This window comes from Ranitomeya imitator, chromosome 3 (genome assembly GCF_032444005.1).
Source record: "Ranitomeya imitator isolate aRanImi1 chromosome 3, aRanImi1.pri, whole genome shotgun sequence".
NCBI lineage: Eukaryota > Metazoa > Chordata > Amphibia > Anura > Dendrobatidae > Ranitomeya > Ranitomeya imitator.
In genome coordinates, this window is record NC_091284.1 from 827,713,775 (window position 1) to 827,857,953 (window position 144,179).

The 144,179-nt window shown below is 44.2% G+C and overlaps 1 pseudogene; it reads left to right on the forward strand.

The window, feature by feature from the left end:
• The first annotated feature begins 38,614 nt into the window (after positions 1–38,614).
• Positions 38,615–112,902, forward strand: LOC138671806 (oocyte zinc finger protein XlCOF7.1-like; annotated as a pseudogene).
• Positions 112,903–144,179: the final 31,277 nt, after the last annotated feature.

The following is a 144,179-nucleotide window of genomic DNA, read 5'->3' on the forward strand; positions in this document are numbered from 1 at the left end:
ACAAGTAATTCACACCGTGGTCCAGGAATCCGAATCCTTGTTGTCTGCACCATCGTCTTAGCCAGTTGTTTGCATCAAGGATCCTGTTCCATCTCCTGGTGCCATGCCCGTCTACTGGAAGGATAGAAGAAAAAACTACCTGTGCATCCAGTTCCTTTACTTTCTTCCCCAACTCTTCAAAGTCCTTGCAGATTGTCGGTAGGTCCTTCCTTGCCGTGTCATTGGTGCCAACATGTATCAGAAGAAATGGGTGGACGTCCTTGGAGCTGAAGAGCTTTGGTATCCTATCGGTCACATCCTTGATCATCGCACCTGGAAGGCAGCATACTTCTCTTGCAGTTATGTCCGGTCTGCAGATGGCTGCTTCTGTGCCTCTCAGTAGTGAGTCTCCCACCACCACCACTCTTCGTTGCTTCTTGGCTGTACTTTTTGCTGTCACTTGTTGCTGTGTGCCCTTTTCTTTTTTGCTTGCTGGTATTGCTTCATTCTTGGGTGTGCCATCTTCATCCTCTACAAAGATTTGATATCGGTTCTTCAGTTGTGTGGTTGGTGATTTCTCCATGGTCTTCTTGCTTCTTTTGGTCACATGCTTCCACTCATCTGCTTTTGGAGGTTCTCTGACACTTTTTGCACCTTCTGTGACCAGTAGAGATGCTTCTGTTCTGTCTAGAAAGTCTTCATTCTCTTTGATGAGTTTCAAAGTTGCTATTCTTTCTTCCAGACCCCGCACCTTTTCTTCTAAAAGGGCCACTAGTCTACACTTCTGACAGGTGAAATTGGATTCTTCTTCTGGTCGATCTGTGAACATGTAGCACATGCTGCAGCTCACCATGTAGGTTGTCACATCTGCCATGTTGCTCCTAGATCCTGCTGACTTGCTGTGTGTTTTCCTTCTTGTGTAATCTACTCAGCCTTACGGCGCGCGGTTTGGTGATGCTTTCGAAGCAGCTGGTCCCGGCTGTACCCAACGATCTTCTAGCTTAGGGAGACTTCGCTTCTCCCAGAAGGCACCTGGAATATGCAAATTAGCCTCCAGAAGCTTGAATCCCTGGTTTGGTGATGCTTTCGAAGCAGCTGGTCCCGGCTGTACCCAACGATCTTCTAGCTTAGGGAGACTTCGCTTCTCCCAGAAGGCACCTGGAATATGCAAATTAGCCTCCTGAAGCTTGAATCCCAACGATCTTCTAGCTTAGGGAGACTTCGCTTCTCCCAGAAGGCACCTGGAATATGCAAATTAGCCTCCTGAAGCTTGAATCCCTGGTTTTGGGTGGTTCAGGACACAGGTGTAGTGATGGACATTAAAGGTCTGTCTTCATGTGTGGATCATCTCACTGCAAGAGTACAAAATATTCAAGACTTTGTGGTTCAGAATTCTATGTTAGAACCAAGAATTCCTATTCCTGATTTGTTTTCTGGTGATAGAGCTAAATTTCTGAGTTTCAAAAATAATTGTAAACTGTTTCTGGCTTTGAAACCTCGCTCCTCTGGTGACCCAGTTCAACAAGTTAGGATCATTATTTCTTTATTACGTGGCGACCCTCAAGACTGGGCATTTTCCCTTGCGCCAGGAGATCCTGCATTATGTAATATTGATGCTTTTTTCCTGGCGCTCGGATTGCTGTACGATGAACCTAATTCGGTGGATCAGGCAGAGAAAAATTTCCTGGCTCTGTGTCAGGGTCAGGATGAGATAGAGATTTATTGTCAGAAGTTTAGAAAGTGGTCCGTGCTCACTCAATGGAATGAAGGTGCGCTGGCAGCTATTTTCAGAAAGGGTCTCTCTGAAGCCCTTAAGGATGTCATGGTGGGATTTCCTATGCCTGCTGGTCTGAATGAGTCTATGTCTTTGGTCATTCAGATCGGTCGACGCTTGCGTGAGCGTAAATCTGTGCACCATTTGGCGGTATTATCCGAGCATAAACCTGAGCCTATGCAGTGCGATAGGACTTTGACCAGAGTTGAACGACAAGAATACAGATGTCAGAATGGGCTGTGTTTCTACTGTGGGGATTCCACTCATGCTATCTCCGATTGTCCTAAGCACACTAAGCGGTTCCCTAGGTCTGCCACCATTGGTACGGTACAGTCAAAATTTCTTTTGTCCGTTACTTTGATCTGCTCTTTGTCATCTTATTCTTTAATGGCATTTGTGGATTCAGGCGCTGCTCTGAATTTGATGGACTTGGAGTATGCTAGGCGTTGTGGGTTTTTCTTGGAGCCCTTGCAGTGTCCTATTCCATTGAGAGGAATTGATGCTACGCCTTTGGCCAAGAATAAGCCTCAATACTGGACCCAGCTGACCATGTGCATGGCTCCTGCACATCAGGAGGATATTCGCTTTCTGGTGTTGCATAATCTGCATGATGTGGTCGTGTTGGGGTTGCCATGGCTACAAGTCCATAACCCAGTATTAGATTGGAAATCAATGTCTGTGTCCAGCTGGGGTTGTCAGGGGGTACATGGTGATGTCCCATTTCTGTCTATTTCGTCATCCACCCCTTCTGAGATCCCAGAGTTCTTGTCTGATTACCGGGATGTATTTGATGAGCCCAAGTCCAATGCCCTACCTCTGCATAGGGATTGTGATTGTGCTATCGATTTGATTCCTGGTAGTAAGTTTCCTAAAGGTCGACTGTTTAATTTATCTATACCTGAGCACGCCGCTATGCGGAGTTACGTGAAGGAGTCCTTGGAGAAGGGTCATATTCGCCCGTCATCGTCGCCATTGGGAGCGGGGTTCTTTTTTGTGGCCAAGAAGGATGGTTCGCTGAGACCTTGTATAGATTACCGCTTTCTAAATAAGATCACGGTCAAATTTCAGTACCCCTTGCCGCTGCTATCTGATTTGTTTGCTCGGATCACGGGGGCTAGTTGGTTCACCAAGATAGATCTTCGTGGTGCGTATAATCTTGTGCGTATTAAGCGGGGCGATGAATGGAAAACTGTATTTAATACGCCCGAGGGCCATTATGAGTACCTAGTTATGCCTTTCGGACTTGCCAATGCTCCATCGGTGTTTCAGTCCTTTAGGCATGACATCTTCCGAGAGTACCTGGATAAATTCCTGATTGTATACTTGGATGATATGTTGGTCTTCTCGGATGATTGGGAGTCTCATGTGAAGCAGGTCAGAATGGTGTTCCAGGTCCTGCGTGCTAATTCTTTGTTTGTGAAGGGATCAAAGTGTCTCTTTGGTGTTCAGAAGGTTTCATTTTTGGGGTTCATTTTTTCCCCTTCTACTATCGAGATGGACCCTGTTCAGGTCCAGGCCATCTATGATTGGACTCAGCCGACATCTCTGACGAGTCTGCAAAAGTTCCTGGGCTTTGCTTATTTTTATCGTCGCTTCATCTGTAATTTTTCTAGTATTGCTAAACCATTGACCGATTTGACCAAGAAGGGTGCTGATGTGGTCAATTGGTCTTCTGCTGCTGTGGAAGCTTTTCAAGAGTTAAAGCGTCGTTTTTCTTCTGCCCCTGTGTTGTGTCAACCAGATGTTTCGCTTCCGTTCCAGGTCGAGGTTGATGCTTCTGAAATTGGAGCGGGGGCTGTTTTGTCGCAGAGAAGTTCTGATTGCTCGGTGATGAAACCATGCGCCTTCTTTTCCAGGAAGTGTTCGCCTGCTGAACGAAATTATGATGTTGGCAATCGAGAGTTGCTGGCCATGAAGTGGGCATTCGAGGATTGGCGTCATTGGCTTGAAGGAGCTAAGCATCGCGTGGTGGTCTTGACTGATCACAAGAACTTGACTTATCTCGAGTCTGCCAAACAGTTGAATCCTAGACAGGCTCATTGGTCGCTGTTTTTCTCCCGTTTTGACTTTGTGGTTTCGTACCTTCCGGGCTCTAAAAATGTGAAGGCGGATGCCCTGTCTAGGAGTTTTGTGGCCGACTCTCCGGGTTTGTCTGAGCCAGCGGGTATTCTCAAAGAGGGAGTAATTTTGTCTGCCATCTCCCCTGATTTGCGGCGGGTGCTGCAAAAATTTCAGGCTAATAAACCTGATCGTTGCCCAGCGGAGAAACTGTTTGTCCCTGATAGGTGGACGAATAAAGTTATCTCTGAGCTTCATTGTTCGGTGTTGGCTGGTCATCCTGGAATCTTTGGTACCAGAGATTTAGTGGCTAGATCCTTTTGGTGGCCGTCTCTGTCGCGGGATGTGCGTTCTTTTGTGCAGTCCTGTAGGATTTGTGCTCGGGCTAAGCCCTGCTGTTCTCGTGCCAGTGGGTTGCTTTTGCCCTTGCCGGTCCCGAAGAGGCCTTGGACACATATCTCTATGGATTTTATTTCGGATCTCCCCGTCTCTCAAAAAATGTCGGTCATTTGGGTGGTTTGTGATCGCTTCTCTAAGATGATCCATTTGGTACCCTTGTCTAAATTACCTTCCTCCTCTGATTTGGTGCCATTGTTCTTCCAGCATGTGGTTCGTTTACATGGCATTCCAGAGAACATCGTTTCTGACAGAGGTTCCCAGTTTGTTTCGAGGTTTTGGCGAGCCTTTTGTGCTAGGATGGGCATTGACTTGTCGTTTTCCTCGGCTTTCCATCCTCAGACTAATGGCCAGACCGAACGAACCAATCAGACCTTGGAAACATATCTGAGATGCTTTGTTTCTGCTGATCAGGATGATTGGGTGTCCTTCTTGCCTTTGGCTGAGTTCGCCCTTAATAATCGGGCCAGCTCGGCTACCTTGGTTTCGCTGTTTTTCTGCAACTCCGGGTTCCATCCTCGTTTCTCTTCAGGGCAGGTTGAGTCTTCGGACTGTCCTGGTGTGGATACTGTGGTGGACAGGTTGCAGCAGATTTGGACTCATGTAGTGGACAATTTGACCTTGTCCCAGGAGAAGGCTCAACGTTTCGCTAATCGCAGATGCTGTGTGGGTCCCCGACTTCGTGTTGGGGATTTGGTTTGGTTGTCACCTCGTCATATTCCTATGAAGGTTTCCTCGCCTAAGTTTAAACCTCGTTTCATTGGTCCGTATAGGATTTCTGAGGTTCTTAATCCTGTGTCTTTTCGTTTGACCCTTCCAGATTCTTTTTCCATCCATAACGTATTCCATAGGTCATTGTTGCGGAGATACGTGGCACCTATGGCTCCATCTGTTGATCCTCCTGCCCCGGTTTTGGTGGAGGGGGAGTTGGAGTATATTGTGGAGAAGATTTTGGATTCTCGTGTTTCGAGACGGAAACTCCAGTATCTGGTTAAGTGGAAGGGTTATGGTCAGGAAGATAATTCCTGGGTCTTTGCCTCTGATGTCCATGCTGCCGATCTTGTTCGTGTCTTTCATATGGCTCATCCTGGTCGGCCTGGGGGCTCTGGTGAGGGTGCGGTGACCCCTCCTCAAGGGGGGGGTACTGTTGTGAATTCTGTGGCAGAGCTCCCTCCTGTGGTCACAAGTGGTACTTCGGCTGATTCTGTCTATGAGCTTCCGTTGGTGGATGTGAGTGGTACTGTGGCTTCTGAGTTTCCTTCCTCAGGTGATGTGGTAAAGTCGTTAGGTGCTGCTCTATTTAACTCCACCTAGTGCTTTGCTCCTGGCCTCCAGTGAATGTTCTAGTATTGGTCTTGCTTCCTCCTGGATCGTTCCTGTGGCCTGTCTTCCTGCATAAGCCAAATTTTGCTTGTGTTATTTTTGTTTGCTATTTTTTCTGTCCAGCTTGCTATATTGGTTTTTCTTGCTTGCTGGAAGCTCTGGGACGCAGAGGGAGCACCTCCGTACCGTTAGTCGGTGCGGAGGGTCTTTTTGCCCCTCTGCGTGGTTGTTTGTAGGGTTTTGTGTTGACCGCAAAGCAATCTTTCCTATCTTCGGTCTGTTCAGTAAGTTGGGCCTCACTTTGCTAAATCTATTTCATCTCTGCGTTTGTAATTTCATCTCTACTCACAGTCATTATATGTGGGGGGCTGCCTTTTCCTTTGGGGTATTTCTCTGAGGCAAGGTAGGCTTATTTTTCTATCTTAGGCCTAGCTAGTTTCTCAGGCTGTGCCGAGTTGCATAGGGAGCGTTAGGCGCAATCCACGGCTGCCTCTAGTGTGGTTGGATAGGATTAGGGATTGCGGTCAGCAGAGTTTCCACGTCTCAGAGCTCGTCCTATGTTTTTTGGTTATTGTCAGGTCACTGTGTGTGCTATGAACCTCAAGGTCCATTGTGGTTCTGAATTACCTATTCATAACAGCCTCCCCGGGGTCGAGTCTATCCATTGTCTCTCCCGGAGACGGAGGCAATGTCACAGTATATCTGAGAGAATCTGGCAAGAGGATTCATTAGGAAGTCGGTGTCACCTGCTGGGGCAGGGTTCTTCTTCGTACAGAAGAAGACTGGAGAACTGCATCCATGCATAGACTACAGGCGTCATAATGCCATCACCGTTAAGAATAAGTACCCATTACCCCTGATATCTGAGCTTTTTGATATGCTACGGGGAGCAAGGGTTTTTACTAAATTAGATCTGCGGGGTGCTTACAACCTGATTCGCATCCGTGAGGGGGACGAACGGAAGACGGCTTTTAACACCAGGGATGGGCACTATGAATATCTGGTGATGCCCTTCGGGCTCTGTAATGCCCCAGCCATTTTCCAAGACTTTGTGAACGACATCTTCCGGGATATGCTCTCCACCTCGGTCGTTGTCTATCTGGATGATATTCTCATCTACTCTCCAGATATAGACTCCCACCTGAGAGATGTTTGCAAGGTCTTCGACCTCTTACGGGCTAACTCCCTCTATGCCAAGTTGGAGAAGTGAGTGTTTGAGCAGGAGTCCTTGCCTTTCCTTGGTTATATCATCTCTGCCCAGGGTTTGGCTATGGATCCTGCCAAGCTACAGGCTGTGATGGACTGGCAGGAACCCCATCCTCTCAAAGTGGTGCAGCACTTTATGGGGTTCATCAATTACTATCACCAGTTCATTCCCCATTTCTCAACTTTGGTGGCTCCCTTGGTTGCCCTCACCAAGAAGGGGGCAAATCCCAAGTTGTGGTCGGAGGAGGTCTCCAAGGCCTTTCTCTCGATTAAGTCACACTTTGCTAGCGATCCCATCCTGCATCGCCGCGATGTAGATAAGCCATTTATTACGGAGGTGGATGCCTCATCCGTTGGTGCTGGAGCAGTCCTCTTCCAAAAGGATGCTCAAGGTCGGAAGCATCCTTGCTGCTTCTTCTCTAAGACCTTTTCACCAGCGGAGAGGAATTATTCCATCAGGGACAGGGAGTTGCTAGCTATGAAGTTGGCTTTCTCAGAGTGGAGACATCTTCTGGAGGGAGCTCGCTTTCCCTTCCAGGTGTTCACAGACCACAAGAACTTGGTATATTTACAGACAGCCCAGCGGCTAAATTCTCGTCAGGCTAAATGGTCCCTGTTCTTCTCCCGGTTCCATTTCACTCTCCATTTTCTTTCCGGGGAGAAGAACGTTCGTGCCGACGCTCTCTCTCGCTCTGTAGTGTCATCAGAGGAGGAGGAAGAGGAGCCTCGGCTTATTGTCCCTCCAGAGAGCCTGAGAACTGTGGCTCCGGTTTCGCTAGAGTCTGTGCCCCCAGGCAAGACTTTCGTTCCATCTAATTTGCTACCGGAGGTTCTCTCTTGGGCTCACTCATCCTGGGTGGGTGGACATTTTGGGACCAAGAGGACATCTGAGCTCTTGACGAGGACGTACTGGTGGCCGCATATGGCCCGTGACGTCGGGGACTATATTCGGGCATATGTGTTATGACCTGGTGGTTAAGAGCACACGGAATGACCTGATAGTTACCGATAATATAGGACGAGCTCTGGGACGTGGGAACTCTGCTGACTGCAATCCCTAATCCTAATCACACACACTAGAAATAGCCGTGGAGCGCTCCTGACGCTCCCTATGCACCTCGTCACAGCCTAAGAACTAGCTAGCCCTGAAGATAGAAAAATAAGCCTACCTTGCCTCAGAGAAATTCCCCAAAGGAAAAAGCAGCCCCCCACATATAATGACTGTGAGTAAAGATGAAAATACAAACACAGAGATGAAATAGATTTAGCAAAGTGAGGCCCGACTTACTGAACAGACCGAGGATAGGAAAGGTAGCTTTGCGGTCAGCACAAAAACCTACAAAAGACCACGCAGAGGGCGCAAAAAGACCCTCCGCACCGACTAACGGTGCGGAGGCGCTCCCTCTGCGTCCCAGAGCTTCCAGCAACCAAGAAAAATCAAAATAGCAAGCTGGACAGAAAAATAGCAAACAAAAAGAAACCCAAGCAGAACTTAGCTTATGCAGGGAAGACAGGTCACAAGAACGATCCAGGAGAGAGCAAGACCAATACTGGAACATTGACTGGAGGCATGGAGCAAAGAAATAAGTGGAGTTAAATAGAGCAGCACCTAACGACTTAACCTCGTCACCTGTGGAAGGAAACTCAGAAGCCGCAGCCCCACTCACATCCACCAGAGGAAGCCCATGGACAGAACCAGCCGAAGTACCATTCATGACCACAGGAGGGAGCTCGACAACAGAATTCACAGCACGTGTGTCTCCTGCACCAAGAATCGGTCTCCTCGGCAACGGCCTGCTGGGCAACTTTACCCCATGCCGGTGGCAGACAGGCCCTGGGAGATGGTCGGGATGTACTTCATGGTAGGCTTACCCAAGTCTCGTAGCTGTACAGTTATCTGGGTAGTCACCGACCATTTTTCTAAGATGGTGCATTTGGTTCCGCTTCCACGGTTACCTTCTACACGGGCTTTAGCGGTGTTGTTCATCAAACATGTTTTCCGTCTACATGGCATGCCTGACAAAATTGTCAATGACCGAGGTCCTCAGTTTGCGTCTCGGTTCTGGAGAGAACTCTGTTGTTTACTCAGCATTGAGCTGAATCTCTCTTCTGCTTATCATCCCGAGACGAATGGGTTGGTAGAGAGGGCCAACCAGACTCTGGTCACATACTTACGACATTTTGTCTCTGCCAGGCAGGATGACTGGGCATCTTTGCTACCTTGGGCGGAATTTGCTTTGAACAACGCCGTAGCCGACTCTACCGGGTAGACTCCTTTTCTCCTTAATTGCGGCCAGCATCCGCGTGTTCCTGTGCCCATGCCCGTGTCATCCACCGATTCTAGGGTGGCAGACTGGGCGGTGGAGGCACATGACGTTTGGGACCGCACACAGGATGCCATCCGGGCCTCCAAGGAGAGAATGAGGGTTCTGCTGATGCACACCGGCGCCCTGCTCCGACCTTTGCTCCTGGCGACTCTGCCCGTAACATCAGGCTGCGAGTTGAGTCCACTAAATTTGCGCCTCGCTACATAGGCCCTTTCAAGGTTCTGGAACAGGTCAACCCTGTGGTCTACCGTTTGGCTATTCCTCCACACCTTGGTATCACCGACACCTTTCACGTTTCTCTCTTAAAGCCGTCTATATGTCCCGGTTTTCCGAGTCATCTGCCGGGACATCGGGTTCATCCACGGATGAGTTTGAGGTGAATGCTATCGTGGGGTGCAAGGTGGTACGTGGCAAGAAATATTATCTGGTGGACTGGAAGGGTCACGGCCCAGAGGACAGAACCTGGGAACCCGTGGAACACATTCGGGCTCCACTCCTCGTTGCAGCCTTTGAGCGTAGCGAGGCCTAAGGAGGGGGGGGGGGGGCCTAGGAGGGGGGGTAATGTTAGGAGTCGAGTTCCCGCCGCTGCACAGGGGGAATCTCGAGCCGTGTCTGCTGCGGTCTCCCATTCTGCATCAGCCGCAGTGGAGCCTGCTCAGCGGAGATGTTGGTCCCAGCATCTCTCAGCCTGATACTGTGCAAGGGGTTACTGCTGCCTTTCCAGGCTCTGCTGTTGTAGCCTGCACTGGTCAGCGGTGAGCAGGCTTTTCCGGGACTAAGTCCAGCTTTGCACACACTGATCATGCCCAAGGTAAGACCTCTCATTGGAGGTCAGGGGTCACATGCTCAGGTACTGCAGCAGCTATCATTGGTCCTCTAGGAAGGTCCTGAAGTTGTTCAGGTACTGTAGCAAACTTCCATTGGTCCTTCTAGGAAGGTCCTGTACGTGCTGCATCTATATAAGGTTTGCATGGCCGCACGGCCATGCGCTAGTATCACCTCATGTCATGAGCTTGTTAATTGTGGTTGCGCCTGTATGTGTGTGTTCAGGGACCCGGCTGAAATAAGCACCTAGAATACCGGCTCCTCCGGTGAGGACTGTTTGTATGCTTTTCTGGGTGCGTGACCACTGACTGCCTCCAGCTCAGCAGTTAGCTGTGTTTCCCTGTGACGCTAATAGGGCACAGCATCTTATTTCTAGTGACTCTGTGGAGTTAACAGAGTTCGCTTATACCGCCATATAGCGCCGTCATTTGCCAGCAGCAGGTTCCTCTCCTGCATGGTGGACCCCGGGTTGCGAACGCACCTATTTATACATATATATATATATATATATATATATATACGAGGGGCGATCCAAAAGAAATGATAATTAGTTATTTCTATTGCACACAGAAATTAAAATAAAATGTTTTCTTCTCTCTTAGGTACCCACTAGTCCAGGAAAAAAAAATTACTTAAATAGACCACGATTCCCGGGAGCTACATTCATTTGAATATGAACTGCCGAGGAGTGAACATCAAAATGGAAAAAAAGAGCTCAGAGCTGTCATCAAATACCTCTGCTTGAAAAAAATGATTATCAAAGACATACACAGCGACTTGGTGGAAACATTGGGGGACTCTTCTCCTCCATATTCCACAGTTGCATGCTGGGCCAAGGAATTTAAGCTGGGAAGAACATAGACGGAAGATGAACATCGTGAAGGACGCCCATCCACGTCCCTCAATGAAGAAAACGTGAAAAAAGTTGAAGAAGTTGTATTGGCAGATCGAAGAGTGACTATCAGGCATGTAGCTTTTTTCGAAGGGAATTCAAAGTTTAGAAAAGAGATGGACTAAATTATAGACTTGTTAGGAGACTATGTAGAAAAATAAATTTATTTTTTGACTATATTCATTGTGTTTAGTATTGATTATCATTACTTTTGGATCGCCCCTCGTATATATACTCGGTGCGTTCCGCCAACCCTAACACCTGGGTCGGTACATTTCTACCGACTCCGACTCCAACCAAAACTAACTCCGACTCCACAGCCCTGGTTTAGACAGGCTGACTGCACTTTCATGCCCACAAAATGATAGTTATTGTGTGCTCATATAAAATATAATTGTTCTTGGCAGCACGTCTTATTTACACCGGATAATGTGCTGCCGAGAATGAGCATTTTAATTCTCACTTTTCACCTTCATGACCAAGCCAAATTTTCAATTCTGACCAGTGTCACTTTATGGTAATAACTCTGGAATGCTTCATCAGATTCCACTGATTCTGGGAATAGTTTTTTCGTGACATATTGTACTTCATTGTAGTGGTATATTTTGATCAATATGACTTGTGTTTAATTGCGAAAACATCGGAAATTTGGCAAAAATGTTGAACATTTTGCAATTTTCAAACTTTTAATTTTTATGCCCTTAAACCAGAGAGTGGTGTCACACAAAATACTTAATAAATCACATTTCCCACATGGCTGTTTTGCTATTTTCCCACAGTTTTCGAAGCATAATTTTTTTTTTCTGCTAGGAAATTAAAAGGGTTATAATTTGATCAGCAATTTCTCATTTTTACAAAAAAATTTGCCAAACCAATTTTTTAGGGACCACCTCATGTTTGAAGTGACTTTGACGTCTCTATTTGATAGAAACTGCCCAAAATTGACCCCATTCTAAAAACTGTACCCCTTAAAGTGCTCAAAACCACATTCAAGAAGTTAACCCTTCAGGTGCTTCACAGGAACTAAAGCTGCGTGGAAGTAAAAAATTAAAATTTTACTTTTTCCCACAAAAATGTTCATTTAGCCCCCATATGTGGAGGAAAACTAGCAGGGCTCGGAAGCGAAGGAGCGCCGTTCGATTTTTGGAGCGCAAAATTGTCTGGGATCATTAGCAGACGCCATGTAGTGTTAGGCGAACCCCTGATGTACCTAAACAGTGGAAACCACCCACAAGTGACCCCATTTTGGAAACTAGACTCTTCAAGGAATTTATGTAGACTTGTGGTAAGCACCTTGAATCCACAGGTGTTTCAGAGAATTTTACAACGTGAAAATTATTATTTTTTTTTTTTCCCACAAAAATGTTGTTAGCCGTTTGATCTTTGGAAGGCAGGGTGAACAAATCAACAGCAGGTAAAGAAATGGTTTTATTTATTTTTTGCGCCATTCCTCGTGTGGTATAAGTGATTAGACGACGACAAGCTATACCAGATTTATATCGGGTTTTTATGTTTGGCAGCTTTCACACAGTAAGACGCATTTTATTGCAAATAGCTTTTGCAACACCATATTTCGGGAGCTATAATTTTTTCCATATTTCTGCCGACAGCCATGTAAGGGCTTGTTTTTTGCGGGACAAGTTGTTTATATTGGTACCATTTTTGGTCACTTTCTATTCCAATTTTTGAAAGGCAGGATGAACAAAACCCATCAATTCAAGAATATATATATATATATATATATATATGTTAGGGCTAGCGGAACGCACCGAGTAGAAATAGATATTTATTATTAATGGTGCGTTCGCAGCCCGGGGTCCACCGTGCAGGAAGAACCTGCTGCTAGTGAATGGTGGCACAATATGGCGGTGTAGACTAGCTCTGTTACCTCACAGAGCAGCCGCGAGAGGAAAGCACTGCGCCCTGTTAGCCTCACAGGAGCACAAGCTTACTGCCAAGCAGATAGCAGTCTGTGGTTAAGCAACACGCAATCTCCTCACCGGAGAAGCCGGTATTCTAGGGGCTTATTTCAGCCGGGTCCCTGAACACACTCATACAATCTCCTCACCGGAGGTGCCGGTATTCTAGGGGCTTATTTCAGCCGGGTCCCTGAACACACTTATGCTAACCACACTGGCGCAAAGCACATATGACTTGATACTAGCGCATGGCCGTGCGGTCATGCGCAGTTTATATAGCTGCAGCACAGGAAGTGGCTATAGAACTTTTGCCCTTTAAAGACCTGCCAAGAGGACCAATGGAATGTGCCGCAGAGCCTGAGCACATGACCCTCGATCTCCAACGGGAGATCTTGCCCTGGGCATGCTCAGTGTGTGCAGACAAGGACTTAGTCCCAGAGAAGTCCGCTCGCTGCTGACCAGTATAGGCTTTAAAGGCAGAAGCTGGAGAAGCAGCAGTAACTCTTCTCACAGAGTCAGACTGAGCGAGACGCTGGGATCGACGTCCCTGCTGAGCAGACTCCACTGCGGCTGGAGGAGAATGGGAGACCGCAGCGGAGATGGATCGAGATTCCCCCTGTGCAGCAGAGGAAACTCGACTCCTAACATTACCCCCCCTCCTTGGGCCTCGCTACGTTCGAAGGCAGCAATGAGCTGCGGAGCCCGAATGTGCTCAACAGGCTCCCAGGACCTGTCCTCGGGACCATAACCCTTCCAGTCCACCAAATAAAATTTTTTACCACGCACCACCTTGCACCCCAAAATAGCGTTCACCTCATAATCGTCCGAAGACGAACCCGATGTCCCAGCAGATGACTCGGAGAACCGGGACATATACACGGGTTTCAAGAGGGACACATGAAAGGTGTCGGTGATACCCAGGTGTGGCGGAAGGGCCAAACGATAGACCACAGGATTAACCTGCTCGAGGACCTTGAATGGGCCCAAGTAGCGAGGAGCAAATTTAGTGGACTCAACTCGCAGCCTGATGTTACGGGCGGAGAGCCACACCAAGTCGCCAGGAGCAAAGGTCGGGGCAGGGCGCCGATGTGCATCGGCGGAGGACCTCATTCTCTCCTTCGAGGCCCGAATGGCATCCTGAGTGCGGTCCCAAATGTCCTGTGCCTCCACTGCCCAGTCTGCCACCCTGGTGTCAGCAGAGGACACGGGCATAGGCACAGGAACCCGCGGATGCTGGCCGTAATTAAGGAGGAAAGGAGTCTGACCGGTGGAGTCGGCTACAGCGTTATTAAGGGCGAACTCTGCCCATGGTAATAAAGATGCCCAGTCATCCTGCCTGGCAGAAACAAAATGTCGTAGATATGTGACCAGAGTCTGATTGGCCCTCTCTACCAACCCATTCGTCTCAGGATGATATGCGGAAGAGAGATTTAACTCAATGCTGAGAAGACGACAAAGCTCTCTCCAGAACCGAGACGCAAACTGGGGACCCCGGTCACTGACAATTTTGTCTGGCATGCCGTGTAGGCGGAAGATGTGTTTTATGAACAACGCTGCCAAGGCCCGTGCAGAAGGTAACCGTGGGAGCGGCACCAAGTGCACCATTTTCGAGAAATGATCGGTAATAACCCAAATGACGGTACAGCCGCGAGACTTGGGCAAACCCACTACAAAGTCCATCCCGACCATCTCCCAGGGCCTGTCTGCCACCGGCAAGGGATAGAGTAACCCAGACGGCCGTTGTCGAGGAGACTTATTTTTGGCGCATGAGACACACGCCAGAACGTAATCTCTGACATCTCGCAGCATATGCGGCCACCAGTACGTCCTCGCCAGCAGCTCAGATGTCCTCTTTGTCCCAAAGTGTCCACCCACCCTGGAGGAATGAGCCCAAGAGAGAACCTCCGGTCGCAAATTTATGGGCACAAAAGTCTTGCCCGGAGGCACAGACTCAAGCGACACCGGAGCCACGGTTCTCAAGCTCTCAGAAGGAACAATAAGCCGAGGCTCTCCTTCCTCCTCCTCAGATGACACAACAGAGCGAAAAAGAGCATCAGCTCGAATGTTCTTCTCCCCAGCGACATAATGGAGGGTGAAGTGGAATCGGGAGAAGAATAAGGACCATCTGGCCTGGCAAGAATTTAGCCGCTGGGCTGTTTGCAAATATAGCAAATTTTTGTGGTCTGTAAATACTTGAAAGGGAAAACGAGCCCCCTCCAAGAGATGTCTCCACTCAGAGAAAGCCAGTTTCATCACTAACAACTCCCTGTCCCCGATGGAATAATTCCTCTCCGCTGGTGTGAAGGTCTTGGAGAAGAAGAAGCACGGATGCTTCCGACCTTGAGCATCCTTTTGGAAGAGGACTGCTCCAGCACCAACGGAAGAGGCATCCACCTCCATTATAAACGGCTTATCGACATCAGGACGATGTAGGATGGGAGCGCTAGCAAAATGAGACTTAGTAGAAGAAAAGGCCCTGGAGACCTCTTCAGACCACACTTTGGGATTTGCTCCTTTCTTGGTGAGGGCTACCAAGGGAGCTACCAAAGTTGAGAAATGGGGAATGAACTGGCGGTAATAATTAATGAACCCCATAAAGCGCTGCACCGCTTTAAGTGAATGAGGTTCTTGCCAGTCCATCACAGCCTGTAGTTTGGCAGGATCCATAGCCAATCCCTGGGCAGAGATGATATAGCCCAGGAAAGGTAAAGACTCCTGCTCAAACACACACTTCTCCAACTTTGCGTAAAGAGAGTTTGCCCGTAAGAGGTCGAAGACTCTGCCAACATCTCTCCGGTGGGAGTCAATATCTGGAGAGAAGATGAGAATATCATCCAGATAGACTACGACCGAGGTGGAAAGCATATCCCGGAAGATGTCGTTGACAAAGTCTTGGAAAACGGCTGGGGCGTTACAGAGCCCGAAGGGCATCACCAGATACTCATAGTGCCCATCTCTGGTGTTAAACGCTGTCTTCCATTCGTCCCCCTCACGAATGCGAATCAGGTTATAAGCTCCCCGCAGGTCTAATTTGGTAAATACCTTAGCTCCCCGTAGCCTATCAAAAAGCTCAGAAATCAGGGGCAGCGGGTACTTATTCTTAACGGTGATGGCGTTAAGACCCCTGTAGTCTATGCAAGGACGCAATTCTCCATTCTTCTTCTGTACGAAGAAGAACCCTGCCCCTGCTGGTGACACTGACTTCCTAATAAATCCTCTTGCCAAATTCTCCTGGATGTATTGGGACATAGCCTCCGTCTCCGGGAGAGAGAGGGGATAGACACGTCCCCGAGGAGGTTCTGCTCCAGGCAAGAGATCTATAGGACAGTCATAGGGACGGTGAGGCGGAAGGGTCTCCGCGGCCTTTTTGGAGAAGACGTCTGCATAAGACCAATAGTATTTGGGGAGAGTAGAGAGATCTGCGGGTATCTCAGTGGTGGAAACCTGAACGCACTCTTTCACACATCTGCCCTTACAGGATTCACTCCAACCCAATATCCTCCCAGAGGTCCACTCAATATGTGGGGAGTGGAAACGGAGCCAGGGTATTCCCAGCAGAATCTCATCCATTCCCTCGGGAAGGACAAGAAGGGAAATAATCTCCTGGTGGGATGGGGACATGGCTAACGTGAAAGGGACAGTCTGATGTGTGATCTGTAATGGAAGTGTCGACCCATTCACCACTCTAACGGTTACTGGTTTGGCAAGCATAACCAGAGGTATTGCGTGGCGCAGAGCAAAAGCAGAAGACATAAAATTTCCCTCTGCTCCTGAATCCACACAAAGCTCTACTGTAAGAGTGGATGTGCCTAACAGGATTGTCCCTTTAAAGGACAATTTTGAGGAAAATGCCGCAGTGTCCAGTGAACCTCCTCCAATGGACACTAGACGCGATCGTTTTCCCGACCGCCGTGGACATTTATTAGCGTAATGTCCCGGTTGCTGGCAATTTTTACATACCACAGGTATTCGTTCGGTCTGAGACCTAGGTCCCGCTCGAGAAACCTCCATGGCCTCATGGGAGTCGGACGCCATAACAGGAGATTCTAGAGGTTTGGCAAAGGTGGGAGCCAGCCGAAACCTCTGCCTACACTGGGTCCGCTCCAACCTCCGCTCGTTAAAACGGAGATCGATGCGGGTAGCTATAGTAATAAGCTCCTCCAGTGTGGCGGGAATCTCCCTGGTGGCCAAGGCGTCCTTCACATGGTCTGCCAGTCCTTTCCAGAACACCGGAATAAGGACTTTATCCAGCCATTCCAGCTCAGAAGCTAGAGTCCGGAATAGGATGGCAAACTGGCTGACCATGGACAAAGCCTGAGTAATTGCCAACAATTGGAGCGCGGTATCGTGGGTGACACGGGGTCCCAGAAAGACCTGCCTCAGAGCGTCCAGGACGATAGGAGCACTCTGTACCACACAATCACCATGTTCCCAAAGCGGCGTTGCCCACTCCAACGCCCTGCCCGACAAGAGAGATATAATGAATCCCACTTTCACCCGTTCCGTAGGAAAACGTGCAGCCAGCAGCTCGAGATGTATGGAGCACTGGCTCACGAATCCCCGACATAGCTTACTTTCACCAGCAAACTTGTCTGGAAGCGGGAGACGGGATAAGGTCGGAACAGGGGTGGCAGCGGACAAACTGGCTGCAGCTGCACTTGCAGCCTGAACAGCGACAGCAGTAACGTCCACAGCTGAGGTTGTGCGCTCGAGAGCCGCCAACCTACCCTCCAGCTGCTGGATGTACTGCTGTAGACGCTGACCGTCCGCCATTTACTAGCCAGACCCTGGCGCTAGTATTATGTTAGGGCTAGCGGAACGCACCGAGTAGAAATAGATATTTATTATTAATGGTGCGTTCGCAGCCCGGGGTCCACCGTGCAGGAAGAACCTGCTGCTAGTGAATGGTGGCACAATATGGCGGTGTAGACTAGCTCTGTTACCTCACAGAGCAGCCGCGAGAGGAAAGCACTGCGCCCTGTTAGCCTCACAGGAGCACAAGCTTACTGCCAAGCAGATAGCAGTCTGTGGTTAAGCAACACGCAATCTCCTCACCGGAGAAGCCGGTATTCTAGGGGCTTATTTCAGCCGGGTCCCTGAACACACTCATACAATCTCCTCACCGGAGGTGCCGGTATTCTAGGGGCTTATTTCAGCCGGGTCCCTGAACACACTTATGCTAACCACACTGGCGCAAAGCACATATGACTTGATACTAGCGCATGGCCGTGCGGTCATGCGCAGTTTATATAGCTGCAGCACAGGAAGTGGCTATAGAACTTTTGCCCTTCCAAGACCTGCCAAGAGGACCAATGGAATGTGCCGCAGAGCCTGAGCACATGACCCTCGATCTCCAACGGGAGATCTTGCCCTGGGCATGCTCAGTGTGTGCAGACAAGGACTTAGTCCCAGAGAAGTCCACTCGCTGCTGACCAGTATAGGCTTTAAAGGCAGAAGCTGGAGAAGCAGCAGTAACTCTTCTCACAGAGTCAGACTGAGCGAGACGCTGGGATTGACGTCCCTGCTGAGCAGACTCCACTGCGGCTGGAGGAGAATGGGAGACCGCAGCGGAGATGGATCGAGATTCCCCCTGTGCAGCAGAGGAAACTCGACTCCTAACATATATATATATATAATTTTTTTTTTTTGGGGGGGAGAGCGTTTATGCTGCTCCATGTGTGTTAAAATTGATAAGACAGCTTTATTCTTCGGGTCAGTCCGATTACAGCGATACCACATTTCTATTGATCTTTTTATGCATTGGCACTTTTACGCAATAAAAACTTTTATACAAAAAATATTTTTGCACCGCTTTATTCTGAGAGCTATAACTTTTTAATTTTTCCGTTGACAGCTGTATGGTGGCTTGTTTTTTGCGGGACAAGATAAAGTATTCAGCGATAATATTATAATTAACATTAGTCTTTTTGAACGTGTTTTATTCCACTTTTTGTTCGATGGCATGATGAAAAAGCATTGATTTTTGGCCCTTTTTACATTTTTTTTTGTTAATATTTTTACCATTTTTTTTTTTTACATTAGTCCCTTTTATGGGACTTTCACTTTCATGGCTCTGATCGTTGTTTACAAAACATTGCTGTCTATATACATAATGGTCTAAGGGGTACTTCCGTCTGTCTGTCCTTCTGTCACGGATATTCATTGGTCGTGGCCTCTGTCTATCATGGAAATCCAAGTCGCTGATTGGTCGCCGCAAAACAGCCACGACCAATCAGCGACGGGCACAGTCCGGAAGAAAATGGCCGCTCTATATTCCCCGCAGTCAGTGTCCCCGGCGCTCCGCTCCCCGCAGTCAGTGTCCCCGGCGCTCCGCTCCCCGCAGTCAGTGTCCCCGGCGCTCCGCTCCCCGCAGTCAGTGTCCCCGGTGCTCCGCTCCCCGCAGTCAGTGTCCCTGGCGCTCCGCTCGCCGCAGTCAGTGTCCCCGGCGCTCCGCTCCCTGCTGTCAGTGTTCCCAGCGCCCGCTCCATACACCCCTTCGGTCACCGCTAACACAGGGTTAATGCCGGCGGTAACGCATTCCGTTACCGCCGCTATTAACCCTGTGTGTCCCCAACCTTTTACTATTGACGCTGCCTATGCGGCATCAATAGTAAAAGAAAGTAATGTTAAAAATAGTACAAAAACAAAAAACCTGCTATACTCACCCTCCGTTGTCCGCTGAGCCGCTCGCGCCTGCCGCCATCTTCCTTTACCAGCGATGCTTTGCGAAATTACCCATAAGACCTAGCCGTCTCGCGAGACCGCTAAGTCATATGGGTAATTTCGCAAAGCATCCTGGGAACGCAAGATGGCGGCAGCCGCTCGCCCATCTGCACAGCGCCGTTGGATCCCAGGAAGCGGAGAGACGGGACGCTGAGGAGCAGCGACCAGAATGGTGAGTATGTTCAACTACAAGGGGCTCTCGGATTGTTAGGGGAGTATGTTTATTTTTTATTTTTTTAACCTGTGACATACGTGGCTCGGTAATATAGTACGTCACTGGGCAATATACTACGTGGCTCTGTGCTGTATACTACAAGGCTGTGCAATATACTACGTCACTGGGCAATATACGTGACTGGGCAATATACTACTTGACAATGTGCTGTATACTACGTGGCTGGGCAATATACTACGTGGCTGGGCAATATACTACGTCGCTGTGCAATATACTACGTGGCTGGGCAATATACTACGTGGCTCTGCTGTATACTACGTGGCTGGGCAATATACTATGTGACTGGCCAATATACTACGTAACTGGGCAATATACTACGTCGCTGTGCAATATACTACGTCGCTGTGCAATATACTACGTGGTAAGGCAATATATTACGTGGCTCTGTGCTGTATACTACGTGGCTGGGCAATATACTACGTGGCTCTGTACTGTATACTACGTCACTGGGCAATATACTACGTGGCTGGGCAATATACTACGTCGCTGTGCAATATACTACGTGGCTGGGCAATATACTACGTGGCTCTGTAGTGTATACTACGTCACTGGGCAATATACTACGTGGCTGGGCAATATACTACATAACTGGGCAATATACTACGTGGCTGGGCAATATAATACATAACTGGGCAATATACTACGTGGCTGGGCAACATACTATGTGACTGGGCAATATACTACGTGGCTGAGCAATATACTACGTGACTGGGCAATATACTACGTGACTGGACAATATACTACGTGACTGGGCAATATACTACGTGACTGGGCAATATACTACGTGACTGGGCAATATACTACGTGGCTGGACAATATACTACGTGGCTCTGTACTGTATACTACGTCACTGGGCAATATACTACGTGACTGGGCAATATACTACGTGGCTGAGCAATATACTACGTGGCTGGGCAATATACTACGTGACTGGGCAATATACTACGTGGCTGAGCAATATACTACGTGGCTGAGCAATATACTACGTGACTGGACAATATACTACGTGACTGGACAATATACTACGTGACTGGGCAATATACTACGTGATTGGGCAATATACTACGTGACTGGACAATATACTACGTGACTGGGCAATATACTACGTGGCTGGACAATATACTACGTGGCTCTGTACTGTATACTACGTCACTGGGCAATATACTACGTGACTGGGCAATATACTACGTGGCTGAGCAATATACTACGTGGCTGGACAATATACTACATAGATGGGCAATATACTACGTGGCTGGGCAATATAGTTGGGGAAGAAAGTAAAGGAACTGGATGCACAGGTAGTTTTTTCTTCTATCCTTCCAGTAGACGGGCATGGCACCAGGAGATGGAACAGGATCCTTGATGCAAACAACTGGCTAAGACGATGGTGCAGACAACAAGGATTCGGATTCCTGGACCACGGTGTGAATTACTGGTATGATGGACTCCTCGCCAGAGATGGACTACACCTCAACAAACCTGGGAAACACACATTCGCCAGAAGACTCGCTACACTCATCAGGAGGGCGTTAAACTAGAAGAAGAGGGGACGGGAAGAAAAACATTAGACTTGAACAAAGACGACCCAGGAAAACATACTCAGAAGGGAGGTAAGAACATTTCTAAAACAATCCACAGTGAGGAGATTGGAACAAAACAAAATCCTCTAAACTGCATGCTCGCAAACGCCAGAAGCCTGACAAACAAGATGGAAGAACTAGAAGCAGAAATATCTACAGGTAACTTTGACATAGTGGGAATAACCGAGACATGGTTAGATGAAAGCTATGACTGGGCAGTTAACTTACAGGGTTACAGTCTGTTTAGAAAGGATCGTAAAAATCGGAGAGGAGGAGGGGTTTGTCTCTATGTAAAGTCTTGTCTAAAGTCCACTTTAAGGGAGGATATTAGCGAAGGGAATGAGGATGTCGAGTCCATATGGGTCGAAATTCATGGAGGGAAAAATGGTAACAAAATTCTCATTGGGGTCTTTTACAAACCCCCAAATATAACAGAAACCATGGAAAGTCTACTTCTAAAGCAGATAGATGAAGCTGCAACCCATAATGAGGTCCTGGTTATGGGGGACTTTAACTACCCGGACATTAACTGGGAAACAGAAACCTGTGAAACCCATAAAGGCAACAGGTTTCTGCTAATAACCAAGAAAAATTATCTTTCACAATTGGTGCAGAATCCAAAAAGAGGAGCAGCACTTTTAGACCTAATACTATCTAATAGACCTGACAGAATAACAAATCTGCAGGTGGTCGGGCATCTAGGAAATAGCGACCACAATATTGTGCAGTTTCACCTGTCTTTCACTAGGGGGACTTGTCAGGGAGTCACAAAAACACTGAACTTTAGGAAGGCAAAGTTTGACCAGCTTAGAGATGCCCTTAATCTGGTAGACTGGGACAATATCCTCAGAAATAAGAATACAGATAATAAATGGGAAATGTTTAAGAACATCCTAAATAGGCACTGTAAGCGGTTTATACCTTGTGGGAATAAAAGGACTAGAAATAGGAAAAACCCAATGTGGCTAAACAAAGAAGTAAGACAGGCAATTAACAGTAAAAAGAAAGCATTTGCACTACTAAAGCAGGATGGCACCATTGAAGCTCTAAAAAACTAAAGGGAGAAAAATACTTTATATGAAAAACTAATTAAAGCTGCCAAAAAGGAAACAGAGAAGCACATTGCTAAGGAGAGTAAAACTAATCCCAAACTGTTCTTCAACTATATCAATAGTAAAAGAATAAAAACTGAAAATGTAGGCCCCTTAAAAAATAGTGAGGAAAGAATGGTTGTAGATGACGAGGAAAAAGCTAACATATTAAACACCTTCTTCTCCACGGTATTCACGGTGGAAAATGAAAAGCTAGGTGAAATCCCAAGAAACAATGAAAACCCTATATTAAGGGTCACCAATCTAACCCAAGAAGAGGTGCGAAACCGGCTAAATAAGATTAAAATAGATAAATCTCCGGGTCCGGATGGCATACACCCACGAGTACTAAGAGAACTAAGTAATGTAATAGATAAACCATTATTTCTTATTTTAGGGACTCTATAGCGACAGGGTCTGTTCCACAGGACTGGCGCATAGCAAATGTGGTGCCAATATTCAAAAAGGGCTCTAAAAGTGAACCTGGAAATTATAGGCCAGTAAGTCTAACCTCTATTGTTGGTAAAATATTTGAAGGGTTTCTGAGGGATGTTATTCTGGATTATCTTAATGAGAATAACTGTTTAACTCCATATCAGCATGGGTTTATGAGAAATTGCTCCTGTCAAACTATGTAAAGCAGTTAATACAAGAGAAGATAGTATTCTGCTAAAGATGGATCTGGATAAGTTGGAAACTTGGGCTGAAAGGTGGCAGATGAGGTTTAACAATGATAAATGTAAGGTTATACACATGGGAAGAGGGAATCAATATCACCATTACACACTGAACGGGAAACCACTGGGTAAATCTGACAGGGAGAAGGACTTGGGGATCCTAGTTAATGATAAACTTACCTGGAGCAGCCAGTGCCAGGCAGCAGCTGCCAAGGCAAACAGGATCATGGGGTGCATTAAAAGAGGTCTGGATACACATGATGAGAGCATTATACTGCCTCTGTACAAATCCCTAGTTAGACCGCACATGGAGTACTGTGTCCAGTTTTGGGCACCGGTGCTCAGGAAGGATATAATGGAACTAGAGAGAGTACAAAGGAGGGCAACAAAATTAATAAAGGGGATGGGAGAACTACAATACCCAGATAGATTAGCGAAATTAGGATTATTTAGTCTAGAAAAAAGACGACTGAGGGGCGATCTAATAACCATGTATAAGTATATAAGGGGACAATACAAATATCTCGCTGAGGATCTGTTTATACCAAGGAAGGTGACGGGCACAAGGGGGCATTCTTTGCGTCTGGAGGAGAGAAGGTTTTTCCACCAACATAGAAGAGGATTCTTTACTGTTAGGGCAGTGAGAATCTGGAATTGCTTGCCTGAGGAGGTGGTGATGGCGAACTCAGTCGAGGGGTTCAAGAGAGGCCTGGATGTCTTCCTGGAGCAGAACAATATTGTATCATACAATTATTAGGTTCTGTAGAAGGACGTAGATCTGGGTATTTATTATGATGGAATATAGGCTGAACTGGATGGACAAATGTCTTTTTTCGGCCTTACTAACTATGTTACTATGTTACTATGTTGCCAGATCATTAATGAATATGTTGAAGAGAACAGGTCCCAATACCGACCCCTGCGGTACCCCACTGGTCACAGCGACCCAGTAAGAGACTATACCATTTATAACCACCCTCTGCTTTCTATTACTTAGCCAGTTACTAACCCATTTACACACATTTTCCCCCAGACCAAGCATTTTCATTTTGTGTACCAACCTCTTGTGCGGCACGGTATCAAACGCTTTGGAAAAATCGAGATATACCACGTCCAATGACTCACCGTGGTCCAGCCTATAGCTTACCTCTTCATAAAAACTGATTAGATTGGTTTGACAGGAGCGATTTCTCATAAACCCATGCTGATATGGAGTTAAACAGTTATTCTCATTGAGATAATCCAGAATAACATCCCTCAGAAACCCTTCAAATATTTTACCAACAATAGAGGTTAGACTTACTGGCCTATAATTTCCAGGTTCACTTTTGGAGCCCTTTTTGAATATTGGCACCACATTTGCAATTGTGGACTATTGCTTTGTTACCTGGTACAAGGATTATCGTGAGGTGCCCCCGAACCTGTTCCATTGGACTAATTGTGGACTCTGTAGATCTACCTGCATGTGTTGTTCCAGCGTTCTTGATAATAAATCTGTGGAATCATCCCTTGGCCTGTTGTCCCTTCTTGCTCTGCCGTACACCCCGTCACAGACTGGTTGGCAGCAGAGGGATCAGAGCAGAAGGAATGGAGGACAATGGCCCAACATCGGGAACCAACACCGCAGAGTACAAGAACTGGACTTTGGGGAGCCTACAATCAAAGGCCCGTGAAGTAGGAGTCCGTTTTAAGGGACTCTCCAAGGAGCAGCTTATTGAGGCTTTGGAAGGAGTTCGCCTGCAAGATGACGCTGAGGAAGGATCCTCACAGCAAATGAAGGAAAGACTGCAGCCGGAGGTAAATACCCCAAAAAGTCAGTGGGTTGTGTGGTACGAGGAGGAGTTGGCATTGCTGGGAGAAGAGGCCACCATAGAAGATAAGAGGGAGGCCATTCACAGAGCTCAGGAGATGGCATTGCTGGAGAGGCAGATCGCTTTGGAAGCAGCTAAAAGCTCCAGACAGACTCTAACCCCAGCACCCACCATGAGGGAACTCCCCAGAGTGTCCCGCAAAGACTTCAAGCCCTTTAATGAGGCTGCAGGCGACATTGAAGGCTTCTTCCAGGACTTTGAGCATCAGTGTCGATTAATGGAAGTCCCGGAAAGGGACCGAGTCCGACATCTGGTGGGGCTCTTAGAGGGTGGAGCTGCCGCAGCCTACAGAGGTATGGACCCTCAGGGGAACTGTGAGTATGCGGAGATTAAACAGACTATTCTAGAACATTATGCTGTTACCCTAGACACTTACAGGACTCAGTTCCGTACTTTAGCCTGTGATGAGGAAGTGTCTTTCAAGATGTATGCCCACAGACTCAAACAAATATGTCATCGCTGGCTGGAGGCAGAGGGGGCCTTAACCTGGGAGACCTTCTTCCAGGTTATTCTAAAAGAGCAGTTTTACTTCAAGTGCCCTGCTGAGATCCGGGAATGGGTGCGTGAGAGGAGACCAGCCACTGTGGAGGAAGCTGCACCTCTAGCTGATGAGGCTCTCACCATCAAGCCTCAGTGGAGGATTCTGTTGGAGGATGGAGAGGCCTACCAGCTCCACAACACCGGTGGCCCCCTGTTCTTCTGTCCCCATTGTTCCCCGTTCCTCTAAGCCACCACCTCATGCTGATACCCGTGTAAATGTGCCTCCAGTTGCTTCTACTGCGTTTTCTGGAATACAACGAGGAGAGGAAGTAGCAGAGCGCAGGTGTTATGGTTGTGGGCATCCGGGGCATCTTCAGGCCTCATGCCCAGCCAGCCCATGGAGGAGTTGTCCTCAAAACCCTACAGCACCTTCAGGTGGGGACCGGCCTCCAGGTTCCCTTACCCCTCGCCCAAGAGGACGCCTTGGATGGAGTGAGACCCAGCACAGATGCTATCGATGTGGGCAGCCGGGGCATCTGCAAGCCTCCTGCCCAGCTGTTCAAATGAGGATTGATCCTGTACCCAGTCGTATTATTAATTATGTACAGCCAAGTGCCATGGAGGACGACGTGTCACCACTACGTGAGGACTGGCCTAGTGCCTCACCCACCCATGTTGCACCACTAGGAGTTTATGGTGTGCGACCTGCAGCTATGACGACTTCTGCTCATCGAGGTAAGCACTTGCAGGAGGTCGTGCTGGATGGACAGAGACTTATTGGATTTTGTGACTCAGGGGCTTTCCTCACACTGGCTGATCCCCGAGTGGTTCGGCCTGAGGCAATCCATCGAGGACCTGGGATTGTCATTGAACTGGCTGGTGGACAATGGAGGACTATTCCCATAGCCACTGTGGATCTGAACTTTGGTTTTGGGGTCAGGCGATGTGTGGTAGGGGTGATGGGTGGTCTGCCTGCAGATGTTCTCCTGGGCAATGATGTGGGAGAGCTACGATGCCAATTCGTGGCTGCATGAAGCCACATGTAAGTTACGCTCTGCCTGTGTGTACTTAATCAGCGACCTGTAGAGGTCCCTAGTACGTACACAAATTGGGAGGGGAAGGGATTGTCATGATATGTACTTTTGCCCTGTCCTTTATTTGAATAATATGCCATTTGATGTATGTAACTGTTCTCTGGTTTCTATTAGCTGTAATTTATGTATTGTCTTGTGCTGGGAGTTCACCTGTAACAATATGTCTCCTTCCCCCAATACTTGCAGCCCTAAGCTATAATGTAATTAAGCTTTGTCAACATCACTAGTGAAGAATAGCTATTCTTCCTCACAGCAGGTGGCTAGTCAAATGTACATACTACATAGACTGCCTGGAGCCCACCAGTCTAGAATCTTCTGGTGGACCCAACCATTGAATCGAAGGTGTGACCCCTACCCCCCTTCATGGGCGGATCTCAGGAGCTCAGACAATCCATTCTTATTTTGAGATCAGATGTGAGTTGATCCTTGAAGGAGAAGGAGTGGGGATTCTTAGCTGAGGCAAGACCCCATGTCCATCTGGGACTGCGGAAGCGAACGGGGCGAGACTTGAGCTGAGTACATATCTCGTCGTTCGTGAGATTGTTTTGGGATCCATTGGACTAATTGTGGACTATTGCTTTGTTACCTGGCACAAGGATTATCGGGAGGTGCCCCCGAACCTGTTCCGTTGGACTAATTGTGGACTCTGTAGATCTACCTGCATGTGTTGTTCCAGCGTTCTTGATAATAAATCTGTGGAATCATCCCTTGGCCTGTTGTCCCTTCTTGCTCTGCCGTACACCCCGTCACATGGACAATATACTACGTAGCTGGACAATATACTACGTGGCTGGACAATATACTACGTGGCTGGACAACATACTACGTGGCTGGACAATATACTACATGGCTGGGCAATATATTACGTCACTGGGGTGAGACCCGGTTCCCCCCGATGTTGTGGAGTGGTTTTCAGAATTTGAAACCATCTTTAGGTTGGAGGAAATTGATGCAGACCTTTCACAGACAAGGGTTTCCTTTTTAGGTATCTGAACTGAATGGATTTTATTTAAAGATTCTGCTCGTTTCCCTGACCTGTTTACCTGAATACACCTGTCTATTCTACAGTCGATTACTATGCTACTCTTCTATTCTTTTCGTGTTCTCATGTTATATTTCTTTTCTTGAGCCCCACCTACTCGGGCTCCCCCTCTATTTCCTCTTCTTTCAATCTCCCCCCTGGGTGAGCTGTTCACCTTCCTCCAGCTCGGTGTGATAGGTCTATACCATGATTTATCAGTTACTTTTATAATGATACTATTTGCGTGCATGTCTTGCTGTAGGAGACATGGGCGAACTGATTTTAGGTATGCTTTATTTTATTCACGGTAAGGAAAGTCCTCGCCTGTTGCGGGGGCAAGGAGTTATTGCTTATATGTTAAAGATACCGTAGTCATTCTAGAGGGTTTACTCTCTCAAATTTTTTTTTATTTTTTTTTTATTCTTTCTCTCTTTTATGTAAGATTTATGCAAAGTTTGTGAACGAGTGTTTTTTGTGTTACTCTTCTCGAATTGTATATTATAAGAAAAAGTACTTTGATCATTGACGTAGTTTTCTTTTTTTTTTTTTTCAATAATTTTTATTAGAATTTTAACAAATTTTTAACTGGGTAGGGTAAACCGGGAGGGGGAGGAAGGGAAGGGATATGAAGTTAGGAAAGGAAACCCCTATGATAGTAGGGGGAAAAATGACAGGTGTATAGAAGTCATATTTTACGATACATAAAAGAACGCCTGCTCTGTATGGGTTCATTTAGTATGACCCGCAACAAACAAATAACTTGGAATATAAAAGAATATAAATCGTAGTACCTTAACAAAATAGGTTATAGAGTGATAAATTATGAAGTATGGACGGGGTTTAAGGGAATAGTTCATTCCAACGTGCCCATTTCCTGTCGAACCTCCTCAGATTGCCAGCGATTTTGGCAAATTTGCCCTCATAAGACCTATGGAGCATTAGAGTATCAATGATATTTTGTAGAGTTGGAACTTCTGATTTCCATTTAGAGGCCACCAGATTTTTAGTGGCGAGGAAAAGGTGAATATCGGCCTGAAATTAGAATGGAGATCTCTAATGAGAGAAGAGCCAGTTGGGGAGAGAGTACGAGATCTTTTCCAATAATCCTAGAGACCAAGTCTCCGACCTTTTTCCATAGGGAAGTGATTTTAGGGCAACTCCAGAACACATGAAGCAAATGACCCACCTGTCCGCAATTCCTCCAGCAATTTGGAGATTGTTTTGCGTCAATGTGATGGACTCTGTCTGGAGAGAGGTACCATCTGGACATGGTTTTGAAGAATGATTCTTTCAGAGGCATGGAGATTGTTGCCTCATATGCATTGGAGATTGCTTCTTCCCATTCCTCTGCCTGAAAATTTATGTGGAGATCTTTCTCCCATCTAATCATATATGGAGTTTTTTCCATATCAGTATCATTGTTTAGGCAATCATAAATATATTTGTGGCTCCAGAAAATAGGATGCCCTATGTTGGAAAGTAAATTTATTGCTGCAACGGAGAAGTATGGCTTCCTTTCTAGAAAGGAATGTGTAAACTCTTTGATAATTAGGAATTCTGTGAAGGAATTTGGAGGTATTTTAAATTTGTTTTTTAACCCCTTTCTGCCATCAGACGTACTATTGCGTCCATGGGGGGTGGGCCCTACTTCCCAAGGACGCAATAGTACGTCATATGCGATCGGCAGCGCTCACGGGGGGAGCGGCGCCGATCGCGGCCGGGTGTCAGCTGCCTATCGCAGCTGACATCCGGCACTATGTGCCAGGAGCGGTCACGGACCGCCCCCGGCACATTAACCCCCGGCACACCGCGATCAAAGATGATCGCGATGTGCCGGCGGTGCTGGGAAGCACCGCGCAGGGAGGGGGCTCCCTGCGGGCTTCCCTGAGACCCCCGCAGCAACGCGATGTAATCGCGTTGCTGCGAGGGTCTTGCCGCCCTCCCTCCCTGCTCCAGGTCCCGGATCCAAGATGGCCGCGGATCCGGGTCCTGCAGGGAGGGAGGTGGCTTCACAGAGCCTGCTCAGAGCAGGCACTGTGAAGCCTGCACTGCTGCATGTCAGATCAGTGATCTGACAGAGTGCTGTGCAAACTGTCAGATCACTGATCTGTGATGTCCCCCCCTGGGACAAAGTAAAAAAGTAAAAAAAAAATTTTCCAAATGTGTAAAAAAAATTAAAAAAAAAATTCCTAAATAATGAAAAAAAAAAAAAAATATTCCCATAAATACATTTCTTCATCTAAATAAAAAAAAAAAAAAACAATAAAAGTACACATATTTAGTATCGCCGCGTCCGTATCGACTCGCCCTATAAAACTGGCACACTAGTTAACCCCTTCAGTAAACACCGTAAGAAAAAAAAAAAAAAAACGAGGCAAAAAACGACGCTTTATTATCATACCGCCGAACAAAAAGTGGAATAACACGTGATCAAAAAGACAGATATAAACAACCATGGTACCGCTGAAAGCGTCATCTTGTCCCGCAAAAAACGAGCCACCATACAGCATCATCAGCAAAAAAATGAAAAAGTTATAGTCCTGAGAATAAAGCGATGCCAAAATAATTATTTTTTCTATAAAATAGTTTTTATCGTATAAAAGCGCCAAAACATAAAAAAATGATATAAATGAGATGTCGCTGTAATCATACTGACCCGAAGAATAAAACTGCTTTATCAATTTTACCAAACGCGGAACGGTATAAACGCCTCCCCCAAAAGAAATTCATGAATAGCTGGTTTTTGGTCATTCTGTCTCACAAAAATCGGAATAAAAAGCGATCAAAAAATGTCACGTGCCCGAAAATGTTACCAATAAAAACGTCAACTCGTCGCGTAAAAAACAAGACCTCACATGACTGTGTGGACCAAAATATGGAAAAATTATAGCTCTCAAAATGTGGTAACGCAAAAAATATTTTTTGCAATAAAAAGCGTCTTTCAGTGTGTGACGGCTGCCAATCATAAAAATCCGCTAAAAAACCCGCTATAAAAGTAAATCAAACCCCCCTTCATCACCCCCTTAGTTAGGGAAAAATAAAAAAATGTATTTATTTCCATTTTCCCATTAGGGCTAGGGTTAGGGCTAGGGTTAGGGCTAGGGTTAGGGCTAGTGTTAGGGTTAGGGCTAGGGTTAGGGCTAGGGTTAGGGCTAGGGCTAGGGCTAGGGTTAGGGTTAGGGCTAGGGTTAGGGTTAGGGCTAGGGTTAGGGCTAGGGTTAGGGTTAGGGCTAGGGCTAGGGTTAGGGCTAGGGTTAGGGCTAGGGTTAGGGCTAGGGTTAGGGTTGGGGCTAGGGTTAGGGCTAGGGTTAGGGCTAGGGTTAGGGCTACAGTTAGGGTTGGGGCTAAAGTTACAGTTAGGGTTTAGATTACATTTACAGTTGGGAATAGGGTTGGGATTAGGGTTAGGGGTGTGTCAGGGTTAGAGGTGTGGTTAGGGTTACCGTTGGAATTAGGGTTAGGGGAGTGTTTGGATTAGGGTTTCAGTTATAATTGGGGGGTTTCCACTGTTTAGGCACATCAGGGGCTCTCCAAAAGCGACATGGCGTCCGATCTCAATTCCAGCCAATTCTGCGTTGAAAAAGTAAAACAGTGCTTCTTTCCTTCCGAGCTCACCCGTGTGCCCAAACAGGGGTTTACCCCAACATATGGGGTATCAGCGTACTCAGGACAAATAGGACAACAACTGTTGGGGTCCAATTTCTCCTGTTACCCTTGGGAAAATACAAAACTGGGGGCTAAAAAATAATTTTTGTGGGAAAAAAAAGATTTTTTATTTTTACGGCTCTGCGTTATAAACTGTAGTGAAACACTTGGGGTTCAAAGTTCTCACAACACATCTAGATAAGTTCCCGGGGGGGTCTAGTTTCCAATATGGGGTCACTTGTGGGGGGTTTCTACTGTTTAGGTACATTAGGGGCTCTGCAAACGCAATGTGACGCCTGCAGACCATTCCATCTAAGTCTGCATTCAAATGGCACTCCTTCCCTTCCGAGCCCTCCCATGCGCCCAAACAGTGGTTTCCCCCCACATATGGGGTATCAGCGCACTCAGGACAAATTGGACAACACATTTTTGGGTCCAATTTCTCCTGTTACCCTCGGGAAAATACAAAACTGGGGGCTAAAAAATAATTTTTGTGGGAAAAAAATTTTGTTTTATTTTTACGGCTCTCCATTATAAACCTCTGTGAAGCCCTTGGTGGGTCAAAGCGCTCACCACACATCTAGATAAGTTCCTTAGGGGGTCTACTTTCCAAAATGGTGTCACTTGTGGGGGGTTTCTACTGTTTAGGTACATTAGGGGCTCTGCAAACGCAATGTGACGCCTGCAGACCATTCCATCTAAGTCTGCATTCAAATGGCACTCCTTCCCTTCCGAGCCCTCCCATGCGCCCAAACAGTGGTTTCCCCCCACATATGGGGTATCAGCGCACTCAGGACAAATTGGACAACACATTTTTGGGTCCAATTTCTCCTGTTACCCTCGGGAAAATACAAAACTGGGGGCTAAAAAATAATTTTTGTGGGAAAAAATTTTTGTTTTATTTTTACGGCTCTCCATTATAAACCTCTGTGAAGCCCTTGGTGGGTCAAAGCGCTCACCACACATCTAGATAAGTTCCTTAGGGGGTCTACTTTCCAAAATAGTGTCACTTGTGAGTGGTTTCTACTATTTAGGTACATTAGGGGCTCTGCAAACGCAACATGGCGTCTCATCTCAATTCCTGTTAATTTTGCATTGAAAAGTCAAACGGCGCTCCTTCCTTTCCGAGCTCTCCCATCCGCCCAAACAGTGGTTTACCCCCACATATGGGGTATCAGCGCACTCAGGACAAATTGTACAACAACTATTGGGGTCCAATTTCTTCTCTTACCCTTGGAAAAATAAAAAATTGGGGGCGAAAAGATAATTTTTGTGAAAAAATATGATTTTTTTATTTTTACGGTTCTGCATTATAAACTTCTGTGAAGCACTGGGTGGGTCAAAGTGCTCACCACACCTCTAGATAAGTTCCTTAGGGGGTCTACTTTCCAAAATGGTGTCACTTGTGGGGGGTTTCAATGTTTAGGCACATCAGTGGCTTTCCAAACGCAACATGGCATCCCATCTCAATTCCTGTCAATTTTGCATTGAAAAGTCAAACGGCGCTCCTTCCCTTCCGAGCTCTCCCATCCGCCCAAACAGTGGTTTACCCCCACATATGGGATATCAGCTTACTCAGGACAAATTGTACAACAACTATTGGGGTCCAATTTCTTCTCTTACCCTTGGAAAAATAAAAAATTGGGGGCGAAAAGATAATTTGTGTGAAAAAATATGATTTTTTATTTTTACGGTTCTACATTATAAACTTCTGTGAAGCACTTGGTGGGTGAAAGAGCTCACCACACCTCTATATAAGTTCCTTAGGGGGTCTACTTTCCAAAATGGTGTCACTTGTGGGGGGTTTCAATGTTTAGGCACATCAGGGGCTCTCCAAACGAAACATGGTGTCCCATCTCAATTCCTGTCAATTTTGCATTGAAAAGTCAAATGGCGCTCCTTCGCTTCCGAGCTGTGCCATGCGCCCAAACAGTGGTTTACCCCCACATGTGGGGTATTGGCGTACTCAGGACAAATTGTACAACAATGATTGCAGTCCATTTTCTCCTGTTACCCTTGGTAAAATAAAACAAATTGGAGCTGAATTAAATTTTTTGTGAAAAAAAGTTAAATGTTCATTTTTATTTAAACATTCAAAAAATTCCTGTGAAGCACCAGAAGGGTTAATAAACTTCTTGAATGTGGTTTTAAGCACCTTGAGGGGTGTAGTTTTTAGAATGGTGTCACACTTGGGTATTTTCTATCATATAGACCCCTCAAAATGACTTCAAATGAGATGTGGTCCCTAAAAAAAAATGGTGTTGTAGAAATGAGAAATTGCTGGTCAAATTTTCACCCTTATAACTCCCTAAGAAAAAAAAATTTTGGTTCCAAAATTGTGCTGATGTAAAGTAGACATGTGGGAAATGTTACTTATTAAGTATTTTGTGTGACATATATCTGTGATTTAATTGCATAAAAATTCAAAGTTGGAAAATTGCGAAATTTTCATAATTTTCGCCAAATTTCCGTTTTTTTCACAAATAAACGCAGGTACTATCAAAGAATTTTTACCATTGTCATGAAGTACAATATGTCACGAGAAAACAATGTCAGATTCACTGGGATCCGTTGAAGCGTTCCAGAGTTATAACCTCATAAAGGGACAGTGGTCAGAATTGTAAAAATTGGCCCGGTCATTAACGTGCAAACCACCCTTGGGGGTAAAGGGGTTAATGAGGAAAAGGATATAAAGTTTTCCCCATCGTGAATGTCTTTAAGGAGTTTAATTCCTGAATCAAACCATATGGAGCTAATTGGTTGGTTGAAAAATGAGGCTATGAGTTTAATTGGAATATTGGCTAAGGCGAGGATTCTTTGTGGGCCTTTTTTAGGTTTTGAAAATCTATCCCAGGCCTAACAATGTGCAGAGAGAACTGGGTGTGTTATGGAAGGAAATCTTTTCGTGTTCATGATTTTATCGAGGATGATATCCTTTGATGATCTGTCTGAGTTCAATGATGTCTCCAGGTCCACCCAAATAGGTATCTCCTCTCCCGACCACCAGTGGACCGATTGTTTGATAAGAGTAGCATTATAGTATGCCGTAATGTTGGGGATGCTAAGGCCTCCTCTGGATTTACTTTTGAGAAGAGTTTTGCTGGCAACTCTTGCCTTTCTATCCCCCCAGATGAAACGGTAGAAACTTTTCTGTAATGAATTGAGATGGCTTGGAGGGACCAAGATGGGAAGTGACCTTAAAATGAAGGCTATTTTAGGGAGTATAAATGTTTTGACAACAAGGACCCTACCCCACCAGGACAGTTCTTTACCGCTATGAAAGTTAAATTCTGTTGTTAATTTGTTGTTGATTGCTTCCAGATTGACAGGGACCAGTGAGTCTAGCTTCTTAGTAATGATTATTCCCAGATATGAAAAGCTCTCCTCCGCCCATTCCCATGAAGATATTTTTTTAATTTCACTGATTTCGAGTTTGCTTAGGTAAAATGGCATAATTTGGGATTTTTTCTCATTGATCTTAAAATAGGAAATTTTTGAAAATGAATCGAGGATTTCATTTAGTCTAGAGATGGATTTTGTTGGGTTTGATAGGGAGAGGATGATATCATCTGCGAATAGATCTATTTTGCAAGTTGCGTTTGAAAATTCAATGCCTGATATTTTCCCATCATCCCTAATCATTTGAGCCAGTGGCTCCATGGCGAGAGCAAATAGAAGGGGAGATGGGGGCACCCTTGTCTTGTGCCATTCGAGATAGTAAATGTAGGAGACAGGTGATTGTTGGCGTAAATCTTTGCGGATGGGTTTGAATATAAGGCTAGTATTCCTGACAGACATTGGGGGTTGAAACCAAATTTTTCTAAAACCAGTTTGAGATATTCCCAATTGAGGCGATCAAAAGCCTTTTCTGCGTCAAGTGAGATTAATACCGATGGGACTCTTCCAGAATTGATTTTTTTTATTATACTAATGAGTTTTCTTGTGCCATCGGTAGCCTGTCTAGACTTGACAAACCCTATTTGGTCCTTATTAATTATCCTTGGAAGGATGTTGTTAAGCCTATTCGCAAGAATTTTAGAGTATATCTTGATGTCGGTATTAATTAATGAGATTGGCCTATAGTTTGTTATTTTACTTAGGTCTCCCTTTGGCTTGGGGATCACAACAATTGTGGCCTCTAACATTTCTTTGGGGAAAGTGCCTTCAATAAATGCCTTATTAAATATGCGAGAAAGGTGGGGTGAGAGCAATTCGCCAAAGGTTTTAAAATAATCATTTGTAAAACCGTCTGGGCCAGGGGCTCTATTTGGTTTCAAGTTTGTGATAGTGTTTAGAATCTCTTCTTGTGAGAAGGGTGCCGTAAGGGTTAAAAGGTCTTCTTGTGTTAATTTAGGGAGATTAAGAGAGGCGAAGAAGGCTTCAGAATTTTCTCTATTCGGTGCTGGCGAAGTTTCGTTTTTTTTTAATGTTGTATAGGGAGGAATAAAATTTGCCAAATTCTTCCACTATTTTTTGTGGGAGTGAAAGGATCTTATTTTTCGAGGATAGAATCTTATCTATTCTATTGCTGACTCTCTTTCTTTTTAGTCTATTCATCATGAAACTCAACGGTTTGTTGAGAAAGGCGTAATTTTTGAATCTATCAGATTTGATGACAGATTCATAATGGGAAAGGATCTCTGCTTTAAGTGCCTGTCTTAGTTCTATGAGTTCTGCCTGAATTTTGGGGGATGGGGGGGATTTTTTTAGTTTGGAATTTTCTTTAATTTTTATTAGGTTCTGGATTTCCTTGATTTTGGCTTCGTTTAATTTTTCATCCCTGGAAGAAATTTGCATTAGGGTCCCTCTAATGACTGCCTTATGGGCATTCCAAAGAGAAAAAGGACTGATGTTGTCAATGTTGTTCTCAGTAAAGAAATTCTTTATGTCAGATTTGACTTTGTTTTGATGGACTGGGTTAGACAAGATTGACGACTTGCACTTCCATAGAAATTGACTCCTGGTCCCTGCAACAGAAACAATCTCACATGTAACTGGGGAGTGGTCCGAAGCCGCCCTGGGGAGAATGGTAGCATTGCTGAATCTAGAAATAGAGAAAACGTCAGTTAAAATTAGGTCGATTCTCGAGGCCGTCTGGTGGACATCAGAGAAATGAGTGTACTCAATTGAGGACGAGTTGAGGCACCTGAAAACATCAAAAACCTCATTGTCAGACAGCCAATTGTTAAGGGTAGCAGCCTTGTGTCTATTTTTGGAAGAAGAATCCAAGTGCCCATCTGGGACAATATTGAAATCGCCCAGAATGAGCAGGACTCCCTTTTTAATCAGTTCAAATTTTTTTGCCAGCCTGCCCAAGAACCTTAATTGATTTTTGTTTGGGGCGTATATATTCACGATGGTGAAAACCTGGTTGTTTATTTTACACGATAGTATATGAAAGTGGCCCTCTGGGTCTTTGGTTTCTTCTAAGAATTCAAATGAGACCCCCCTTCCAATCATGGTCAGAACTCCTGCCTTTTTCCTTGGATTTGAGGACTCAAAAACATGAGGAAAGTTGTTCATAGCAAAACTGGGGTGGTCATTATTTCTGAATTTTGTCTCTTGAAGGCATATCACCTCCAAGTGTAATTTTTTTAGCTCCTTTTTTATGGTGAACCTTTTTTGAGGACTATTCAGCCCCCTAACGTTGTAGGTTACGCATTTAAGACTCATATTAACGGTCAACCAGAAGAGGAAACAACGGGAAATGTCACGGATCTCAGCTATATATTTGATAAGGGTCGAAGTAGCTTGTATGAGGAGACTAGATTTTCCTTTGTTTTATGTTTAAGGTACTACTAATACAGGTAGAATAACACTTGACCGAACACAAAGATTCGGTGTAACAATATAACACAAAAAGAAAAGATTTACAACAAATCAATCAATACTACCAACTTTAAAGTCCTTGGTAGAGGCCTAATAGAAAGGCTCTCTCACTTCCTTCTTGAGGGGGGAAAGTTCGTAAGGAAAACTCCGGACTTGAAATCCTCCAGTGGATAAACGAAAATCCTGAAAGGCTTAGATTTAAAGAGAAATTCAAATATACTTAACATTTAGAGTAAATAATGAAGTGTTATTAATATATTAAGATGTGAGGCCTGAACAGTTAGAACTAAGACCTTGCACAGATACAATGTTAATCAGGTCTTCCCTCGGCTAGATGATGAGGGGGGGCGGTCTTGGCAGGGAGGATCGCGCAAGGAGGTCAAGAAATCTTGGCCCTCTTCTTTGGTAAGAATGGGGACGGTGTTACCTCCATAAAGGATCAGTAGCTTCAGAGGGAAACCCCATCTGTATGGGATTTCTCGATCCCTGAGGGCGGAGGTGATCAATTTAATGTCCTTCCTTCCCTCAATAGTTTCCTTAGATAAATCTGCAAACAATTTGAGATTTGAATAAGGGTCCAGGAATTTTTTGTTTTCTTTCATGTAACTTAGAATTAATTCCTTCACATGAAAAAAGTGAATACGTAGAATAGTATCCCTTGGGGAATCTTGGGGGATGTTGGGGGGCTTAGGTAGTCGATGTATTCTATCGATCGTGAGGTCTAGGTCACTAAAGAAGGGGATCACTTTTTTGAAGAGTGCTTTAGTGTAACCCATCAGTGTATTGTTTGTAACACTTTCGGGAATGCCTCTAATCTTGAGGTTATTCCTCCTATTGGGGTCTTCGATATCCGCCATTTTGAGTTTAAGTCTTTTTAGTTCTTGGCTAATGTCATGATTTTCTGCGGATAGGTTTTTTGTGGATTTTTCAACTTTAGTCAATCTGACCTCCTGTTTTTCTATTTTGTTGTTTATCTTGTCTATGACGTCTTGGAATACTGTTGTGTGTTTTTCAAAGTTGAAGGTTATGGTTTCTTTTATGTTGTCTTTTAGCTTGGACGATAGATTTAGTAAGAAGGATTCTGTATGTTTTTGCATTTGTTCGAATGGATCTGGGGGCCTACTTTTGTCAGATGGCGGGGAGGAAATATCAGTTTTGGTGCAGGATTTAGATGGGCCTAAATTAGTAGAAGCATCATCGTACTCTGCGTCCGACGTGTCTGGGGAAGTAAAGCATCTGTTCCCCCATGTACCTGGGCCTTTTCTTTTATTTGAAATGGATAGATCCATATCATCAGAGAGACGGGATGTGTCAGGGATGTTCTCAAACTCTAGGCTCTTTTTGGGATGTTTAGAGGAGACAGATCTGGGGGGAATATCTTTTCCGTCTCTATCTCGAGGAGATCTTAGACCCATGCCCAGTGGGCTTAGTTTGTTAATCTCGTCCTTCTCTGGATTATAACTTTTAGGATTGGATTTGTTAGACCTTTGAGGTAATGATGTTTGAATGGTGTTGCCTTTCTTTCTTTGGGTGGTCATTATGGGAGGAAGAATTGGTATACAGATATATACACAAGCGAGTCAGAGAGAACCACAGTACTTGAGAGACTCTGTGAGCTCTGAGAATTAACCGTCTAGATGGATCCAGAGCCCCGGTATAGGGAATCAGAATGCAAAACTACCCAAATGCTTTGGTCCCCTATCCCCGGCTGGAGATGGGCTTAGAGAAATATGAATGTAAGAGAAATTTTGATAGTTGTCAGAGAGTACCACAATTCTTGAAAGACTCTGAGTAATGAGACCTAACCCCCTAGGTGATCCTAGAGCCCTAATACAGGGAACAGGAATGAAGAGTTACCCAAATGCTTTGATCCCCGATCCCCGGCTGGAGATGGGCTTAGAGAAATAAAGCTGTAAGAGAATATATGATAGTTGTCAGAGAATACCACAATTCTTGAAAGACTCTGTTGTCTATGAGAATTAACCACCTAGATGGTCCCGGAACCCCTATACAGGAATTGACGTAGTTTTCAACTACTGTTTTTCTTGTAAAATTCTCTTCTCTTTAATAAAAATATATTTAACCATATTACGTCACTGGGCAATATACTACGTGACTGGGCAATATACTACGTAGCTGGGCAATATACTACATGGCTGGACAATATACTACGTAGCTGGGCAATATACTACGTGACTGGGCAATATACTACGTAGCTGGGCAATATACTACATGGCTGGTCAATATATTACGTCACTGGGCAATATACTACGTGGCTGGGCAATATATTACGTCACTGGGCAATGTACTATGTGGCTGGGCAATATACTACGTGGCTGGGCAATATACTACGTGGCTGGGCAATATACTACGTGACTGGGCAATATATTATGTCACTGGGCAATGTACTATGTGGCTGAGCAATATACTACATGGCTGGGCAATATATTACGTCACTTGGCAATATGCTACATGGCTGGGCAATATATTACGTCACTGGGCAATATATTACGTGGCTGTGCAATATCCCATGTGGACATGCATATTCTAGAATACCCGATGCGTTAGAATCGGGCCACCATCTAGTGCTTTATAATTGTCAGTGCCTCACTGACACAAGCTTCTTAGTTAGACCATGTGCAGTGCATAATCTATCTTGCTAGTGCCTGGTGACCCGGATGTTGTCTTGACGACCTCGGGTCACCATGGCAACGATTGGGCCCTCGTGATGATGTTGTGGGGGCTCCGATTGGAGGGGGGAGAGAGCCCCCCCCTCATACTCCCTGCTTCTAAATGCTGCTATTGATATTGATTGCAGCATTTAGGGGGTTAAACTGCCGGGAGCGGTGCGGGAACCACTCCTGAGAATGAGTGCTAGGTGTTAGCTGTTATGTTCTCTGAACACCTGGCGGTGATCGCGCACGTACAGCTCCTGTGCACTCAAAATAGCCATGACATATCCATACGTCCAAGGAAGGGAAGTCCTTCCTGACCAGGATGTATGGATGTGTCCAAAGTCGAGAAGGGGTTAAAGCAAATTTTAAAATAGTTACGCCCTATGAATGAGCGTTCTACTAGTTTATTGGGTGATTGGCGACCTGTTTAGACAGGCCAATAATTGGGGAAATAAGTGATTATCAGCAAGTCGCCAATTTTTAAGGACTTGGGGCTCCATAATTGACACTGATGGTTTAATCGATGTTTTCGGTCATTTTTATTAGTTTGAAAAAAAGTAATTCTAGTGTGATTTCTTGACTACTGATACATCTTGCTCATTATATAGATTTATTTTTATGGAATAAAGAAATAAAATGCTGAAAATATTTTGTTTGGGCAAAATGTTATTTCTTTTTCCAGGTACCGACAAGATTAGTGATGAGAGTCCAACGTTTTATGAATATGATCAATCACGGATCAGCAATAAAAGTTCTAAACATGGAAAACAATGTCAAAAGGAGTCCAAAGATGACGGCCCATTTTCATGCTTAGAATGTGGGAAATGCTTTACCCGTAAATCAAATTTTGTTAATCATTTAAGATATCACACAGGATAGACGTGGTTTTCATGCTCAGAATGTGGAAAAAGTTTCACCCGTATATCCTATTTGGTTGATCATGTAAGAATTCATACAGGGGAGAAGCCATTTTCATGTTTGGAATGTGGAAAATGTTTTAGCCAGAAAAGGTCTCTTACTGCACACCAAAGAAGTCACACAGGGGAGAAGCCATATTCATGTCCTGAATGTGGGAAACACTTTATGCATAAAGATTCTGTTGGAAGACATCGGTGACTTCACACAGGAGAGAAGCCTTTTTCATGTCCTGAATGTGGCAAAAGTTTTATCCAGTACTCTGCTCTTGTTGACCATCTGAGAATTCACACAGGGGAGAAGCCATTTTTATGCTCAGAATGTGGAAAATGTTTTAGCCAAAGCTCAGGACTTTTGGAACATCGAAGAATTCACACAGGGGAGAAGCCATATTTATGCTCAGAATGTGGGAAATGTTTTTCTCATAAAAATGGTTATATTAGACATAAGAGAAACCACACAGGGAAGAAGCCATTTTTATGCTCAGAATGTGGGAAATGTTTTACCCTGAAATCAGATCTGGTTATACATCAAAAAACTCACACAGGTCAGCAGCCATTTCCATGTTCAGAATGTGGAAAATATTTTACCAATAAAACAAGTGTTATTAGACATCAGAGAAAAAATCACAGAGGGGAGAAGCCATTTTCATGCTCTGAATGTGGAAAATGTTTTGCTTTGAAATCAGATTTTGTCACGCATAAGAGAACTCACACAGGAGAGAAACCATATTCACACTCAGATCCTGGGAAAGCGGAAAACCCTGTAGATCAAAACTTGCTGATCATATAACTACTCAGTAGAGAGAAATAAATTTGGAAAATGTCTTGCAACCCAAATGCATTTTAGATATCAGAGATGTAATAGGGCAGAATAATAATAATAATCTTTATTTTTATATAGCGCCAACATATTCCGCAGCGCTTTACATTTTGCACACATTAACATCACTGTCCCCGATGGGGCTCGCAATCTAAATTCCCTATCAGTATGTCTTTGGAATGTGGGAGGAAACCGGAGTGCCCGGAGGAAACCCATGCAAACACGGAGAGAGCATACAAACTCTTTGCAGATGTTGTCCATGGTGGGGTTTGAACCCATACAAACTCTTTGCAGATGTTGTCCATGGTGGGGTTTGAACCCAGGACTCCAGCTCTGCAAGGCTGCAGTGCTAACCACCGTGCAATAATTTTTATGCTTAGAATGTGAGAGATTTTTTACCAATAAAACGAGTTTTATTAGACATCAAAGAAATCACAGGCGGGAGAAGCAGTATTCATGCTCTGATTGCGGCAAATATTTTACTTTGAAATCAGATCTGGTCACAGATCCGAGAACTCACACAGGAGAGAAACCATATTCACGTTCAGATTCTGGGAAAGGGGAAAACCCTATAGATCAGAAGTTGTTGATCACCTAAGTATTCATTTAGGAGGGAAAACATGAATGTGGAAAATCTCTTACAAGTCGAACACATTTTAGATATCACAGAATCCACACAGGGAAAAAGCCGTTTTCATGCTCATTCAGAATTTTTATTCACTGTTTATAAAATATCACTGAGTTTATTTAACCACGTGTGTTCTGTTCAAGGACAGCAGCTGAAGTTTGTTTGCAGTGGTACTGCTGAGCCCTGGGATGGGCGTTGTACTATTTGTACTATACAGCGGTGGTCACAGGGAGCACACGACAGCACCACAATGTTGTTCACATCCTAGGTCAATAGCAACCACACAACATTTAGGTGGTTATAGTCCCCCAGGCCTTCCATGGCTGTATGCCTTAATAGCCCATGCTAATGATATGAATTATCTGCCTTTTTTTTATTCCTGATATAGAATAATGGTTTGGTATAAACTTTATTATAAAAGGACATTATTTTCCATCATAAGTGCTTTCATTTTCAAAAATGTTAAAAAAATAAAAAGGTATATATGGTATTACTGCAACTGTAATAATGTGTAATTTAATCCACACAGTGAATGACTTTAGGCCCCTTTCACGCATCAGCTTTTTGCTATCAGTCGCAATCTGTCGAATTTGGAAAAAAATGAATCCGGCGACTGATTGCGACGAATGGCCTCACATTTTATCTTTCGTTCGCCAGATCCGTCGAAAACTGTCCGGCGGCCAGAGACAACAGACAAAGTAACTTTTTTTGTCTACGTAGAAAAATCGGACAGCGACGAATCTGTCGCCATCCGTTGTTTGCTCGAATGGAAGCCTATGGGCGCCAAATCCGTCAAATGATGGAATCCTGTGATGGATTGCGTTCTTTTTTTTTTTTACTGAGCATGCTCCTATTTATTTAGGATCCGATTAGCCAGACCCACTAGTCGGATCCGTCAAAAAAACAAATCCATCGCATCAGTTGTTCACAATCTTCGACAGATTCATCGATCCGTCGAGCCAACGGATTGTGACTGGCGGCAAAAAACTGATGTCTGAAAGGGGCCTTAAATGTAGAATTGTTGCTGATCAATTCACACGTCCCATTTCATCAGCCACAACAAAAGTGGATTGTGGCCCCTGCTCGTTAGAGGAAGTAGCGCCTCTTACCTGCTGACATTCGCGATTCTTCTTTTGATTAGCTGGCCTTTGGTTGTAAGCGTGACCTACATGTGACACCGTGGCAGGCCAGCCTGAAGAGTCACGGATGCCAGCAGGTAGGAGGCGCTACTTCCTCTAACGAGCGTTGGCTACAGACCACTGTCATCGTAGATGGAATGTGATGTACGAATACGCACCAACTCAAACAAAACAGAAAATAATGGCGGGCTTGGCCTTTTTTCCCTCTATTCTCTAACCCACCTCCCCCCAAAAATAATGAAAATAATACAAAACTATGGCCATAAGAGGTAATGTATGGCACTAGATGGACTATTTTTTCAGTTAAAAGGAACTTTTATTTTGTAAAAGTAGTAAAGTATTAAAAGCAATGCAAACATTTGACATCAACATAACCTAATATGTGCAAACCAATCGGTAATGGAGTCTGGTATGTCCCAAGAAAACATTTCAGACCGTTAATCAAGCACCAAATGACTATATTAGTCTTTCTGTGCTTGTTTCCTGGACTCTTCATAGAGACTGATGAGGACAGAACAATTACTAAGATCCTTCTGTCTCCATACATATCATGTTATCAGCAGCCCAACTGGTAACAATAGGCGATGTGCTGCCGAAAACAATGATTTTTGTTCCCGATGATTGAGCATAATTTTTCTCGTTCTTTGGGTTCCTGCTGACATGTTTACATCTACGAACTCTCGTCTGCACTGCCGGGAATTATAAACGTGAATTCCACAAATACACATCTATTCTATAATCAGTATATACAGTGGAATGTAAAAGATTGGGCACCCCTGGTCAGAATTATTTCTATTGTGAACTTTTTTTTTTATTTTAGGCCAACAAAAAAAAAATCATATTTTACATTTTAAAAATTACAAAAAGGAAAATGGACTGATGGAAAAGTTTTGGCACCCTGCATGGTTAGTACCTAGTAGCGCCCCCTTTTGCAAGTATCACAAGAGTCTTTCATTTCTTGTTTCAGGGATTTTCCTCCATTCTTCCTTGGAGAATTCCTCCAGTTCTGTGGGATTCCTGGGGCGTCTTACATCTTCTGCTATTTTGAGATCTCGCCACAGATTTTCAATGATGTTCAGATCAGGGGACTGTGAGGGCCATTGTAAAACCTTCATCTTGTGCCTTTTGTGGTCATCTGTTGTGGATTGTGATGTGTGTAGGATCATTCTCCATGTGTGGCAGTCATCCTCTTCCTCTTCTCACCTCCAGCTTTTTTACAGATGGTGTTATGTTTGCATCAAGAATTTGTTGAAATCTCATTCAATCCATTCTTCCCTTTTAACCATAAAATTTTCCTCGTGCAATTGGCTGCAGCACAACCCCAAAGCATGAATGGGAAATGTTTAAGAACATCCTAAATAGGCAGTGTAAGCGGTTTATACCTTGTGGGAATAAAAGGACTAGAAATAGGAAAAACCCAATGTGGCTAAACAAAGAAGTAAGACAGGCAATTAACAGTAAAAAGAAAGCATTTGCACTACTAAAGCAGGATGGCACCATTGAAGCTCTAAAAAACTATAGGGAGAAAAATACTTTATCTAAAAAACTAATTAAAGCTGCCAAAAAGGAAACAGAGAAGCACATTGCTAAGGAGAGTAAAACTAATCCCAAACTGTTCTTCAACTATATCAATAGTAAAAGAATAAAAACTGAAAATGTAGGCCCCTTAAAAAATAGTGAGGAAAGAATGGTTGTAGATGACGAGGAAAAAGCTAACATATTAAACACCTTCTTCTCCACAGTATTCACGGTGGAAAATGAAATGCTAGGTGAAATCCCAAGAAACAATGAAAACCCTATATTAAGGGTCACCAATCTAACCCAAGAAGAGGTGCGAAACCGGCTAAATAAGATTAAAATAGATAAATCTCCGGGTCCGGATGGCATACACCCACGAGTACTAAGAGAACTAAGTAATGTAATAGATAAACCATTATTTCTTATTTTTAGTGACTCTATAGCGACAGGGTCTGTTCCGCAGGACTGGCGCATAGCAAATGTGGTGCCAATATTCAAAAAGGGCTCTAAAAGTGAACCTGGAAATTATAGGCCAGTAAGTCTAACCTCTATTGTTGGTAAAATATTTGAAGGGTTTCTAAGGGATGTTATTCTGGATTATCTCAATGAGAATAACTGTTTAACTCCATATCAGCATGGGTTTATGAGAAATCGCTCCTGTCAAACCAATCTAATCAGTTTTTATGAAGAGGTAAGCTATAGACTGGACCACGGTGAGTCATTGGACGTGGTATATCTCAATTTTTCCAAAGCGTTTGATACCGTGCCGCACAAGAGGTTGGTACACAAGATGAGAATGCTTGGTCTGGGGGAAAATGTGTGTAAATGGGTTAGTAACTGGCTTAGTGATAGAAAGCAGAGGGTGGTTATAAATGGTATAGTCTCTAACTGGGTCGCTGTGACCAGTGGGGTACCGCAGGGGTCAGTATTGGGACCTGTTCTCTTCAACATATTCATTAATGATCTGGTAGAAGGTTTACACAGTAAAATATCGATATTTGCAGATGATACAAAACTATGTAAAGCAGTTAATACAAGAGAAGATAGTATTCTGCTACAGATGGATCTGGATAAGTTGGAAACTTGGGCTGAAAGGTGGCAGATGAGGTTTAACAATGATAAATGTAAGGTTATACACATGGGAAGAGGGAATCAATATCACCATTACACACTGAACGGGAAACCACTGGGTAAATCTGACAGGGAGAAGGACTTGGGGATCCTAGTTAATGATAAACTTACCTGGAGCAGCCAGTGCCAGGCAGCAGCTGCCAAGGCAAACAGGATCATGGGGTGCATTAAAAGAGGTCTGGATACACATGATGAGAGCATTATACTGCCTCTGTACAAATCCCTAGTTAGACCGCACATGGAGTACTGTGTCCAGTTTTGGGCACCGGTGCTCAGGAAGGATATAATGGAACTAGAGAGAGTACAAAGGAGGGCAACAAAATTAATAAAGGGGATGGGAGAACTACAATACCCAGATAGATTAGCGAAATTAGGATTATTTAGTCTAGAAAAAAGACGACTGAGGGGCGATCTAATAACCATGTATAAGTATATAAGGGGACAATACAAATATCTCGCTGAGGATCTGTTTATACCAAGGAAGGTGACGGGCACAAGGGGGCATTCTTTGCGTCTGGAGGAGAGAAGGTTTTTCCACCAACATAGAAGAGGATTCTTTACTGTTAGGGCAGTGAGAATCTGGAATTGCTTGCCTGAGGAGGTGGTGATGGCGAACTCAGTCGAGGGGTTCAAGAGAGGCCTGGATGTCTTCCTGGAGCAGAACAATATTGTATCATACAATTATTAGGTTCTGTAGAAGGACGTAGATCTGGGTATTTATTATGATGGAATATAGGCTGAACTGGATGGACAAATGTCTTTTTTCGGCCTTACTAACTATGTTACTATGTTACTATGAATGTTCCATCCCTATGCTTAACCCCTTAATGGCCGCCAATACATCTTTTTACAGACCTGAGATATAAGAGACTATCATCCCCATACAGGTGACAATCCTGCAGCTGTCGGCTGTACACTATAGGTGACAACTTGCTGCATCAGCCACAATCAGTGTTGGCACCGTTCATATCTGTTTAACCCCTTAGATGCTGCTGTCAATAGTGACTACATAATATAAATGGTTAACAGTGTGAGGGCTTCCTATTTAACCTCATCGGCACCCAGAGATCATGGTTGTGTGGTCCTGATATTTGCCTTGGCAGTTTGCGGGCTTAGGGTCTGCCAGCTTCAGAAGTTACTGACATTTCGGTGGTAAAAATGCACATTTTCACTCCTCTTATGCCACTTTGCATTAATTCCTGAAAAGCATCTGAAGGGTTAATAAACTACCAGACAGAAGTATTCAATATGTAGGGGAGGGGAGCTGTTTTTAAAATGGTAGTATCACTTTTGGGGGTTTCCAATGTATAGGACCCCCAAAGTCACTTCAAACCTGGATAGGTGCCCTTTTTTCTCAACCTTTGATCATTGTTTCCACAGAGTTCTATGTCATGATATGTACTTTTGCCCTGTCCTTTATTTGAATAATATGCCATTTGATGTATGTAACTGTTCTCTGGTGTCTATTAGCTGTAATTTATGTATTTTCTTGTGCTGGGAGTTCACCTGTAACAATATGTCTCCTTCCCCCAATACTTGCAGCCCTAAGCTATAATGTAATTAAGCTTTGTCAATACCACTAGTGGAGGAATAGCCATTCTTCCTCACAGCAGGTGGCTAGTCAAATGTACATACTACATAGACTGCCTGGAGCCCACCAGTCTAGAATCTTCTGGTGGACCCAACCATTGAATAGAAGGTGTGACCCCTACCCCCCCCCCCTTCATGGGCGGATCCCAGGAGCTCAGACAATCCATTCTTATTTTGAGATCAGATGTGAGTTGATCCTTAAAGGAGAAGGAGTGGGGATTCTTAGCTGAGGCAAGACCCCATGTCCATCTGTGACTGCGGAAGCGAACGGGGCGAGACTTGAGCTGAGGACATATCTCGTCGTTCGTGAGATTGTTTTGGGATCCCTTGGACTAATTGTGGACTATTGCTTTGTTACCTGGCACAAGGATTATCGGGAGGTGCCCCCGAATATGTTCCATTGGACTAATTGTGGACTCTGAAGATCTACCTGCATGTGTTGTTCCAGCGTTCTTGATAATAAATCTGTTGAACCATCCCTCGGCCTGTTGTCCCTTCTTGCTCTGCCGTACACCCCATCATAGACTGGTTGGCAGCAGGGGATCAGAGCAGAAGGAATGGAGGACAATGGCCCAACATCGGGAACCAACACCGCAGAGTACAAGAACTGGACTTTGGGGAGCCTACAATCAAAGGCCCGTGAAGTAGGAGTCCGTTTTAAGGGACTCTTCAAGGAGCAGCTTATTGAGGCTTTGGAAGGAGTTCGCCTGCAAGATGACGCTGAGGAAGGATCCTCACAGCAAATGGAGGAAAGACTGCAGCCGGAGGTAAATACCCAAAAAAGTCAGTGGGTTGTGTGGTACGAGGAGGAGTTGGCATTGCTGGGAGAAGAGGCCACCATAGACTATAAGAGGGAGGCCATTCACAGAGCTCAGGAGAGGGAGAGGGAGGCCATTCACAGAGCCGAGGAGAGGGAGAGGGAGGCCATTCACAGAGCCGAGGACAGAGCTCAGGAGATGGCATTGCTGGAGAGGCAGATCGCTTTGGAAGCAGCTAGAAGCTCCAGACAGACTCTAACCCCAGCACCCACCATGAGGGAACTCCCCAGAGTGTCCCGCAAAGACTGTAAGCCCTTTAATGAGGCTGCAGGCGACATTGAGGGCTTCTTCCAGGACTTTGAGCATCAGTGTCGATTAATGGAAGTCCCACAAAGGGACCGAGTCCGACATCTGGTGGGGCTCTTAGAGGGTGGAGCTGCCGCAGCCTATAAAGCTATGGACCCTCAGGGGAACTGTGAGTATGCGGAGATTAAACGGACTATTCTAGAACATTATGCTGTTACCCCAGACACTTACAGGACTCAGTTCCGTACTTTAGCCTGTGATGAGGAAGTGTCTTTCAAGATGTATGCCCACAGACTCAAACAAATATGTCATCGCTGGCTGGAGGCAGAGGAGGCCTTAACCTGGGAGACCTTCCTCCAGGTTATGCTAAAAGAGCAGTTTTACTTCAAGTGCCCTGCTGAGATCCGGGAATGGGTGCGTGAGAGGAGACCAGCCACTGTGGAGGAAGCTGCACCTCAAGCTGATGAGGCTCTCACCATCAAGCCTCAGTGGAGGATTCTGTTGGAGGATGGAGAGAGGCCTACCAGCTCCACAACACCGGTGGCCCCCTATTCTGTCCCCATTGTTCCCCGTTCCTCTAAGCCACCACCTCATGCTGATACCCGTGTAAATGTGCCTCCAGTTGCTTCTACTGCGTTTTCTGGAATACGACGAGGAGAGGAAGTAGCAGAGCGCAGGTGTTATGGTTGTGGGCATCCGGGGCATCTACAGGCCTCATGCCCAGCCAGCTCATGGAGGAGTCGTCCTCAAACCCCTACAGCACCTTCAGGGGGGGGCCGGCCTCCAGGTTCCCTTACCCCTCGCCCAAGAGGACGCCTTGGATGGAGTGAGACCCAGCACAGATGCTATCGATGTGGACAGCCGGGGCATCTGCAAGCCTCCTGCCCAGCTGTTCAAATGAGGATTGATCCTGTACCCAGTCATATTATTAATTATGTACAGCCAAGTGCCATGGAGGACGACGTGTCACCACTATGTGAGGACTGGCCTAGTGCCTCACCCACCCATGTTGCACCACTAGGAGTTTATGGTGTGCGACCTGCAGCTATGACGACTTCTGCTCATCGAGGTAAGCACTTGCAGGAGGTCATGCTGGATGGACAGAGACTTATTGGATTTTGTGACTCAGGGGCTTTCCTCACACTGGCTGATCCCCGAGTGGTTCGGCCTGAGGCAATCCATCGAGGACCTGGGATTGTCATTGAACTGGCTGGTGGACAATGGAGGACTATTCCCACAGCCACTGTGGATCTGAACTTTGGTTTTGGGGTCAGGCGATGTGTGGTTGGGGTGATGGGTGGTCTGCCTGCAGATGTTCTCCTGGGCAATGATGTGGGAGAGCTACGATGCCAATTTGTGGCTGCATGAAACCACATGTAAGTTACGCTCTGCCTGTGTGTACTTAACCAGTGACCTGTAGAGGTCCCTAGTACGTACACAAATTGGGAGGGGAATGGATTGTCATGATATGTACTTTTGCCCTGTCCTTTATTTGAATAATATGCCATTTGATGTATGTAACTGTTCTCTGGTGTCTATTAGCTGTAATTTATGTATTTTCTTGTGCTGGGAGTTCACCTGTAACAATATGTCTCCTTCCCCCAATACTTGCAGCCCTAAGCTATAATGTAATTAAGCTTTGTCAAAACCACTAGTGAAGAATAGCCATTCTTCCTCACAGCAGGTGGCTAGTCAAATGTACATACTACATAGACTGCCTGGAGCCCACCAGTCTAGAATCTTCTGGTGGACCCAACCATTGAATAGAAGGTGTGACCCCTACCCCCCCTTCATGGGCGGATCCCAGGAGCTCAGACAATCAATTCTTATTTTGAGATCAGATGTGAGTTGATCCTTGAAGGAGAAGGAGTGGGGATTCTTTGCTGAGGCAAGACCCCATGTCCATCTGGGACTGCGGAAGCGAACGGGGCGAGACTTGAGCTGAGGACATATCTCGTCGTTCGTGAGATTGTTTTGGGATCCCTTGGACTAATTGTGGACTATTGCTTTGTTACCTGGCACAAGGATTATCGGGAGGTGCCCCCGAATATGTTCCATTGGACTAATTGTGGACTCTGAAGATCTACCTGCATGTGTTGTTCCAACGTTCTTGATAATAAATCTGTTGAATCATCCCTCGGCCTCTTGTCCCTTCTTGCTCTACACCCCGTCACATTCTATTTTAACCCCATCAGTCCACAGGATTTGTTTCCAAAAATGCACCAGGCTTCTTTAGATGTTCTTTTGCATATTTCTGCCGCTGAATTTCATGGTGAGTACGCATTAGGCCCCTTTCACACATCAGTTTTTTGCTATCAGTCGCAATCTCTCGAATTTTGAAAAAAAAATGAATCCGGCAACTGATGCCACCGGATCTGTTTTTTTCTCCTCGACTTGTATTAGTGACGGATTGCAATAGATGGCCTCACGTTTCATCCGTCATTCGCCGGATCCGTCAAAAATTGTATGTCCGGTGGCCGGAGACGACAAAGTAACGTTTTTTGTGTACGTCGAAAAATTGGACAGCGATGGATCCATCGCCAACCGTCGTTTCCTTGAATGGAAGCCGATGGGCGCCGGATCCATCAAATGACGGATTCCGTTTTTTTTTTAACTGAGCATGCTCCAATTTGTTTAGGATCCAATTAGCTAGCCCCTAAAGTTTTCCGCTTTTATCCAAACATGGTCAAAAAACTTCTCGGGGTTTCCTCTCAACTCCCATATATAACGTAGAATACACCCCATGTGTCATTCTCAGTGCAGTGATTGGTTGAATCCAAAAATGGCGCAGACGCATGATGCGCTGTCTTTCTCCCTCCTTTTCAAGAATGATCGCTTCCAAACGATTCGCCTCAAAAGTAAAATCCACATAGATCTTCACAATGTTCGCAATCACACCTTCCATTTTTGCCACTTGCTCTACAACCTGTCAAAGATGGGGTGTAGAAACACTGTATATATACAGTCATGGCCAAAAGTATTAACACCCCTGCTAATCTGTCAGATAATACTCAGTTTCTTCCTGTAAATGATTGCAATCACAAATTCTTTGTTATTATTATCTTCATTTAATTTGTCTTAAATGAAAAAAAACACAAAAAGAATTGTCCTAAAGCCAAATTGGATATAATTCCACTCCAAACATAAAAAGGGGTGGACAAAAGTATTGGCACCGTTCGAAAAATCATGTGATGCTTCCCTAATTTGTGTAATTAACAGCACCTGTAACTTACCTGTGGCACCTAACAGGTGTTGGCAATAACTAAATCACACTTGCAGCCAGTTGACATGGATTAAAGTTGACTCAACCTCTGTCCTGTGTCCTTGTGTGTACCACATTGAGCATGGAGAAAAGAAAGAAGACCAAAGAACTGTCTGAGGACTTGAGAAACCAAATTGTGAGGAAGCATGAGCAATCTCAAGGTTACAAGTCCATCTCCAAAGACCTGAATGTTCCTGTGTCTACCGTGCGCAGTGTCATCAAGAAGTGTAAAGCCCATGGCACTGTGGCTAACCTCCCTAGATGTGGATGGAAAAGAAAAACTGACAAGAGATTTCAACGCAAGATTGTGCGGATGTTGGATAAAGAACCTCGACTAACATCCAAACAAGTTCAAGCTGCCCTGCAGTCCGAGGGTACAACAGTGTCAACCCGTACTATCCGTCAGCGTCTGAATGAAAAGGAACTGTATGGTAGGAGACCCAGGAAGACCCCACTTCTTACCCCGAGACATAAAAAAGCCAGCCTGGAGTTTGCCAAAACTTACCTGAAAAAGCCTAAAACATTTTGGAAGAATGTTCTCTGGTCAGATGAGACAAAAGTAGAGCTTTTTGGACAAAGGCATCAACATTGAGTTTACAGGAGAAAAAAAGAGGCATTCAAAAAAAAGAACACAGTCCCTACAGTCAAACATAGCGGAGGTTCTCTGATGTTTTGGGGTTGCTTTGCTGCCTCTGGCACTGGACTGCTTGACCGTGTGCATGGCATTATGAAGTCTGAAGACTACCAACAAATTTTGCAGCATAATGTGGGGCCCAGTGTGAGAAAGCTGGGTCTCCTTCAGAGGTCATGGGTCTTCCAGCAGGACAATGACCCAAATCACACTTCAAAAAGCACTAAAAAATGGTTTGAGAGAAAGCACTGGAGACTTCTAAGGTGGCCAGCAATGAGTCCAGACCTGAATCCCATAAAACACCTGTGGAGAGATCTAAAAATGGCAGTTTGGAGAAGGCACCTTCAAATATCAGGGACCTGGAGCAGTTTGCCAAAGAAGAATGGTCTAACATTCCAGCAGAGCATTGTAAGAAACTCATTGATGGTTACCGGAAGCGGTTGGTCGCAGTTATTTTGGCTAAAGGTTGTGCAACCAAGTATTAGGCTGAGGGTGCCAAAACTTTTGTCTGGCCCATTTTTGGAGTTTTGAGTGAAATGATCAATGTTTTGCTTTTTGCTTCATTCTCTTTTGTGTTTTTTCATTTAAGACAAATTAAATGAAGATAATAATACCAAAGAATTTGTGTTTGCAATCATCAGGAAGAAACTGAGTATTATCTGACAGAATTGCAGGGGTGTCAATACTTTTGGCCATGACTGTAGGTTTTCAGTAGCCAATAACGTTTGGGAGCCTCCCATTGGGCGTTTTTAAAAAACGGATGAAAAAACTGAAGAAACGGGTAAAATAAGTGAGGCAACGGATCCGTTTTTTCGCCATATCCGCTAGTCGGATCCGTCGAAAAAGCGAAGCATCAGTCAGTCGCATCAGTTTTTCATAATCTGCGATGGATCCGTCGAGCCAACGGATTGTGACTGACGGCAAAAAACTGATCTGTGAAAGGGGCCTTAGAGGTTCTCTTCTGATGACCCTTACATGAATGCCATATTTGTGCAGGTGTCTCTGAACAGTAGAACAATGAACCACAACTCCAGAGTCTAATCAATCTTTCACTGGAGCCAAGTGGGGATTCTGAATTGAGTTTAGCAATCCTATGAGAAGCTCTCACTGAGATTTTGCTTGGTCTTCCAGACCTTATCTTGACCTCCACTGTTCCTGGTAACTGCCATTTCTTAATTACGTTTCAAACTGAAGAAAGGTCAACTTGGAAATGCTTTGCTCTCTTCTTATAGCCTTCTCCTGCTTTGTGGGCCTCCACCATTTTCCTTTTCAGAGAGCTAGGCAGCCGCTTAAAACAACCCATGGCTGCTGTTTTTCGCACATTGTTAGGGTAAATTCATGCTTTTTTTTCTGCAGCAAAACCTGATCTTCTTGGCAGGAAAGAACCTGCGTCAAAAATGCAGGTTTAGGTGCGTTTTTTGTTGCGTTTTTTTCTCTTTGTCCATGCTAATGTCCTTGAATTTTCAGCAGCAAAAATGCAGAAAATAAGGATACCTGTGTTTTTGCTGCATTTTTTTCAACACCCATTCAAGTCAATGGGTGAAAAACGCAGCAAAAACGCTGCAAGAACTGACATGCTCTATGTCCAAAAAATGCAGCAAAGCACAAAATACTGATCACACAAAAAACTAATGTGTGTGCATGAGATTTCTGAAATCTCATAGGCTTTGCTGGTATTGTCAAAAGCAGCCGAAAATGAGCATAGAAAAAGCAGCAAAAAAAACGCCCGGTGTGAACTTACCCTTAGAGGAGACTGGGTTTCCTAGCTTTATAAAAACCCAAACAGGCTAAAACCTTGTTCAAAGTTATCTGAGCACACAGATCTCCAAAGGTGCCCAATCTTTTGCCTAGGCCCATTTCTCTTTTTGTAATTTTTAAAATGAAAAAATGACAACATGTTTTTTTGCCTAAAATACAAAGTAAATGTTCCTTCTATAACTTTAGGCCTTTTAGAAACCCTTTCATCTTCAACTCGCTTAACTGTTTACAATAACATTCATTTTGACCAGGGGTGCCCAAACTTTTACATGCTACTGTAACACACACACACACCCAGCATACTGCGGTAACAGATGAGTGGAAAAACCAAAGTGCGACTCCCGATAAGAATGATCTGCCCCATGATAGGGCGGTAAATGGGAATTATAAAGAAGTGCGCTGCAGAGTGTGCTTATAGGAGTGTGTGTATAAAAAAAAACAGCTTCATATTAGTGACTAGACTCAGTCACATTCGCCACAAATACCCCCATACGAGAGTCAATATGAAACAAGAGGACAAATGGGAGTTTATAGAAAAATACAAACTAAATTTTATTAACACATTACCATATAAAAACACCACCATCACATGACACAACAAAGTGTAAGACACCAGCAATAGGTCCGCTGTGGATTTGTAATATATATATCTCATAACATAGCAAATGTATATAAAGAAGTTACAGGTAGGATAAAGTCTCTACATAGATATCCCGGTACTAAAATAGTCCAGAAGTGCCCCATACGTATAGTTATATATATAACTATATATATATATAACTAAACCAGGGATTCAAGCTTCAGGAGGCTAATTTGCATATTCCAGGTGCCTTCTGGGAGAAGCGAAGTCTCCCTAAGCTAGAAGATCGTTGGGTACAGCCGGGACCAGCTGCTTCGAAAGCATCACCAAACCAGGGATTCAAGCTTCAGGAGGCTAATTTGCATATTCCAGGTGCCTTCTGGGAGAAGCGAAGTCTCCCTAAGCTAGAAGATCGTTGGGTACAGCCGGGACCAGCTGCTTCGAAAGCATCACCAAACCAGGGATTCAAGCTTCAGGAGGCTAATTTGCATATTCCAGGTGCCTTCTGGGAGAAGCGAAGTCTCCCTGTTAAAAATCGTTATTGAGCAAAAATATCTAATCAAGACTTAACCAGGTGCGTTATTCTTAAAAGAAAAATGTCATGATTTTCTGAAGAAAGTATAGTGGTTTATTGACTAGTCCACAGAAAAACCAAATTGCAGAAAACATAAAAGGTAGATGAAACAATTACAAACAGAGTGTCCATGTGTAGATATCAGCGCTTTTCTTGTTACTCATCTTTAAAAGGTAGAATGGTAGAAGTCATCTGTCTGTGTGAAGTCTGAAGTCATCATGGCATGGAGTAGCTAACAGCCGTTGTTCCTCGTGTCTTGTCCCATGTCCATGGAGAATGATGGTGAAGGAAGGGAGGTGACCGTCCCACGTGACAAAAAGCCCCCCACCCTCCTTAGAGACGTTATTTATATGGTTTCTACAGATCACGTGTCTTCTGTATATGGAGTTAACTTATACTCTGAGCTACATACACAGAAATAGCTTTTGATAGTGTCAGCAAGAAACCATGTGCTCAGTACAGAATAAAAATAAGAATAATTAATATTTAACAATTCCCCCTTTTGAGGGTGACAGACATTGATTGGAACCCTCAAATTAAAAATATTAATAAAATCTTCTTTCTTCTTTGGCAAAATGATGTAATAAATAACATCAATAATAATATTGTTATATGTTCTCAATAATATAATGATATGTAACTTCATGTTATGGTAGGCCGTGACTAATATTCATATAAAATATATATATAATACTTCCCTATATCTACTTGAAGCATCTCAGGTCTGATGTCATCTGGTCTTCATATTGGTTCTTCTTCTTGATTCTTTTAAACAATCTTTATTATAAGTCTTTTGTAATAGATGATAACATGTAGATATGTAGAGACCGTGTGTCATGTGTCAATCAAAGTCCATAAAATCAAATGTTGATAAGAAAACAAAGTCCATAGATGAAATGTCGCTTTAATATCTGTGCAGTGTCACCTTTAGAGACCTGGACTTACGTTGGCTCGCCTTGGAAATCATCTGGAATCCTCATATCGTCCGCACTGGTCTTGGAACAGGTGTGACGTCTTTGGTCAGCACAGCAAGGGTTACATTACATAGTAACATAGTAACATAGTTAGTAAGGCCGAAAAAAGACATTTGTCCATCCAGTTCAGCCTATATTCCATCATAATAAATCCCCAGATCTACGTCCTTCTACAGAACCTAATAATTGTATGATACAATATTGTTCTGCTCCAGGAAGACATCCAGGCCTCTCTTGAACCCCTCGACTGAGTTCGCCATCACCACCTCCTCAGGCAAGCAATTCCAGATTCTCACTGCCCTAACAGTAAAGAATCCTCTTCTATGTTGGTGGAAAAACCTTCTCTCCTCCAGACGCAAAGAATGCCCCCTTGTGCCCGTCACCTTCCTTGGTATAAACAGATCCTCAGCGAGATATTTGTATTGTCCCCTTATATACTTATACATGGTTATTAGATCGCCCCTCAGTCGTCTTTTTTCTAGACTAAATAATCCTAATTTCGCTAATCTATCTGGGTATTGTAGTTCTCCCATCCCCTTTATTAATTTTGTTGCCCTCCTTTGTACTCTCTCTAGTTCCATTATATCCTTCCTGAGCACCGGTGCCCAAAACTGGACACAGTACTCCATGTGCGGTCTAACTAGGGATTTGTACAGAGGCAGTATAATGCTCTCATCATGTGTATCCAGACCTCTTTTAATGCACCCCATGATCCTGTTTGCCTTGGCAGCTGCTGCCTGGCACTGGCTGCTCCAGGTAAGTTTATCATTAACTAGGATCCCCAAGTCCTTCTCCCTGTCAGATTTACCCAGTGGTTTCCCGTTCAGTGTGTAATGGTGATATTGATTCCCTCTTCCCATGTGTATAACCTTACATTTATCATTGTTAAACCTCATCTGCCACCTTTCAGCCCAAGTTTCCAACTTATCCAGATCCATCTGTAGCAGAATACTATCTTCTCTTGTATTAACTGCTTTACATAGTTTTGTATCATCTGCAAATATCGATATTTTACTGTGTAAACCTTCTACCAGATCATTAATGAATATGTTGAAGAGAACAGGTCCCAATACTGACCCCTGCGGTACCCCACTGGTCACAGCGACCCAGTTAGAGACTATACCATTTATAACCACCCTCTGCTTTCTATCACTAAGCCAGTTACTAACCCATTTACACACATTTTCCCCCAGACCAAGCATTCTCATTTTGTGTACCAACCTCTTGTGCGGCACGGTATCAAACGCTTTGGAAAAATCGAGATATACCACGTCCAATGACTCACCGTGGTCCAGTCTATAGCTTACCTCTTCATAAAAACTGATTAGATTGGTTTGACAGGAGCGATTTCTCATAAACCCATGCTGATATGGAGTTAAACAGTTATTCTCATTGAGATAATCCAGAATAACATCCCTCAGAAACCCTTCAAATATTTTACCAACAATAGAGGTTAGACTTACTGGCCTATAATTTCCAGGTTCACTTTTAGAGCCCTTTTTGAATATTGGCACCACATTTGCTATGCGCCAGTCCTGCGGAACAGACCCTGTTGCTATAGAGTCACTAAAAATAAGAAATAATGGTTTATCTATTACATTACTTAGTTCTCTTAGTACTCGTGGGTGTATGCCATCCGGACCCGGAGATTTATCTATTTTAATCTTATTTAGCCGGTTTCGCACCTCTTCTTGGGTTAGATTGGTGACCCTTAATATAGGGTTTTCATTGTTTCTTGCCATTGACTCTTCCTTGCCAAACATAGCACCATAACCAGTCCTTAGTGCACAGGACACATGTCAGGGTTATTACCTGACAATTACCTGATTGTTCACCAGCTTTCATGGAAGTCTTATAGGTGATAGGAAACCACTGGAACGTGATAAGAACGTAATAACACAGTTCATCTTTGATACTGTACTCATAGTCAGTGATGGATGCTGTAGTTGTGAGTGGTGACATGAATTGTATTTGACACAGTCTATTACTCAGAAATCATAGCATTGTTACCTTGTGGAACTTCTGGATAACGGCTTTTCTTCTTGCAACTTTTTAGAATCAATTGAAAATATGAAAAGTCTTTATTAACGTATCTCCGGTATCTTGATTGAAGTCTTCATTCCCTATTCTATACCAAATCTGGTAATTTTCCTAACTTATAATATCACAGCGTACCATAGCAATCAATAATATCCATATAATTATTAAATGATATTAAAATGGAATTTATATTTGGAAAATAAAATAATAATAATAATAATAAATGATAGTATATTATTAACCATATTCTTCATGTGATTGGACATTTTTATGTCATAGGTGTAATTTCTTTTTGAACCCATAGATGTCAGTGTGTCTTTTATGTAACAAGTGCTGATATTTAGTATTAAAACTTTATTAATTTATGTTCAGTAGACCAATAATATGTAAGTATGTATAGCCATGAACCAAAATAAGAATATATATATGAATGAATGAATGAATGAATGAATGAATGAGTGAAAGAATTGTATTTAACTTGGAATTGAAACATTTCTTATATAATGAAACCATATGATCACTATATTTGATAAAGCAATATGCTTGTAGACATTACTCTATTAAATATTGATTTTTCCTTGATGAAAAATAAGAATGAAAAATAAAAATTGAAAGAAAAGTGGAAAAAAAATGAAAAATAAAAATGAGAATAAAAATAAAAATAAGGCCTTTATATGTTGATGACAAATGCTGAGATTATGTCTCAGTAACACATTCCCTTAATATTTTCCCCATGTAGATGTTGTCATAACCTTGGATCACCAAAATATTGAAATTATGCAGCTTTGCATATAATACCCTTCATTAGAGGAAAAAATGACTTTTATAATATGTATTGTTATTATACCCAATAATACCTTATTAATATTTCTTCTTTATTAAAATGTGTGAAGAAGAGGTATTGATGAAATGTGATGATGTGATCAGGATCAAAAACACATTTCCCCCTTAATATCAAAAAATATTATTTTATGAAAAAATTAATTTGTAAAAACCCAAGTGAAAAATCATTATTTTTATAACTGTCATATCAACTTGTGCCATATACAGTGGGGCAAAAAAGTATTTAGTCAGTCAGCAATAGTGCAAGTTCCACCACTTAAAAAGATGAGAGGCGTCTGTAATTTACATCATAGGTAGACCTCAACTATGGGAGACAAACTGAGAAAAAAAAATCCAGAAAATCACATTGTCTGTTTTTTTTATCATTTTTTTGCATTTTATGGTGGAAAATAAGTATTTAGTCAGAAACAAACAATCAAGATTTCTGGCTCTCACAGACCTGTAACTTCTTCTTTAAGAGTCTCCTCTTTCCTCCACTCATTACCTGTAGTAATGGCACCTGTTTAAACTTGTTATCAGTATAAAAAGACACCTGTGCACACCCTCAAACAGTCTGACTCCAAACTCCACTATGGTGAAGACCAAAGAGCTGTCAAAGGACACCAGAAACAAAATTGTAGCCCTGCACCAGGCTGGGAAGACTGAATCTGCAATAGCCAACCAGCTTGGAGTGAAGAAATCAACAGTGGGAGCAATAATTAGAAAATGGAAGACATACAAGACCACTGATAATCTCCCTCGATCTGGGGCTCCACGCAAAATCCCACCCCGTGGGGTCAGAATGATCACAAGAACGGTGAGCAAAAATCCCAGAACCACGCGGGGGGACCTAGTGAATGAACTGCAGAGAGCTGGGACCAATGTAACAAGGCCTACCATAAGTAACACACTACGCCACCATGGACTCAGATCCTGCAGTGCCAGACGTGTCCCACTGCTTAAGCCAGTACATGTCCGGGCCCGTCTGAAGTTTGCTAGAGAGCATTTGGATGATCCAGACGAGTTTTGGGAGAATGTCCTATGGTCTGATGAAACCAAACTGGAACTGTTTGGTAGAAACACAACTTGTCGTGTTTGGAGGAAAAAGAATACTGAGTTGCATCCATCAAACACCATACCTACTGTAAAGCATGGTGGTGGAAACATCATGCTTTGGGGCTGTTTCTCTGCAAAGGGGCCAAGACGACTGATCCGGGTACATGAGAGAATGAATGAGGCCATGTATCGTGAGATTTTGAGTGCAAACCTCCTTCCATCAGCAAGGGCATTGAAGATGAAACGTGGCTGGGTCTTTCAACATGACAATGATCCAAAGCACACCGCCAGAGCAACGAAGGAGTGGCTTCGTAAGAAGCATTTCAAGGTCCTGAAGTGGCCTAGCCAGTCTCCAGATCTCAACCCTATAGAAAACCTTTGGAGGGAGTTGAAACTCTGTGTTGCCAAGCGAAAAGCCAAAAACATCACTGCTCTAGAGGAGATCTGCATGGAGGAATGGGCCAACATACCAATAACAGTGTGTGGCAACCTTGTGAAGACTTACAGAAAACGTTTGACCTCTGTCATTGCCAACAAAGGATATATTACAAAGTATTGAGATGAAATTTTGTTTCTGACCAAATACTTATTTTCCACCATAATATGCAAATAAAATGTTAAAAAAACAGACAATGTGATTTTCTGGATTTTTTTTTCTCAGTTTGTCTCCCATAGTTGAGGTCTACCTATGATGTAAATTACAGACGCCTCTCATCTTTTTAAGTGGTGGAACTTGCACTATTGCTGACTGACTAAATACTTTTTTGCCCCACTGTATTTGTTTGAAGATGTGTACTCATCTATGTAACCATAAAAAAACACTGAATATGAAAAAAATTATAATTTGGAAAATGTTATTGTACTTATTCACTAATAATCACTAAATAAATATATGTTGAATAATAATATTTAAATATATCTTAATATTCTAATAATTTAACTGAATCTTATTATTTATTAAACACAAAGTTGTTGTTTTTTTTGTTTTTTTTTTCTGACATACCATAAATCATGAGGCCTCAGTCAAACTGTGCATCCACATTCCACATTCCACATACCACGCTCTGGTCACTCTTACATTACACACTTAGCATTAGGTTCACTCAGCAGCTGCTCATATGTTCTCTCACCTGTCACATGTGACTCACATAGACGTTCACAATACATTTCACATACAAAGAATAAAAAACATGTATATTAACCCAAAATATTGTATCCTAATTATCAATCAATGCGCATTGTAATCTATTAAATTTAGTATTCTAATATTCCTTTGAATATTCCCCAAATATTATCTAACACTATGTTTTAACCTATAGAAAGGACTCCTCCATTTACAAGAAACCCGAGTTGAATGTTCCAACGCTATTTCGGTACAGGAATCCATTTGCATGTAAAGCTGAGGAAAATTCCTAAAACTAAAAAAACAAGACTATATGATATTTCTTAACTCACATATGTCACACCATGCAGTGGGAGGAAAAAAAACATAATGTTACAGAAAAACATGTAGTACACACATTTTTAGGTTATTAGATATATTATTTATTTTTAAGTGTTAAATATATATATATATCATGCAGTTAATATAGCTTCCTGTGTGAATAAGACATAAATTCATGAAACAGGTATTTTTTGTTCAATCCTCGCTCTGAAAGTAAAATTCTAAGGGAAAATGAAAGATAAAGGTTAATTTCATATTTATTTAAAAACAAAATAATTTAAATATCTTATACATATGTATATATTTAATAAATGTATTTAATGTAATTCTAAATATTTTTTTACTGGAGTAAATTTTAATTATTTCACTATACATATAAAAATACAGTTAATATAATCTCTACTTATACAAATATGCTACAGTATTTACTGTATATTATATTAGTAACATAGTAACATAGTTAGTAAGGCCGAAAAAAGACATTTGTCCATCCAGTTCAGCCTATATTCCATCATAATAAATACCCAGATCTACGTCCTTCTACAGAACCTAATAATTGTATGATACAATATTGTTCTGCTCCAGGAAGACATCCAGGCCTCTCTTGAACCCCTCGACTGAGTTCGCCATCACCACCTCCTCAGGCAAGCAATTCCAGATTCTCACTGCCCTAACAGTAAAGAATCCTCTTCTATGTTGGTGGAAAAACCTTCTCTCCTCCAGACGCAAGGAATGCCCCCTTGTGCCCGTCACCTTCCTTGGTATAAACAGATCCTCAGCGAGATATTTGTATTGTCCCCTTATATACTTATACATGGTTATTAGATCGCCCCTCAGTCGTCTTTTTTCTAGACTAAATAATCCTAATTTCGCTAATCTATCTGGGTATTGTAGTTCTCCCATCCCCTTTATTAATTTTGTTGCCCTCCTTTGTACTCTCTCTAGTTCCATTATATCCTTCCTGAGCACCGGTGCCCAAAACTGGACACAGTACTCCATGTGCGGTCTAACTAGGGATTTGTACAGAGGCAGTATAATGCTCTCATCATGTGTATCCAGACCTCTTTTAATGCACCCCATGATCCTGTTTGCCTTGGCAGCTGCTGCCTGGCACTGGCTGCTCCAGGTAAGTCTATCATTAACTAGGATCCCCAAGTCCTTCTCCCTGTCAGATTTACCCAGTGGTTTCCCGTTCAGTGTGTAATGGTGATATTGATTCCCTCTTCCCATGTGTATAACCTTACATTTATCATTGTTAAACCTCATCTGCCACCTTTCAGCCCAAGTTTCCAACTTATCCAGATCCATCTGTAGCAGAATACTATCTTCTCTTGTATTAACTGCTTTACATAGTTTTGTATCATCTGCAAATATCGATATTTTACTGTGTAAACCTTCTACCAGATCATTAATGAATATGTTGAAGAGAACAGGTCCCAATACTGACCCCTGCGGTACCCCACTGGTCACAGCGACCCAGTTAGAGACTATACCATTTATAACCACCCTCTGCTTTCTATCACTAAGCCAGTTACTAACCCATTTACACACATTTTCCCCCAGACCAAGCATTCTCATTTTGTGTACCAACCTCTTGTGCGGCACGGTATCAAACGCTTTGGAAAAATCGAGATATACCACGTCCAATGACTCACCGTGGTCCAGTCTATAGCTTACCTCTTCATAAAAACTGATTAGATTGGTTTGACAGGAGCGATTTCTCATAAACCCATGCTGATATGGAGTTAAACAGTTATTCTCATTGAGATAATCCAGAATAACATCCCTCAGAAACCCTTCAAATATTTTACCAACAATAGAGGTTAGACTTACTGGCCTATAATTTCCAGGTTCACTTTTAGAGCCCTTTTTGAATATTGGCACCACATTTGCTATGCGCCAGTCCTGCGGAACAGACCCTGTTGCTATAGAGTCACTAAAAATAAGAAATAATGGTTTATCTATTACATTACTTAGTTCTCTTAGTACTCGTGGGTGTATGCCATCCGGACCCGGAGATTTATCTATTTTAATCTTATTTAGCCGGTTTCGCACCTCTTCTTGGGTTAGATTGGTGACCCTTAATATAGGGTTTTCATTGTTTCTTGGGATTTCACCTAGCATTTTATTTTCCACCATGAATACCGTGGAGAAGAAGGTGTTTAATATGTTAGCTTTTTCCTCGTCATCTACAACCATTCTTTCCTCACTATTTTTTAAGGGGCCTACATTTTCAGTTTTTATTCTTTTACTATTGATATAGTTGAAGAACAGTTTGGGATTAGTTTTACTCTCCTTAGCAATGTGCTTCTCTGTTTCCTTTTTGGCAGCTTTAATTAGTTTTTTAGATAAAGTATTTTTCTCCCTATAGTTTTTTAGAGCTTCAATGGTGCCATCCTGCTTTAGTAGTGCAAATGCTTTCCTTTTACTGTTAATTGCCTGTCTTACTTCTTTGTTTAGCCACATTGGGTTTTTCCTATTTCTAGTCCTTTTATTCCCACAAGGTATAAACCGCTTACACTGCCTATTTAGGATGTTCTTAAACATTTCCCATTTATTATCTGTATTCTCATTTCTGAGGATATTGTCCCAGTCTACCAGATTAAGGGCATCTCTAAGCTGTTCAAACTTTGCCTTCCTAAAGTTCAATGTTTTTGTGACTCCCTGACAAGTCCCCCTAGTGAAAGACAGGTGAAACTGCACAATATTGTGGTCGCTATTTCCTAAATGCCCAACCACCTGCAGATTTGTTATTCTGTCAGGTCTATTAGATAGTATTAGGTCTAAAAGTGCTGCTCCTCTGGTTGGATTCTGCACCAATTGTGAAAGATAATTTTTCTTGGTTATTAGCAGAAACCTGTTGCCTTTATGGGTTTCACAGGTTTCTGTTTCCCAGTTAATATCCGGGTAGTTAAAGTCCCCCATAACCAGGACCTCATTATGGGTTGCAGCTTCATCTATCTGCTTTAGAAGTAGACTTTCCATGCTTTCTGTTATATTTGGGGGTTTGTAACAGACCCCAATGAGAATTTTGTTACCATTTTTCCCTCCATGAATTTCAACCCATATGGACTCGACATCCTCATTCCCTTCGCTAATATCCTCCCTTAAAGTGGACTTTAGACAAGACTTTACATAGAGACAAACCCCTCCTCCTCTCCGATTTTTACGATCCTTTCTAAACAGACTGTAACCCTGTAAGTTAACTGCCCAGTCATAGCTTTCATCTAACCATGTCTCGGTTATTCCCACTATGTCAAAGTTACCTGTAGATATTTCTGCTTCTAGTTCTTCCATCTTGTTTGTCAGGCTTCTGGCGTTTGCGAGCATGCAGTTTAGAGGATTTTGTTTTGTTCCAATCTCCTCACTGTGGATTGTTTTAGAAATGTTCTTACCTCCCTTCTGAGTATGTTTTCCTGGATCTTCTTTGTTCAAGTCTAATGTTTTTCTTCCCGTCCCCTCTTCTTCTAGTTTAACGCCCTCCTGATGAGTGTAGCGAGTCTTCTGGCGAATGTGTGTTTCCCAGGTTTGTTGAGGTGTAGTCCGTCTCTGGCGAGGAGTCCATCATACCAGTAATTCACACCGTGGTCCAGGAATCCAAATCCTTGTTGTCTGCACCATCGTCTTAGCCAGTTGTTTGCATCAAGGATCCTGTTCCATCTCCTGGTGCCATGCCCGTCTACTGGAAGGATAGAAGAAAAAACTACCTGTGCATCCAGTTCCTTTACTTTCTTCCCCAACTCTTCAAAGTCCTTGCAGATTGTCGGTAGGTCCTTCCTTGCCGTGTCATTGGTGCCAACATGTATCAGAAGAAATGGGTGGACGTCCTTGGAGCTGAAGAGCTTTGGTATCCTATCGGTCACATCCTTGATCATCGCACCTGGAAGGCAGCATACTTCTCTTGCAGTTATGTCCGGTCTGCAGATGGCTGCTTCGGTGCCTCTCAGTAGTGAGTCTCCCACCACCACCACTCTTCGTTGCTTCTTGGCTGTACTTTTTGCTGTCACTTGTTGCTGTGTGCCCTTTTCTTTTTTTGCTTGCTGGTATTGCTTCATTCTTAGGTGTGCCATCTTCATCCTCTACAAAGATTTGATATCGGTTCTTCAGTTGTGTGGTTGGTGATTTCTCCATGGTCTTCTTGCTTCTTTTGGTCACATGCTTCCACTCATCTGCTTTTGGAGGTTCTCTGACACTTTTTGCACCTTCTGTGACCAGTAGAGATGCTTCTGTTCTGTCTAGAAAGTCTTCATTCTCTTTGATGAGTTTCAAAGTTGCTATTCTTTCTTCCAGACCCCGCACCTTTTCTTCTAAAAGGGCCACTAGTCTACACTTCTGACAGGTGAAATTGGATTCTTCTTCTGGTCGATCTGTGAACATGTAGCACATGCTGCAGCTCACCATGTAGGTTGTCACATCTGCCATGTTGCTCCTAGATCCTGCTGACTTGCTGTGTGTTTTCCTTCTTGTGTAATCTACTCAGCCAAGCTCTCTTGCAATAATGTCCTACAGGCAAAAAGACTTCGCTTCTCCCAGAAGGCACCTGGAATATGCAAATTAGCCTCCTGAAGCTTGAATCCCTGGTTTGGTGATGCTTTCGAAGCAGCTGGTCCCGGCTGTACCCAACGATCTTCTAGCTTAGGGAGACTTCGCTTCTCCCAGAAGGCACCTGGAATATGCAAATTAGCCTCCTGAAGCTTGAATCCCTGGTTTGGTGATGCTTTCGAAGCAGCTGGTCCCGGCTGTACCCAACGATCTTCTAGCTTAGGGAGACTTCGCTTCTCCCAGAAGGCACCTGGAATATGCAAATTAGCCTCCTGAAGCTTGAATCCCTGGTTTGGTGATGCTTTCGAAGCAGCTGGTCCCGGCTGTACCCAACGATCTTCTAGCTTAGGGAGACTTCGCTTCTCCCAGAAGGCACCTGGAATATGCAAATTAGCCTCCTGAAGCTTGAATCCCTGGTTTGGTGATGCTTTCGAAGCAGCTGGTCCCGGCTGTACCCAACGATCTTCTAGCTTAGGGAGACTCTTCGCTTCTCCCAGAAGGCACCTGGAATATGCAAATTAGCCTCCTGAAGCTTGAATCCCTGGTTTGGTGATGCTTTCGAAGCAGCTGGTCCCGGCTGTACCCAACGATCTTCTAGCTTAGGGAGACTCTTCGCTTCTCCCAGAAGGCACCTGGAATATGCAAATTAGCCTCCTGAAGCTTGAATCCCTGGTTTGGTGATGCTTTCGAAGCAGCTGGTCCCGGCTGTACCCAACGATCTTCTAGCTTAGGGAGACTCTTCGCTTCTCCCAGAAGGCACCTGGAATATGCAAATTAGCCTCCTGAAGCTTGAATCCCTGGTTTGGTGATGCTTTCGAAGCAGCTGGTCCCGGCTGTACCCAACGATCTTCTAGCTTAGGGAGACTTCGCTTCTCCCAGAAGGCACCTGGAATATGCAAATTAGCCTCCTGAAGCTTGAATCCCTGGTTTGGTGATGCTTTCGAAGCAGCTGGTCCCGGCTGTACCCAACGATCTTCTAGCTTAGGGAGACTTCGCTTCTCCCAGAAGGCACCTGGAATATGCAAATTAGCCTCCTGAAGCTTGAATCCCTGGTTTGGTGATGCTTTCGAAGCAGCTGGTCCCGGCTGTACCCAACGATCTTCTAGCTTAGGGAGACTTCGCTTCTCCCAGAAGGCACCTGGAATATGCAAATTAGCCTCCTGAAGCTTGAATCCCTGGTTTGGTGATGCTTTCGAAGCAGCTGGTCCCGGCTGTACCCAACGATCTTCTAGCTTAGGGAGACTTCGCTTCTCCCAGAAGGCACCTGGAATATGCAAATTAGCCTCCTGAAGCTTGAATCCCTGGTTTGGTGATGCTTTCGAAGCAGCTGGTCCCGGCTGTACCCAACGATCTTCTAGCTTAGGGAGACTTCGCTTCTCCCAGAAGGCACCTGGAATATGCAAATTAGCCTCCTGAAGCTTGAATCCCTGGTTTGGTGATGCTTTCGAAGCAGCTGGTCCCGGCTGTACCCAACGATCTTCTAGCTTAGGGAGACTTCGCTTCTCCCAGAAGGCACCTGGAATATGCAAATTAGCCTCCTGAAGCTTGAATCCCTGGTTTGGTGATGCTTTCGAAGCAGCTGGTCCCGGCTGTACCCAACGATCTTCTAGCTTAGGGAGACTTCGCTTCTCCCAGAAGGCACCTGGAATATGCAAATTAGCCTCCTGAAGCTTGAATCCCTGGTTTGGTGATGCTTTCGAAGCAGCTGGTCCCGGCTGTACCCAACGATCTTCTAGCTTAGGGAGACTTCGCTTCTCCCAGAAGGCACCTGGAATATGCAAATTAGCCTCCTGAAGCTTGAATCCCTGGTTTGGTGATGCTTTCGAAGCAGCTGGTCCCGGCTGTACCCAACGATCTTCTAGCTTAGGGAGACTTCGCTTCTCCCAGAAGGCACCTGGAATATGCAAATTAGCCTCCTGAAGCTTGAATCCCTGGTTTGGTGATGCTTTCGAAGCAGCTGGTCCCGGCTGTACCCAACGATCTTCTAGCTTAGGGAGACTTCGCTTCTCCCAGAAGGCACCTGGAATATGCAAATTAGCCTCCTGAAGCTTGAATCCCTGGTTTGGTGATGCTTTCGAAGCAGCTGGTCCCGGCTGTACCCAACGATCTTCTAGCTTAGGGAGACTTCGCTTCTCCCAGAAGGCACCTGGAATATGCAAATTAGCCTCCTGAAGCTTGAATCCCTGGTTTGGTGATGCTTTCGAAGCAGCTGGTCCCGGCTGTACCCAACGATCTTCTAGCTTAGGGAGACTTCGCTTCTCCCAGAAGGCACCTGGAATATGCAAATTAGCCTCCTGAAGCTTGAATCCCTGGTTTGGTGATGCTTTCGAAGCAGCTGGTCCCGGCTGTACCCAACGATCTTCTAGCTTAGGGAGACTTCGCTTCTCCCAGAAGGCACCTGGAATATGCAAATTAGCCTCCTGAAGCTTGAATCCCTGGTTTGGTGATGCTTTCGAAGCAGCTGGTCCCGGCTGTACCCAACGATCTTCTAGCTTAGGGAGACTTCGCTTCTCCCAGAAGGCACCTGGAATATGCAAATTAGCCTCCTGAAGCTTGAATCCCTGGTTTGGTGATGCTTTCGAAGCAGCTGGTCCCGGCTGTACCCAACGATCTTCTAGCTTAGGGAGACTTCGCTTCTCCCAGAAGGCACCTGGAATATGCAAATTAGCCTCCTGAAGCTTGAATCCCTGGTTTGGTGATGCTTTCGAAGCAGCTGGTCCCGGCTGTACCCAACGATCTTCTAGCTTAGGGAGACTTCGCTTCTCCCAGAAGGCACCTGGAATATGCAAATTAGCCTCCTGAAGCTTGAATCCCTGGTTTGGTGATGCTTTCGAAGCAGCTGGTCCCGGCTGTACCCAACGATCTTCTAGCTTAGGGAGACTTCGCTTCTCCCAGAAGGCACCTGGAATATGCAAATTAGCCTCCTGAAGCTTGAATCCCTGGTTTGGTGATGCTTTCGAAGCAGCTGGTCCCGGCTGTACCCAACGATCTTCTAGCTTAGGGAGACTTCGCTTCTCCCAGAAGGCACCTGGAATATGCAAATTAGCCTCCTGAAGCTTGAATCCCTGGTTTGGTGATGCTTTCGAAGCAGCTGGTCCCGGCTGTACCCAACGATCTTCTAGCTTAGGGAGACTTCGCTTCTCCCAGAAGGCACCTGGAATATGCAAATTAGCCTCCTGAAGCTTGAATCCCTGGTTTGGTGATGCTTTCGAAGCAGCTGGTCCCGGCTGTACCCAACGATCTTCTAGCTTAGGGAGACTTCGCTTCTCCCAGAAGGCACCTGGAATATGCAAATTAGCCTCCTGAAGCTTGAATCCCTGGTTTGGTGATGCTTTCGAAGCAGCTGGTCCCGGCTGTACCCAACGATCTTCTAGCTTAGGGAGACTTCGCTTCTCCCAGAAGGCACCTGGAATATGCAAATTAGCCTCCTGAAGCTTGAATCCCTGGTTTGGTGATGCTTTCGAAGCAGCTGGTCCCGGCTGTACCCAACGATCTTCTAGCTTAGAGAGACTTCGCTTCTCCCAGAAGGCACCTGGAATATGCAAATTAGCCTCCTGAAGCTTGAATCCCTGGTTTGGTGATGCTTTCGAAGCAGCTGGTCCCGGCTGTACCCAACGATCTTCTAGCTTAGGGAGACTTCGCTTCTCCCAGAAGGCACCTGGAATATGCAAATTAGCCTCCTGAAGCTTGAATCCCTGGTTTGGTGATGCTTTCGAAGCAGCTGGTCCCGGCTGTACCCAACGATCTTCTAGCTTAGGGAGACTTCGCTTCTCCCAGAAGGCACCTGGAATATGCAAATTAGCCTCCTGAAGCTTGAATCCCTGGTTTGGTGATGCTTTCGAAGCAGCTGGTCCCGGCTGTACCCAACGATCTTCTAGCTTAGGGAGACTTCGCTTCTCCCAGAAGGCACCAGGAATATGCAAATTAGCCTCCTGAAGCTTGAATCCCTGGTTTGGTGATGCTTTCGAAGCAGCTGGTCCCGGCTGTACCCAACGATCTTCTAGCTTAGGGAGACTTCGCTTCTCCCAGAAGGCACCTGGAATATGCAAATTAGCCTCCTGAAGCTTGAATCCCTGGTTTGGTGATGCTTTCGAAGCAGCTGGTCCCGGCTGTACCCAACGATCTTCTAGCTTAGGGAGACTTCGCTTCTCCCAGAAGGCACCTGGAATATGCAAATTAGCCTCCTGAAGCTTGAATCCCTGGTTTGGTGATGCTTTCGAAGCAGCTGGTCCCGGCTGTACCCAACGATCTTCTAGCTTAGGGAGACTTCGCTTCTCCCAGAAGGCACCTGGAATATGCAAATTAGCCTCCTGAAGCTTGAATCCCTGGTTTGGTGATGCTTTCGAAGCAGCTGGTCCCGGCTGTACCCAACGATCTTCTAGCTTAGGGAGACTTCGCTTCTCCCAGAAGGCACCTGGAATATGCAAATTAGCCTCCTGAAGCTTGAATCCCTGGTTTGGTGATGCTTTCGAAGCAGCTGGTCCCGGCTGTACCCAACGATCTTCTAGCTTAGGGAGACTTCGCTTCTCCCAGAAGGCACCTGGAATATGCAAATTAGCCTCCTGAAGCTTGAATCCCTGGTTTGGTGATGCTTTCGAAGCAGCTGGTCCCGGCTGTACCCAACGATCTTCTAGCTTAGGGAGACTTCGCTTCTCCCAGAAGGCACCTGGAATATGCAAATTAGCCTCCTGAAGCTTGAATCCCTGGTTTGGTGATGCTTTCGAAGCAGCTGGTCCCGGCTGTACCCAACGATCTTCTAGCTTAGGGAGACTTCGCTTCTCCCAGAAGGCACCTGGAATATGCAAATTAGCCTCCTGAAGCTTGAATCCCTGGTTTGGTGATGCTTTCGAAGCAGCTGGTCCCGGCTGTACCCAACGATCTTCTAGCTTAGGGAGACTTCGCTTCTCGCTATATTAATATATGTAACTGCAGAATTATATAGAATAAAATAATTACATTAATAAATAATACATTGTATAACTCATCATATAATATAATTACATTTTTAGCCAATTCCTATCCCAAAATTTGGCTGTTTGTCGATAATCTGCTGAAATGCTAAATTTAGTAAGGTCAGTTTTAACCCTATGGACTCTTTGAAGAGCTGCTGTGATAATGGAGTGTTCAGCTGAGCTCCCCCTGGGATACTCACCTGCTTCCGTCTGTCAGTCTCCGCCATCTTTAGAGACAGATCTGAGCCTTCAGATTTTAAATCTTTCAGAGAAATTTCTTTAATAGACTCCTGAATCTTTTCATAGGGTTTGTAGCAAATATGTAATTTTCTTCGTACTTCATAGATGTGATTTTGGATCAGTTTTGGAGATTTTGATTTTGGCTTTTGATAAGATTGAATTCTGCCTGGTTTCAAAAACTTAGTGTGATTTGCTTTCCTTTCAAGATTCTCGTGTTTTCTAGAAAAATCTAGGGATTTTGCGCATTCGTATAAGGAATTTTTCTGTGAAGCAATTATACGAGATACAGGATTTAAGAATTTAAACTTGTTTACAAAACAATTTATCATGGATTGTTGATTCAAATTCGTACAGACCAATTTATAAATCCTTTCAAAAATGGACATGAATGTAAAAGTACATTCTTTCTGGCCAATCTTCAATTTTAGAAGAATATCTAGATCTGGATAATTTTCTTTTAATCCACAGAAAATCAAAATTCTTAATCTTTCTACATCAGTCATATTTTCATACTCCTCATTCTGCATTTCTAATGAATATCTTCTCATAAAAGTTACTGGCAGCCAAATTTTAAACAAATTATTTTTCTCCTGATTAGTCAAATCAAACTTATCAGCAAAACTTTCAAATATCTCTGAATTTCTGCACACATGGATTTTGTCATCATATGCAGGAATGATTTTGCATAATTTTAGCAGGATTTTCCTAGATTTAAGTTGGAGTTGGGCCTCTGAGTCGTCTATTTTTAAGGGCAATGGTACATCTGTCCCTCGTAGATCATCTTTGTCAATTGTCATGTCTCCTTCACTTCCTCCATCTTGTTTTTCATCTTGTGTCACAAAGTCAATGTCACTTTGGGTGGTCATCGTCATCACAGATACGTGTGTCACATCTTCCTCACTCTTCTCATTACAGTCAATCTTGGGAACATCATTCGTTTCCTTAGAAATTCTTTCTACACTGTCTTTTTTGGACTTCTCTGTCACAAACTCGTTAAATACATAAACCATATGTAAAATATTTTTCAGTTGCTCTTTTTCTTTTTTCCTAAACATTAGCTTAGAATCTAAATTCAAATTCGCAGTTCTGCATTCTGCAAATAAATTAGACCAAAATATTTCTAAGCTAGATCCGTACAAACTTACAAATTCTATCTGACTTGATTTAGAATATGAATTTATCAAATCCATTTGTCTTACCTTGAAATCTCAGCTTGTAGTCCCTTTGCTTTTACAACGCTGGGCTCCGGACTTCAGCACGGCTATTTTTAGCACATCTATCTTCAGCACTACCAGTGCTTGCTGTCAATCCGTCTGACACCTGTTAAAGTCTCTGTAATTCATAGGTTCTTGTATGAGTTCTTTGTGACTTGAAGTTTTGAAGTGGAATTCCTGAATACTTGCACAATCTAGCGGAACTCTTCTGTCTTCCCCCGTGTGCAAGAAGAAGGAAATTCACGCAAAAATAGCACAAAAAATCAAAGCTGGCTGGCTAGGCCAAATGTTAAAAATCGTTATTGAGCAAAAATATCTAATCAAGACTTAACCAGGTGCGTTATTCTTAAAAGAAAAATGTCATGATTTTCTGAAGAAAGTATAGTGGTTTATTGACTAGTCCACAGAAAAACCAAATTGCAGAAAACATAAAAGGTAGATGAAACAATTACAAACAGAGTGTCCATGTGTAGATATCAGCGCTTTTCTTGTTACTCATCTTTAAAAGGTAGAATGGTAAAAGTCATCTGTCTGTGTGAAGTCATCATGGCATGGAGTAGCTAACAGCTGTTGTTCCTCGTGTCTTGTCCCATGTCCATGGAGAATGATGGTGAAGGAAGGGAGGTGACCGTCCCACGTGACAAAAAGCCCCCCACCCTCCTTAGAGACGTTATTTATATGGTTTCTACAGATCACGTGTCTTCTGTATATGGAGTTAACTTATACTCTGAGCTACATACACAGAAATAGCTTTTGATAGTGTCAGCAAGAAGCAATGTGCTCAGTACAGAATAAAAATAAGAATAATTAATATTTAACACTCCCTAAGCTAGAAGATCGTTGGGTACAGCCGGGACCAGCTGCTTCGAAAGCATCACCAAACCAGGGATTCAAGCTTCAGGAGGCTAATTTGCATATTCCAGGTGCCTTCTGGGAGAAGCGAAGTCTCCCTAAGCTAGAAGATCGTTGGGTACAGCCGGGACCAGCTGCTTCGAAAGCATCACCAAACCAGGGATTCAAGCTTCAGGAGGCTAATTTGCATATTCCAGGTGCCTTCTGGGAGAAGCGAAGTCTCCCTAAGCTAGAAGATCGTTGGGTACAGCCGGGACCAGCTGCTTCGAAAGCATCACCAAACCAGGGATTCAAGCTTCAGGAGGCTAATTTGCATATTCCAGGTGCCTTCTGGGAGAAGCGAAGTCTCCCTAAGCTAGAAGATCGTTGGGTACAGCCGGGACCAGCTGCTTCGAAAGCATCACCAAACCAGGGATTCAAGCTTCAGGAGGCTAATTTGCATATTCCAGGTGCCTTCTGGGAGAAGCGAAGTCTCCCTAAGCTAGAAGATCGTTGGGTACAGCCGGGACCAGCTGCTTCGAAAGCATCACCAAACCAGGGATTCAAGCTTCAGGAGGCTAATTTGCATATTCCAGGTGCCTTCTGGGAGAAGCGAAGTCTCCCTAAGCTAGAAGATCGTTGGGTACAGCCGGGACCAGCTGCTTCGAAAGCATCACCAAACCAGGGATTCAAGCTTCAGGAGGCTAATTTGCATATTCCAGGTGCCTTCTGGGAGAAGCGAAGTCTCCCTAAGCTAGAAGATTGTTGGGTACAGCCGGGACCAGCTGCTTGGAAAGAATCACCAAACCGAATTTTTGCCTGTAGGACATTATTGCAAGAGAGCTTGGCTGAGTAGATTACACAAGAAGGAAAACACACAGCAAGTCAGCAGGATCTAGGAGCAACATGGCAGATGTGACAACCTACATGGTGAGCTGCAGCATGTGCTACATGTTCACAGATCGACCAGAAGAAGAATCCAATTTCACCTGTCAGAAGTGTAGACTAGTGGCCCTTTTAGAAGAAAAGGTGCGGGGTCTGGAAGAAAGAATAGCAACTTTGAAACTCATCAAAGAGAATGAAGACTTTCTAGACAGAACAGAAGCATCTCTACTGGTCACAGAAGGTGCAAAAAGTGTCAGAGAACCTCCAAAAGCAGATGAGTGGAAGCATGTGACCAAAAGAAGCAAGAAGACCATGGAGAAATCACCAACCACACAACTGAAGAACCGATATCAAATCTTTGTAGAGGATGAAGATGGCACACCTAAGAATGAAGCAATACCAGCAAGCAAAAAAGAAAAGGGCACACAGCAACAAGTGACAGCAAAAAGTACAGCCAAGAAGCAACGAAGAGTGGTGGTGGTGGGAGACTCACTACTGAGAGGCACCGAAGCAGCCATCTGCAAACCGGACATAACTGCAAGAGAAGTATGCTGCCTTCCAGGTGCGATGATCAAGGATGTGACCGATAGGATACCAAAGCTCTTCAGCTCCAAGGACGTCCACCCATTTCTTCTGATACATGTTGGCACCAATGACACGGCAAGGAAGGACCTACCGACAATCTGCAAGGACTTTGAAGAGTTGGGGAAGAAAGTAAAGGAACTGGATGCACAGGTAGTTTTTTCTTCTATCCTTCCAGTAGACGGGCATGGCACCAGGAGATGGAACAGGATCCTTGATGCAAACAACTGGCTAAGACGATGGTGCAGACAACAAGGATTTGGATTCCTGGACCACGGTGTGAATTACTGGTATGATGGACTCGTCGCCAGAGACGGACTGCACCTCAACAAACCTGGGAAACACACATTCGCCAGAAGACTCACTACACTCATCAGGAGGGCGTTAAACTAGAAGAAGAGGGGACGGGAAGAAAAACATTAGACTCGAACAAAGACGACCCAGGAAAACATACTCAGATGGGAGGTAAGAACATTTCTAAAACAATCCACAGTGAGGAGATTGGAACAAAACAAAATCCTCTAAACTGCATGCTCGCAAACGCCAGAAGCCTGACAAACAAGATGGAAGAACTAGAAGCAGAAATATCTACAGGTAACTTTGACATAGTGGGAATAACCGAGACATGGTTAGATGAAAGCTATGACTGGGCAGTTAACTTACAGGGTTACAGTCTGTTTAGAAAGGATCGTAAAAATCGGAGAGGAGGAGGGGTTTGTCTCTATGTAAAGTCTTGTCTAAAGTCCACTTTAAGGGAGGATATTAGCGAAGGGAATGAGGATGTCGAGTCCATATGGGTTGAAATTCATGGAGGGAAAAATGGTAACAAAATTCTCATTGGGGTCTGTTACAAACCCCCAAATATAACAGAAAGCATGGAAAGTCTACTTCTAAAGCAGATAGATGAAGCTGCAACCCATAATGAGGTCCTGGTTATGGGGGACTTTAACTACCCGGATATTAACTGGGAAACAGAAACCTGTGAAACCCATAAAGGCAACAGGTTTCTGCTAATAACCAAGAAAAATTATCTTTCACAATTGGTGCAGAATCCAACCAGAGGAGCAGCACTTTTAGACCTAATACTATCTAATAGACCTGACAGAATAACAAATCTGCAGGTGGTTGGGCATTTAGGAAATAGCGACCACAATATTGTGCAGTTTCACCTGTCTTTCACTAGGGGGACTTGTCAGGGAGTCACAAAAACATTGAACTTTAGGAAGGCAAAGTTTGAACAGCTTAGAGATGCCCTTAATCTGGTAGACTGGGACAATATCCTCAGAAATGAGAATACAGATAATAAATGGGAAATGTTTAAGAACATCCTAAATAGGCAGTGTAAGCGGTTTATACCTTGTGGGAATAAAAGGACTAGAAATAGGAAAAACCCAATGTGGCTAAACAAAGAAGTAAGACAGGCAATTAACAGTAAAAAGAAAGCATTTGCACTACTAAAGCAGGATGGCACCATTGAAGCTCTAAAAAACTATAGGGAGAAAAATACTTTATCTAAAAAACTAATTAAAGCTGCCAAAAAGGAAACAGAGAAGCACATTGCTAAGGAGAGTAAAACTAATCCCAAACTGTTCTTCAACTATATCAATAGTAAAAGAATAAAAACTGAAAATGTAGGCCCCTTAAAAAATAGTGAGGAAAGAATGGTTGTAGATGACGAGGAAAAAGCTAACATATTAAACACCTTCTTCTCCACGGTATTCACGGTGGAAAATGAAATGCTAGGTGAAATCCCAAGAAACAATGAAAACCCTATATTAAGGGTCACCAATCTAACCCAAGAAGAGGTGCGAAACCGGCTAAATAAGATTAAAATAGATAAATCTCCGGGTCCGGATGGCATACACCCACGAGTACTAAGAGAACTAAGTAATGTAATAGATAAACCATTATTTCTTATTTTTAGTGACTCTATAGCGACAGGGTCTGTTCCGCAGGACTGGCGCATAGCAAATGTGGTGCCAATATTCAAAAAGGGCTCTAAAAGTGAACCTGGAAATTATAGGCCAGTAAGTCTAACCTCTATTGTTTGTAAAATATTTGAAGGGTTTCTGAGGGATGTTATTCTGGATTATCTCAATGAGAATAACTGTTTAACTCCATATCAGCATGGGTTTATGAGAAATCGCTCCTGTCAAACCAATCTAATCAGTTTTTATGAAGAGGTAAGCTATAGACTGGACCACGGTGAGTCATTGGACGTGGTATATCTCGATTTTTCCAAAGCGTTTGATACCGTGCCGCACAAGAGGTTGGTACACAAAATGAGAATGCTTGGTCTGGGGGAAAATGTGTGTAAATGGGTTAGTAACTGGCTTAGTGATAGAAAGCAGAGGGTGGTTATAAATGGTATAGTCTCTAACTGGGTCGCTGTGACCAGTGGGGTACCGCAGGGGTCAGTATTGGGACCTGTTCTCTTCAACATATTCATTAATGATCTGGTAGAAGGTTTACACAGTAAAATATCGATATTTGCAGATGATACAAAACTATGTAAAGCAGTTAATACAAGAGAAGATAGTATTCTGCTACAGATGGATCTGGATAAGTTGGAAACTTGGGCTGAAAGGTGGCAGATGAGGTTTAACAATGATAAATGTAAGGTTATACACATGGGAAGAGGGAATCAATATCACCATTACACACTGAACGGGAAACCACTGGGTAAATCTGACAGGGAGAAGGACTTGGGGATCCTAGTTAATGATAAACTTACCTGGAGCAGCCAGTGCCAGGCAGCAGCTGCCAAGGCAAACAGGATCATGGGGTGCATTAAAAGAGGTCTGGATACACATGATGAGAGCATTATACTGCCTCTGTACAAATCCCTAGTTAGACCGCACATGGAGTACTGTGTCCAGTTTTGGGCACCGGTGCTCAGGAAGGATATAATGGAACTAGAGAGAGTACAAAGGAGGGCAACAAAATTAATAAAGGGGATGGGAGAACTACAATACCCAGATAGATTAGCGAAATTAGGATTATTTAGTCTAGAAAAAAGACGACTGAGGGGCGATCTAATAACCATGTATAAGTATATAAGGGGACAATACAAATATCTCGCTGAGGATCTGTTTATACCAAGGAAGGTGACGGGCACAAGGGGGCATTCTTTGCGTCTGGAGGAGAGAAGGTTTTTCCACCAACATAGAAGAGGATTCTTTACTGTTAGGGCAGTGAGAATCTGGAATTGCTTGCCTGAGGAGGTGGTGATGGCGAACTCAGTCGAGGGGTTCAAGAGAGGCCTGGATGTCTTCCTGGAGCAGAACAATATTGTATCATACAATTATTAGGTTCTGTAGAAGGACGTAGATCTGGGTATTTATTATGATGGAATATAGGCTGAACTGGATGGACAAATGTCTTTTTTCGGCCTTACTAACTATGTTACTATATAGCCGGGAAATCACCCCCACAATTAGTACCAAAACATCCAGCATAATAGGGGTTACAGCGGAGGGGGAGGAAGGGATTGTATCTCACCTGACCACAGATAGACCGTAAATACACGCCCCGACGCGCGTTTCGCCTTTCTTTATCAAGGGGATAGTATATTGCATTAATGCCCAGCACAGCCTTAAGTAGTGTGTGACCTAATTAAAACCGGAAGTACCGGTCCCCGAGCAGAGCCGTGTTGAACCGGCGCATGCGCGCGTCGCCCTCCGGGTCCAGCCACTCCCCCCCCCGGTCATATCCAGCGACGGGAGTCAGGCGGGCACCAATAGGTCCCGCCCGCACCCGCCACAGGAAGCCGCCGGAGGTGGGAGGGCGGAGCCACGACGGAGGCGCGCGCACGCGCGCTACAGCAAAGGACCAATGGATGGGGCCATACATGCTAGATCAGGGACGGCTCAACCAAGCCGTTTGCGAGAAAATGGGGGCGTGACCCCACCTCCCAAAGCAGAATACGTGGCAACAAATTAAATAAACAATGTCCATAGTATATATCTTCATTAATCCGTAGTTGCACAAGCCGGCTTGGAGACGTCATCCCATATATGACAAGTGTATATCACAAAGCTGTAGATTATTATAACTGGCCGCATGTGGATCCATATCCTCATAGCGAACTGGATACCATTGGTTGAATTCACATTGCCGGGTCAAAGGGGGATACCGGTATTAAAAACCTAAATATGAATACAAGACATAAGACAGAAGAAGCAAGGAAAACATTAAAAACAACATAACTAAAAATGCAGGGAAAAGAAAACCTAGGGGGACATGGAGATGAGCTAAGAACCAGTATTTTAATCATATGACAATTTATAGGAACAAAGAAAACTGGTATACAACAAAAACTTGGTGGCGCAAAATATCAATATGCTAAAAATCCCTGCAGCGACACCAACAGACCTCCACAAATAGTCTGTAAAAATATATGTAAAAACTGTAAAACCAACGTATACACCTAAGTGCATACAGGTACGCGCTGGGTGTTAGCAATACAACCGTTACCAAATGACCTAAATGACAATCTGCAACGGTGCAAAAAGGGTCATATGCAATCGAATAAATAACACTATGACATAGATAGCAGTCCACTGGAGAAAATAAAGTGCAAGAGTGTATCTACGTCTTCCTACCTCCGGTAATAGGTCCTTGAAGCACAGCAGGGCTGAAGTAATGCCGATATGACTCCAGAAAGTCTCCCCGTGTCCTTCCAATAGATAAGGAGAAAATCCAAGACGAATAGCTGCCAACATGCAGGGAAAAAAGTCCAAGACGGGTGGCTGCTCCGGCCGGTAGCAGCCACCTAAAGCAGATCTCCGGATAATAGCGTGGTCCGATGAAATCAGAACGCCGCCGCGTGTAGTGAAAGCGGTGCGCAGGACCTGCGTGACGTAACCAGTCACGTGACCGCTTACCCGGACCCGCAAGTGAAAAAAAGAGAGATACGGAGTGCTGTGAGATCAATCAAACCCTAAAATCCTCAATAAAAATCTTCAAGTCTAAAAAATTGATCTCAGTGGTACTGGTGGTGGAGGTGAACTTTAAAAAATACTGATTTTTATTAATATCTATTAAAAACTGATTAAGAGTATCCCAACCACCAGACCAGATAAAAACAATATCATCAATAAAACGCTTCCAGAGGACCAGGTTCGCGCGCAGGCAGCCTCCTGGGTATATAAACTGATATTGTTTTTATCTGGTCTGGTGGTTGGGATACTCTTAATCAGTTTTTAATAGATATTAATAAAAATCAGTATTTTTTAAAGTTCACCTCCACCACCAGTACCACTGAGATCAATTTTTTAGACTTGAAGATTTTTATTGAGGATTTTAGGGTTTGATTGATCTCACAGCACTCCGTATCTCTCTTTTTTTCACTTGCGGGTCCGGGTAAGCGGTCACGTGACTGGTTACGTCACGCAGGTCCTGCGCACCGCTTTCACTACACGCGGCGGCGTTCTGATTTCATCGGACCACGCTATTATCCGGAGATCTGCTTTAGGTGGCTGCTACCGGCCGGAGCAGCCACCCGTCTTGGACTTTTTTCCCTGCATGTTGGCAGCTATTCGTCTTGGATTTTCTCCTTATCTATTGGAAGGACACGGGGAGACTTTCTGGAGTCATATCGGCATTACTTCAGCCCTGCTGTGCTTCAAGGACCTATTACCGGAGGTAGGAAGACGTAGATACACTCTTGCACTTTATTTTCTCCAGTGGACTGCTATCTATGTCATAGTGTTATTTATTCGATTGCATATGACCCTTTTTGCACCGTTGCAGATTGTCATTTAGGTCATTTGGTAACGGTTGTATTGCTAACACCCAGCGCGTACCTGTATGCACTTAGGTGTATACGTTGGTTTTACAATTTATAGGAACAGACCAAAATTCAGGGCTTCATTAAGCCCGGCAGGTTTAACAGTCCCAAGTTTAACTATCCACATGAGTTCCCTTTGTGCCAATAATTTTTTCAGATTACCACCCCTAATACCCATATGTATCACATCAATACCTCGAACCTTAAATTCCTTAGGGTCACAATTGTGCATCAAATGAAAATGCCTCGGAATGGTTTTGAGGGTTGCTGTATCTTCAACTGTTATAGCCGCACAGATATCCCTCACGTGTTCCCGAATTCGTATCCTCAATTCGCGGGACGTGAGCCCCACGTATATTAGAGAACACGCGCATGTGGCATAGTACACTACGTTCCTTGTGCCACAGGAGATGTATTCTCTGATATCAAATATTTTTTGGTCAACAGAACAAAAAGTAGAGGTTTGGCATGTATTCACGCATGCCACACAGTGGCCACATTTAAAGAAACCTTTTTGGGGTGTGTGTTGCCGAAGAAATTACGAGTTGGAGCTACATAATGACTTTTGATAAGTAAGTCGCTAAGAGTTTTAGAGCGACGGGGGGTCATGAGGGGTCTATCGGTGAGGAAGGGTCTCAGGGAGGGCTCGGCACTGAGGACAGGCCAATATTTAGTCAGAATATGGCGCATACTATTCCACTCGTGATTGAACACTGAAATGAACCGTATATTTTCATCCTTTTTATCTCTATTTCTTTTTTGATATAGCAAGGAATCACGGGATACCGACTTAGCTCTATGATAGCCATATTTGATACATCTTTGGCTATAACCACGTTGTTGGAAGCGCTTCTTCAAATCTAGCGCTTGAGCTTCAAATTTTTGGTCAGTAGAGCAGATCCGCCTCACCCTAAGAAACTGTCCAACCGGGACGGCCCTAACTGTGGAATGGCTATGTGCAGTGGTAGCATGAATCAAGGAATTGACTGATGTTTCCTTACGAAAAACATCCGTCTGGATGGTTGAGGATGAATCCACCTCCAGGCTGATGTCCAGGAAGTCAATTTTCACTGCATCAAATCTATATGTAAGTTTGATATTGAAATTGTTATTATTAAGCATAGCCATAAACTCATCGAGCTGCTGCACCGTGCCCCGCCACAGAAATAAAACATCATCAATATAGCGTAACCAGCACAGCACATGGTCGGCGGCCCCCGCCCCCGAAACACCAAACACCAACCTCTCCCAGAAACCCAGGAAGAGGTTGGCGTACGCGGGGGCACAGGCCGCGCCCATGGCTGCGCCACGCTTCTGATAATAAAACTGGTTTTTAAAAGTAAAAAAATTGTGTGTCAGGGCAAAGTGCAGCAGCTCCAAAATGAGCTCACACAGTGGGCCGCCCAGGTTGGAGGTCTCCAGGAAGAAGCGGACCGCTCGGACCCCATCCTCGTGACTTATGCATGTGTACAATGTCTCTACATCCGCAGTCACGAGGATAGTATCTCTGTCCACAAGGAGGCCATCAACCCTAGCAAGGACGTCCGTTGTGTCCTTCACATGCGAAGGCAATGTTTCCACAATGGGTTTTAAATAATAGTCGATGAATTTACATATAGGGTCACAAATACCACCTATACCGGACACAATAGGGCGTCCTGGTGGGTTGACGGCATCCTTGTGGACTTTAGGTAGCAGATAGAGCGTCGGCACCTTCGGGAAATGCACCGTAAGTCCATCAAGGACCTTTTTGTTAATAACACCTGAATCAAATGCTTTGATAAGAATTTTTTCGAGCTGTGCGGAGAAAGACACCACCGGATTGTAATCTAATTTAGTGTATACCTGGTTGTCCCGTAGTTGTTTAAATGCCTCACGTTCGTATTTACTAATAGGCCAGACCACGATGTTCCCCCCCTTGTCAGCCGCCTTGAACACCACGTCATCAAATGACTGTAATTGGCGTATAGCTTCCCTCTGTTTGTTAGTAAGATTGTCATACCGGCGACGCGAGGATAAAGTTTTTAGTTCGTTCGAGACCAATTTAGTAAATACCTCGACTGCTGGGCAGAGTGACAAGGGAGGGAACCTCGTGGACCTGGGAATAATAGCATTAGGGAACCCACCTATATCATCTGGGGTTTGCTCATCGAGAAGTTCTTCCAGGATACGGATGGTGTCTCTCTCCGCAGGGCTCCAGCCCTCCAAGCCATTGGTGCCTCTACAGTGCAGTTTCTTTAAAACCAATTTACGTGAAAAAAGATGGAGGTCCTTCAGTGCTGTAAAATAGTTGAAACCATTAGTGGGAGAGAAAGACAGGCCCTTACTCAGTACCTCAATTTGATTATGAGTTAATATGTGGTCAGATAAATTGATTACCTGCAGACCTCCCTGAGACCTATTCCCCACCGACGTCCCCTCAGCGCCCTTCTTTGCATTTTGCCTGGTATGCATTTTCCTACTATTTCCACTAGCTGTGGGTACATCCTTGGGTGCATCAGGTAGATTAATAGTTGTACTCTGCTGTGTCTCTCCCCTCATTGATCTCACTGAGGTAGACCGGGATCGTGATCGGGATTCGTTTCTATAGGATGAGCGTGATCTCTCCCCCGGATTTCTCCACTTATACATTCTGTTCTGATTTTTGTCATTTATATCCCGTTGGAATTTTTTAGCTTTCATCAACTGTATTTCCTCAGCCCACTTCTGTGTTTCTTCCTGTATCTCAATATTAAACTTTATAAGGGCCTCAACTGGCATGTCCTTTTTTATATTACTTTGTAGCTCCTCCATTTCCTTTTCAATATTCTGGAGGGATTCAGCATTCATTTCCTTTAATATTTGTATAAAACCAAATGAGCATACATTTGCATGATTTTCCCATTTATCCCGTATGTCTAGATTTTCGACTGGGAATGAGGGGAATACTTGGACCTGTAAACCTCTTGGAATAAGCCCCTTCTGTAAATATTTGTCCAAATATGCGTGATTCCACCATATTTTTGTCCTTTTATGTGTAAGGTCCTTAAATTTATTTGTCATCTCCACTAGTCCCCTATCATTAACTTCAACACCTGCAATACTGGTGTCTTTACATGCGTCATTCAATTGTAAGAGCCATGCTCCGTCGCGGGCTCTGAAATCCATAAATGTAGTGCTGGAACCTACTGTGGAAAACACAGACAGCAATATGAGTATCAAAAAAACCAGCTTCATATTAGTGACTAGACTCAGTCACATTCGCCACAAATACCCCCATACGAGAGTCAATATGAAACAAGAGGACAAATGGGAGTTTATAGAAAAATACAAACTAAATTTTATTAACACATTACCATATAAAAACACCACCATCACATGATGGTAGTGCAACAAAGACACAACAAAGTGTAAGACACCAGCAATAGGTCCGCTGTGGATATTGAAAAGGAAATGGAGGAGCTACAAAGTAATATAAAAAAGGACATGCCAGTTGAGGCCCTTATAAAGTTTAATATTGAGATACAGGAAGAAACACAGAAGTGGGCTGAGGAAATACAGTTGATGAAAGCTAAAAAATTCCAACGGGATATAAATGACAAAAATCAGAACAGAATGTATAAGTGGAGAAATCCGGGGGAGAGATCACGCTCATCCTATAGAAACAAATCCCGATCACGATCCCGGTCTACCTCAGTGAGATCAATGAGGGGAGAGACACAGCAGAGTACAACTATTAATCTACCTGATGCACCCAAGGATGTACCCACAGCTAGTGGAAATAGTAGGAAAATGCATACCAGGCAAAATGCAAAGAAGGGCGCTGAGGGGACATCGGTGGGGAATAGGTCTCAGGGAGGTCTGCAGGTAATCAATTTATCTGACCACATATTCACTCATAATCAAATTGAGGTACTGAGTAAGGGCCTGTCTTTCTCTCCCACTAATGGTTTCAACTATTTTACAGCACTGAAGGACCTCCATCTTTTTTCACGTAAATTGGTTTTAAAGAAACTGCACTGTAGAGGCACCAATGGCTTGGAGGGCTGGAGCCCTGCGGAGAGAGACACCATCCGTATCCTGGAAGAACTTCTCGATGAGCAAACCCCAGATGATGTAGGTGGGTTCCCTAATGCTATTATTCCCAGGTCCACGAGGTTCCCTCCCTTGTCACTCTGCCCAGCAGTCGAGGTATTTACTAAATTGGTCTCGAACGAACTAAAAACTTTATCCTCGCGTCGCCGGTATGACAATCTTATTAACAAACAGAGGGAAGCTATACGCCAATTACAGTCATTTGATGATGTGGTGTTCAAGGCGGCTGACAAGGGGGGGAACATCGTGGTCTGGCCTATTAGTAAAGACGAACATGAGGCATTTAAACAACTACGGGACAACCAGGTATACACTAAATTAGATTACAATCCGGTGGTGTCTTTCTCCGCACAGCTCGAAAAAATTCTTATCAAAGCATTTGATTCAGGTGTTATTAACAAAAAGGTCCTTGATGGACTTACGGTGCGTTTCCCGAAGGTGCCGACGCTCTATCTGCTACCTAAAGTCCACAAGGATGCCGTCAACCCACCAGGACGCCCTATTGTGTCCGGTATAGGTGGTCTTTGTGACCCTATATGTAAATTCATCGACTATTATTTAATTAAAACCCATTGTGGAGACATTGCCTTCGCATGTGAAGGACACAACGGACGTCCTTGCTAGGGTTGACGGCCTCCTTGTGGACAGAGATACTATCCTCGTGACTGCGGATGTAGAGACATTGTACACATGCATAAGTCACGAGGATGGGGTCCGAGCGGTCCGCTTCTTCCTGGAGACCTCCAACCTGGGCGGCCCACTGTGTGAGCTCATTTTGGAGCTGCTGCACTTTGCCCTGACACACAATTTTTTTACTTTTAAAAACCAGTTTTATCATCAGAAGCGTGGCGCAGCCATGGGCGCGGCCTGTGCCCCCGCGTACGCCAACCTCTTCCTGGGTTTCTGGGAGAGGTTGGTGTTTGGCGTTTCGGGGGCGGGGGCCGCCGACCATGTGCTGTGCTGGTTACGCTATATTGATGATGTTTTATTTCTGTGGCGGGGCACGGTGCAGCAGCTCGATGAGTTTATGGCTATGCTTAATAATAACAATTTCAATATCAAACTTACATATAGATTTGATGCAGTGAAAATTGACTTCCTGGACATCAGCCTGGAGGTGGATTCATCCTCAACCATCCAGACGGATGTTTTTCGTAAGGAAACATCAGTCAATTCCTTGATTCATGCTACCACTGCACATAGCCATTCCACAGTTAGGGCCGTCCCGGTTGGACAGTTTCTTAGGGTGAGGCAGATCTGCTCTACTGACCAAAAATTTGAAGCTCAAGCGCTAGATTTGAAGAAGGGCTTCCAACAACGTGGTTATAGCCAAAGATGTATCAAATATGGCTATCATAGAGCTAAGTCGGTATCCCGTGATTCCTTGCTATATCAAAAAAGAAATAGAGATAAAAAGGATGAAAATATACGGTTCATTTCAGTGTTCAATCACGAGTGGGATAGTATGCGCCATATTCTGACTAAATATTGGCCTGTCCTCAGTGCCGAGCCCTCCCTGAGACCCTTCCTCACCGATAGACCCCTCATGACCCCCCGTCGCTCTAAAAATCTTAGCTACTTACTTATCAAAAGTCATTATGTAGCTCCAACTCGTAATTTCTTCGGCAACACACACCCCAAAAAAGGTTTCTTTAAATGTGGCCACTGTGTGGCATGCGTGAATACATGCCAAACCTCTACTTTTTGTTCTGTTGACCAAAAAATATTTGATATCCGAGAACACATCTCCTGTGGCACAAGGAACGTAGTGTACTATGCCACATGCGCGTGTTCTCTAATATACGTGGGGCTCACGTCCTGCGAATTGAGGATACGAATTCGGGAACACGTGAGGGATATCTGTGCGGCTAGAACAGTTGAAGATACAGCAACCCTCAAAACCATTACGAGGCATTTTCATTTGATGCACAATTGTGACCCTAAGGAATTTAAGGTTCGAGGTATTGATGTGATACATATGGGTATTAGGGGTGGTAATGTGAAAAAATTATTGGCACAAAGGGAACTCATGTGGATAGTTAAACTTGGGACTGTTAAACCTGCCGGGCTTAATGAAGCCCTGAATTTTGGTCCGTTCCTATAAATTGTCATATGATTAAAATACTGGTTCTTAGCTCATCTCCATGTCCCCCTAGGTTTTCTTTTCCCTGCATTTTTAGTTATGTTGTTTTTAATGTTTTCCTTGCTTCTTCTGTCTTATGTCTTGTATTCATATTTAGGTTTTTAATACCGGTATCCCCCTTTGACCCGGCAATGTGAATTCAACCAATGGTATCCAGTTCGCTATGAGGATATGGATCCACATGCGGCCAGTTATAATAATCTACAGCTTTGTGATATACACTTGTCATATATGGGATGATGTCTCCAAGCCGGCTTGTGCAACTACGGATTAATGAAGATATATACTATGGACATTGTTTATTTAATGTGTTGCCACGTATTCTGCTTTGGGAGGTGGGGTCACGCCCCCATTTTCTCGCAAACGGCTTGGTTGAGCCGTCCCTGATCTAGCATGTATGACCCCATCCATTGGTCCTTTGCTGTAGCACGCGTGCGCGCGCCTCCGTCGTGGCTCCGCCCTCCCACCTCCGGCGGCTTCCTGTGGCGGGTGCGGGCGGGACCTATTGGTGCCCGCCTGACTCCCGTCGCTGGATATGACCGGGGGGGAGTGGTTGGACCCGGAGGGCGACGCGCGCATGCGCCGGTTCAACACGGCTCTGCTCAGGGACCGGTGCTTCTGGTTTTAATTAGGTCACACACTACTTAAGGCTGTGCTGGGCATTAATGCAATATACTATCCCCTTGATAAAGAAAGGCGAAACGCGCGTCGGGGCGTGTATTTACGGTTTATCTGTGGTCAGGTGAGATACAATCCCTTCCTCCCCCTCCGCTGTAACCCCTATTATGCTGGATGTTTTGGTACTAATTGTGGGGGTGATTTCCCGGCTATATATATAACTATACGTATGGGGCACTTCTGGACTATTTTAGTACCGGGATATCTATGTAGAGACTTTATCCTACCTGTAACTTCTTTATATATATTTGCTATGTTATGAGATATATATATTACAAATCCACAGCGGACCTATTGCTGGTGTCTTACACTTTGTTGTGTCTTTGTTGCACTACCATCATGTGATGGTGGTGTTTTTATATGGTAATGTGTTAATAAAATTTAGTTTGTATTTTTCTATAAACTCCCATTTGTCCTCTTGTTTCTTATAGGAGTGTGTGTATAATGAGGGGGCCGATTGATCAAAAGGGTGGATAGCTGGAAACAACGATCATGTAGGCGGACCCCTATTTAGGAAAACCGTGGCATTTAATAAGTCACTCTGAATGTTGGGCTTAGATGGGTCACCATAGAAATTCTTGGATGGAATGAATGTCTTTCTCATGAGGAATATTGGAATAGAAGGATGCTGCATCAAGGGTGACCCTTTTATTTCAATATAATGTCCAAAACTTCTTAGTAGGCGCCATTCAGTTCACATACAATCATTAAACGGTTTGTCCACTACTTGGACAACCCCTTCTTGATCAAAATGTTGGCCCCCATAAAATAATAACACTTATACTCCCCTCCAATGCCGCCTCCGTTCCCATGGTGTCTGCACTCGCTCTCTGCGGGACACTCGTGCGGCGTGTTGACGCATGACGCCGGCGCCCAATCAGCACACGCACACTGCTCCCGTCTTTGGACAAATCGAACATGAGAGGAAGCCCGGGCTGCAGCTGATCTCCGACTTCCTCTTCATGTTCAATTTGTTTGCAAACATTGAACTAATCTTAAAAATGACCCCATTCTAGGAGGGATAATCATAAAAAAAACCCTGTATCTTACCGTAAATGTAAAATTATTATTTTTATTATAGCGCCATTTATTTCATGGCGCTTTACATGTGAGGAGGGGTATACATAATAAAAAGAAGTACAATAATCTTAAACAATACAAGTCATAACTGGTACAGGAGGAGAGAGGACCCTGCCCGCGAGGGCTCACAATCTACAAGGGATGGGTGAGGATACAGGAGGAGAGAGGACCGTGCCCGCGAAGGCTCACAATCTACAAGGGATGGGTGAGGATACAGTAGGTGAGGATAAAGCTGGTCATGCAGCGGTTTGGTCGATCGGTGGTTACTGCAGGTTGTAAAATGATCAATAATATAGTCACATTCAATAAGATCAAATCTAGGAGTAAACCATACATTATGAAGACTCCACCCTTGTTGCCATCTCTTAGGGGTAGTTACAGGGGTAGGCAGCGTTGGACTGAGGTGCAAGGGTCCACCATTAACCAACTCCAGGGTCCAACTTTTCAGCTAAATGCAAATATGACATCCTCAATCACAAATGTATATAGCAATGAGCGGGGTATACTGGCAGGGCCGGCGTCAGCACGCGGTGTACCCGGGCAAGTGCCGGAGCCCTGGCGAGACGGGGACCCATACAAGGCCGGCGTTAAGGGCAGGCACCTGTCAGTGCCTAGGACCACCGCTCCCCCAGGGGCCCTCAGCTAGCGGCACATCACGGAGCTGACTCGGCAGGGGAGGGGGAGCAGCTGGGGGCTGTCTAATTATACTCACCTACTCCTGGCGGCTGGTGCGGTCCCTGCAGGTCCCTGGCTCCCCAGCTTCTTCCTGTACTGAGCGGTCACATGGTACCTCTCATTACAGTAATGAATATGCGGCTCCATCTCCCATAAGGGTGGAGCCGCATATTCATTACTGTAATGAGTGGTAACGGTGAACGCTCAATACAGGAAGAAGCTACCTGCGTCGGGAAGCAGGGACTGCACAGCGCCAGGAGCAGGTGAGTATAACGGGGAGGGGAGCGCTGCGCGATATTCACCTGCTCCTCGTTCCAGCCGCTGCTCCGTCTTCAACGTCTTCTGCAGTGACGCTGAGGTCAGAGGGCGCGGTGACGTGGTTACTGCACGCCCTCTGCCTGAGCGTTAGTGCAGAAGATGCTGAAGAAGATGGAGCGGCGGCTGGAACGAGGACAGGTGAATATTGAAAGTGCCGGGTCCCTGAGCGACGGAGAAGTGAGTGTGATTTTTTTTTTTTTAATCGCAGCAACAGCAAGTGGGGCAAGTGTCTGTATGGAGCATCTTATGGGGCCATAATGTTTGTGCAGCACTATATGGGGCAAGTGTCTGTATGGGGCCATAACGTTTGTGCAGCACTATATGGGGCAAGTGTCTGTATGGGGCCATAACGTTTGTGCAGCACTATATGGGGCAAGTGTCTGTATGGGGCCATAACATTTGTGCAGCACTTTATGGGGCAAGTGTCTATATACTACATGGCTGTTCTATATACTACGTTGTCCGTGTTATATACTACGTGGGCTGTTATATGCTAGGTGGGCTGTGCTATATACTAGATGGCTGTTCTATAAACTACGTGGGCCGTGTTGTATGCTATGTGGCTGTGCTATATACTATATGGGCTGTGCTATATACTACATGGCTGTGTTATATGCTACGTGGGCTGTTATATACTACATGGCTGTGTTATATGCTACGTGGCTGTGCTATATACTACGTAGGCTGTGTTTATATGCGATCATGAATCGTGGTGTGTGTTAAAGGGGGGGCCCACTGAGACTCTTTCGCCCGGGACCCTCAAAAACCTGGAGCCGGCCCTGTATATTGGTAAATGAATAAGATGCTGCTTTTGTCTGTACTTAGTGATTCAAGTATATTGTGCCAAGTACTGCTCATATAAGAGGGTGGGGCCCACCAGAGGGTTCTCCTGTGGGCCAGTCCAAGCCTGGGTGTAGGTTAAAAACTGTGCCAGTAACAATATCGCCAACCGCATAGGTACATCCAGCTCTACTACTGGTGAGCTCCTCCAAGTCAAACCTTTCCTCCACCGCTCTACTGCTTATGTTATATACCTTATAGAATGCATATGTGGGTCTCTCCATTCAACACCTATGAACTAAAATACTGTTTTAACGATTGCATTAAGCATATAGTCTCTAGGCACCTCCTACAGACACATAAAAGCTACTTCTCTGTGTTTACTATCATGCCAATAAAACACAGCCACATGGCCACCATTAATTGTTAATAAAATAAAAAACAAAATATCACCTGGTCATAAGTATTCAGATGGTTTGCTCAGACCCTCAATGGGGAGGGTGCAGCTGTGTTGGGGAGAAAATGGCTAGAAGGTTGGAGGAGTATTTAAACTAGGGATTGGGGGGGAGGGTATTCAATTTATAGGAGGAGAAGATAGTGCAGACAGAGACCTGGGCACAAATAAGGAAGTGGGGGGGGGGGAGTGGCATGGGGGGTGGGGTTAGAACAGTTAATAATTTAAGAAACAAAATGGACGAATTAGAACTATTGTTGTTAGAGCATAATTATGACATGGTGGGGATATCTGAGACATGGCTGGATGAGAGCCATGACTGGGCTGTTAACTTGCAGGGCTATAGCCTGTTCATAAATGACCGTACAGATGCGAGGGGGAGGGGTGTGTCTATATGTAAAATCATCCTTAAAACCCATCCGCCGTGATAATATAGGTGAATCTAATGAAAATGTAGAGTCCCTATGGGTAGAGATAAGGGGAGGGTGAAAAAATAATAAATGACTGATAGGGGTTTGTTATAAATCTCCAAAAATAATGGAAGCAATGGAGAATATCCTCGTAAAGCAAATAGATGAAGCTGCGACTCAAGGAGAAGTCATTATTATGGGGGACTTCAACTACCCTGAAATAGATTGGGGAACAGACATCTGCAGTTCCAGCAAAGGTAATCGGTTTTTGACAACTATAAGAGACAATTACCTTTCACAGCAGGTTCAGGACCCAACAAGAAGGGGGCACTGCTAGACCTAATATTAACCAACAGGCCAGACCGCATATCAAATATAAGGGTTGGGGGTCACTTGGGGAATAGTGATCACAAAATAATAAGTTTTCATAGTAACATAGTAACATAGTAACATAGTTAGTAAGGCCGAAAAAAGACATTTGTCCATCCAGTTCAGCCTATATTCCATCATAATAAATCCCCAGATCTACGTCCTTCTACAGAACCTAATAATTGTATGATACAATATTGTTCTGCTCCAGGAAGACATCCAGGCCTCTCTTGAACCCCTCGACTGAGTTCGCCATCACCACCTCCTCAGGCAAGCAATTCCAGATTCTCACTGCCCTAACAGTAAAGAATCCTCTTCTATGTTGGTGGAAAAACCTTCTCTCCTCCAGACGCAAAGAATGCCCCCTTGTGCCCGTCACCTTCCTTGGTATAAACAGATCCTCAGCGAGATATTTGTATTGTCCCCTTATATACTTATACATGGTTATTAGATCGCCCCTCAGTCGTCTTTTTTCTAGACTAAATAATCCTAATTTCGCTAATCTATCTGGGTATTGTAGTTCTCCCATCCCCTTTATTAATTTTGTTGCCCTCCTTTGTACTCTCTCTAGTTCCATTATATCCTTCCTGAGCACCGGTGCCCATAACTGGACACAGTACTCCATGTGCGGTCTAACTAGGGATTTGTACAGAGGCAGTATAATGCTCTCATCATGCGTATCCAGACCTCTTTTAATGCACCCCATGATCCTGTTTGCCTTGGCAGCTGCTGCCTGGCACTGGCTGCTCCAGGTAAGTTTATCATTAACTAGGATCCCCAAGTCTTTCTCCCTGTCAGATTTACCCAGTGGTTTCCCATTCAGTGTGTAATGGTGATATTGATTCCTTCTTCCCATGTGTATAACCTTACATTTATCATTGTTAAACCTCATCTGCCACCTTTCAGCCCAAGTTTCCAACTTATCCAGATCCATCTGTAGCAGAATACTATCTTCTCTTGTATTAACTGCTTTACATAGTTTTGTATCATCTGCAAATATCGATATTTTACTGTGTAAACATTCTACCAGATCATTAATGAATATGTTGAAGAGAACAGGTCCCAATACCGACCCCTATATACCTTAATAAGATATATAGTAGAGGGGTTACACGGACACTAAACTTCAGGAGGGCAAATTTCCAACGGATGAGAGAGGATCTTGGTGCAATTAACTGGGACGATATCCTGAGACATAAAAATACACAAAGAAAATGGGAGACATTTATTAGCATCCTGGATAGGACCTGTGCACAGTATATACCGTATGGGAATAAACATACTAGAAATAGGAGGAAACCAATATGGCTAAATAGAGCTGTAAGGGGCGCAATAAGGGACAAAAAGAAAGCATTTAGAGAATTAAAGGAAGTAGGTAGTGAGGAGGCATTAAATAAATACGGAAAATTAAATAAATTCTGTAAAAAGCAAATCAAGGCAGCAAAGATTGAGACAGAGAGACTCATTGCCAGAGAGAGTAAAAATAATCCCAAAATATTCTTTAACTATATAAATAGTAAGAAACTAAAAAATGATAGTGTTGGACCCCTTAAAAATAGTCTGGTTGAAATGGTGGATGAGGATGAGGAAAAAGCCAATATGCTAAATGACTTTTTTTCATCAGTATTTACACAAGAAACTCCCATGGCAGACAAAATGACTAGTGATAAAAATTCCCATTAAATGTCACCGGCTTAACCCAGCAGGAAGTGCGGCGGCGTCTAAAAATCACGACATCATTGTACATCAAGTATCATCAAGTACAGTCATTGATAGACCATTATTTTTAATCTTTAAAGACTCCATAATAACAGGGTCTGTACCACAGGACTGGCGTATAGCAAATGTGGTGCCAATATTCAAAAAGAGGACAAAAACTGAACTCGGAAATTATAGGCCAGTAAGCTTAACCTCTACTGTGGGTAAAATCCTGGAGGGAATTCTAAGGCTATGTGCACACGTTCAGGATTTCTCGCAGAAAATTCCTGAGAATTCCAGACATTTTCTGCAAGAAATCCGCAAGAAAACCGCATGCGTTTTTGCCGCGATTTTGCAGCGGTTTTGACGCGTTTTTTTCCGGACACTTCCCAATGCATTTTGGAGTGGGAAATCCGCAAAAAAAAAACGGAAAATTAATGAACATGCTGCGGTCTTTACCGCGATGCATTTTTTTCACGGAAAAAAACGCATCACGTGCACAAAACATGCAGAATTCATTCTAAATGATGGGATGCTTATTGTATGCGGTTTTTTTTGCGGTTTTATAGCGTTTTTATCGGGAAAAACCGCGAAAAAAACGCAACGTGTGCTCACAGCCTAAGGGATGCTATACTGGAGTATCTGAAGAGGAATAACCTCATGACCCAGTATCAGCACGGGTTTACTAGGGACCGTTCATGTCAGACTAATCTGATGAGCTTCTATGAAGAGGTAAGTTCCGGACTGGACCAAGGGAACCCAGTGGACGTAGTGCAGGGGTCCCCAACTCCAGGCCTCGAGGGCCGCCAACAGTGCAGGTTTTCAGGATTTCTTTAGTATTGCATCGGTGGTAATGTGATCATCTGCACAGGTGATGATTCCAACCCCTGTGCAATACTAAGGAAATCCTGAAAACCTGCACTGTTGGCGGCCCTCGAGGCCTGGAGTTGGGGACCACTGACGTAGTGTATATGGACTTTTCAAAAGCTTTTGATACGGTGCCACACAAAAGGTTGATACATAAAATGAGAATAATGATAGGATAAATATGTGTAAGTGGGTTAAGAGCTGGCTCAGGGATAGGAAACAAAGGGTGGTTATTAATGGAGCACACTCAGACTGGGTCGCGTTTAGCAGTGGGGTACCACATGGGTCAGTATTGGGTCCTCTTCTTTTTAACATATTAATGACCTTGTAGGGGGCATTCAGAGCAGAATTTCAATATTTACAGATGACACTAAACTCTGCAGGGTAATCAATACAGAGGAGGACAATTTTACAGGATGATTTATGTAAACTAGAAGCTTGGGCTGATAAATGGCAAATGAGCTTTAATGGGAATACATGTAAGGTCATGCACTTGGGTAGAAGTAATAAAATGTATAACTATGCGCTTAATTCTAAAACTCTGGGCAAAACCGTCAATGAAAAAGACCTGGGAGTATGGGTGGATGACAAACTCGCATTTAGGCTGGTTTCACACTTGCGTTTTCATCTGCAACGTTTTTACCGCAAAAAAACGCATGCGTTTTTTCCCTATCTTTAACATTAAAAACGCATGCGTGTTTTGTATACGCATTTGGTCGCGTTTATGAACGCATGCGTTCATTTGCAGAAATGCAACATGTAGTAATTTTTGCGGCGTTTTTTTTGCCGCAAAAAAACGCATGCGTTTTTTCGCGGCAAAAAACCTATTGATGTCTATGTAAACGCATGCGTTTTTAACCACTTGCATTTGTTTGCGTTAAAAACGCATGCGTTTTTATTAAAAAAAAACAGAAAACACACTGATATGCCACCCCCCACCATAAAGGTGATAAAGGGATCCTAACCCTAACCCTCAAGGGATCCTAACCCTATCCCTAACCCTATCCCTAACCCTAAAGGGATCCTAACCCTACCCCTAACCCTAAAGGGATCCTAACCCTAATCCCTTTAGGGTTAGGATCACTTTAGGCTTAAGGTTAGGGGTAGGGTTAGGGTTAGGATCCCTTTAGGGTTAGGGTTATGATCCCTACCCCTAACCCTAACTATTTCTGTTTATAGTGGGTTTTTTACTTTATTTTGATGATTGGCAGCTGTCACACATTTCTCAGCATGCGTTTAAAAAATGCAAACGCATGAAAAAACGCATGTAAACGCGTCAAAACGCCGCGTTTTTTTCACCACATGCAAAAACGCATGCGTCAAAAAAAAAAAAAGGGTTTGCATGCGTTTACATGCGTTTTTACACCATGCGTTGTTTTTTTTAAAACGCATGCGTTTTGAAACGCAAATGTGAAACCAGCCTTAGTGGCCAGTGTCAGGCAGCCGCTACAAAGGCAAATAAAATAATGGGATGCATTAAAAGAGGCATAGATGCTCATGAGGAGAACGTAATTTTACCTCTTACACTTAGAATACTGTGCACAGTTCTGGTCTCCGGTGTATAAAAAAGACATAGCTGAACTAGAGCGGGTGCAGAGAAGAGCGACCAAGGTTATTAGAGGACTGGGGGGTCTGCAATACCAAGATAGGTTATTACACTTGGGGCTATTTAGTTTGGAAAAACTAAGACTAAGGGGGGATCTTATTTTAATGTATAAATATATGAGGGGACAGTACAAAGACCTTTCTGATGATCTTTTTAATCATAGACCTGAGACAGGGACAAGGGGGCATCCTCTGCGTCTGGAGGAAAGAAGGTTTAGGCATAATAACAGACGCGGATTCTTTACTGTAAGAGCAGTGAGACTATGGAACTCTCTACCGTATGATGTTGTAATGAGTGATTCATTACTTATATTTAAGAGGGGACTGGATACATTTCTGGAAAAGTATAATGTTACAGGTTATATATACTAGATTCCCTGATAGGGCGTTGATCCAGGGAACTAGTCTGATTGGCGTATGTGGAGTCGGGAGGGAATTTTTTTCCCCAAAGTGGAGCTTATTATTTGCCACATGGGTTTTTTTGCCTTCCTCTGGATCAACATGTTAGGGCATGTTAGGTTAGGCTATGGGTTGGACTAGATGGACTTATAGTCTTCCTTCAACCTTAATAACTATGTTACTATGTTACTCATATGCAAGTCACATGTAGTGATGAGCGAATATACTCGGTACTCAAGATTTCCCGAGCACGCTCGGGTGTCCTCCGAGTATTTGTAAGGGCTCGGAGATTTAGTTTTCAGCCCCACAGCTGAATGATTTACTTCTGTTAGCCAGCTTGATTACATGTGGGGATTCCCTAGCAACCAAGCAACCCCCACATGTACTTATGCTGGCTAACAGATATAAATCATTCAGCGACGGCGCTGAAAACTAAATCTCCGAGCCCTTACAAATACTCGGAGGACACCCGAGCGTGCTTAGGAAATCTCGAGTACCGAGTATATTCGCTCATCACTAGTCACATTCTGTCCATTTCCTTGTGATCCTCCTTGAGATGGTTCTACTCCTTCATTGGAGCCCAGCTGTGTGTAACTAAACTGATAGGACTTGATTTGGAAAGGCGCACACCTGTCTATATAAGACTTCACAGTGCATGTCAGACCAAATGAGAATCGTAAGGTCAAAGGAACTGGCCAAGGAGCTCTGAGACAGAGTTGTGGCAAGGCGCAGATCTGGCCAAGGTTACAACAGAATTTCTGCAGTACTCAAGGTTCCTAAGAGCACAGTGGCCTCCATAATCCTTAAATGGAAGAAGTTTGGGACCACCATAAGTCTTCCTAGACCTGGCCGTCCAGCCAAACTGAGCAATCGTGGGAGAAGAGCCTTGGTGAGAGAGGTAAAGAAGAACCCCAAGATCACTGCGGCTGAGCTCCAGAGATGCAGTAGGGAGATGGGAGAAAGTTCCAGAAAGTCAACTATCACTGCAGCCTCCATCAGTCAGGCCTTTATGGCAGAGTGGCCCGACGGAAGCCTCTCCTTAGTACAAGACATATGAAAGCCACATAGTTTGCTAAAAAAACACATGAAGGACTTCCAGACTGCGAGAAATAAGATTCTCTGGACTGATGAGATGAAGATAGACCTTTTTGGTAATAATTCTAAGCGGTATGTGTGGAGAAAACCAAGCACTGCTCATCACCTGCCCAATACAATCCCAACAGTGAAACGTGGTGGCAGCATCATGCTATGGGGGTGTTTTTCAGCTGCAGGGCAGGACGACTGGTTGTCATTGAAGGAAACATGAATGCGGCCAAGTACAGAGATATCCTGGATGAAAACCTCTTCCAGAGTGCTCTGGACCTCAGACTTGGCTGAAGGTTCACCTTCCAACAAGACAATGACCCTAAGCACACAGCTAAAATAACAAAGGAGCTGCTTCAGAACAACTCTGTGACCATTCCTGACCGGCCCAGCCAGAGCCCTGACCTAAACCCAATGGAGCATCTCTGGAGAGACCTGAAAATGGCGTCCACCAACGTTCACCATCCAACCTGACGGAACTGGAGAGGATCTGCAAGGAAGAATGGCCGAGGATCCCCAAATCCAGGGGTGAAAAACTTGTTGCATCATTCCCAAGAAGACTCATGGCTGTACTATCTCAAAAAGGGCTTCTCCTTAATACTGAGCAAAGGGTATGAATACTTATTCTTATAACCATGTGATATTTTGATTTTTTTTTTTTTATAAATTTGCAAAAATTTCTACATTTCTGTTTTTTTTTTTCAGTCAAGATGGGGTGCAGAGTGAACATTAATGAGAAAAAATGAACTTTTTAGAATTTACCAAATGGTTGCAATGAAACATAGAGTGAGAAATTTAAATGGGTCTGAATACTTTCCGTACCCACTGTATATACATCCTCTCCATCTCAAACACTCCTCTACCACCCACATATACAGCTTGATCAAGGAGCTGGTCATTCATATTAATCGCACTTTGTTTTTTCTCTCATCTGTTACAGCAGCACATTGTCATTCATTCCTACACCTATCGTTCCCGTCACATGGCAGGATGGGCTCCACGCATGCACAGAGTCGCCTCTCATTGTCTAATCTCTCATTACACATGCTGCAGGCGTCGTGTCTCCTAGTATAACGAGTCTCTCGTGTTTCTTCCTATCGTTCCCTTCTCCACTGGTCTTCAGTTTAGTTCTGTGCAGACGGGAGCTGGGTTGGCGACTCGCCCTTAAAATCAGTTAATGCACAAGACTGCCTCTTTATTGGAAACCTCATGTCTCCTAAGCTGGGTCATTGAATCATCCTGGTTAGTGTTCCACCTCTATGGTGACACGTTTCACACATTTAAGCACTTTACAATGTTTTTTTGATCTATAATTATATAGTTTTATTTTATATCTTGGTATACTGTATATGTTGTTCGAATATTTTGGTCGATACCGATGCCCTTTTGTTAGTATTTAAAGTGAAATACTGTGATATAGGTGTCTTGATGCAGCAGTCCAAGAGCCTCCAAAATGCATTGCATTCATTGATACCTTGTTAGTAAAGGAGAAAGAGACAATGTCCAATTCAGGTGGAAAAAAACTTCAAAGTTCCATTTACTCTGCCCTAGATGTGATGTTTCGACCAGCAACGATGAAGCATGAAATAGACGTAAGGCTGGTCCAAATGTTGCATCTATGGCAGAATAAATGTAACCTTGAAGTTTTTTTTTCACCTGAATTGGATACTGTCTCATTCTGCTTTTGAATTTTTTCCAAGTGGACTCATTGGAACTTTTTTTGATGGTGCGTCCTTTCAGTGCCTATGTGCCCTTTGCAATTGTCCAATATTTGAATGCTGCCAGCTACCTTCCTTTTTATTCTTACCAATAAATAAATATTCCCCAACTTTTTGCATTGTTATATAGTCAACTATTCTGATTATAGTTGTGAGGGTATTCCTTGTTGTGGGGTTTTCATCTATATCCTTCCTACTTTGAAGAAGACAATCCCGACATCATTACTGCAACTTCATCAGGTTGGCAGGATGGGCTCATTCATCCACAGGTATCAGAGGAGCCAGGGTGTGCCAGGAAAACATTCCCAACACCATCAGGCTAGCAGGATGGGCTCATTCATCCACAGGTATCAGAGGAGCCAGGGAGTGCCAGGAAAACATTCCCAACACCATCAGGCTAGCAGGATGGGCTCATTCATCCACAGGTATCAGAGGAGCCAGGGTATGCCAGGAAAACATTCCCAACACCATCAGGCTTGCAGGAAGAGCTTATCCATCTGCACGTATCAGAGGAGCCAGGGTATGCCAGGAAAACGTTCCCGACACCATCAGGCTAGCAGGAAGAGCTTATCTATCTGCACGTATCAGAGGAGCCAGGGTATGCCAAGAAAATGTTCCCGACACCATCAGGTTGGCAGGAAGGGCTCATCCATCCACAGGTATCAGAGGAGCCAGGGTATGCCAGGAAAACGTTCCTGACACCATCAGACTGGCAGGAAGGGCTCATCCATCCACAGGTATCAGAGGAGCCAGGGTATTCCAGGAAAACGTTCCCGACACCATCAGGCTAGCAGGAAGAGCTTATCCATCTGCACGTATCAGAGGAGCCAGGGTGTGCCAGGAAAACGTTCCCGACACCATTAGGCTGGCAGGAAGGGCTCATCCATCCACAGGTATCAGAGGAGCCAGGGTATGCCAGGAAAACGTTCCCGACACCATCAGCCTGCGAGAAATGGTTCAACTGTCCACAAGTATCAGAGGAGCCAAGGTGTGCTAAGTACACATTTCCAACACCATCAGGCTAGCAGGAAGAGCTTATCCATCTGCACGTATCAGAGGAGCCAGGGTGTGCCAGGAAAACGTTCCTGACACCATCAGACTGGCAGGAAGGGCTCATCCATCCACAGGTATCAGAGGAGCCAGGGTATGCCAGGAAAATGTTCCCAACACCATCAGGCTAGCAGGAAGAGCTTATCCATCTGCACGTATCAGAGGAGCCAGGGTATGCCAGGAAAATGTTCCCGACACCATCAGGATGGCAGGAAGGGCTCATCCATCCACAGGTATCAGAGGAGCCAGGGTGTGCCAGGAAAACGTTCCTGACACCATCAGACTGGCAGGAAGGGCTCATCCATCCACAGGTATCAGAGGAGCCAGGGTATGCCAGGAAAACGTTCCCGACACCATCAGGCTAGCAGGAAGAGCTTATCCATCTGCACGTATCAGAGGAGCCAGGGTGTGCCAGGAAAACATTCCCGACACCATCAGGCTGGCAGGAAGGGCTCATCCATCCACAGGTATCAGAGCAGCCAGGGTGTGCCAGGAAAACGTTCCTGACACCATCAGACTGGCAGGAAGGGCTCATCCATCCACAGGTATCAGAGGAGCCAGGGTATGCCAGGAAAACGTTCCCGACACCATCAGGCTAGCAGGAAGAGCTTATCCATCTGCACGTATCAGAGGAGCCAGGGTGTGCCTAGAAAACATTCCCGACACCATCAGCCTGCGAGAAAGGGTTCAACTGTCCACAAGTATCAGAGGAGCCAAGGTGTGCTAAGTACACATTTCCAACACCATCAAGCTGGTAGGAAGGGCTTATCCACAGGTATCGGAGGAGCCAGGTAGTGCCAAGAAAACATTCCATACACTCAAACTCCAACTTTACCAGCTTGCACTGTTGACATCTGAAGAAGGGTTCATAGCTTTACACTGCTTGCTACTGATGTTTTACCATCAGTAGAGCACATCAGAACTCTGGATTCATCTGACCAGGTGATATTATTCCATTGCTCGGTAATACGGTGTTTTAAGTCCTTTTCCCTCTGGAGTGCTGTGTTTCTGTTTTGCTTGACTTCACTGAGACTTTGTGCTAAGAAAGGACATGTTCTGCGTTCAAACAAGGTGGAGCACGAGCAGAATTTAGCTGCAATTTTCTCTACTTGTCAGCTGCTTCTCACTATTTGTTAGATTCTTGACATCTTCCTCCAACCTCTTTCTTGACTGGTTGTTTATGTCCACAAGATCTTTTTGTGCTGGATGTGTTTCTTGAACAAGCTATTCTCATTACAGTCTTGACGGAAATTTGACTGTATATGTTCAACACCATTGCAGGAGGAACCCACACAAGGTCGACAGGTTTTCAGCTATTGACCCCACTAGTCTTTCATCGATGACTTTTGCAAGAATGAATGCATGCATAAATCTTTACAGCTACATTTTTCACTAATGCAACTAAAAAATACAGCATGGAAGCAGTAGATACAAAATATGATTTTTTTTAAGCCTGTTTTCAAAGTTGCTTTATTCATTCCGTACAGATGTATTATAGCAATAAATATTGGTTTAGGAGGTGAATAGAGCCTTTAATTAGAATAACAGTGTGATATAGGCTGAACTGGATGGACAAATGTCTTTTTTCGGCCTTACTAACTATGTTATGTTATGTTATGTGGGTATCATTTTGTGTATATGTATATTTTACCGAGTTTCATAGTGTTCTCTTGTTGCCCTGTATCATTCCGTGTATTCCCCATATTGTCTAGCGTCTCAATTACCTTCCAAAAGGCTGATAATTGAATTAGCTCACTTACTGCTGCAGCCTGACAGTATCTATGTCTCTTGATGACCCCCTTTAGTGTCTTAATCCCTGAAGCACCTTTGTCAGGTCCGGGAGGCCTGAAAACCACCCCAACCTATCTGACTGACTACCCCTGGACATAAGGAGGGGGCTGGGGAGGACTGGAGCTTGGAAGTCAGTTCTCATGTGGTGAGGATGGTGTGAACACAGCACATCAGAGAGAAAGGGAAGCATATGGATTTTTTATCCTCTGCTGGATTATTGGACTCTCATCTCCTTGGACATTTTATCCTGTTACTGAACTGCATTTCTGTTCTGGACTATTGTATCCTCAGTGTGGTGGATTGTTTATGGACCTTTTAGTTTTGCCTATAATAAAGGTCTTGGGATTGTTCACACTTCCCTCGCTCTGTTGATTGTGTGGTATCGGAGAAGGACCCCGTGACAAACAGATTCTGTAATATTTAAGCATTATATTATACCAAGATCTGTTCAAAACTGACCCATAATAAATAGGGAGACAAAAAGTGAGATGAAAAAACTACAGGCCCTGCAACTTTCCATACATCATTGGGGAAATGTGTGGTGTGCAAGACGTTCTCCTTGATAGTCGCTGATGATAACCTTCTCACCCAGTGTCCGCTTAGGCTCAACTGTGATCAAAACTAATCTGGTTAGCTTCTATGATCAGCAACTTTCTGCACTACAGCTGCTGTCAAACTACAACTCCCAACTTGCCTGGACAGCTGCGTGACAGCCAGAGAATGCAGGGAGTCATTGTTTTACAATAGCTAACACATCAAAAGTTTCAGATTTCTTTTCAGGGACGAGGTATGTGCCAGATTAGCTTGGGGTAAAACTGTCAATGTTGTGTATCTGGATTTATCATGGGCATTGGATACTGTGGCACATAAAATGAGCATGCTGCTCATTTTCTCATGAAGATGGCCTAAGTCCATGTGGCTCTTAAGGGTAATTACTTCATAGACTTTTGCTCGGGCTCCACATCTTCGCAGATGTTTTTGTTAGAAAATAAAGAGGTTATGCACTACCAGGACAACCCGCTTCTTGATCAAAATGTTTGGCCACCATAAAATAAGGCTTGTACTCGCCTATTGTGTCGGCAATGTTCCCGAAGTGTCAGCACTTACTCTCCCCTGGGCTCTCGTGCGGTGTTGTAACGTGACGCTGGCGCCAAATCAGCGCTGGCATTACTGAACCCGCCTTTGGACAAATTCAAACGTGAAGAGGAAGTCTGGGCTGCAGCTGATCTCGGACTTCCTTTTCCTGCTCAATTCGACAGGAGGCGGGGACAGTGATGCGAGCACTGATTGGACGCCGGCGTCACATGTCACAACAACAGCATGGGAGAGTGAGTGCTGGTACCATTGGAGCGGCGCCAGCACAGGAGGTGAGTATAAGGATTATTTTAGGGGGGCCAAGCGTGGGGTATGAGAAGAAGTTGTCCAAGTAGTGGACAACTTCTTAGAGGTAAATAAAATTGATTTCAGAATGTTTGTTTAGGTACAGTCATGGCTAAAAGTATTCACACCCCTGCAATTCTGTCAGATAATACTCAGTTTCTTCCTGATAATGATTGCAAACACAAACTCTTTGGTATTATTATCTTCTTTTAATTTGTCTTAAATGAAAAAACACAAAAGAGAATGAAGCAAAATGCAAAACATTGATCATTTCACACAAAACTCCAAAAATGGGCCAGACAAAAGTATTGGCACCCTCAGCCTAATACTTGGTTGCACAACCTTTAGCCAAAATAACTGCGACCAACCGCTTCCGGTAACCATCAATGAGTTTCTTACAATGCTCTGCTGGAATTTTAGACCATTCTTCTTGGGCAAACTGCTCCAGGTCCCTGATATTTGAAGGTGCCTACTCCAAACTGCCATTTTTAGATCTCTCCACAGGTGTTCTATGGGATTCAGGTCTGGACTCATTGCTGGCCACCTTAGAAGTCTACAGTGCTTTATCTCAAACCATTTTCTAGTGCTTTTTGAAGTGTGTTTTGGGTCATTGTCCTGCTGGAAGACCCATGACCTCTGAGGGAGACCCAGCTTTTTCATACTGGGCCCTACATTATGCTGCAAAATTTGTTGGTAGTCTTCAGACTTCATAATGCAATGCACACGGTCAAGCAGTCCAGTGCCAGAGGCAGCAAAGCAACCCCAAAACATCAGGGAACCTCCGCCATGTTTGACTGTAGGGACCGTGTTCTTTTCTTTGAATGCTTCTTTTTTTCTCCTGTAAACTCTATGTTGATGCCTTTGCCCAAAAAGCTCTACTTTTGTCTCATCTGACCAGAGAACATTGTACCAAAACGTTTTAGGCCTTTGCAGGTAAGTTTTGGCAAACTCCAGTCTGGCTTTTTTATGTCTCGGGGTAAGAAGTGGGGTCTTCCTGGGTCTCCTACCATACAGCCCCTTTTCATTCAGATGCTGACAGATAGTACGGGTTGACACTGTTGTCCCCTTTTCCTCATAGTTTGTAAGCTTACGAGCAGGGCCCTCACTCCTCTTGGTATCTGTTTTGAACTGTATTTCTGTTATGCTGTAATGTCTATTGTATGTACAAGTCCCCTCTATAATTTGTAAAGCGCTGCGGAATATGTTGGCGCTATATAAATAAAAATTATTATTATTATTATTATTACCCTCGGACTGCAGGGCAGCTGGAACTTGTTTGGATGTTAGTCGGGGTTGTTTATCCAACATCCGCACAATCTTGCGTTGAAATCTCTTGTCAGTTTTTCTTTTCCATCCACATCTAGGGAGGTTAGCCACAGGGCCATGGGCTTTACACTTCTTGATGACACTGCGCACGGTAGACACAGGAACATTCAGGTCTTTGGAGATGGACTTGTAGCCTTGAGATTGCTCATGCTTCCTCACAATTTGGTTTCTCAAGTCCTCAGACAGTTCTTTGGTCTTCTTTCTTTTCCCCATGCTCAATGTGGTACACACAAGGACACAGGACAGAGGTTGAGTCAACTTTAATCCATGTCAACTGGCTGCAAGTGTGATTTAGTTATTGCCAACACCTGTTAGGTGCCACAGGTAAGTTACAGGTGCTGTTAATTACACTAATTACAGAAGCATCACAAGATTTTTCGAACGGTGTCAATACTTTTGTCTACCCCCTTTTTTATGTTTGGTGTGGAATTATGAGAACAAACACCGTGTGCACTGCTATATTCTGGTGCAGAGACTAGGTACCCAAACCGTATAGTAAAATATGAAAAAGTCTCGCACTCAACTTAAGTATTTATATTTGTAGATTTATTTGGTACTAGAGGTAGCACTGGAAACGTTTCAGCCCAACCGGACTTTCATCAGTCACTACATCATTAAAGAAACAAAAAAACAATGTGGTATAAAAAGAACAAAACATAAATAGAACAAAAGTATATACAGAATTTCACAAAATCTCATTAGAGCCAAAGTTGTAGATTTTACATCTTAATGCTGGTACCGCAGTGAAATCATACATAATACCCTCGCTAAAAGGCTACGTTCAGACTAGCGTTGTGCTAGTGTGCGTCGGGTTAGCGTCGGGCGACGCAGCGGCGACGCACGCGTCATGCGCCCCTATGTTTAACATGGGGGACACATGCGTTTTTGTTTGTTGCGTTTTGCGACGCATGCGTCTTTTTTGCCGCAAGCGTCGGACCAAGAAAACGCAACAAGTTGCATTTTTCTTGCATCCGATTTTCGGCAAAAAACGACGCACGCGTCACAAAACGCAGCGTTTTTGCGTGCGTTTTGCCGCGTTTTTGCGTGCGTTGTGCGTTGCGTCGCCGACGCAGCGGCGCACAACGCTAGTCTGAACGTAGCCTAAGTGTGTTATGTGGAATATAGGTATTCTAGGTGTAAAGTTAACACACGTACCGTGCTGTGCCAACTAGTGTGTGGCGATAGTTCCTATATTCGGATGCAGACAATGCGTGGTGCCTAGGGTGGCATAAGGAGGAAGTAAGGATTTTTAACCATACGTAAGGATATGTGATAGGTCTGGTATGAGAGAGGTAGTACTTACAGGTAGTAACCGCCTGATATAGGAGTGGGGTAGTCAATGAGAGGAGTATACGTAAACTGTGGAGTAATGGTAAGAAAGGGGGTGGGGGCGGGGGAAAGGGAAGAAGGGGGTGGGGGTAAGTTTAAATAAAGATTAACCTATGCCGGTAGGTTCCTATATTGATAAACCCCTATATTAATATAACCCCCTTACTTTTTGTAAATACCTCAGAGAAATGTATATTAGGCTTGAGGTAGTGACCTCTGACTGCCAGAAGTGGGACAGGGGCTGCAGAAAATAGAAAATAAAAATGTGTGTCAGCGCACAGAACAAGATGCTCATCTGTCCGTTTTGCAGACGGGTAATCTATTACCTGGAGGGAAGCCGCTGTGCTGTGTGTGATGTCCTCTCAGACACGGAGTCCACCGCTAGTCTGAAGAGAGTGTACCTGCGGCGTGCCTATATCCCCGGGGTCTGCGCTATGGTGGATTGCCGCGACCGGATATGACGTAATAGCATACAGCCGTACCGGAAGTACATGGCCGTGCGGGTCACGATGGTGTTATGCGTTCCATGGTGGTAGCGCTGATATAAAAGGAGCACGAAGTATAATGCAGTGCATCTGGCTGACTATGTAACGCGGTTACAGGGTAGAGAGGAAGGGAATGAATGTGTTTCATAATGAAATGTAGAAACTCCGTACAGGAGCCGAGGATGGGAGGGACAAGGAGGCGGGGTAGGAGGGGAAGTACTATCTATGGGACTGGGTGTAATAGTACGTGGGAGGGGAAAGGGATGGAGACTATCTGAAATGCGGACAAGGATGAGGGATATGGGATGAAGAGCATATGATCTGCGGACTAAGTGTATAGAGAGATGATAAGCAGAGATACCCTAAAGGGGTCCTATATGTTCACTGCGCAAGAAAGGTGTGAGTGGAGTGCGTGCCACTGTGATGTGTTCCGATGGATCCAAAATGTGACACATGTTGTAAGAGTGCTGTAGATGACTAAGATCAAAAGGAGTGACGTGTCTGTAGTGAATAGTGGCATCATACAAATAACCATACAAGTACACATCATCTGGACCTTTTAGTTGATGGAGGATGAAGACTTTGAAAATGTAAAAGACTGTTACGGTCTGTGCTTTTAGAGTAAAGATCTGTGCTCAATAGACCACCAGGGTCCTTAATTACCAGCGTATCGAGAAAGTTCATGCTCCAGAAGTCAAAGTTCATAGTAAAGGTAATGCCAGGCCAGGAGGTGTTCAGGAATGACAGGAAGGCGTGGAGTGTTTCTACCGGCCTGGCATTACCTTTACTATGAACTTAGTAAAGTAGATTTTTATTCTAAAAGCACAGACTGTAACAGTCTTTTACATTTTCAAAGTCTTCATCCTCCATCAACTAAAAGGTCCATACCCAAGGCACAGTATCAGATGAGCATCTTGTTCTGTGCGCTGACACACATTTTTATTTTCTATTTTCTGCAGCCCCTGTCCCACTTCTGGCAGTCAGAGGTCACTACCTCGAGCCTAATATACATTTCTCTGAGGTATTTACAAAAAGTAAGGGGGTTATATTAATATAGGGGTTTATCAATATAGGAACCTACCGGCATAGGTTAATCTTTATTTAAACTTACCCCCACCCCTTCTTCCCTTTCCCCCGCCCCCCCCCCTTTCTTACCATTACTCCACAGTTTACGTATACTCCTCTCATTGACTACCCCACTCCTATATCAGGCGGTTACTACCTGTAAGTACTACCTCTCTCATACCAGACCTATCACATATCCTTACGTATGGTTAAAAATCCTTACTTCCTCCTTATGCCACCCTAGGCACCACGCATTGTCTGCATCCGAATATAGGAACTATCGCCACACACTAGTTGGCACAGCACGGTACGTGTGTTAACTTTACACCTAGAATACCTATATTCCACATAACACACTTAGCGAGGGTATTATGTATGATTTCACTGCGGTACCAGCATTAAGATGTAAAATCTACAACTTTGGCTCTAATGAGATTTTGTGAAATTCTGTATATACTTTTGTTCTATTTATGTTTTGTTCTTTATATACCACATTGTTTTTTTGTTTCTTTAATGATGTAGTGACTGTTGAAAGTCCGGTTGGGCTGAAACGTTTCCAGTGCTACCTCTAGTACCAAATAAATCTACAAATATAAATACTTAAGTTGAGTGCAAGACTTTTTCATATTTTACTATATGGTGTGGAATTATATCCAATTTGGCTTTAGGACAATTCTTTTTGTGTTTTTTTCATTTAAGATAAATTAAATGAAGATAATAATACCAAATAATTTGTGTTTGCAATCATTTTCAAGAAGAAACAGTATTATCTGACAGAATTGCAGGGGTGTCAATACTTTTGGCCATGACTGTATGTATAGATGCAAATTTGATTAGATTTCAGTGACTACTGGTTTATTTGATACTTTTGTGTGTAATTAAAAAAAAAGAAAAGCATCTTGATTTGTTGATCACTGATACATGCTTTGTTCCCTTTCTGGATGTTTCATATAGAAATTAGTAAAGTGTGAAATAATTTATGGAATTGTTTTCTATTTTCAGATGAAGACAGTAGGAAAGATTCACAAATAAATGTCCTTTTACCTCTCCGCGATGAAGTGGAAGATAAGGAATCACCGATTGACAAAAAAGGAACTGAACATGGACTGGATAAATCTTTTGCATGTTCTGAATGTGGACATAGTAACATAGTAACATAGTAACATAGTTAGTAAGGCCGAAAAAAGACATTTGTCCATCCAGTTCAGCCTATATTCCATCATAATAAATCCCCAGATCTACGTCCTTCTACAGAACCTAATAATTGTATGATACAATATTGTTCTGCTCCAGGAAGACATGCAGGCCTCTCTTGAACCCCTCGACTGAGTTCGCCATCACCAACTCCTCAGGCAAGCAATTCCAGATTCTCACTGCCCTAACAGTAAAGAATCCTCTTCTATATTGGTGGAAAAACCTTCTCTCCTCCAGACGCAAAGAATGCCCCCTTGTGCCCATCACCTTCCTTGGTATAAACAGATCCTCAGCGAGATATTTGTATTGTCCCCTTATATACTTATACATGGTTATTAGATCGCCCCTCAGTCGTCTTTTTTCTAGACTAAATAATCCTAATTTCGCTAATCTATCTGGGTATTGTAGATCTCCCATCCCCTTTATTAATTTTGTTGCCCTCCTTTGTACTCTCTCTAGTTCCATTATATCCTTCCTGAGCACCGGTGCCCAAAACTGGACACAGTACTCCATGTGCGGTCTAACTAGGGATTTGTACAGAGGCAGTATAATGCTCTCATCATGTGTATCCAGACCTCTTTTAATGCACCCCATGATCCTGTTTGCCTTGGCAGCTGCTGCCTGGCACTGGCTGCTCCAGGTAAGTTTATCATTAACTAGGATCCCCAAGTCCTTCTCCCTATCAGATTTACCCAGTGGTTTCCCGTTCAGTGTGTAATGGTGATATTGATTCCTTCTTCCCATGTGTATAACCTTACATTTATCATTGTTAAACCTCATCTGCCACCTTTCAGCCCAAGTTTCCAACTTATCCAGATCCATCTGTAGCAGAATACTATCTTCTCTTGTATTAACTGCTTTACATAGTTTTGTATCATCTGCAAATATTGATATTTTGCTGGGTAAACCTTCTACCAGATCATTAATGAATATGTTGAAGAGAACAGGTCCCAATACCGACCCCTGCGGTACCCCACTGGTCACAGCGACCCAGTTAGAGACTATACCATTTATAACCACCCTCTGCTTTCTATCACTAAGCCAGTTACTAACCCATTTACACACATTTTCCCCCAGACCAAGCATTCTCATTTTGTGTACCAACCTCTTGTGCGGCACGGTATCAAACGCTTTGGAAAAATCGAGGTATACCACGTCCAATGACTCACCGTGGTCCAGCCTATAGCTTACCTCTTCATAAAAACTGATTAGATTGGTTTGACAGGAGCGATTTCTCATAAACCCATGCTGATATGGAGTTAAACAGTTATTCTCATTGAGATAATCCAGAATAACATCCCTCAGAAACCCTTCAAATATTTTACCAACAATAGAGGTTAGACTTACTGGCCTATAATTTCCAGGTTCACTTTTAGAGCCCTTTTTGAATATTGGCACCACATTTGCTATGCGCCAGTCCTGCGGAACAGACCCCGTCGCTATAGAGTCCCTAAAAATAAGAAATAATGGTTTATCTATTACATTACTTAGTTCTCTTAGTACTCGTGGGTGTATGCCATCCGGACCCGGAGATTTATCTATTTTAATCTTATTTAGCCGGTTTCGCACCTCTTCTTGGGTTAGATTGGTGACCCTTAATATAGGGTTTTCATTGTTTCTTGGGATTTCACCTAGCATTTCATTTTCCACCGTGAATACCGTGGAGAAGAAGGTGTTTAATATGTTAGCTTTTTCCTCGTCATCTACAACCATTCTTTCCTCACTATTTTTTAAAGGGCCTACATTTTCAGTTTTTATTCTTTTACTATTGATATAGTTGAAGAACAGTTTGGGATTAGTTTTACTCTCCTTAGCAATGTGCTTCTCTGTTTCCTTTTTGGCAGCTTTAATTAGTTTTTTAGATAAAGTATTTTTCTCCCTATAGTTTTTTAGAGCTTCAATGGTGCCATCCTGCTTTAGTAGTGCAAATGCTTTCTTTTTACTGTTAATTGCCTGTCTTACTTCTTTGTTTAGCCACATTGGGTTTTTCCTATTTCTAGTCCTTTTATTCCCACAAGGTATAAACCGCTTACACTGCCTATTTAGGATGTTCTTAAACATTTCCCATTTAATATCTGTATTCTTATTTCTGAGGATATTGTCCCAGTCTACCAGATTAAGGGCATCTCTAAGCTGGTCAAACTTTGCCTTCCTAAAGTTCAGTGTTTTTGTGACTCCCTGACAAGTCCCCCTAGTGAAAGACAGGTGAAACTGTACAATATTGTGGTCGCTATTTCCTAGATGCCTGACCACCTGCAGATTTGTTATTCTGTCAGGTCTATTAGATAGTATTAGGTCTAAAAGTGCTGCTCCTCTGGTTGGATTCTGCACCAATTGTGAAAGATAATTTTTCTTGGTTATTAGCAGAAACCTGTTGCCTTTATGGGTTTCACAGGTTTCTGTTTCCCAGTTAATATCCGGGTAGTTAAAGTCCCCCATAACCAGGACCTCATTATGGGTTGCAGCTTCATCTATCTGCTTTAGAAGTAGACTTTCCATGGTTTCTGTTATATTTGGGGGTTTGTAACAGACCCCAATGAGAATTTTGTTACCATTTTTCCCTCCATGAATTTCGACCCATATGGACTCGACATCCTCATTCCCTTCGCTATCATCCTCCCTTAAAGTGGACTTTAGACAAGACTTTACATAGAGACAAACCCCTCCTCCTCTCCGATTTTTACGATCCTTTCTAAACAGACTGTAACCCTGTAAGTTAACTGCCCAGTCATAGTTTTCATCTAACCATGTCTCGGTTATTCCCACTATGTCAAAGTTACCTGTAGATATTTCTGCTTCTAGTTCTTCCATCTTGTTTGTCAGGCTTCTGGCATTTGCAAGCATGCAGTTTAGAGGATTTTGTTTTGTTCCAATCTCCTCGCTGTGGATTGTTTTAGAAATGATCTTACCTCCCTTCTGAGTATGTTTTCCTGGGTCTTCTTTGTTCGAGTCTAATGTTTTTCTTCCCGTCCCCTCTTCTTCTAGTTTAACGCCCTCCTGATGAGTGTAGCGAGTCTTCTGGCGAATGTGTGTTTCCCAGGTTTGTTGAGGTGTAGTCCGTCTCTGGCGAGGAGTCCATCGTACAAGTAATTCACACCGTGGTCCAGGAATCCGAATCCTTGTTGTCTGCACCATCGTCTTAGCCAGTTGTTCGCATCAAGGATCCTGTTCCATCTCCTGGTGCCATGCCCGTCTACTGGAAGGATAGAAGAAAAAACTACCTGTGCATCCAGATCCTTTACTTTCTTCCCCAACTCTTCAAAGTCCTTGCAGATTGTCGGTAGGTCCTTCCTTGCCGTGTCATTGGTGCCAACATGTATCAGAAGAAATGGGTGGACGTCCTTGGAGCTGAAGAGCTTTGGTATCCTATCGGTCACATCCTTGATCATTGCACCTGGAAGGCAGCATACTTCTCTTGCAACATTTTAAAAAGAAGTCTCATCTTTCCAAGCACAAGTGCATTTACAAAGATATAAAGACATTCTCATGTTCAGAATGTGGGAAATGTTTTGCTTATCAATCTCTTCTTGCTGTACATGAGAGAGTTCACACAGGAGAGAGGCCATTTTCATGCTTGGAATGTGGGAAACGTTTTACGCAGAACGCAAGTCTCAGTATGCATCAGAGAACTCATGCAGGGGTGAAGCAGGTTTCTTGCTTACAGTGTGGAAAACTATTTACTCGTAAATCAAAATTAGTTGATCATTTAAGAACGCACACAGGGGAGAAGCCATTTTCATGCTCAGAATGTGAAAAAAGTTTTACCCGGAAATCATATTTGGTTCATCATGTAAGAAGTCACACAGGGGAGAAGCCATTTTCATGTTCAGTGTGTGGAAAATGTTTTAGCCAGAAAACATCTCTTACCCTACATCAAAGACTTCACACTGGGGAGAAGCCATATTTATGTCCTGAACGCGGTAAAGATTTTAGACATAACTCCGGTTTAGTGGAACATCTGATAAATGAAATACCGGAGAGGCCATTTCTGTGCTCAGAATGTGAGAAAAGTTTACTCAGAAATCAAGTCTTTTGGAACATGTAAAAATTCACACAGGGGAGAAACCATATACATGTACAGAATGTGATAAAAGTTTTAGGCACAAATCAAGTCTTGTAGAGCATCAAAGAACTCACACAGGGGAGAAGCCATTCTCATGTCTACAATGTAGGAAATCTTTCGCTTATAGAAAAGGTTTAGTCTTACATCAGAGAACTCACACAGGGGTGAAGCCATTTTCTTGCTCAGAATGTGGAAAACGTTTTACCTACAAATGCAATCTCATTAGACATCAGAAAAGACACATGGAAGAGAAACACCTTTAATGTTTGTTAAAATGGGGCAAATGCTTGACTAAAATATAGAAAACATGTGATGCTTAACATCAAGAGATTTTTGTGGTGATTTCACTTGCCATGTGATTTCACTTGCCAAGTCTTGCCATGGCTGGGTATCAGTCTAAGAAAGGCAAAGAGTAAGGCCGTTTTCACGCATCCATGAAACATGAACTGTTCTTGCATCTGAAGACCTCGTCTCACCCCTCAATCTGAGTGAACTGTTTTATATAGATCTATGACTAAATTAGCTCAGGTCAGGAAACCCAGATTTGGGTTAAATCTTTTGGGTCGAATGTTTCACAGATGTGCGAAACTGAACCAAAATATTGCGTGTCAGTTTATTAGTGACTGACAATAATACTTTCTCGTACAAAGTGCATCAAAGCATTTTAGAAGTGATCAAATGATCACACTGTGCTGCCTTAGAGGGAAATAAAGAATTAAAGAATTTAAAAAAAATTCACTGTAAATAAAAATATATATTTATCATAGGTAATTTTATATTTCAAAAATACAAAAATGTTTATAGCATCGCTGCACGTGTTATTTAAATCGCGCAATAAACAACTAAAAAAACCCGCCTTTTGTAGTTAATACTGTTTTTTTTGTCACGTAAATGTCTCTCGCAACCCCTTCCTGAAAAAAAAAATAATGTACCCAAATATGTGTGTAATAAAAATATAAGTTCAAAAAAATTTAAACAATGTAGCGAATAGACGAGGACAAAATTGCTGCCACCTTTTTTTAAAGTTATGAAAACTCCCGATGGTCACTGAACTCATTTGAAACTGACAACAGTAATTTTATATTTTTTATATTTAATTTTAGTAAATAATAATAATTATAATCAGATTTCGTTTCAGAATTCTGGTCCTTCAGGAAAGTTTTAAAGAGGGCTGTTCACAAAATTTTTCATGTTGAACTGGACTCTCCATGTACTAGTGGCTGCAGAGTTGAAAACAACAGGGTTTTTTTTGCCTCTGTTGTAAAGATATTAGCAATCAAATATTTGGAAACTAATGAGTTAGTTAAACCAAATGTTTTTTTTAAGATAGTTTTCAGTGGGGGAGTGTACGTCTTTTCCCAGTATGACGCTGACCAATCATATGCAGGCATCATCACGCATCCTGCAGTTCTATGTTACTAACTGCATATGATTGGTCAGAGTCACACAGGGAGAAGAAGTAACGGCACCCAGTGAAAACTGTCTGATAACACTCACTTGGATTTAACTAAAGTTAACTCATTAGGTGTTAAATATTTGATTGCTAGTATCTACACAACAGAGAGACGAAATAAAAATTATAAAGAAATATGCTCTGCAGCCCATATTACATGCTTTGTCTAATTCAACATGAAAAAAAACTGATGAAAGGTCTTCTTTAAAAGAAAACAAAACTATTAAAAATGCCCTGGAATAAAATGATGGGTTACCCTTGGAAAGATTTAAATTAACTTTACCATGTAGAGAAGTGAAACTACAGAGCGTCCTGTAGTTATCACAAGTGTCTGCAGACTTGTAATCAGTTGCCTATTTACAGGGTAAAAAGTAGTCACTGTGCTGTTTGTTGTCATGGTGTTTACCACACAGAACATGGGGCAAAGAAAGCTAAGAAGAGAGTGGTCTCAGGAGATTAGGAAGAATATTATAGATGAACATGTTCCAGATAAAGGCTATAAGAATAAGACGTCTCCTACAGCCTGATGTTCCATCCAGAAGTGTAAGGTCTATCGGGCTGTAGCCGTCTTCCCTGGAGGCAGCCACATGACGAAATAGGTCACAAATTGAAGAGATGGATAATACAAAGGGGAACCACAAAACCCAGAACAACGAGATTAGAGAAGAACCCCAAGTCCAACAGTGTGAGGTCTCACCAAGTGGCGGGAAAATTCAACTCAGACGCAGTTACCATAACATTTAATTTCACCCCCCAAAAAAATTTTTAATGTGAGATTGCTGTATCAAAAAATTATCTCCACGAAATTCAATAAATTTGGGTTAAAAAATTGTTTGTGCTCAAACCTGGTGGGGAAGGCTTTTTGGTACAATAAATAATGGCGGCTATGTATCTTCCATAGAGCCTGAGCTCACACAATTCTTTCTCGGAGGCCTGGCACCAACTGTAGTGAACTTGGACATATGGGAGTACCGTTTCCGTGTAAATGAACGATTGAGCGCATGTTTCTTGGGCACATAAAATGAGAACTGACAATGCACTGGTGATAGAGGAGGGAGTGTGGAGCAGACTGGTTACGAGGAAGAAGATCAAGAGGACAGGAAGGATATGTGTGTGTGAAATGGCCAGCGCCCTCCCACCACCACCTTGTTCCTACTAGGAGGTGCTCCCTGGGTCCATGTGCGACTACCACTGATAGTGTCCCTACCACTTCAACACAGATTGGCATTAGAATTGTCATGCCCATCTCCTCCAAATCATTTTCTGAGAATAAAGGCTGACTGTTCATATCTTCCAAAATCTCAACTAGAAGATGATTTTTTGGTGTATTATGTCTCTTAACCTCCAGGGTGCTGTTGGCTTGGGGACTTTGGGGCAGAATAAAAACAGGTGTCATTAACAGATTGGACATTTTGCTCTGCACAACATTAAACGACGTGATGGCTGAGGAGGTAAACTCAGCAGAAACGCTGACTCCAGCTGATGGTGTCACTGTCAAAGGCTACATTATCCTGCTGTGCTTGAGATGAGCAATAGCACACATACTCCATCGCATCCTTCACGTTCTCCTCGCTAATGCGACTGCCAGAATTTGCAAAAGAGGCCAAATGTGACTTGTGTTTGGTAATACTGAAGGTTTCTAACAGCACTGCCAGTGGTGTGAGAACATCTGCTGTCCTTGATATTATTATTTTTTCTATCTCCCTGCCATGGCCGTCGCCCGTATTTTGTTTAGGTTTAGCATACATTTTTTGTGAAAGTATAAGGTTTTATTTGTTTCTAAGCTTTTTGCAATTTCAAGTTTTACAATCTTATTCCCTTAAGCCAGAGAGATATGTCACACAAAATAGTTAATACCTAACATTTCCCACACGTCTATTTTACATTTGCATCATTTATGAAACATAATTTTTTTGTTAGGAAGTTAGAAGGGGTTGATCAGCGATTTCTCATTTTTCCAACAAAATGTACAAAAGCACTTTTTCTTGGACCACATCACATTTGAAGTGACTTTGAAGGGCCTATATGACAGAAAATACCCAAAAGTGACACCATTCAATATAACTGTACCACTCAAAGTGCTCAAAACCACCTTCAAGAAGTTTATTAACCCTGCAGGTGCTTTACAAGAATTAAAGAAATGTAGAAGGAAAAGAATTAACATTTTATTTTTTTTGTTTTCATAAAATTGTTGGTTTTGACCCAAATTATTTATTTTTACAAGGGTAACAGGAGAAAATGGACCACACAATTTGTTGTATGATTTCTCCTGAGTACGCCAATACCCCATATGTAGTGGAAAACTGCTGTTTGGGTGCACGGCAAGGCTCGGAAGGGAAGGAGCACTGTTTAACTTTTTGAGAAGAAAATTGGCTGGAACTGAGTGTGTTTGCAGAGCCACTTATATGGGCAAACAGTGGAAACTCCCCATGAGTAACCCATTTTGTAAACTACACCCCTCAGGGAATGTAATTAGAGGTGTGAGAACTGTTATGACCTGGTCGTTAAGAGCACACGGAATGACCTGATAGTTACTGATAATATAGGACGAGCTCTGGGACGTGGGAACTCTGCTGACCGCAATCCCTAATCCTATCACACACACTAGAAATAGCCGTGGAGCGCTCCTGACGCTCCCTATGCGCCTCGTCACAGCCTAAGGAACTAGCTAGCCCTGAAGATAGAAAAATAAGCCTACCTTGCCTCAGAGAAATTCCCCAAAGGAAAAGGCAGCCCCCCACATATAATGACTGTGAGTAAAGATGAAAATACAAACACAGAGATGAAATAGAATTAGCAAAGTGAGGCCCGACTTACTGAACAGACCGAGGATAGGAGAGGTAGCTTTGCGGTCAGCACAAAACCTACAAAAAGACCACGCAGAGGGCGCAACAAGACCCTCCGCACCGACTCAAGGTGAGGAGGCGCTCCCTCTGCGTCCCAGAGCTTCCATCAAGCAAGACAACAAAAAATAGCAAGCTGGACAGAAAAATAGCAAACCAGAGGAAAACAAACAGGCACTTAGCTTCTGCTGGGAAGACAGGTCACAAGAACGATCCAGGAGAGAACAAGACCAATACTGGAACATTGACAGGTGGCGTAGATCAAAGATCTAAGTGGAGTTAAATAGAGCAGCAGCTAACGACTTAACCTCGTCACCTGTGGAAGGAAACTCAGAAACACCCACAGGCCCCAGAGGAATTCCATGGACAGAACCAGCCGAAGTACCATTTATGACCACAGGAGGGAGCCCGACAACAGAACTCACAACAGAGAACCTTGAACCCAGAGGTGCTTCATAGAATTTTCTAATGTTGAGGTTTGAAGTTGAAAAAAATAAACTTATGCCACAAAAATGTTGGTTTTGTCCCAAATTTTTCATTTTCACAAAGGTAATATGATAAAATGGACCATACAATTTGTTGTGCAGTTTATTCTGAGCACACTGATACCCAGTATGTGTTGGAACACTACTGTCTGGGTGCATGCCAGGTCTCGGAAGGAAGGAGCGCCAACTGAATTCTGGAGCTCAATTTAGGCTGGAATAGATTGCGGATGTCATGTCACATTTGACGAGCCCCTGACATGCCAAAACAGCAGAAACCCCACAAGTTACCCCATTTTGGAAAGTACAACTCTTGAGGAATTCATCTAGGGGTGTAGTGAGCATTTTTATCCTTCAGCTGATTCACAGAATTGTTTAAGATTAGGCTGAGTAAGTGGAAAGTTAACATTTTTTTCCACTAAAATTTTGTTTTGGGCCCAAATTTTTAATTTTCAAAAGGAATAATAGGAGAAAATGAATGGGGGAATTTGTTACGTTATTAGTCCTGAGTACACCGATACCCCATATGTGGTCGAAAAGTACTTTTCCGGCACCGTGCAAAGTTCAGAAGGGAAGAAGCGCCATATTGGAGTTTAGATCTAGAATGGTTTGATGGTGCCATGTCACATTGGCAGAGCCCCTGAGGTGCCAGAACAGCAGAAACCCAAATGAAGTGATTATATTTTCCAAACTACACACTTGATGAATTCATCTAGGGGCGCAGTAATTATATTGACACCACGTGTGCTTCACAGAATTTTATAACATTGGGCAGTGAAGAAAGAATACAGTAATTAAATTATTATCACTAAAATGTTTCATCCCCAAGTTTTTAATTTTTATAAGGGCTAATAGAAATGGACCTGACAGTTTGTTGTGCAATTTCTCCTGAGTGCGCCAATACCCTACATGTAATCAGGAACTATTTTACAGGCACAGTGCCTGAGAAGCAGTTTTTGACCACATGTGGGGTATCTGTGTACTCAGGAGAAATTACACTACAAAATTTGGGGTCTATTTACTCCTGCTATCCTTGTGAAAATAACAAAATTATGGGCTAAAACATTTCTGTGGGAAAAATGTGATTTTTTTTTTTATTTTCACAGCTAAACACTATAAAGTTCTGTGAATCACTTTGAAATTCAAGGTGCTCCCCACACATCTAGATAGATTCCTTGAGGGGGGTCTAGTGTTGAACATGGGGTAATTTGTGGATGGTTTCTGCTGTTCATGCACATCAGGGCTCTCCAAACACGACATATCATCGAGTCTCGATTACAGCCATTTTTTTGTGTTCAAAAAGTCAAACAATGCTCCTTCCCTTCCGAGCCCAGCAATGCTCAAAATTAGTAGCTTTTCCCTACATATGGGATATCAGCATTCTCAGAAAAACTTGCAGAGCAAATTTTGGGGTCCATTTTTTCCTGTTACTCAACGTGTGAACATACTATAAAGTGACACTTTTCAGAATCATAAAATTTGGCCTGGTCATGAAGGTGAAAACAGGCTTTGGGGGGGTAAGAGGTAAGGATGCTTGTTTACATTTGAAACTAGTTGGTTTTTCTACTATTTTTCCTGGTGAATTATAACGTTTTAATTATATTAATAAAAAGCATTATTTTAACACTTTGGAGTTGCAACAATTTTTATGAAATAATATTGCCCAGTTGAATGTTTTGCCTAGAAGCACCAAGAGTTATTGCTGCTGTATGGAGGACGTGCGCTGGTTGCTATTTTTCTTTTTGTGTCTTTCAAAAGTACAACTCATCCCACAAAAAAACAAAGCTCTCACAAGGCAATGAGGAAGGAAAATAAAAAGTTATGGCTCTTGGAATAAGGGGAGGAAAAAACAAAAATTAAAAACTGAAAATATCCCTGGGGGGGTTAGAGGTAAAAGACCTATCAGAAACAACAGTGCAGCCATAAAATCTTTTCGGAGTAGTGATAAAGAGTTACTGCAGGCAGGAATAAAATACAAATGGAGACAATGTGCAACACTCCAAGTAATCCATGGGAACAGAAGCTTTACCATCTCCTCCCCAGACGGAGGATCGGGTCTTCTACAATATCTAACACAACAACTCCCTCAAGAAACCAGGATCTTCTCCTGATCTGAACAGCTTACATGGATTACAACTAACATTCCAAGTCATAAAACCAAGAATGTCCTGTACAATAACCGTTATATAGAATTCTCGCTATTATTCCTGGATCTTCTGGGCCAAACAACAAACGTTTATCGCTCTTACTGGTTTCCCTATTAATTCTGTTACCTGAGGGATCACAATATCTACAGAAACGGATCACAATGATATAATCTCATTCTACATGAATAAAAGGCGTCTTCTGCAACAACTTATGAATAGAGATGGGCAGACACCTGGATGTCCGGGTCTAGTCAGTTTGGCAGAACAGTTACAAAAGTTCCCAAACTAGAACCCAAACCTGAGTAGCCATGAGTGTGGACCGTATATTCCTCACCCTGATCCTCCTTTCGCCCACAATGCCAAGTTCTCTGAGGCAACTGATCTCACACTTGGACACGTCGAAGAGTTCACATTTTCCATTTAGAGCTTCTGGCCTCTCTCCCTGTCCACTTGAAGTGGGGTAAGAGGAGATAGCATGTAGTGATGCCCAAATATTTGAACAGCCACAAAGGTGACGGTGGAAATGTGTCACAAGAGGTGGACGATGATGAGTCACAATTGCCAGAAAGTCAGGAGGAGGAGCAGGGTGCGGATGTGGAAGACGAGGTGGTGGATGACATAGTGACTGAACCAACCTGGCAGGAGGACATGCAGAGCGAGGACAGCAGCACACAGGGGTAGGGAGGCGTAGCACCCCAACAGGCAGGAAGAAGCAATGTGGTGGCCACAGACAGAAGGCGGGCAACTGTTACTTGTAACACCAACACTACAGAAGATGGAAGTACAACTATTAGGTCTTTCTTGAGTCTGGTTGTTTTTTAAATACTCTGCCAATAACCCCAAACAGGCCATTTGCACCACCTGCCATGCTCGTGTAACACCCCTGGTAAGCGGTTGTTACAATGATGTTGCCTTCCTTTCGGGGAGGGCGATATGCTTGGAGGCAAGAAGAATTCTCTTTACGAGTTAAGCACCTACACACAACATATTCTGAATCCAGGCCAGAAGGGGGAGCTCAGGACCCGGATTCAGGGGAGATTCCCTAAGCTTTAAGTGTTCTGGCCTGGAGGAGGAGTTAGTTAGTTGGTCCAGGGAGACCAAGGAGTCAGTTGGAGAGAGACACTGAGGAGAAAAGAAGTCTGAAGCAGAGAGCAGACTACGGAGCCGTGCAGCCAGGACTGAGCTGCGGCTCCAGGGAAGGACGAAAACCCGAGGGGTTGCCGAAGGGGGTGCCGAAGCACAGAAACCGGGCACAGTGAGCCCGAGGCTTTAGTAGGACACTTAGCAGAACCGGAGGGCTTAGAACAGTATGTGATTTGCCCACACCACACCTGGAGGTGAAGCAGCACCTGAAGAGCCCGGGTCATGATAGACACCCTGTAAAATGGTTCAAGCTGCCCATCATATGGGTACCTGTTCTAGGACAGGAGTAAGAGGACTTGCCGGCAAGCTACAGGCAGCATGGACCTCGCATGTTAGTGTAAGTAGGAAGTCTTACGGACCTCACCTGGGAGAGGGATCACCTTTGCCTCCATGCTGGTCGGACCAAATCACCACCCGTGCGTGGTATCCTGGACTGTGGACTGCTTCTACCAGTAAACCAGTGAAAAAGTGTACAGTACCAACCCACCAATACCTAAAAAAAAGAGGATACGTATATATATATATACATCATAGAATAATAATAATATGTATAAGTGGAATATGGCCCATACACAAGGGAATGAGTGGCAAACCACTCGGGATAGATAATGACCAACAACAAAAAAGAACCAGGGATAAAGGAAAGAAAAAATAATAATAAATAAATAAAATAATGATAATCTAGTAATGAGGACAAAATAATATATAGAAAATGCCTTTATTTAGATATATATGGCAATGGCACTAACACTGTGCCTGTACTTGGAGACAAGAGATATATAAAAGAATACATTTTTAAAAATAATCTATATATTTTTAAGGACGGACTGTATAAATATATGCACTTTTTTCTTTGCGTGGTTGCACATACTTAATTATTACCTTTTTTGTAATTATTTTTCTCTTTTTGTATGTATACTGGTGAATGTTTGGATAGCTACATTTTTATTGGGCTGGTGTATGTCTCATCCTAAGGCTTAACTCCAATTTTATACAGTCCGTCCTTAAAAATATATATATTATTTAAATTTTTTTTTATTATTTTATATATCTCTTGTCTCCAAGTACAGGCACAGTGTTAGTGCCAATGCCATATATATCTAAATAAAGGCATTTTCTATATATTATTTTGTCCTCATTACTAGATTATCATTATTTTATTTATTTATTTATTATTATTTTTTCTTTCCTTTATCCCTGGTTCTTTTTTGTTGTTGGTCATTACCAGTAAACCAGGTAAAGACTTAACAACTCTATGTCCTCCACTTATTTGCCAGCATACATCATCCTTGCCATACACCTTGGGAGTCCTGGGGACCCCGCTTCACCTGTGGGAAGTATCATGATCTGGCTGCAACATCACCCCAGAAGACCCCTTTAAGCAGCGTCGGTCCCACTGACCGAGAACCACAGGTGGTGACACGTATAGACTTTACTAATTTCCCTTAAATGTGCACCCAGGGCCACAGACCGGGTTGCAGCCACCGTGACATCCCTTTTAAGAGTGACCGGACCCGGTACCGAGTATCCCCATTGCCCTGGTGGGCGACTCACCCACATCAGCAGAGGTAGCAAAACTGCCAGTCTGACCACCACCAGCATGATCAGGCACATGGCAGCAAAGCACGCGACTTAGTGGCCCGAACCCCAGGTTCCAGGAACACTGTCTGCAGGTGACACCACTGCTTCTTCCACTGTTGTGCGTGCAAGCCAATCCCCTGTCCATGGTGCATGTGAAAATGCCTCCTGCCCTGCACCTTTCATTGCACATGCTCAATTAGCACCATCATCAAGCACGCCCTCATCCTTGTCCCAGTGCAGTGTTCAGTTGTCCATACCCCAGTCCTTGGAGCGCAAGCACAAATACGCTGCCAACGCCTCACAGGCCACACTATTAAATTCACACATTTTTCGTCTGCTTGCGCTCGAAATGTTGCCTTTTAGGCTTGTGGAGACAGAACCTTATGGTGGGGGCCGTCCGAAGGTACTCGTTCCCCAGCTGCCACTATTTTTCCAGGTGTGCTGTCCCCGCTTTACACAACCACATGTCCCACAACATTAGCTGTGTCCTCAACAATGCTGTTACTGGGAAAGTACACCTAACCACGGACACGTGGACAAGTGCCTCTGGGCATGGACGGTACATCTTGCTGATGGCACACTGGGTTAACATACTGGAAGCCGGGACCCAGTCAGACCTTGGGATGGAACACATCCCCACGACGCCGAGGATTGAGGGCTCTACATCAATCAGGGTTGCCCTCACAGTGTACAGCTCCTGCACCTTCTCCTCTTCACCCGCTCTGAAAGAGCAGGCAAATCTGTGGCTGACACCGCTGAACCTCCAGCCAGGCATGGTCGTATGTGACAATGGCTGTAATCTGATGGCGACTCTGAGGTGAGGCGAGCTAACATACGTACCATGCCTGGCCCATGTGCTTAACCTCATTTTTCAATGGCTTCTCAAAAGCTACCCAGAGCTGCCGTATCTCCTTGTCAAGGTACACCGGCTGGGTGCCCATTTCATAAAGTCAGCTACAAATTCCTCCGCACTTGCTCTGCTTCAGCAGCGTTTGCAGCTTCCAGCTCACCGACTGTTGTGTGATGTCCCCACGCGTTGGAACTCTACCCTGCAGATGTTAGAAAGATTTGTTAGCTGAAGAGGGCAGTTGTTGACTATCAGAATCAACAAGGTCATTGGTATTCAGTTCAGACTCCACACATAAGACCTCAGGAGTGGACATGGATGTTAGACATATGTACCATCCTCCAAAACTTTGATCACTCCACCAAGATGGTGAGCGGCAATGACACCATAATTAGCATCACCATCCCACTTCTCTGTGTTCTGAAATGCTCTCTGCTCACTATCAAAGAGGATGCATTGCATGGGGAGATTGATGAGATTGAGCAAGGAACCATACATGGTGAATACACACAGCCCTCCCACATCTCATCCCAACATGGATTGGGTGACAATGAGAAAGAGGAGGAGAAAGAACAGGACTATTTTCATGCGCTATAGACTACAAACACAACTGTTATACCGTCTGTTCAGTGTGGATGGCATGAGGACAGGGAGGAGGAGGAGGAGGAGGACAGCATGGTCAGTAGTCCTCTTGTTGAGGACACGGAAGTCTTGCCTGTTAGCAGTCTGGCACACATGGCTGTGTTTATGTTACGCTGCCTTTTCCGTGACCCTCGCGTTCTCAAAAGTTTGCGTGACAGTCATTACTGGTTGGTGACACTTCTAGATCCACGCTACAAGGAGAACTTTCTGTCTCTTATTCCAGAGTCAGACAGGTGTACTAAAATGGTGCAGGACCAGAGGGCAGAATTATTAAAAAAATTCCCATCTGAAAACGCTGGCGGCAGAGGTCACAGTTCGTTGGACAACCAAGGAGTACAGGCAAGAGAGTCATAATTCCAATCCAGCAAATGCAGGGAAAGACTGGAAAAGTTCTGGGAGAGTTTTCTCAGAGCCCCATCACACAGGCCCTGAGGTGCGGGGTACTCTCACAAGGAGTGCAAAGTTTTGGAAGATGCGGAGGGAGTACCTTGATAACTATACCAACATCCTCCTTGATTCCTCCGTGCCTTATAATTATTGGGTATCCAAGCTGGACACGTGGCATGAACTGGCTCTGTACGCCTTGTAGGTCCTGGCCTGCCCTACGGCTAACATTTTGTCAGAGTGGGTATTTAGTGCCGCTGGGGGAATTATAACAGATAAGCGCATCCGCCTGTCAACTGAAAATGCTGACAGGCTGACTCTTATAAAAATGAACAAGGGCTGGATTGGGCCAGACTTCTGTACACCACCGAATGATAACAGCGAAAGAACTCTACTCCAGTGTCTTTTTTGTTAACTCTATTACCATGCATCTCTTCACACCCACACATGGGTATACGCTTCGTGATTTCGCCATTTTTTCTGTTGTCGTCCTCCTCCTTTTACTCATCCTCATCATCCACCACCACTAAATCACCATGGTGACCGTGGTCCATGATGGAACAGCCATTTTATTGTGTCAAAGGGTGTTTTTTATGCCTGTAAAAAAAAATGTTTACATATTATTTTGATGTGTATCCCCCAGGGGCAAATGATTGTCAGCCCATACACTTAGTGTATGGGCATTACAAGTATAGGAGACCCACTCCTTTAAATTGGGAAAATAATTTTTAGGAGGCCATGAGGCCATCCTCCACATCTCTTCAGACACTACCAATAGATCACCAGGCTGAACGTGTTCCGTGATGCAACAGCCAAGTTATTGTGTTAAAGGGTATTTATGATGCCTGTAAAAAATATGTTTACACAGTATGTTGATGTGAACCCCCCAGGGGCATATTTGTTTTATGAAGCCCTCCTCCACGTTTCTTCCAAGGGGGATTGGCGTGCATGCAAATTTTGGGCAGGCCTTGCATTCACTGCATAGCCAAACAGTATGAGACCCAGTTCCTAATAATGGGAACTGTAGGGGTTCGTTACGCTGCTTCAGCGATGCAATTCTCCATTTTTGGGTCTTCATCCTCATCATTGCAATTCTCCAATGCAGGTTCTTCAGGCTTTATACCGCAATTCACTGCGTAGTCAAACAGTATGGGAGTACCAGATTCCTAATAATGGGAACTTTGGTTTCATGTGGCCATCCACTTCGTCGGTTCAAAGGGTTATTGGGGTGCATGTAACTTTGGGGCAGGGCAGGCCTTGCATTGAATGCATAAGCTAACATTATGGGAGTAGCAAATTAAGAAAAATGGGAACTTTGTTTTCATATGGCCTTTCAGGACGTCAGGTTTTTGGGTTATTGGGGTGCATCCAAATTTGGAGCAGGCTTTGCATTCACTTCATGGGCAAATTGTATGGGACTAGAGAAATCATAATAATGTGAACTTTGTTGGTTGATCAGCTTCAACAATGCAATTCTCCAATGCCGATTCTTCAGCCTCAACACTGCAATTCACTGCATAGACAAACAGCATGGGCGTACCAACTTCCTAATAATGGTAACTTTGGTTTCATGGGGCCTTCCAGGACGTCTGTTTTTGGGGTTATTGGGGTGCATCCAAATTTGGAGCAGGCCTTGCATTCACTTCATGGGAAAACTGTAGGAAAGTAAAAAAAAATCTAATAATGGGAACTTTGGTTTCATGTGGCCATCCACCATGTCTCTTCAAACTGTTTTTGGGGTGCGATAAACTTTGGGGCAGACCAGACCTTGCATTCAACGCATGGGCAAACAGTATGGCAGTACCAAATAAATAAGAATGGGAACTTTGGTTTCATGTGGCCATCCAGGACGTCTGTTCAATGGTTTATTGGGGTGCGTCTAAATTTGGGTCATGCCTTGCATTCAATGCATAGGCAATAACAGTACAGCATACACACTGTTTAATAATGGGAACAGCAAAGCATAGCCTGCTAATGCCTAGTGAGGACAAACTGCTGTCCCTTTAAGAAGATTAAAGTCCGCCTGATGGCCCTCCTCCTTTAACAGTCCCTCCTTCATAAATGAAACAGGATGTGTCTGATGATGTGTCACACCCCACATGGCCAGCTAAGGTTGCATTTGTCTTGGTTGAAAACAATGCTAAAGATGAAAAATTCATCAAAAACGCTGCGTGTGAACATAGCCCAAGTGGTGGAGGAACATTTTTGTTTTGGGTTATTTATTTTGCCTTAAATACAAGTCATTACCCTGGAAAGGATGTGCCTCAACATATTTCCCAGGGAAATCCATTTTGGTTTCATTTTTGTATGTTTTAATTTGCGCCTGTAAAAGTGACGTAAAACTCTGACAAGATTGTTAACAGCAGTGACCTGGGAGTCAGAAATGCTTCTAGGGTTGTTTCCCATTATGTTCCCATGTCATTTGAGAACTGTTCCCATAGGTTACCCTAAAAAGACCTCCGGGGGGTGGGGGGCACAGCAAAGGAGCTCTGTTTTCCCATAGACTTACATTGGTCTCATTGCTCAGATCGAGCACTCAAGCATTCCAATTTGCTTGACCCGAGCAACGAGCACCCGAGCATTTTAGTGCTCGCTCATCACTAGTCCTAATATTTCTGGTACCTGAAAAAATGGTACCAGATATGTCAGTGACATATACAATTATTACAGTGTGTGTGCATCTTACTGTACATGTATTTAATTATTAAAAAGTAAAAAATTGTGTGACACCCCGTGTAATTTTCTTAACCAGCAGAGGGAAAGCCGATGGCTGGGGGCAGATGTTTATAGCCTGGGAAGGGGGTAATACCCATGGAGCTTCCCAGACTATTAATATCAGCTGAAAACTGTATACTTAGCTTTTACAGGTATACCATGTCAACTCACTCAAACCTTAGCGGGACCATGACTTGCTGTAAGCCACTTGCTTGGGGGCCCGTCCTGAAGCCAAGCTCAAGGAGGTTAAGATTGCTGAGATGCTAACGCTGGCCCAGAAGCAACAATTTAGTGAACTGCAGCAAAACCGGGACTTGCTCTCGGAGTTGCCAGGACGCACTCAGGTCATTGAACATGACGTGCTAACAGAGCCGCATGTAAGGGTAAACCTCAAGGCCTACAGAATCCCCGAACCACACCGGGAGATAATCTGCAAGGAGGTGAAGAGAATGCTGGACCTCGGGGTGATAAAGGAATCAAGAAGTGGCTAGTCAAGTCCCATCGTCCTTGTATCGAAGCCCAATGGCGAGTGGCGATTTTGTAATGACTACTGCAGGCTCAATGAGGTGTCCAGTGTTGACGCGTACCCAATGTCCGGCATGGATGAACTCACATGGGATGTTAAATACCTGGTGATGAGAATCAGGCAGTGTCTCTTCGGAGAGCGGGAACTCCAACTGTGCGGGTTAACTGCAGGGGAATCCTGCAGGGAAAGGTCTCATATGGACTGTGTTTTCTTTGTTTTACCTTTATGCCAGCAAGGCTCGGTTTATTTTGCTGAACCCACCAAGGTTGATGCTATCCACAATAAACCAGCAGGTGATCATCTACCAGAATGTTTCCTCTGTCTACCTGGGAAAGCAGCGGAGTGTGTCAACCCCTCACAACATGTACAGAAAGCTGCACACACACTCTACTAATTGTATATGTCACTGACATCTATATATCTATCTATTCTATGTGTATAACCCATATATCTGTATCTATGTGTGTAATCCATCTCTTCTATACTTTCGGGCCACAATGTCATTTTAGAGTACGTGGCTGCTGAATTACCGTCTTTTCTTCTATCTATATATTATATATACATATATATGTGTGACACTGACATCTATAAATCTATGTATTCAATAGGTATATATCTATTCTAACCTGTCACTCTGTGGTTTTACTGTATGAGGTACATGAATTGCCGGCTTTTTATCTATCTATCTATTATGTATCTGGGATTTGGATGTTTTGCCCCCAGCAGTTCGCCCCCGGGTACATTTTGCCCTGTTTGTACCCTTGTACCCACGAGAATTTTGTGTTTGGATGTTTCGCCAGTTTGTCCTTGTGGTTCTTGTATTCCCATCCATCATCATCAGTCCATGTCAAAAAAGTACTGTACAGGGTGCTTCACTTTTGTGACATATTAAATCAACTGTTTCCATCTGACGGGACGGGGAACCTCTAGACTGCACTCCGTGACCCAAGGAGCTGCAGCTGCGACAGGTAAGTATCATCCTGGGGGCCAAATGCCGGGGAGGAAATGTGCGCAGGCAAAATGTACCCAGGGCAAACTGCTGGGGGCGAAACATCATATAACCTATCTATCTATTATATATCTATCTATCTTCTATCTATCTATCTATCTATCTATCTATCTATCATCTATTTATTATACTGTATATCTATTATCTATCTATCTACAGTATATATTATCTATCTATCTATCTATCTTCTATCTATCATCTATTTATTATATATCTATTATTTATCTATCTACAGTATATATTATCTATCTATTATCTATCTATCTATCTTCTACCTATCATCTATTTATTATATATCTATTATTTATCTATCTACAGTATATATTATCTATCTATTATTAATCTATCATCTATTTATTATCTATCTACAGTATATATTATCTATCTATCTTTTATCTATCATCTATTTATTATATATCTATTATCTATCTATCTACAGTATATATTATCTATCTATTATCTACCTATCTTCTATCCATCATCTATTTATTATATATCTATTATTTATCTATCTACAGTATATATTATCTATCTATTATTAATCTATCATCTATTTATTATCTATCTACAGTATATATTATCTATCTATCTTCTATCCATCATCCATTTATTATCTATCTACAGTATATATTATCTATCTATCTATCTATCTATCTATCTATCTATCTATCTATCTATCTATCTATCTATCTATCTATCTTTTATCTATCATCTATTTATTATATATCTATCTATCTAAAGTATATATTATCTATCTATTATCTATCTATCTTCTACCTATCATCGATTTATTATATATCTATTATTTATCTATCTACAGTATATATTATCTATCTATCTATCTTCTATCCATCATCTATTTATTATATATCTATTATTTATCTATCTACAGTATATATTAGATAGTGAGAGAAAAAGTATTGGATATTCCGCTGCATTGTTCCATTGTGACATCATCACTTACCTTATATGGAAGCGGGCAGTGATGTCACACAGGTGAGTGATGATGTCACAATAGGGCGGAACCTAAAAAACCCTCCGTTCCATCTCATTAGCTCGGACTTCGTATCTGTCTGTCTCCTGACAACACATACCTAGTCCTTCTCCTTGTGAGATTAGCGATTTACTTGCGATTTACTTGTGGAATAGCGAAATACTTCTGTATTAGCGAATTACATCTTATTAGTGGATTATTTCTGCATTAGCGGAACTTTTCTGCATTAGTGGATTACATCTGTATTAGTGGATTATTTCTGGATTTTCCTGAAGATCACTGACTGAGGACTTCATTTGGAGGTAAATCTATTTTATGTTGTTATTTATGAAACTAGAAGCTTTTATCTCATTATTTTTTCATGCATTCATGAAATTTGTATGTATCTATCTATCTTTTATCTATCATCTATGTATTATATATCTATTATCTATCTATCTACAGTATATATTATCTATCTATCTATCTATTATCTATCTATCTTCTATCTATCATCTATTTATTATCTATCTATCTATCTATTATCTATCTATCTTCTATCTATCATCTATTTATTATCTATCTATCTATTATCTATCTATCTTCTATCTATCATCTATTTATTATCTATCTATCTACAGTATATATTATCTATCTATCTATCTATCTATCTATCTATCTATCTATCTATCTATCTATCTATCTTCTATCCATCTATTTATTATATATCTATTATTTATCTATCTACAGTATATATTATCTATCTATCTATCTATCTATCTATCTATCTTTTATCGATCATCTATTTATTATATATCTATTATTTATCTATCTAAAGTATATATTATCTATCTATTATCTATCTATCTTCTACCTATTATCGATTTATTATATATCTATTATTTATCTATCTACAGTATATATTATCTATCTTTTATCGATCATCTATTTATTATAAATCTATTATCTATCTATCTACAATATATATTATCTATCTATCTATCTATCTATCTATCTATCTATCTTCTATCCATCATCTATTTATTATATATCTATTATTTATCTATCTACAGTATATATTATCTATCTATCTATCTATCTATCTATCTATCTATCTTTTATCGATCATCTATTTATTATATATCTATTATTTATCTATCTAAAGTATATATTATCTATCTATTATCTATCTATCTTCTACCTATTATCGATTTATTATATATCTATTATTTATCTATCTACAGTATATATTATCTATCTTTTATCGATCATCTATTTATTATATATCTATTATCTATCTATCTACAGTATATATTATCTATCTATCTATCTATCTATCTATCTATCTATCTATCTATCTATCTATCTTCTATCCATCATCTATTTATTATATATCTATTATTTATCTATCTACAGTATATATTGGATAGTGAGAGAAAAAGTATTGGTTATTCCGCTGCATTGTTGCATTGTGCCATCATCACTTACCTTATATGGAAGCGGGCAGTGATGTCACACAGGTGAGTGATGATGGCACAATAGGGCGGAACCTAAAAAACCCTCCGTTCCATCTCATTAGCTCGGACTTCGTATCTGTCTGTCTCCTGACAACACATACCTAGTCCTTCTCCTTGTGAGATTAGCGATTTACTTGCGATTTACTTGTGGAATAGCGAAATACTTCTGTATTAGCGAATTACATCTTATTAGTGGATTATTTCTGCATTAGCGGAACTTTTCTGCATTAGTGGATTACATCTGTATTAGTGGATTATTTCTGGATTTTCCTGAAGATCACTGACTGAGGACTTCATTTGGAGGTAAATCTATTTTATGTTGTTATTTATGAAACTAGAAGCTTTTATTTCATTATTTTTTCATGCATTCATGAAATTTGTATGTATCTATCTATCTTTTATCTATCATCTATTTATTATATATCTATTATCTATCTATCTACAGTATATATTATCTATCTATCTATCTATCTATCTTCTATCCATCATCTATTTATTATATATCTATTATTTATCTATCTACAGTATATATTATCTATCTATCTTTTATCTATCATCTATTTATTATAAATCTATTATCTATCTATCTATCTATCTATCTATCTATCTATCTATCTATCTATCTATCTATCTTCTATCCATCATCTATTTATTATATATCTATTATTTATCTATCTACAGTATTATTATTATTATTATTATTATTATTATTTATTGTTATAGCGCCATTTGTTCCATGGCGCTTTACATGTGAGGAGGGGTATACATAATGAAAACAAGTACAATAATCTTAAACAATACAAGTCATAACTGGTACAGGAGGAATGAGGACCCTGCCCGCGAGGGCTCACAGTCTACAAGTGATGGGTGAGAATACAGTAGGTGAGGGTAGAGATGGTCATGCAGCAGTTTGGTCGATCGGTGGTAACTGCAGGTTGTAGGCTTGTCTGAAGAGGTGGGTCTTCAGGTTCTTTTTGAAGGTTTCGATGGTAGGTGAGAGTCTGGTACTGGTGGATGGTAGGAGGCGTCTGTACCACCTCAAGGCACCAGTAACCGTATGGCTAAAATTTTTTGACTCCATCATTGCCCCAATTCTTCTATACGGTAGTGAGGTCTGGGGCCCAGTCTCATACCCAAACTGGTCAAAGTGGGACGCTGGGCCGACAGAAATATTCCACCTAGAGTTCTGCAAGCATCTTCTCCAAGTCCATCGGAGCACATCAAATAGCGCCTGCCGGGCAGAGCTGGGCAGATTCCCACTACACATCGCAATAAAGAAGAAGGTGCTGTCATTCAAGGCTCATCTACAAAGTAGCAGTCCCAGCTCCTACCATCACAAAGCCTTCCTACACCAGGAAGCCTCAGGAAGCCTCCCAAGAAAAAGTACCCAAAGCCAGTCTGACCAAGCCATCAACCTCCATGGCCTGACAAAAGGTGAAATCCAGAAAATGGTACACAAAGTCAAAGAGGAATATCTCAGCATCTGGAGGAACGACATAAACAAATCCCAGAAACTGACAATATAGCGGAATCTACAGAGGGAGTACAAACTGGCCCCATATCTAGAGAAACTAGAAAACTCCAAAGATCGACAGATCCTGAGCCGGTACAGACTGAGCGCCCACAGCCTACTCATCGAATCCGGGCGGCACCGACAGAACCACAAGCCCCGAGAGAGCAGACTCTGCCAGCAGTGCCCCCAGGAGGCCGTGGAGGATGAGGCCCACTTCCTGCTGAGGTGCCCCAAATACTCCACAGTGAGGGACACTCACTTCAAGAGACTGTCTGATCTCCTCCCAGACTTCACCTCCAAGGAGGAGGAAGAGAAACTGCCGATAATACTGGGGGAAGAGGAAAGTGCAATGGCCGTAGCAGCGGAATATGTCAGTGCCTGCCACAGACTAAGAGGAGCCTGATATGTCATGGACTCCTATACCCCAACACTGGACATATCCCTATCCCCCGACTAAAGAGCCCGATATGTCATGGACTCCTATACCCCACCCTGGAAACATCCCCTATCCTCAAAAAGGAATTTGATATTCCCTGGACCTCTATATGCCCCCCTCCCCCACCCCCATATTTTTACCATATGCTTTGGCAATGCTAACATGTACTTAGTCCTGCCAATAAAGCTCATTTGAATTTGAATTTGAATTTGAATTTGAGAGTCTGATATGTTGTGGTAGAGGGTTCCAGAGCAGGGGTGATACGCGAGAGAAATCTTGTATACGATTGTGGGAAGAGGAGATAAGAGGGGAGTAGAGTAGGAGATCTTGTGAGGATCGGAGGTTGCGGGTAGGTAAGTACCGGAGACGAGGTCACAGATGTATGGAGGAGACAGGTTGTGGATGGCTTTGTACGTCATGGTTAGGGTTTTGTAGAGGAGTCTCTGGGCAATGGGGAGCCAGTGAAGGGATTGACAGAGGGGAGAGGCCGGGGAATAGCGGGGGGACAGGTGGATTAGTCGGGCAGCAGAGTTTAGAATAGATTGGAGGGGTGCGAGAGTGTTAGAGGGGAGGCCACAGAGCAGGAGGTTGCAGTAGTCAAGGCGAGAGATGATGAGGGCATGGACTAGGGTTTTTGCTGATTCATGGTTGAGGAATGAACGGATTCGTGAAATATTTTTGAGTTGAAGTCGGCAGGAAGTGGAAAGGGCTTGGATATGTGGTTTGAAGGAGAGATCAGCGTCAAGGATTACCCCGAGGCAGCGAGCGTGTGGGACTGGGGAGAGTGGGCAGCCATTTACTGTAATGGATAGGTTCGTTGGGGGGGTCGCGTGAGATGGGGGAAAGATGATGAATTCTGTTTTGTCCATGTTAAGTTTCAGAAATCTAGTGGAGAAGAAGGATGAAATAGTGGACAGACATTGAGGGATTCTGGTTAGAAGGGAGGTGATATCTGGTCCAGAGATGTAAATCTGTGTGTCGTCAGCATAGAGGTGATACTGAAAGCCATGAGATTCTATGAGCTGTCCCAGGCCAAAGGTGTAAATGGAGAAGAGCAAGGGCCCAAGGACTGAACCTTGTGGGACTCCGACAGATAGGGGGCGAGGTGAGGAGGTGGTGTGTGAGTGGGAGACGCTGAATGTCCGGTCTGTTAGGTATGATGAGATCCATGATAGGGCCAAGTCTGCGATGCCAAGGGATGAGAGGGTTTGTAATAATAGGGAATGGTCCACTGTGTCAAAGGCAGCTGACAGGTCGAGGAGGAGGAGGACAGAGTAGTGTCGCTTGCTCTTGGCGGTTAAGAGATCATTGGTGACTTTAGTTAGGGCAGTTTCGGTGGAGTGGTGTGACCAGAAGCCAGATTGTAGGCGGTCAAAGAGGGAGCAAGAAGAGAGATGGGAGGACAGTTCAAGGTAGACGTGTTGCTCCAGTAGTTTTGAGGCATAGGGGAGAAGTGATATAGGGCGATAGCTAGATACAGAGGATGGGTCAAGAGAGGGCTTTTTGAGGATAGGTGTGATGGAGGCATGTTTAAAGCTTGAGGGGAAAACACCAGTTGTTAGTGATAGGTTGAAGAGATGGGTTAGGGTTGGGATGAAGATTGTGGTGAGGTTTGGGATGAGGTGGGATGGGAGTGGGTCAAATGCACAGGTGGTGAGATGCGATCTTGAGAGTAGAGTGGAGAGTTGATCTTCTGTAATGGTGGAGAAGTTGGTTTTGGAGGTGGAGGGCTGGGAAATCGGGAGGAAGAGCTCTGGGGGTTGTTGACCAAAACTGTCTCTAATGCTATCAATCTTCTGCTTGAAAAATGAGGCAAAGTCTTCAGCAGAGATAAGTGGGGAGGGAGGAGGTGCTGGGGGACGGAGGAGAGAATTGAAGGTGTTGAATAACTGTTTAGGGTTGTGAGAGAGAGAGGATATGAGAGATGAGAAGTAGTTTTTTAGCTGTGGCGAGTGTGGTCTTGAAAGTAGTGAAGGACTGTTTGAATGCGATGAAGTGCTCGTTACAGTGTGATCTTTTCCATCTGCGCTCAGCAGCCCTGGAAGCTCGCCTCAGTTCTTTGGTCAGGCTGGTGTGCCAGGGCTGTCTGTTGATTTTGCGAGCTTTGGTATGTGTAAGTGGGGCAGCAGATTCCAAAGCTACAGCTATTGTGGTGTTATATAGAGCAGCAGCGTCATCCGCATTGTGTATGGAACTTATGCCTGTGAGGGGGAGGAGGGATTCAGAGAATGAGTGTAGGTCAAGATGTTTAAGATTTCTGCGAGGGTGTGAAAGTTTGTGGGGTGGGGATTGTAGACACGGAGTGGAGAGAGATGAGAATGTGAGAAAGTTGTGGTCAGAGAGTGGAAGAGGTGAGTTAGAGAGGTTAGATAGAGAGCAGAGGCGGGTGAAGATGAGGTCCAGTGTGTGACCGTCTTTGTGAGTGGCTGCAGAAGACCATTGAGTGAGGCCGAAGGAGGAAGTGAGAGTTAGAAGTTTAGTGGCAGCTGAGAGGGAAGTGTCAATGGGTATGTTGAAGTCGCCCATGATGATAGTGGGGATGTCCGCAGAAAGGAAATGAAGTAGCCAGATGGTGAAGTGGTCAAAGAAGATGGTGGCTGGCCCAGGGGGGCGGTAAATGACAGCCAGCTGGAGGTTGGTGGGGGAATAGATGCGCACAGAGTGCACCTCAAAGGAAGGGAGGGTAACAGGGGGTGGCAGTGGGATTGGGGTGAAGGAGCAGTTATCTGACAGGAGAAAACCAACTCCTCCGCCATGTTTGCTGCTGGGGCGGGGTGTGTGGGAAAGGTGGAAGCCACCGTAAGAGAGTGCAGCAGGGGAGACTGAGTCAGAAGGGGTGAGCCAGGTTTCGGTGATGGCGAGGAAGGAAAGTTTGGTAGTAACAAAGAGATCATGGATGTAGGAGAGCTTGTTGCAGACAGAGCGGGCGTTCCACAGAGCTCCTGTTAGTGGGACTGGGGAGGCGGGGGCTGGGCAAATGGGTATAAGGTTAGAGAGGTTACGGAAGTTTGTGCTAGAGCGTGGATGGGAGGTAGAAATGATTGTGGGAATATGGTGAGGAGGACCAGGATTTGGAGAGATATCACCAGCAGTAAGAAGGAGCAGAGAAAGTGTAAGCAGGTGGGAGAAGGAGAGGGCATGAGGGGGCTGTCTGTGCTTGGAGACAGAAGATTGTATGTTAAGGAACAGTTCTGTGGAGGAGGTGAGGTGGATGGGGAGGATTGAAGAGGAGATGAATAGTTCCTTACTTGGTGTAGGGATCAGGGGAGTTAGCAGAAAGTGAAGGATTATAGGGGTGAAAGTGATTACAAACAGAAGCATTGTTTACAGTGACTGTGGCCAGTTAACTTCAGTTCCCTTCAGGTTCAATTCAGGTTTTAATTCTACTGTAATCCACACTTTTAAGGACACACTTCTAAGGGATCACACTGCAGACTGAAGTCCGTGCAGACTTCTACTATGCAATATATGGCAAACTAAGTGCGTTCAGGTGTGAAGCAGAGGGGAGTGATCTCTGCTCATCTTGGTCAGAGAATTAAGAGTGGACCAGATGCATACAATCAGGCCTGAGTAAACAAGGTCATAAATAACACAGGGTAAGCTGGGGTTAGCTGAAGAGCATACCATGAGAATGCTAGGAGCAGAGGAAAGTCTGTGTGGAAAGCTGGGTGATGTAATTATGTGCACTTCATAGACAGACAGCAGTATATATTAGATAGTGAGAGAAAAAGTATTGGTTATTCCGCTGCATTGTTGCATTGTGACATCATCACTTACCTTATATGGAAGCGGGCAGTGATGTCACACAGGTGAGTGATGATGGCACAATAGGGCGGAACCTAAAAAACCCTCCGTTCCATCTCATTAGCTCGGACTTTGTATCTGTCTGTCTCCTGACAACACATACCTAGTCCTTCTCCTTGTGAGATTAGCGATTTACTTGCGATTTACTTGTGGAATAGCGAAATACTTCTGTATTAGCGAATTACATCTTATTAGTGGATTATTTCTGCATTAGCGGAACTTTTCTGCATTAGTGGATTACATCTGTATTAGTGGATTATTTCTGGATTTTCCTGAAGATCACTGACTGAGGACTTCATTTGGAGGTAAATCTATTTTATGTTGTTATTTATGAAACTAGAAGCTTTTATCTCATTATTTTTTCATGCATTCATGAAATTTGTATGTAAGATTTTGCGTTTGTTGCCTTTTTCTGACACCCGTAACGGTTTCATTTTCCGTGATTTGGAGCTGGGTGATGGATTATTTTTTGCACCCTGAGCTGTCGTTTTTACTGATACCATAATGGAGAACATACGATGTTTTGATCGCCTCTTAATGAACTTTATTGCAATGTTGCGGTGGCCAAAAAATGTAAATTTTGCATTTAGATATATTTTTTTTGTTACGTCGTTAGAGGAGATTCACAATGACAGGTGTGGGGGGTCTGTCTTACCGAGTCACAAATGAAGAGGCGTTACGCCTTACTTACGGAGCGCTCACTAATATACTAATTAGTAGTGTTGAGCGATACCTTCCGATATCGGAAAGTATCGGTATCGGTTTGGATCGGCCGATATTCAAAAAATATCGGATATCGCCGATACCGATACCCGATCCCAATGCAAGTCAATGGGACCAAAATATCGGAATTAAAATAAACCCTTTCTTTCCTTGTAGGTTCATTCTACCTGAAGGAAAACAACTAAGAATAATGTAGGATGTATGGGGGAGGTGGCGGAGACATTAAAGGCAATGAGGATTAGTCCAATCAAATAGAATAGCATGTTTTTTTTTTTTTTTTAAAGAAGTTCGGATTGAAAAAGATATTGAGTATGTAAATTTTTTTTATTTTGTCAGATATTGATGTTTCACTATTCCACGCCCTTCCCCTTCTTTTTTTTCTTTTTTTTTTTTTTCTTTTCCCACACTTTCATCTTCATCATCATCAGCATCCTTGACATCAACTTCTTCACCTTATTCATCTTCTTCTTCATCTTCTACCTATTTTTTTTTTTATTACATTCTTCATATTCATTTTCTTCAACTATTATTATTCTTCCTATTCTACATATTCTTTTTATTCCACTGTTATTATTCTTCCTATTCTACTTCTTCATCATATTCTCATTTGTGACAGGCATTCCCGTAGTTGTTATCTATAAAAGTTGGAAGATTACACCTTCCGTTCTGCCAGTCACAAAAGTTACATTTGTCCGCGTTCAGTTTGGCCTGCAGCATCAGGCTTTATCCAGGGGCACCACGAGGAGGAACGGACTCACCCCCATACACTGCTTAGTCTTCTTCTGCATATAATTTAGATAATATCTTTTGCTCTGATATTAAGTCTTATGCTTAATGTTCTTCTGCTCTTTGTTCTGCAGCCTCTTGTTCTTCTGCTTCTCGGTCTTCCATGTTGTCGTCTCCAGGGTCTTCGTCTCCAGTGTCGTCATCTCCGCCGTCGTCGTCTCAGCCGTCGTCGTCTCCGCCGTCGTCGTCGTCGTCGTCATCGGGGTGGTCTTCCGGGTCGTCGTCATCGGGGTGGTCTTCCGGGTTGTCGACGTTAGGGTCTTCAACTTGGAAATGTAGCAGAAGGTACAAGAAGGCTGAGAAAATGCCAAGAACCAGCTGATGGAACTGGAACTCGGATGGCTACCCGAAGGTTCAAGAGCCTATGGAACTACCGAGGACCAGCTGACGTTACTGGAACCCGGTTACTAAGCAGGAGGTACCCGTGCTAAAAAGCACTACCAAGGACCGCCTGACGTTGGCGGAACTCGGATACCCAGAAGGAGGCACCTAAGCCAAAGGCTCTGCCCGGAACCAGATGACGTTACTGGAACCAGGATGGGGAGCAGAAGGTACAAGAGCAAAAGACACTGCCGAGAACCAGCTGACGGTACTGGAACCCGGATGGGTAGCCGAATGTCCAAGAGCCAATGGAACTACCAAGGACCAGCTGACGTTACTGGAACCCGGTTACTAAGCAGGAGGTACCCGTGCCTGAAAGCACTACCAAGGACCACCTGACATTGGTGGAACTTGGATACCCAGAAGGAGGCACCTAAGCCAAAGGCTCTGCCCGGAACCAGCTGACGGTACTGGAACCAGGATGGGGAGCAGAAGGTACAAGAGCAAAAGACACTGCCGAGAACCAGCTGACGGTGCTGGAACCAGGTGGTGGACCCGAAGGCCCACAGGAGAGGAGAGAACAGCTAGGCCGCGAGGCAGCCGCAGTTACCGAACCCCAACAGTCCTACAGGGGGAGCTGGGCCTACTGGCACTACAGAACCAGCCTTGACTACCAGTTCACGCAGCCCACATAGGAAGCTCCTAAACTGGAGGCACCCTGGAGTTGGCTAACTCGACCGCCCCACGACGGGGCAAGCATAGGCGTCTCAGTGAAGTTGACACAACCCGGAAACAGCTGACGGTGCTGAAACCAGGCTTGGCACGAGGGAGTACCTGTGACAAGAACACTGCCGAGAACCAGCTGGCGGTGCTGGAACTCGGATGCGTTGCCCCAGTGTGCAAGAGCCAATGGCACGACCGAGGACCAGCTGACGGTGCTGGAACCCGGTTACTAAGCTGTAGGTGCCCGCGCTTAAAAGCACTACCAAGGACCGCCTGGCGTTGGCGGAACTCGGATACCCAGGAGGAGGCACCTTAGCCAAAGGCTCGGCCCGGAACCAGCTGACGGTGCTGGAACCAGGTGGTGGACCCCAAGGCCCACAGGAGAGGAGAGAACAGCTAGGCCGCGAGGCAGCCGCAGTTACCGAACCCCAACAGTCCTACAGGGGGAGCTGGGCCTACTGGCACTACAGAACCAGCCTTGACTACCAGTTCACGCAGCCCACATAGGAAGCTCCTAAACTGGAGGCACCCTGGAGTTGGCTAACTCGACCGCCCCACGACGGGGCAAGCATAGGCGTCTCAGTGAAGTTGACACAACCCGGAAACAGCTGACGGTGCTGAAACCAGGCTTGGCACGAGGGAGTACCTGTGACAAGAACACTGCCGAGAACCAGCTGGCGGTGCTGGAACCCGGATGCGTTGCCCCAGTGTGCAAGAGCCAATGGCACGACCGAGGACCAGCTGACGGTGCTGGAACCCGGTTACTAAGCTGTAGGTGCCCGCGCTTAAAAGCACTACCAAGGACCGCCTGGCGTTGGCGGAACTCGGATACCCAGGAGGAGGCACCTTAGCCAAAGGCTCGGCCCGGAACCAGCTGACGGTGCTGGAACCAGGTGGTGGACCCCAAGGCCCACAGGAGAGGAGAGAACAGCTAGGCCGCGAGGCAGCCGCAGTTACCGAACCCCAACAGTCCTACAGGGGGAGCTGGGCCTACTGGCACTACAGAACCAGCCTTGACTACCAGTTCACGCAGCCCACATAGGAAGCTCCTAAACTGGAGGCACCCTGGAGTTGGCTAACTCGACCGCCCCACGACGGGGCAAGCATAGGCGTCTCAGTGAAGTTGACACAACCCGGAAACAGCTGACGGTGCTGAAACCAGGCTTGGCACGAGGGAGTACCTGTGACAAGAACACTGCCAAGAACCAGCTGGCGGTGCTGGAACTCGGATGCGTTGCCCCAGTGTGCAAGAGCCAATGGCACGACCGAGGACCAGCTGACGGTGCTGGAACCCGGTTACTAAGCTGTAGGTGCCCGCGCTTAAAAGCACTACCAAGGACCGCCTGGCGTTGGCGGAACTCGGATACCCAGGAGGAGGCACCTTAGCCAAAGGCTCGGCCCGGAACCAGCTGACGGTGCTGGAACCAGGTGGTGGACCCCAAGGCCCACAGGAGAGGAGAGAACAGCTAGGCCGCGAGGCAGCCGCAGTTACCGAACCCCAACAGTCCTACAGGGGGAGCTGGGCCTACTGGCACTACAGAACCAGCCTTGACTACCAGTTCACGCAGCCCACATAGGAAGCTCCTAAACTGGAGGCACCCTGGAGTTGGCTAACTCGACCGCCCCACGACGGGGCAAGCATAGGCGTCTCAGTGAAGTTGACACAACCCGGAAACAGCTGACGGTGCTGAAACCAGGCTTGGCACGAGGGAGTACCTGTGACAAGAACACTGCCGAGAACCAGCTGGCGGTGCTGGAACCCGGATGCGTTGCCCCAGTGTGCAAGAGCCAATGGCACGACCGAGGACCAGCTGACGGTGCTGGAACCCGGTTACTAAGCTGTAGGTGCCCGCGCTTAAAAGCACTACCAAGGACCGCCTGGCGTTGGCGGAACTCGGATACCCAGGAGGAGGCACCTTAGCCAAAGGCTCGGCCCGGAACCAGCTGACGGTGCTGGAACCAGGTGGTGGACCCCAAGGCCCACAGGAGAGGAGAGAACAGCTAGGCCGCGAGGCAGCCGCAGTTACCGAACCCCAACAGTCCTACAGGGGGAGCTGGGCCTACTGGCACTACAGAACCAGCCTTGACTACCAGTTCACGCAGCCCACATAGGAAGCTCCTAAACTGGAGGCACCCTGGAGTTGGCTAACTCGACCGCCCCACGACGGGGCAAGCATAGGCGTCTCAGTGAAGTTGACACAACCCGGAAACAGCTGACGGTGCTGAAACCAGGCTTGGCACGAGGGAGTACCTGTGACAAGAACACTGCCGAGAACCAGCTGGCGGTGCTGGAACCCGGATGCGTTGCCCCAGTGTGCAAGAGCCAATGGCACGACCGAGGACCAGCTGACGGTGCTGGAACCCGGTTACTAAGCTGTAGGTGCCCGCGCTTAAAAGCACTACCAAGGACCGCCTGGCGTTGGCGGAACTCGGATACCCAGGAGGAGGCACCTTAGCCAAAGGCTCGGCCCGGAACCAGCTGACGGTGCTGGAACCAGGTGGTGGACCCCAAGGCCCACAGGAGAGGAGAGAACAGCTAGGCCGCGAGGCAGCCGCAGTTACCGAACCCCAACAGTCCTACAGGGGGAGCTGGGCCTACTGGCACTACAGAACCAGCCTTGACTACCAGTTCACGCAGCCCACATAGGAAGCTCCTAAACTGGAGGCACCCTGGAGTTGGCTAACTCGACCGCCCCACGACGGGGCAAGCATAGGCGTCTCAGTGAAGTTGACACAACCCGGAAACAGCTGACGGTGCTGAAACCAGGCTTGGCACGAGGGAGTACCTGTGACAAGAACACTGCCGAGAACCAGCTGGCGGTGCTGGAACTCGGATGCGTTGCCCCAGTGTGCAAGAGCCAATGGCACGACCGAGGACCAGCTGACGGTGCTGGAACCCGGTTACTAAGCTGTAGGTGCCCGCGCTTAAAAGCACTACCAAGGACCGCCTGGCGTTGGCGGAACTCGGATACCCAGGAGGAGGCACCTTAGCCAAAGGCTCGGCCCGGAACCAGCTGACGGTGCTGGAACCAGGTGGTGGACCCCAAGGCCCACAGGAGAGGAGAGAACAGCTAGGCCGCGAGGCAGCCGCAGTTACCGAACCCCAACAGTCCTACAGGGGGAGCTGGGCCTACTGGCACTACAGAACCAGCCTTGACTACCAGTTCACGCAGCCCACATAGGAAGCTCCTAAACTGGAGGCACCCTGGAGTTGGCTAACTCGACCGCCCCACGACGGGGCAAGCATAGGCGTCTCAGTGAAGTTGACACAACCCGGAAACAGCTGACGGTGCTGAAACCAGGCTTGGCACGAGGGAGTACCTGTGACAAGAACACTGCCGAGAACCAGCTGGCGGTGCTGGAACCCGGATGCGTTGCCCCAGTGTGCAAGAGCCAATGGCACGACCGAGGACCAGCTGACGGTGCTGGAACCCGGTTACTAAGCTGTAGGTGCCCGCGCTTAAAAGCACTACCAAGGACCGCCTGGCGTTGGCGGAACTCGGATACCCAGGAGGAGGCACCTTAGCCAAAGGCTCGGCCCGGAACCAGCTGACGGTGCTGGAACCAGGTGGTGGACCCCAAGGCCCACAGGAGAGGAGAGAACAGCTAGGCCGCGAGGCAGCCGCAGTTACCGAACCCCAACAGTCCTACAGGGGGAGCTGGGCCTACTGGCACTACAGAACCAGCCTTGACTACCAGTTCACGCAGCCCACATAGGAAGCTCCTAAACTGGAGGCACCCTGGAGTTGGCTAACTCGACCGCCCCACGACGGGGCAAGCATAGGCGTCTCAGTGAAGTTGACACAACCCGGAAACAGCTGACGGTGCTGAAACCAGGCTTGGCACGAGGGAGTACCTGTGACAAGAACACTGCCGAGAACCAGCTGGCGGTGCTGGAACTCGGATGCGTTGCCCCAGTGTGCAAGAGCCAATGGCACGACCGAGGACCAGCTGACGGTGCTGGAACCCGGTTACTAAGCTGTAGGTGCCCGCGCTTAAAAGCACTACCAAGGACCGCCTGGCGTTGGCGGAACTCGGATACCCAGGAGGAGGCACCTTAGCCAAAGGCTCGGCCCGGAACCAGCTGACGGTGCTGGAACCAGGTGGTGGACCCCAAGGCCCACAGGAGAGGAGAGAACAGCTAGGCCGCGAGGCAGCCGCAGTTACCGAACCCCAACAGTCCTACAGGGGGAGCTGGGCCTACTGGCACTACAGAACCAGCCTTGACTACCAGTTCACGCAGCCCACATAGGAAGCTCCTAAACTGGAGGCACCCTGGAGTTGGCTAACTCGACCGCCCCACGACGGGGCAAGCATAGGCGTCTCAGTGAAGTTGACACAACCCGGAAACAGCTGACGGTGCTGAAACCAGGCTTGGCACGAGGGAGTACCTGTGACAAGAACACTGCCGAGAACCAGCTGGCGGTGCTGGAACCCGGATGCGTTGCCCCAGTGTGCAAGAGCCAATGGCACGACCGAGGACCAGCTGACGGTGCTGGAACCCGGTTACTAAGCTGTAGGTGCCCGCGCTTAAAAGCACTACCAAGGACCGCCTGGCGTTGGCGGAACTCGGATACCCAGGAGGAGGCACCTTAGCCAAAGGCTCGGCCCGGAACCAGCTGACGGTGCTGGAACCAGGTGGTGGACCCCAAGGCCCACAGGAGAGGAGAGAACAGCTAGGCCGCGAGGCAGCTGCAGTTACCGAACCCCAACAGTCCTACAGGGGGAGCTGGGCCTACTGGCACTACAGAACCAGCCTTGACTACCAGTTCACGCAGCCCACATAGGAAGCTCCTAAACTGGAGGCACCCTGGAGTTGGCTAACTCGACCGCCCCACGACGGGGCAAGCATAGGCGTCTCAGTGAAGTTGACACAACCCGGAAACAGCTGACGGTGCTGAAACCAGGCTTGGCACGAGGGAGTACCTGTGACAAGAACACTGCCGAGAACCAGCTGGCGGTGCTGGAACTC